The sequence below is a fragment of the Crinia signifera genome, chromosome 1 (assembly GCF_055691185.1).
Source record: "Crinia signifera chromosome 1, ASM5569118v1, whole genome shotgun sequence".
NCBI classification, from domain to species: Eukaryota; Metazoa; Chordata; class Amphibia; order Anura; family Myobatrachidae; genus Crinia; species Crinia signifera.
Genome location: NC_139217.1, coordinates 232,815,039 through 232,939,803, shown reverse-complemented (window position 1 = coordinate 232,939,803; position 124,765 = coordinate 232,815,039). Strand labels below are relative to the sequence as shown.

The 124,765-nt window shown below is 43.9% G+C and overlaps 1 protein-coding gene across 1 annotated transcript; it reads right to left on the bottom strand.

Moving 5' to 3' along the window:
• Positions 1-13,434: 13,434 nt before the first annotated feature.
• On the bottom strand, positions 13,435-103,472 carry REXO1 (RNA exonuclease 1 homolog). Its single transcript, XM_083179430.1, has 16 exons — positions 103,259-103,472; positions 94,008-95,587; positions 88,738-88,824; positions 88,098-88,329; positions 82,415-82,560; positions 81,234-81,371; positions 81,031-81,154; positions 70,297-70,407; positions 42,949-43,086; positions 40,258-40,371; positions 39,551-39,624; positions 38,757-38,867; positions 26,993-27,108; positions 24,095-24,233; positions 19,469-19,589; positions 13,435-16,394 (listed from the first exon to the last, which is right to left on the bottom strand). Exons 1-16 carry the CDS (start codon positions 103,392-103,394, stop codon positions 16,306-16,308), a joined length of 3,456 nt encoding a protein of 1,151 aa, XP_083035556.1. The 5' UTR covers positions 103,395-103,472; the 3' UTR covers positions 13,435-16,305.
• Positions 103,473-124,765: the final 21,293 nt, after the last annotated feature.

The following is a 124,765-nucleotide window of genomic DNA, read 5'->3' as shown; positions in this document are numbered from 1 at the left end:
GTACAAAATCGGGGGCATCGCGTCGGTCGGGACCATTAACATTGGTCCCGACGCGACCGACGCGATGCCCCCGATTTCCCCATAGGCTTCAATGTTAAAATATTTTTTAACATTGAAATCGTGAGGATCGCGTCGGTCTTGTGCCATTATAATGGCACAAGATGAGATGGACTTGATTAAGTCCATCTCACCTTTAAAAAAATTTGAAAAATGTAAAATGGGCCAATATGACCCATTTAACATAATAGATGTCCCCGTCGTCACCCCACGATAGACGCCAACCCGAAGCGTGGCGAGCGCAGCGAGCCCGCGAGGGGCGGCGGTGCGCGTCCTCCGACCTTTTCATTCCCCTACTATCCACGTCGGCGTGGAGTTGAGAATAGAATAGTGTGGCGAGCGCAGTGAGCCACCGAGCCCGAAGCGTGGCGAGCGCAGCGAGCCCCGCGAGGGGCCGCGTATAACTTCACAGGTATACGCGTCCCCTCGCGGGGCTCGCTGCGCTCGCCACGCTTCGGTCTCGGAGGATTTGGTTAAATTGACTGCGAAGAAAAGACATGCAGTAATGTCGGATTCTGAGGAATCGCAGGCGGACCCAGTTGAGGGGCCATCTATGGGGTTCCAAGATGTGGAACCAGACGATGATCCGATGCAGGACAAATCGGATACAGATTGCAATCCAGTGATGGTAGAGAATCTACTGGATTTGATACATAGATCATTGAAAATTGAGGATAAGTAGGAGGATCTTAATTTGCAAGAGCTCTTGTTTCAAGATAAGAAGAAAAAAGGGAAGAAATTTCCATTATCAGAGTCGCTAATAGGCATTATCAGCGAGGAATGGAAACAACACGATAAGAGGGTGGCTGTGCCGGCAAGGATAAACCGCATGTACCCGTTTGATCAGGCTCAGGTGGCAACTTGGGAAGAATTGCCCAAGGTTGATGCCGCAATTGCACGCATTTCAAGAAAAACGACATTGCCACTTGAAGAGGCAAATGTGTTCAAGGACTCCATGGAGAGGCATATAGAGCTAGGCCTCAGGAAACAACACCTGGTTACGGGGGCGGCACTGAAGCCAACAGCAGCCATGGCTGTCACGGCTAGAGTGCTTAGGAGCTGGTACCAACAATTGGAGGGAGACATGTTGGATGGAATACGCAGGTCGGATTTGATCAAATCTGTACAAGATATACAGCTAGCGGTAGAATTTTTATGTGAGGCATCGGTAGATGCAGTAAAACTGGTGGCCAGATCCACGGCCTCGGCAGCTGTAGTGAGGAGAGCCCTATGGCTAAAGCCATGGGCGGCAGATATACAATCTAAGAACAAACTAATGTCTCTTCCCTTTCAAGGGAGTTACTTATTTGGCAAGCAGCTGGATGATATTATATCTAAGATATCAGGGGCAAAATCTGTATGGCTGCCTCAGGAGAAACCAACCAAAAAAGTAGCAAGACCTTTCAAGTTTCAGGCTCAAGACTTTAAGGATGCTAGAGCATATAGACCTGGGAGAGGATATAGGAGAGGTCCTTGGTCCAGAGGGAATTTTCAGGCCCAAAGGGGCAGAGAAGGAATATTTCCCTCGAAAAGAGAGCAGCAATGACGCCATGCTAGTCTGTGTAGGGGCCAGGCTGTTGCGGTACTACCACGCCTGGGAAGAGACTACTACAGACAGATATGGTTTTAGAAGTGATACATTCCGGGTACAAAATAGAGTTTTTAAAAAGACCAGGGAATTTTTTCACAGAATCGCCAGTTCCCAGCAACATGGAAGAAAGGGTGGCTCTTTTGTCCAGTCTGGCGGAAATGGAGAGAAAAAGGGTAGTAGTAAGAGTGCAAGAAAACCAAAAGGGGACAGGTTGGTATTCAAGGTTTTTTATAGTCAAAAAGGCGTCAGGAGGTTTCCGTACAATTCTGGACCTCAGGAGGCTGAACAGGTTCATCGAGGTGAAACCCTTCAGAATGGAATCGATAAAATCAATCCTGCCGGACATCAGCAAAGACGCATTCATGACATCAATAGACTTGAAGGACGCATACCTGCACGTACCTATCTTTATAGGTCATCAAAAGTTTCTGAGGTTTTCAATAGGCGGCATAGATTACCAATTCGTAGCACTCCCCTTTGGTCTTTCCACATCCCCCAGAACGTTTTCAAAGATCCTGGTAGTGGTAATTGCAGAGCTGAGAAAGGAGGGACTGGCAATATAGCCTTACCTCGACGATCTTTTAATAGTAGCGGACACAGAACTAAAAGCAGAACAACATACAAGATTAGCGATAGGGTGTCTAGAACGTCACGGCTGGCTGGTCAACCACAAGAAGAGCCAGCTAAAACCGACCAGGACCATCAAGTATTTAGGAGCCGTCATAGACTCTCACAAGATGACAGTAGCTCTGACTCCAGAAAGGAGGCAAAAGGTGTTACAAAAAACGGCCTGGATGACGGTGGTACCGGCAGGACAATGTATGGAGATGCTGGGGCTTATGGCGGCCGCCCTGGAGATGGTTCCGTGGGCCAGGTTCCACTCAAGGAAATTACAAAATTGTTTCCTATCACAGTGGAATGGGAACTCAAAGGATCTATCTCAAAGGATCATATTGTCAAGGTTGGCAAAAAGAGACCTGCAGTGGTGGCAGGACAGCAACAGGTTAAGAGAAGGCAGATCGTTTGCTCCCATCAGCCAAGTGACAATTACAACCGACGCCAGCGATACCGGCTGGGGAGCGGTGTGCGAGCCAGATATAGTTCAAGGTCAATGGTCGGATTACTGGAGAAGAAAGCACTCAAATTTGAGAGAGATGCAGGCGGTAGTGTTGGCATGCCGACACTTCCAACACAGGTGGAACAAAGAGCTGATAATCAGAACCGACAATCAGTCAGTAGTGTCATATATCACCCGCCAAGGCGGAACCAGGAGCAGGGCAATGATGGAGGAAGTAGCAGATCTGCTCAGGTGGGCGGAACCAAGAGTGATGAACATACTGGCGGTATACTTGGCAGGCAAGGAAAATGTCCTAGCAGACAGTCTAAGCAGGGTGATGTGTCGGCCAGGGGAATGGCAACTAAACAAGGAGGTGTTTCTGGTAGAAAAATGGGGTCAGCCTCAAGTGGACCTTATAACCACAGCAGACAACTGTCAAGTGCCGGTGTTCTATTCCAGATTAAGGGATCCGCAGGCGGCTCAAGCGGATGCGCTGACGGCCAGATGGGATGCGAAACTGGCTTATGCGTTCCCACCATTCCCGGTAATTCCCAGGTTTCTCAGGAAAATACAGAGAGAGCAAACGCGCGTAATAGCGGTTCTTCCCTTCTGGCCACGAAGGGCCTGGTTTGCGATTCTAAAGCAATTAGTAGAGGACGGACCGGTGAAGTTACCAGACAGAGCAGACCTGCTGTCCCAGGGCCCAGTAATTCAAGCCCAACCGCCATCATGGTGTTTGACGGCGTGGTTGCTGAATCCGAAACACTGAGAAGTAAGGGGTTTTCTGATGCTGTCATAACAACCCTCTTAAAAGCTAGGAAGCAGTCCACATCTAATACTTACTACAAGGTCTGGAAGAAGTTCAGAATATGGTGCAACGATAAGTCTATTCCTTCACAGGAGATTTCATCAATACTAGCGTTTTTGCAATCGGGCCTGGAAAAGGGTCTAGTTACCAGTTCGCTAAAGGTGCAAATCGCAGCGTTAGGAGCCATGATGGATATGGACATAGCTAATAATAAGTATGTAAGAAGATTCATCCAGGCAACGGGTAAGATCAGACCTAGGTTTCGCCAGCCCTTGGCGCCATGGGATCTTAACCTGGTTTTGGGAGCTCTAACTGAGGCTCCGTTCGAACCTTTACAAGAGATACCATTAAGTATACTTTCATGGAAAGTGGCGTTTTTAGTGGCTATCACGTCGGCAAGAAGAATATCGAAAATACAGGCGTTATGGGCTGAGGAGCCATATATGAACTTTTTTGAAGACAAAGTAGTGCTTCGCAGCAATCCGCTTTTCCTATTCAAGACGGTTTCAGATTTCCATATCAATCGGGAGATTGTGTTACCTGCGTTATGTGCAAAACCGAGTAACGCGAAGGAGGAAAAGTTGAACAAACTTGATTTAGTTAGAGCTCTGAAAGTATACTTGCAAAGATCAGAAGCATGCCGTAAGGCGAAAAATTTGTTTATACTTACTGAAGGAAGTAAGATAGGACAAAGAGCCTCCAAGGATACGATTGCGAGGTGGATCAGACGCTGCATTAAAAAGGCCTATGAAGTTAAGGGGCAGGAAGTACCGCTGGGTCTAAGAGCCCATTCAACAAGGGCCATAGCAACGTCGTGGGCAGAGAAAGGATCTTCTTCGATAGAGGACTTATATAAAGCAGCAGGATGGGCTTCAGTTCAAACTTTCTCGAAGCATTACAGAGTGGACCTCTGGTCCTCGGCGGATGCTAAATTCGGGAGGAAGGTGCTCAGCGCAGCAGTCGTTTGAGCAATGAAGTCCGGAAGAAGAAAAGAGAATAATTTTTTCTTTATTTTAAGGGCATTGCCCGAGTCCTTTTCATTTTTTTATGGTTTGTATCCCCTCCCATTATATTATACTGCTGGGGTATTACCCAGTGATTGGCTGCCATGGGGAGGTAGAAGAAATATCAGATTGTTACCTGATAATGTGCTTTCTTCTACTCCTCCATGGCAGCATATATTCCCGACCCTGTGATTACTAATGGTTTGTGTTTTGTGTTTGAAGCTAAGAAATTGAAGACACTGAGATAAAGAGGAGGTGGCTTATATGGACATGAGGAGGTCTTTTTTCCTTTCCCAAAGTACTGCCCAAATGGGGAGGAACCCAGTTATTGGCTGCCATGGAGGAGGAGAAGAAGAAAGCACATTATCAGGTAACAATCTGATATTTTGCAAGTATCACACCCTGTATTAGATCCCATGACCTTACTGGAGACAGACACCTTCCTGATTGAGTTATTTGGGGGGGCACCAATACTTATCTTGCCTCCGGGCAACTTGGATGAACTTACGCCACTGAGCAGCAATGTCTACTTGCCAACCGAGTGAAGGCTCACAATGCTGCCTCAGTTATACCAGCACTCTGAGACTCATCTGGCTCCCTTTAAGTATATCCCAACTGCCATTAACAGTTTATTCAAGGAGTTTTACAGCCATGTTTATAACACTCACACACAGCCCCCAAACTTTTGTTTCCTACTCCTCAATGCCTGACTATCTCTACTCTTGTGCCTTGCCTCAGGTATACTTCTTCATCCTCTACTGCTCTAAACCTTCTGAGGAGAAAGGTACATGGTACACAGTGCACATGCAGGAGTCCTGAAAAACATGTGAACTGTTAGGGGTCCTTGATGACCAAGTTTGGGAACCACTGGTGCAGATGAACAAACTGTTTATATACATAAAATAAATACTGTCAGGAAATTGGCAAAAAACTCAAATAGGGGTCCACACCAACTGCCATTGAGTCCCGGCAAGGAATGTGTGGCAGTGTTTGGGGTAGCAGTTGGTGTGGCTCAATACAGGCAAAGCTGAGGCAGCTATCTAAGCCCTTTGAAGTGTAAACTATAAAAAGCGAGTGGACATGGAATAGCATAAGGCAAACAATACAATGGATAATGAAAAAAAGAATAAAAATTAAAACACATGTGAAGAATAATAATACTTTTTTGCACTGAAACTATACTGAACCATAAAAATGAGGACAGCCTAATACCCCTTTCAGACATTTGACATGACAATTACCCAGCATTTTGAGTGCTTGGTAATTTTGCTAGGTGGGGTCTGACCCCTTACACACATAGCAGCAAATTACCGGGTTAAAAACTGTCAACTCAGTAATTTGCTGAATTACACGGGTAATTTGTTTAGAGGGTCAACCCGGGTCACAAATCCCAGGTCGGCGACCCTGGTAATAGGCAGGGTCAGTGACCCAAGATTTAAGACCCGGTATGACCCTTTCACACTACACAAATTACCGGGTAGAACTGCTTTACCCGGTAATTTGCTGTTATGGGCAGTATTCAATGAGGCTGATTCACCATGTTCTACGGCGAATGTGTGCTATTTTCATGCTCTAAGGTGAATCTTTTTACTGAAAAACTGATTCGCCCTATTCAACATGCACTATTCGCCGTCGGCGAACAGTGAATGACGGACTATTCACTGTGGTTTTTCAATGGGTTTTTCAATGTGATTCGCCGTGAGTGAATTCAATGATCAGATGGCGAATTGCTTTCTAAGTGATTTTCGCCGTGTGTCACCGTGTAGCAATCGCCATCTTTTTCTGGTGAACTGAACTGTGATCTTTTAAAATAAAGTTTTTTTTTTTATTATTTGGTGTAAAAAAATCAGTATTTTTCTCTGTGATGGGGCATGCTATTTTTTTCATGTGCTTACTGCACATGAATATATATTTAAGTTTTAATTAATTTATTTTTTTACAGCAGGGCCAGCAGGGGGCCGGGAGCCGCTCATTAAATATTCATATATTCACTTCACACTGCTCCCGATCATTACATATGCACGAGCGGGAGCAGTGCAGGGGCTCCCTACCCCAGTCCCCTGCCAGCTCTCGGGAGCCCTGCTCCTGCCCCACACTGTCTGGTGCAGGCAGGGAGGCTTCCATCTCCCTGCCTGCCGCCGTCCCCCAGCTCCCTGAGCGTTCGCCGCAGGGGTTAAAATTCGCTGTTAGGGGCAGCAAGCTCCTGCGGCATTGAATATGACGACAGGGAGGGCTGACAGCGAATGCTCCAGCCCCCAGGAACACGGCGACTGTGCAGCGAATCCTAAACAGGATTCGCTGCACATCGCCATTGTGAGATCTATATTGCAGTGTAAAAATAAAGCAGCCACTATTTACCCTGCACAGAAACTAAATAACTCACCCAAATCTAATTCTATCTGCACATTTTACATCTGCCCTCCCTGCAGTGCACATGGTTTTGTCCATCTAAGAAGAATTTTGTCAGAAAGAGTGAACTAGAATAAGGCTCTTAGTCCATATTTGTGGTGAAGGACCAAAGTCTGGCTACCGAAGGCACTGCCAATGAGGAAGGAAACTGGAAATAAAATGTAGTTGACCTTATTGAAACAGTAAACAGATGAATGGGATGCAGTCAAAATCCCGACGGTCAAAATCCCGACAGGGTCAAAATACCGAATGGGTCATAATACCGACAAGGACAAAATCCCGAATTTTAAAATCCTGACAAGGACAAAATCCCGACATTTAAAATCCCGACAGGGTCAAAATACATATAGAATGTACAGGTGAAACAGTCAACGTGACTTTCCGTTGACAGGTCGCAAGGTTGACATGGGTTTTTTCACTGTTTTTTGACCCGACATGTGCCGACAGGCGGTATTTCATGCCCTACCATCCACTAGGGCGCGGTGGGAGAATAAAATAGTGTGCCCGAAGCATTGCGAGCGAAGCGAGGTATGCGAGGGGCTGCGGTTCACTTCCAACTGTGTCCATGTCGACTGTGTCAACATTCGGGTAAAAAAACTGTGAAAAAACCCATGTCGACCTCGCGACTTGTCGACGGAAAGTCATGTTGACTGTTTCACCTGTACATTCTATATGTCGGTATTTTGACCCTTTCGGGATTTTAAATGTCGGGATTTTGTCCTTGTCGGGATTTTAAATGGCAGGATTTTGTCCTTGTTGGTATTATGACCCATTCGGGATTTTGACCCTGTCGGGATTTTAACCATCGGGAATTCATACCGGATCCAGATGAATATAGAATACTGTTAATAATAGTTTTTTGGGGAAATTTACAAACCCCATATGAACAAATATGAACACGATTGGCCGTATAAAGGTGGCCATACACACGCAGATTTATCTTCAGATCTGGCTGGTTGGAACAAAAACCTGGTCATGGATGAGAGCAAATGACAGTTGACCATTCCTGTCTGTCAAACTGTGGGGGGATTGCAAATAGAATTGTGCTGTGATCCAGATGCATGCTCAGTCAATCAATAATCTGATCCGAATTCGAGATCAGGCAGACAGTAAATAGCCCTCTAACACGTAACTGCTCTAATGAAATTGTAATTCTCTGATAGAAAAGTCTGGAACTTACTGAAAGACTTATAGAAAGGGGTAACAGTAATAATTGTAACAGTAATAATTCTGTCCAAATAGCAAAAAATACCCATGCTCCAAGTCAAAAGAGAAACATTGTATTTGAGTGATCTCAAGAACTAGAAGCTTGATGAGACAATACCATTCATTGGGAATTTTAGCAAAGAACAGAGAAGTAATGAACATGTTTCTATGGTGTCCATACACTAGGGCAATTTATCTGAGGCTTGAAACGGCATCAAATTTCCCTTGATCTTCCCAGCAGCTTCCCGGGAGTCCTGCACATCAGATTTTGTACTTGAGGGCTTATTTTGCATAAGAAATATTTCATGCAATTTATCTACCCGTGACAAATCACATGCAATTTATCTTACTGCATACACTAGTACCATACAATTTATCTGATGTGCTGTACTACAGTCAGCAACGCACGAGCACGTTATGCTGTGTGCATGCACAAGCCATCCATGCGAACAAAGCCAGTGATGGCTTTTTGGCAAATGTTTTTGTATTTACTGGCTGTTTACATATTCAGACTAAAGTAATGTTTGTGTAAAAGTGAGAATACAAAATGACTATAAAGTTAAGATACTTTGGTTCCATAGGCGAATCTAGAATTATGGTAATGATAATGGTCCCAGATCTAGACATAACAGCAGGGGGACCTTTGCACGGCGCAGCCGTGCGGCAAAAGGGGGCGTGGCCTCATGGGAAGGAGGCGTGACATCACAAAAAGGGGTGTGGTATTACACTTTAGACCATACACAGTAATGCCCATTACACATTTTAGCATACTCCTTAATACCCATTACACATAAAGCCACATGCCGTAATGCCAATTACACATAAGGCCACACACCATAATGCCCATTACACATTGTGCCACACATCATGATGCCCATTACATACTATACAACAAACCGTAATGCCCATTACATATTTGCCACATAAGTGCTGCTTACCTACGTGCTCATTGCTAGGGTCTTCTTGTTAGATGGCACCATAGTACCCATTACACATGATGCCGCACACCATAGTACCCATTACACATGATGCCGAGCACCATAGTACCCATTACACATGATGCCGCGCACCATAGTACCCATTACACATGATGCTGCACACATAATGCCCCTTACACATGATGCTGCACACCGTAATGCCCCTTACACATTAAGCCTCACATTATGCGTAATGCCCCCACATACAGCTGCTTGTAGCGTCCCTTAAGCAATGCCCCCAAAAGTGCCACTTACTGTAAATTTTTATATGAGCCTTCGCTGCTGCTGCTGCTGCTGCAGGGAGAGATGGAGAGCAGTGCAGCTGTTTCTATGGGGAGAGGAGCAGAGCGCAGAGCAAGCTCCCACTCCCCTCCTGATGTCCCCTCTAGCCGAGTGGACATTTGAAATATTGTGCGTGCTGTTGTTGTGCATGACATCGGGGGAGCACGCCAGGCGTCAGCACCACATGATTAAAGGGGGGGGGGGGGGCTGAGGTGAAAGCGGGTAGAAGAATTGGAGCAGAAGCTGCAGGGGTGACAGTCATTGACAGCTGGGCAGAGAGCAGGGGGCTGCCCGACTGTATTCAGAGCACTGCAGGTCACGGCTGTTTGAAATAATACCCCTTTCACAACAGAAAATGCAGGGATTTACCCGGGAATATGGTCCCAGGATCATGCAGGGACATTCCCAGGCTGACCCCTTATACACCAGCCTAGTCCCTGCATTTTCTGGTGTGAGGGGGAGAGACAACCATTCCCCTCTCCCTACCCCCCTTTAACTGACCCCTATTGTATGAGCCATCTAATTAAAAGCACATGCAATCTGCTCCCAATCCCAACTGATCTGACGTGCCGCATGTCAGATCAGAGGACCAATCCTCCAACCCCCTGGGACCGGCATTGCAGGACTGTGTGCACATGATGTGCACATGGGACCTTATTCTAGTTGTTGTCCCCCCCCCCCCCCTCACTGAGGGCCTTATTCTAGTTCATTCTTTCTGACAAAATCCTTCTTAGATGGACAAAATGTGCACTGCAGGGGGGCAGATGTAAAATGTGCAGAGAGAATTAGATTTGGGTGAGTTATTTTGTTTCTGTGCAGGGTTAATACTGGCTGCTTTATTTTTATACTGCAATATAAATCTCACTTTGAAGTAAAACCCCACCCAAATCTAATTCTCGCTGGACAAGTAACATTTGCCCCCCTGCAGTGCACATGGTTTTGTCCATCTAAGAAGGATTTTTTTTCAGAAAGAGTGAACTAGAATAAGGCCCTGAGTTCCACGCATGGCTGCAAATGGATGTCAGCTACCCGCTCCCAGCAGCTGCATCACTGCCTAATTTCCATGGGAACGCCCAGCGTTCTAGCAGTTCACCTTGCTCGCTCACACCCAGCATATGCACATGCGCATTAGCAAAACATTGCTCTCCGTGTGAACGCACGGGGGAGCAAATGACTCAGAATCAGGCCCACAACCTGCATACAATCCCTTTAGATCAGTGGTTCCCAACCCTGGTCCTCAAGTACCCCCAACAGTGCACGTTTCCCAGGTCTCCACACAGAATCACAAGTGCTATAATTAGCTCCACCTGTGGATCTTTTCAAATGTTCCTGAATAATGAGTGCACCTGCCGGGAAAACGTGAGTGCACCACCTGGAAAACGTGCACTGTTTGGGGTACTCGAGGACCAGCGTTGGGAACCACTGATCTAGATTGTATGATTGGGTGCCATGTCTTTCAGGTGTATGGGGGCCTGGACAGTCATATGTTAATTTGATTGTCAGCTCCTGGCTCCTCTTATCTTATTTTTTTTAATTATTAATTAGGATATATGTCTCAAGTGTAAAGAGTCTTTTTAAGAAAATATGGAGATAAATAACATACTGTATACAGTACATGCCAAATGGTCTTCCTGCTAATGACCACAAAGGCTCACCTCTTTTAAGTGTTTTAACATAGAATTCCTGGGGACTGTTTATTCTATAGCAAACACAGCCAGCAGCACACTTGCCGGTCGGGGAGACGAGGACTGGGGAGCAGTGGGCATGCAGCATCCTGGAGTAGTCTAATCCAGACAGGTTTAAGGTAATCTGAATTCAAAAGCATTCAGATATGTAGCCTTCCTAAAGGTGGCCATACACCTATGCAAGGTATCACAAGCCTCCTCACATGCGATACTCCTCCAAATGCCTGCTGGGGAGCTCCAGGCTCTCGGGCACCAGGATTGCGTACAATACATTGCATGGATAACTTGTGCAGACAGCTACTGGAATCCACTATGAGGTTGTGTATACAGACCATGGACAGGAGACAGTGGTGTCTGGGCCCCACAGTGTAGGCAAGTGCAGTGAGTGCTACCTTGCACTACCCTGTGCAAAGAATCTGAGGAATGGCCAAGTTGCAGCATTCCTATGCAAATAACAGACCAGTCAGCTAAGGTACATATGGTTGGAGGGCTTGATGCCCCATAAACAGTGGTCAAGACTTGTATTCAGGATCTGCTTGCTACAACAACAGATCATGCCAAAGTATCATGGATGGATACTGAAAGTACCATCTGCAACAGTTTTACCTCACGTGGTGTTGGAAACTAAATAAAAACAGACTGCTCAGATGTGCATGTCCTCTTATCTGATACATTTAAATGTCTGTCTAACCTTCTATGCTGTGGAGAATTAATGGCCTTTCTAAAGATACATATTTTGAGCAAAAAAACCTCTACTTGTATTGATTACCGGTATTGTACCGGATGCTATTTCATTCTGCATTGAGCCATGTCATTAAGCTTAAGCCTTCTGCCAACTACCTATTGCAGACCAGTTCATATGGATAGACCAGTGGGAATTAGAAGACGCCAACCAAGAAGTGCTGTAAGCAGTATGACTATATGCACCCAGAAGTATACTGTTCTAGGTGCTTTTGTATGGGCCTTGGTCAAATGAGCATGGTAGTGGTAGCAGCAAATTACCTACCCAAGATGCAGTGAGAAGAGTTTGCAACAGGTGGATACAGACAGTGAGAGGGAGGCTCTAGATGTTGTTTAGTAAGCCCAGGAAGATTGCTCAAGTAATAACCACCTAATTTTATTAACACTAAAATGTGACAATCAACCAGTCATCATACCCTTTTCGCAGATCAAATGGACAGTGTAATACCTAGTGCACTGTTTGTCTTGACATACCCACAAATACTTTGTTCCTGCAGATACGTAATTCTATTCATTATATGGGAAAATAGGTGACGTCCCGATCTGTGTATGGTGTTACCCCTTGTATTCCCCTGAGCTGGGACATGCCATAGCCCTTTGCTATGGAATTGTAGATGCTTGGATGCTTAACACGATCATGCCTTACCAGTATCTACAACTCAATGCATAGGCGTTGCTAGTCTGGCCATTAAGCGTAAACGTCACTATTCTGGGCATTATAAGTAAGCATCACTACTCTAGGCATTATGCGTAAGGGATGCTGCTCTGGGCATTATGTGACATCTGTGCTACTGTGGGCATCATGCATAAGCATCGCTATTATAGGCATTATGTATGTAGCGCTATGGGGGAGCATTATGTATTTGGGGTCGGTTGTGCTACAGAGCTTGCAGTGTCTTGCAATGCAGACATTGCAGGCTTTCAGGGGTTAAATAGCATTGCTGGGGTCTGTTGTGCCATAGAGCTTGCAGTGTCTTCCTGCACGCTGTGTGATGCCTCTAAGCATCTCTGGAAATCTACAACAGGAAGTTTTCTTGCATAGCCAATAAGCAGATGCAGCATAGGATGGAAGAACATGTCCCTGCACATTTCATAGCAGCCAGTAACCCTGGAATGTCCCTGGACCAACCCTGGTAGCTAGAAGGGATGATATCCCGGTGCATCAGTCCCTGGATTTTGACCCTGGACCCTTTCACACCAGAACTAGTCCAGGGTTGGTTTGAAAGGGGTATTGTCAGTACTGGATAATTGAAATTAGTAAAATGTACACGGCCAGAACCAGATTTCTCCAATATACAAGTGGCTCTTATCAATGATACAAACCACTTCATAGAGTGCAAGCAGAACACCTAGTTGTTCTAGTGTCCAATATATGCTGGTTTTTATTTCTACAGAATATGTTACTTCTATACACTGTAACCAAAAGGATACATCAGACTACACTAGATTGCTAAATGCACATGTTACTATCATGGGTTTAATACAAATGGTACTCTATAACACAAGTACTGTACATCAAACTGAATCATTTTGTGGCTTTTGCTTTATGTACACAACACAATTCAACAGCTTGTCCAATTTATAATTTAAAAAAAGTTATTTTACAATTTTATTTAAAAAAAAAGATATATACAAAACAAGTTACATATTCTTTGTACAATAAAAAGGTCACACTTTCTAAACTGTTGAAAGTAAATGTTCTATTGCTGTGAAATGTTGTTTAATACTTGCTGCATTAACACATTATATGGAGGAATAAATGACAAGTATTGAGAGCTGAAAGTTTGCATTCAAAAGGTAAATCATAAAATTGACACATAAGCACTTATTAAATGCTGCCTGCTAAAGTTCCACCTTTGTAAGACTTGTGCTTAGTATGAGACACCAGTTGTGCTTGGTTTAGTGTTAAAGCAGATCAGTAATGATGAGAGATGCATGGGATTAATTTGGAATGTGTATAGGAAGCTATGTGCCATCGAGTTCTTATAAAACGTTGTACTTAAACTCTTAACTATACATTTTTTTCCAGGGATGATGAATGTATTTAGACCCAATAAAAATAAGTGTGTGATACTATGGTAGGTTGTGAGAAGAGGAATAGAGGCATTACTATATAGTTGCTTTAGGCACCCCTAATCAAATTGCCATTTTTCACTGACTTCAGTGAAATCATCCACTAGTTATCCTTTATTGATATTGATCCATCTGACTCCCCAATATATTTCCCAAGTTGGACTAATAATCCGAGTGACCCATGTAAACTAAGGATCTTTATCGCTGTTCACAACAACTATGGGATAAGCTTGTGTGAAAACTAAAAAATAATAAACTGTTAAAAAAACAACGTGGGTTAAAAAAAAAAAAGTATCTAAATGCTTCTGATGTGGAAATTCCAATTATCACTAAGAAATGGATGTTTAGGAGAATGATTGCAGTCATTGCCCACAGTACAGTGCTTACACAAAAGTGGAAGCATGTCCGATAGAAACTACTTAAGGCTTCTCCGAATCACAAACAGGCATCATCTAATACATATTTTTTAAACACTTAAAATGTATTTATTTTAACCATTACACATGTTGGTTAAATCTGTTTTGGCAAAAAGTTGTGTGGCACAGGAAATCTTCCCACAGCCAGCTAAAAGCTAAGAAGTTGTAGGCGTTTCCAAATAATTCAAATCATAGCTCAAAATCAGCCATAAAGTACTTCCAAACTCAAAGCTTAAGGGTTTGGATGGGCCTCAATCTCAGACATACAGGTCATGCAATACAACCAAAAGTTTGCAGAGTTCTGCATGGAAGAAGAGCATTATACTTCAGGAAAGTACATTTTTGTCTAAAGCACTAGCTGAGAAAGCAGACCTAGAATATGCCCATTTGTTGTTTTGTTTTTTACTCAAAAAACAAAACAGTAACTGTTTATTTAAAAGATGGTTGAAATAATCAAGTCAACAGTTTCAGCAAATATACTATTTGACCAGGAGTGTCCAAATGTTTGCATACTACTGTAGGATAATACATGCAGAATTTAGATTTAATTTTTTTTTTTTTTTGTTAAATACATCTCAGAGAAGGTTTTTTTTTTTTTGCTACATGTCTGGTAATAGGCTTTTCAGACAAAATGACTGGTACACATATTGCAAGCATGTGCAATATACCCACAGTACAATAAAAGGCCTGTCAAATTAACATTTTTTTTTAACTATTTCAAATAAAATGATGTACAATAACAATGACAAAAACCCACAAAAAAAATAAAAAATGAATAGTTTGAAGTGTGGCCTGTTGTGGGGATTTTCCTTCATGGAGTATATGGACAGGCAGGGAAAAGAGGGCCATCCTTCCTGCTGCTAGAGCCATAATGTAGTTCCTTTCAGTTACAGTATGTGCCATTTTGCATAAGGTTGACTATCAAAGTGACAAAATACACATTTAAGAACATTAAATAAAAAAAAAAAAAAAAAACCTTGTACAAATGCATGTCACATGCTCTTGAAAAATGTAAGTACCTTAACTTGAAGGACAAATACATAAAGCAAAAGGAATATACATATAGCCCAAATGGCTTTTTGTAAAAAAAAAAAAAGAATCACAAGACCCATTATCACTCATTTTGTGATACTTTGCAGAACTTCTTTTGCTGCCCTTCTACTCCATAGGAGGTTCCAGTCCTGCCCAAGCTTGCCTTAATTTTTAGTCTATGTGCAACATTTGTTTATATATACACACCTTTCATGCCAAACAAAATGTATAGCGGTAAAATTTATGAGGCAATGAGGGGAGGATATTAAGTAAAAAGCAAATATTTATGGATCTGGGCAACATTAGCTAAGAGGGGAATATCATCCTAATAAACTGTATTAAAGGAAACCTAAATGGAAACAAAGAAATTTGATATTTAAAATAAAGGAATTCTGTAGTTTACAAATACAAACCCTTGTAGCTTCTCTGTATTATATATAATGTACTGGAAGGTGTATGGTAGAATGTTCCCTCATGAGCCTTGCAAGAGGCAATAGTCAACTTCTTCCTGACTCACTTTTGTTAAAGCTGCATATTTCAAAATTACACTGAGTAGTTAACTTTCAGAACACATTTGTGTTACAGTTTTGTAGACTGATTACATTTCTGCAAACAATTACACGAGCATTAGTTAAAATGACACATTATACACTCAGGAAGAGCCTGCAAGGAAAAAAGTGGTATACATATTTCTGCATTATTTTAATCCGTTACTTTGCCACTTTCAAATGGGGGGGAAAAAAAAGGACAAAAAAACAAGATATACAGTATACCAAAATAATTTCCTATACTTCCAAAACAGCAGCTTAATATTGCAGTAATCTTCAAAAATGTGTTCTATCCTGGTCTGATGCCTCCATTTCTTTGAAGAGTCAAGTAGGAAGCAAATAACGATAACAAGTGAAAATTTTTATTTTCACTTGTAAGTTTGTTGGCAGTTTTCTTGATTCTTTGATATATTTGCATGTCACCGTTTCACCTTAGCATCTTCCTTTATACGCCAAATCATCAGTTCCATGCAAGAGCAGGCATCTTCACTTGAGTCATGTCCTTCCACTAGCAGGAAGAGAAGAGAAAAGGGCTAGATTGGCAATATTATTGATTAAACTTTAAATATGAAATTACTGCTAATAAATAACAGTGAAATTATGCAGAAGATTTAAAATAATCACTAAATAGTGCAATTTACATAAGAGTTAACATTCATAAGTGTAATTTGCACAATAATTCAGTTTTAAGAATTTCTCAGAACTAAATAAGACCAATATAGAGTTTTCAATAAGTACACTATAGGACAATGCTTGCCCCCATGGGAATGGTACCACAAGAAAAAAAAAAAAAAAGACTGTAGGCAAGCCAATTGAGACTATATACAGTCAAAAGTGTTCTAGTATAGTCAAAATCAGCCAGTGTCAATATCTCAAGTAAATATAGCCAAGATTTTATGGTTCTGGCCTCTGCGGAGTTCAATAAAAATCGCATGGTCAACATCATACTGTATTAAGGAGTCCTTTCTATACTGACTCTGTGCCATTGCCGGAGTCAGTTTTTTTTAGATATTCAAGGTCAAAGTGTACATCATGCGACCTTAAAATGCAGAAATCAATATTTAAATACAAAAATATCCTTTCACTTCCAAAGAAGGCCATAATGTAAGGAAATGACAATCAGCATTTTGCTCACAAACCCAGGAAAATGGAGAAAAACATTTAGTCAAATTATTTAAATCAAACAGATTCATATTCTACAGAACCATGTCTGAACGACAGTTATCGTCAGTTTCCAGATTTGGGGAGAATATTACTGATTTACAAATTACATTTGGTCTCATCCAGTACCTGATTTTTATTCCATTCAACCAACTAGTTGGATGGAAAGTTGGTCTAGTGCAGAGGTCCTCAAACTATTTTGCTCAGACAATAAAAATTATTACAGGACCCCAGCAAATTACTGCAGAAGGTCATCACATCACATGTGTAGTCAGCAGACAGGACATGCATGGTGCGGCATCCATTCACCTCGCGGACGGGGAATAGGCATGCACAGAGGCTGGGGGCAGTCCAGCAGCTTACCTTGGTTCTGGGCTTGCCCCCAGCATGACGATCAGCGGTCCCGTTGCATCGTTAGGCAGTCCCGGCGCTTGGTCATGTCCAACTGCCACCCCCTGCACCAGTGTGCAGTGTAAACTGTGCCGGCCCAGGAATTTTTTGGGTCGGCACCGCAGTGTAAACGGGGGAAATCCAGGATACGACCTGGATTGGGACAGTGTTCCAAATACCGGGTCGGATCCGGGATTTTGGTGTAAAAGTGGTATAAGCTATGCTGCCCTGTATTTGTACTTCCCCTTTTGGTCAGTGACGTAACTGCTATGGGGCCCGGCCACTTGGGGGGCCAGAGGCCAAGCACGCTATCCCCTGCACCCATCAGAATAGTGGGGATTTTTTTACATTAAAAAGGTGTGCCGCAAGGGCTGAGGCTGCAGCGGTGCGTCTGCCCTGTGGAAACCCCCACCCTCCCCCTCAACCTCCGGTCAGCGGCAGTGGTCACGCAGTGTAGATAGAGGTGGACCAGCTGATCCAGCACTCTCCTACCCCATTCTGATGCTGCCGGGCGGGACGGCAGGATCTAGGCCACGACGGAATAACAGAAAAGAAACTGAAACCCTGCCCGACATGCAGGAGGACCAAAGACCCGGCACAGACATGTGTGAGGATCAGAGACCTTGCGCCGATGTGCAGGAGACCCAGCACTGAGGAGGACACCGGCCACCACTGCTGCAGGACCAGGTACAAAGCACTGCTTGCACTGGAGGGGGACATTGCACGGTACATAATGTACCTGGTGGGGATGGGATTAGAAGTTAAAAGATGATGCCGGTCTCAGCCATTGCAAACCCCTACCCCCCTCCTCTCTTTCTGTGTCCACTCATTTCCTCTCTCTCTCTCTCCCTTACCCTCACTGGCTCCTCCACATTTCTTCTCACCTCCTGCCCCCCTCTGTTTCACTTCTCTCTCCCCCTGTCCTTTCAACCCTCTCTCACACTCCCACTCCATCTCTCTGCCCCTAGTCTCTTTGAGGTTGTCTCATTATGGTACGCAGTGAATAGCATTGGGGAGTGGGGGGCTATTTTAGTCAGCACGCTAAATTGGAGAATGCTTGTACTCGAGGGTGTGTAGTCACGAGTATCAGATTTTTCAAGTTAAGTGCGCCGCGGCGATGCTATTTATGCCGCATTAGGGCTTAGAACAGCATCGCCACCCTACTTTTGCTGGATTTCTGCTCACATCCCCGGAGGGTTCAAGCCGAAATACACTAGTCGGATTAGATTCTGATTAGAATAGCTACCAATGCTTTTCAGAGCGCATCTTATTGAATCAAACCCTTTATATTCTCTCACTTTCAGTCCCCAGTCTCTCTTGATCTCTCTCTGACCCTATTCTGTCTCTCCTCCTTATCTTTCACCTTTTTCCCCATCCTCCTTTTTCTGGTCCGGCCAGTCGGGATCCCGATGTTGGGATAATGGGATAATGACTGTCTGGATCCCGACTGTTGGAACCCTATGCCACACCCATTCAATAAGACAGGAGAAGGCAATAAAATCTGTGCAAAGTCCTCCTGGAAGAAAGTCACATATTAGGAATGGAACATAACATACACTTAAAGCTGCATTACAGGGAAATTGTCTAAGATGATCTGACAGGGAAGCATCCATATCCTGCTTCTATGAAAGTAATCAATTGCTTGGAAGCGATTTAAAGTTGTGGTACTTCTGTACTTTCACGGCGCCAGCATGGCGCCGCGCGTCAGAGTCCCCTAGCGGGGCTCGCTTCGCTCGCCCACGCTGCGGGCTCGGTGGCTCTGGCGCCGTGAAAGTAAAGAAGTACCAAAGTTGTTTCCTGCCGATTCAGGCATGGGGATCAAATGTGTTGACAAGCCAGTCAAGTCAGTTAGTGAAATGAGACCAAAGTTGGCAGCTATGACATACCTATTAAAATTAGCTGTGTGAAAAACTTATCTAGGGTTATAACAGTTATATGGAATCAAATGGTACCACTCGCATTACAAATTATGAATAACATTTTGCACAGATTTAAAGCTCAAATAAATATTGATAATAGATTAATGCTTACCACTATCTTGAATAATCCTTTTAAGGTGGTCAGCCATTAATGAACGAAGAGCACGCTTGTATGGCAGTCCCAAGCGGTGTGGGAAGACGACAGCTGTATCAACCACGGTTGGATGAATTAGCTGAAAAGAGAAAATGAACGATTATTATATAGATGTATTTACATTAAGGAGGGTATTCAATTAGCCTGAAAATTATTTAGGAGCAAAGGAAAGAATCCTATTAGTACTGTATGCATGGACAAAAAAATGGTAAAATGCCAACATTCTGCATGGGCCAGCAACAGAGGTTTAGAATTAGGGGGAATTAGACCCTAAGGCAGGGAAGGGGGAACCGTTGGCCCTCCGGCTATTTTTGAACTGCACATCCCAGTATGCCTTGCAAGTGTTCGCATGTGCAATTTGCAAAACTGTACCGGGACATGCTGGAAGGTCAAAGGTTTCCCATCTCTACCTTAAGGGAAGGGATAGGGGTTAGTGCAGTGGTCAGGGAACTCGGTCCTCATTACCCCACATAGTGCATGTTTTGCAGGTCTCCTCACAGAATCACAAGTGAAATAATTAACTCCACCTGCGTACCTTATAAAATGTGTCCGAGTAATTAGTACACCTGTGCACCTGCTGTGTTACCAGCAAAACATGCACTGTGTGGTGTAATGAGGACAGAGTTCACTGACCACTGGGTTAGTGGTTAGCCACAATTATGACCAGAAGTAAAACAGGATGCACCCGAAGTCATTCTCATGATACAGCCAGATCCAGAAGACTCCATTGGGAATTCAGCTATCAATAAGACCACCAGGAACGTTTCGTCAACTTAACAACTATAGCCACATTCTAAATGAATTACACCCCAAGGATTACACCTTACTGTTTTCCTAATGGGGCCTACACAGTGATTTGGGTAATTTTCTAAGCGATCTAGTCAGATTGCTTAGAAATCTACCCAAAATTGCTCTGTGTGTAGGGGACACAGTGATGCTCGTTGCTATCGTCTATCTAGATTTATACTACGTGTTCTCACCGGAGAAGATTGGTCATGCCAGATCGCTCAGCCCACATCCCTGGTGCATCGCTGTGTGCTGAACTATCTAGCACCACTGGCACACATTGCTCTGTGTGTACGTCCCATTACTTGTTTTATGTTACAATTCATGCAATGAGAAAAGTCATAGGATACAATATCAAGTAACTGAAGTTACTTTCCTTTTTTTCCTTTTAAACTAACTGTAAATGCACAGCGCAGCAGTATACAGTACAACAAACATTAACATTGGAGAACATATCCTGATAAAAACACTAAGGGTCATACAGATGTAGCCACGCTCATCGATCTGGCCACTTGTGCTTGGCGCGACAAATTCGCACAATCTGATAACCCAGCGCGTGAAAACACCTGCAGCTGTGGACCAACCCAGTGACAATACCAGCACTGGTGACCGATTCCAATGTGAACATTTATGTCTAATTCTACCCTGAACGACAGAATGATAGCATGAAGAAATTCCCTGTGTAACCCGGGAATACTCAGGTACCAGTCAAGTGCCTTGCAAAAAGATAATGGGTACCATCAATAGTCTGGTTCCTAAATCAGGAAGAAGCGGACACAGAAACCCATCATGAGACAAAGAACTTAAATTAAGATCCTGGAGGCCAGAAGATAGCAAATGACTCCGACAGCACCTGCTCTGACCATACCTTGGAGCCGGTCATGGTTCCTTTCCATGCCGTTAAATTGCAGTCAATATGCTGCACTGGAGGCTCCCAACCTCAGAACCTGGAGCCCCAGAAGTGAAAGGAAGTGAGAAACAGAATGAAAAGCAAAACATACTAGACTCCCCCTTAAGAGGAGTGCTGGACGGGGTCTGACAGTCGGGATCCTGACAGTCATTTACCCGACGTCAGGATCCCGACTGTTAAAACAGACAGATGGGTTCCCGACGGCCACCAGTTATTCTCCCTCGTGCGGGTCTACAACCCCCATAGAGGCGGAATAGAATAGGTGGCAAGCATAGAGAGCCACCGTGCCTGCAGCGTGGCGAGCGAAGAGAGCCCGCAAGGGGCTTTGTTGCGGTCACCATGCTGTCTAAGTACGGAGAATCGGTATCCCGACATCGAGCTAATGACTCCCGGGATCCCGACTGTCGGAACCCTATACCACACCACTTAAGAGCAGGTATTTCTGTAGAAGGGATTCTGAATCATTCAGTTTACGAAGTCTGCACTATCAGGTACCCATTGTCATGGTGAACGGGATGGGTAATAAACCTTTGAATACAACTTCCTTGGTGGAACGGAGGGCCGGATCATTGTGTCATACCACACAAAGATGACATCAACATCAGAGGGCCATGAGACATTAGCTGCCTGTACTGAGGACAAAAATGCAACCCAACTGGCTAGGCATGATATTGGAAGTGGCGTCTAGCTGCGTAATCTGTCGAGCCTTTGCATCAACAGCTGCACAGACAAATGGAAGGATTGACAACCATTGTAATGGTTAGCGTTACTGCCTCACAGCACTGAGGTTATGGGTTAGATTTCCACCATGGCCCTAGCTGTGAGGAGTTTGTATATACTCCCTGTATATACTCCCTGTGCTTGTGTGAGTGTCCTCTGGGTACTCTAATTTCCTCATTTAATCCAAAAATGTAGTACTTGGTTAATTGGCTTTCAACAAAATTAACCCCAGAATGTCTGTGTGCGTGTACACGTGGTAGGGAATATAGATATTGTAAGCTCCACTGGGGCTGGGACTGATGTGAATGGACAAAATTCTGATAATAATCAACATAAATCATACTGGTTGTAATGATGTGAATTGGGAAAAGGACAATGATATTTTCACTAGTTTCTTCCTGGGTGCAGTAGCGTACGCAGGGGGGGGGGGGGGTTTGAGTACCCAGAAACCCCCCTAGGAGTCTAAGGGCCCTAGGCTGAAAGCTGAGGGTCCCCTCTTTCCATGGGTACAAGAATTAAAAAAAATCGGCCCTTGGGAACCGGAGATATCTGACGTCAAAGCAGTGGACCCCATCCAAGCCTGTTAATTGCTCTTCCCAGTCAGATATTTCAGGTTCTGTCTGACTTAGAGTTTTTCTGAGGGTATATTCCAAAAGCTGGGACTCTCCCCCTTTGAGGGATACTAGGAGCTTGTCTCTACTTTGCCGAGAACCAGAGATATCAGCCTTCCAGCAGCTGGTTACTGCTCCAGCTCCACACACCTGATATGTAGTTTTATATACTCGTTGGCAGATTGCTCTGCCTCCTGAACTCTCATCCCCTAGTCCCAAATACCATTTGGTAGGTGGGATTCTCTAGTTTTTAATTCCAAAATCTTAGAAATCTATATCTGGGAACTGGAGATATTTGCAGTCAAGCAAGCTGTCCACCCACCAGGAAATTATGAATAAGCCTACTCCACTATACATCCCTCCTCTGCATATTAAACATCCTCTACCACCCTGGAAGTTATGTATCAGGGCCCCTTCATTCAGCCCAATGCCCCCTTCTCCCACCCCATCTCCCACCATCTGTGCAGTAAAGGGGTAATTAGTGGAAATTACTGATCCAGGCCCTACATGCTGAGCGGTTGATATAATACCACCTACCACCCGGGGACATCAAAGCTTCCCCCACCCCTACCACTGGAGGATTGGTAGGTGCCCCAATACATTGCTATGCCCAGGGGTCTACACTGCTGTTGACGCCCCTGTATGTATGTATGTATGTATGTATGTATGTATGTATGTATGTATGTATGTATATATATATATATATATATATATATATATATATATATATATATATATATATATATATATATATATATATATATATTTTTTTTATTATTATTATTATTTATATACATTTGGTATATATATAATACTTATCGGCATATACTGGGTCACCTAAGTGTTCATCTCCGTGCTTTGCTCCGCCCCTCTGGAAACCCCCTTCTGAAAATCCTGCGTTTGCCACTGGGGTAGGCATTCTATACAATGTTTGACAGCATTTGGAATTGTTATTATTAATATTTTATTTATATAGTGTGCTTTCTCCAACAGGATACAGACAAAAACAATGCACATAATAGAAGACGTAAGTAATACAGCAGTAGGCAAATCACAAACCTAAAAAGAAAATCTTGAACACCGTTCGCATAATGCAAGATTGGTGCAGGCATTTTGGTTAATAACTTCCACAGGTTTTGTATTCCACCCTCACAGGGTACCAGGTGAGGCAGCCATGTTGGGAGCACTGCCTAGATTACCCTGGGTGGAATAGTCTACTCTTTGAAGAGATGACACAAAATGGGGTGATTGCACTCAGAATAGGGTTCTACCAAAAACAGTCAAGTCCATGTATTTTTCATCCCATTCCTAAGTGTACCAGATCAGGCAGCAATGTTGGAGCACTATGAAGGTTACAGGTTTTTTTTTTTAAACACATTCTGTAACAGAGCACTTACACCGATTTACCATTACCCTTTATGGTAAATAGGATCTATACTTTTCTTATACTTATTGCTTTCATACATGTACGAGTGTGCTTAAATAAACGTATGTGTTTTATTGGTGAAAAGCCTGTAAAAAGAATCTTTACATATTGTACAAAAAATGGCACATTACCTTTAATGCATAAAGGTCACTTTCCAAGCTATGTCCTATTAATATGGTATCACAGCTGAACATACAGAGTAAGACAGCCTGAACATCACGAAGAGTAATACTAGTGTTTTGCAGATCCTCTTCAGTCACACCAGAAAACCTAAGAGAAAGGTTATAAAATAAATTCCAAACAAAAATAGCAACAGGATTTAGCTCATATAAACCCTCAATAGGGGTCTATCCATAGTAATTTGGTAGTGGAATACCAAACACAATATTTGATTTCATCAAACACCTAAAGAGTAGCTTTTAGACCTTATCTTTAGGGGATATTTTTATTTTATATGCATACTAATATTTAACCTAACACTTGTGATTTCCCAGTGATCTAAGGCAGTGTTTTTCAACCCCTGTGCCGTGGCACACTAGTGTGCCATTGAGCTGTTCTCAATGTGCCCCCTGATCTAGAGATGCCCAAACCAGTTTACAACCACCACCAGTTCAACTGTTATTTACTGGTCTCTTCTTTTCATGTAAAGGGCCAATGTATTTTATTTTTGTTACCTGTGGGGACCAGTGTGATTGTTTTTTATATGGGGGCCAATAGGTTTTTTTTTTGTCCTGTGGGGATCTCATGGTGTGCCTTGGCAATTTTAAAATCTTATTTAGTGTGCTGCAAGGTAGAAAGGTTGAAAATCACTATCTAAGGACTCCATTTGGAAGGCACTTGCACATTTTTCGCAAATTAGCCACTAGATTTAAAGCTACAATAATGAAGGCAAAACAAACCGGATGTTTGCTTTTAAACTAATTGGCCCTTTAAGGTTATGGGCCGTATCACAGAAAATGAAAATCTTATATCTGGGCCTGACTCATATGCACAAAGCATATTACGCACTTCACTACCATACCAAAAATATAGTAAATAATGGTGTTAAAGAATCATATAAACAAGTGTTTCAGACTTATCTTTGATCATGTTTATTAAAAAAAAAAAAACACCCCACAATCATGATAAATAATATGATTACAGTTGATACGGATTAAGGTTAAAGTTCTGAGGCGTGTGTTCAAAACAAAAACCTTTAATTGCTGCACATGTACTGTACCAGTATCATTTGTGGTAAATTCTGATTTGCAGTGCTAAACAGAATTAACACACATTGGAGCTTTGTGGCAACAATCATCTAGCTTCAGAATACATACAGATAGTGGTAGATGCTCAATTAGTTCAGTAACATTACCCAGGTGCATGAGGGAGGGGTTAATACTGGGTAAGTAAAACAATAAATTTTTTTCCCTCAGCACACTGAGTAATGTTAGTAACCAATCTTGAACACTACATGATAATAGAATTCAGAGATATTGGTTACATATAATTTCGCAGGTGTATGCTATGCCCCCAATCCGCGTCAAGGCTTCTCTGTATGTTGGGGGTCCCTAGCGCTATATCTAGGTGCAGGGTGTGGCACCCCAAAAACTATCATGAGCTAGGAAGCCAGTGAGATATATATTAATATAGCCCAGTAATAGTAGTGAATAATATAATTAGCCACACTTTGATAACTTTACACAATGGACCTTGTTAAGGTCAGTCCGGTCAGAGCAACCTTACATATGCATGCACCTTCGGTCCTGCATGCACCTTCGGCCGGCGACCATTGAAAGATGTGGGATGTCTTAGTGGCATGCAAAAGGATATTTATATAAAACATCCATTCGCAGCCATTGCGAATAGTAGACCGACTGGATGGGCTGGGTGGCTTTAGTGCGGCATGCCCTTACATTATATTAACACTTTTCCCTCACTAACACTATCTCTATCCTATTTTAATTACATTTCATTTATCTCTCTCTTTATATATAGCTTCGGCTTCTTATCATATATTATTAACACTTAGTATATCACTGGCATGCCGCGCTGGGCTTCCCAGCTTATGATAGTTTTTGGGGTGCCGCACCCTGCACCTAGATATAGCGCTAGGGACCCCCAATATACAGAGAAGCCTTGACGTGGCTTGGGGGCATAGCATACACCTGCGCAGGTATATGTAACCAATATCTCTGAATTCTATTATCATGTAGTGTTCAAGATTGGTTACTAATATTACCCAGTGTGCTTAGGGAGAAAATGTCTTGTTTACTTACTCAGTATTTAACCCCTCCCTCATGCACCTGGGTAATATTACTGAACTAATTGAGCATCTACCACTATCTGTGTGTATGTTGTTAGAGACAGAAGGGAGCCCATATTAGGAGGAGATGTGGGCCGTGATATGCCACATGGAGTAGTCTGGGGTTGCTCCAAGGTAGGTAGCCCTTAGTTTGGATATATCAAGTAAGGAGCCATTATCATGTGGCTCCTTGCTAATTAATCATAGACCCAATTTAGGGTAACGGTGGTGTGGGGTGCGGTGCTCCTGGACTGGATGGGCTGGGTGGCTTTAGTGCGGCATGCCCTTACATTAACACTTTTCCCTCACTAACTATCTCTCTCCTATTTTAATTACATTTCATTTATCTCTCTCTCTCTTTATATATAGCTTCGGCTTCTTATCACTAATTATTAACACTTAGTATCTCACTGGCATGCCGCACTGGGCTTCCCAGCTTATGATAGTTTTTGGGGTGCCGCACCCTGCACCTAGATATAGCGCTAGGGACCCCCAATATACAGAGAAGCCTTGACGCGGCTTGGGGGAATAGCATACACCTGCGCAGGTATATGTAACCAATAACTCTGAATTCTATTATCATGTAGTGTTCAAGATTGGTTACTAACATTACTCAGTGTGCTGAGGGAGAAAATGTCTTGTTTTACATACCTAGCTTCAGAATACACTGCAGGGAAATGCACACATTAAAAAAAGGAACAATGCTAAATCAAGGACAATCACACAATTATGCTCTCAAATTCACCTGGTGTTGTAGTCCACAATCTTGTTATCTGGTTGTACAAAAGTGTCATAGACCACCTTAAGCTGAGAGTTAATGACAGTAACTCGTGTGAGCTCTAGTCCTTTTATAGTGTAACACTGTATAGAAAAGGGATGGAGAATGAAACACAGCAAAGGTAAAAAACACATGACACCTCCTATTTAGTGAATGGAAAGAAGACTATCATGTATTCTTGTATGAATAGTTAGAACTCAAGTAGCATTTCACTATAATGAGGGGCCTACACATGTAGCGATTGTGACCGTGATCTGCACACAGGCGATCTATGGGCCCTACACACAGGGCAATTTGTTTATTTTCCAAGCGATCTAGTGAACTCTAGTCAGATCACTACGTGTGTAGGCCTCATTAGTTGCTATATTAAGAAACATCTGACAGTGACATTTTAAAGGTGGTTGCAGAGTATGCAGTGATCTCCCTGCATGCACTAGAGCAGATAATGGTTCAGCGATCGAGCACAGGAAAAGTGGACACAATTTCAGGATTCATCATAGAACTGCTTTACCCAGAAAAGTAATCCAACGGTTTGGCACACAATTACTGAAGTGCAATCAAATTCTGGGCACAAAAATGTAATCTTAGAAATATTTTGCCCTCTATAACTTACACCCTTCCCCAGTATAATATAAAATATTGATTGTGTTGTGTATATTAAATACAATTGTGTTTTTTTTTTCACTTTTACTTGTTTAATACCTAAATTTACTATATATATATATATATATATATATATATATATATATATATATATATATATATATATATATATATAGTATTACTAATCTAATTCAGGCAACAAATCTTATCATATGTTAAAAATCAGGCTTGAAGTCAGAAGACTGGAGGTATCCAAATAATGACTTCAAGAGCGTGGTGCGATCCACAGAGACAGCCAAAAACATCTATGATTATTGAAAAGAACCAATTTGCGCCCAAAGTTCAGTAACTATGACTGAATGTAGTGGTTTGTTCGCAAAGAAGCAAACGGAAGAAAGAAAAAGCTTTTGGACGCACTCTTAATAGGTCATATAATTATTATAACATAACTTTTAATGAGATCTTCTAAAATAAGGTGACGAGAACAAATGAAAAAAAAACATGAAAAACGAACTTAAGAGAAATATATAAGGAAAAGATGTAGTGTGATTGGATCAATGGCCTCCTGTGTTCATCACGCTTTCATTTCCATTCATCGCATGACGTCTATGTCAGCATTGATGTTTTCTACAATGTGACCTGAGGCGAAGTGAATTGTTTTAATCCCTTCATATAATAGAAGTTTTATATACAATTTTTTGTTAGTTACTAAGGGAATCGATGCCCCAGCAGCAGTGATACAAATATTATTTATATATAGCTTATGCAGTAGGCGTTTCCAGTGCAATTTTTTGGTACAACATTCCCTTTCTCTATACCACACCAGGTGTTCCACAGGGGTCTCCCACCTGGCTGCTATCCTGGCCCTTCACTGCTTGGCTTCCAAGTTCGAGAAGTTTTGGGCAGACCAGTGAGGTGTGGTGGTATTCATAGGGCTGAGTTCACCATGTTATGATCGCCTGGTTAACTGCATTTTGAGCATACAAGGTATATACTGTACTGGATACAATCCGACATATAGACCTGTAAATCTTTAAATAATTGAAAATGAAAAACAGTTGTAAATGAGAGCAAAAGTATGTATACCAGGGTTCAAAATTAACGTTCTTTGTTAGGATGAATATTAGGTCAGTTCCTATGGTAGTATGGTTACGTTTTTACCATCACTAAAGTCCTTGTAGTCTTAAACTATACACGGCAGGGTCATGAGCAAAGTTCCTTTTTTGAAAACTACAGAGTCCCTCCTTGTAACAGTTTTGCCTCTTCAGATATAAAATCTACTTTTTGCAATGCAGGAGGTCAAAGTTAACAGCAGATATAGGGGCCCCGGTGGAGTTTTTTGTTATGTTAAGCCCTGTTAGGTGCAGTGTGTGAGCATAGATAAAGAGTCTCTCAATTTTTGATAGCAGATTGAGGGCATCAGTACCTTGGTGCTGCCTAAAGGCAAGGCGACAACTGTAATTATTATTATAGCTTAATGCTGATCACAGTAAATAGACACAATGGAGCGTCTCTCAGCTGCTATTGGCCGGCTGAGGACGCCAGTACCTTAGTGCTGCCTGTGGGCAAGACCACCTTCTTAGGGCAGTATTCAATGAGAAAAATTCTACGTGTTTTATGGAGAATTTTTGCTTTTTTCGCCTTGGACGGAGCATTTTGCTCTCCAAAAGTGAACCACCCTATTCAATGTGAAATATTCGCCGTCTTTCTAAGTGATTTTCGCCGTCTCTCTCTGTGTAGAAATTCTCCATCTTTTGATGGAGAGCTGGAATGTGAACTTTTAAACTAAAAGGTTTTTTTTTTAAATTTTGGTGTAAAAAAATCAGGTTTTTTTTTCTGTGAAGTGGCATGTTATTTTTATTCATGTGCTTATATTATAGCACATGAATATATATTTAATTTTACACAGTGCAGCCAGCAGGGGGCCGGAGCGCTCGAGCCGCTCATTAGATATTCATATATTCACTGCACCCGATCGTTAACATGCACGATCGGGTGCAGGGAATACTGGGTTCCCTGCTGGCTATAGGGGGGGGGGGGGGGCAGCCTGTGCTGCCTGGGTCCCGGGGAGCCCTCCTCCCCTCCACATTCCTCTGGAGCAGCCAGGGAGACTTTAATCTCTCTGGCTGCTTCCGTCCCCCGGCTCCCTGAAAAAGCTCCCTGCCGCGGACGCTCGTCCGCTGCAGGGGTTAAGACTCGCCACGAGTGGCGGCGAGTCTTAAATACATTGAATAGTGGGAGCAGGAGGCTCCAGAACAGGGAGAGTGCATGGCGAGAGAAAAAATCTCTCGCCATGCACAGAGAATTTTTTTCATTGAATACTGCCCTTAGAAATGGATATTATGGCTTAATGCTAATCCCAGTGAGTGAATATAGTGGAGCGTCTTCCAGCTGCTCTTTGGCAAGTTGGGGACGCCCTTACCTTAGTGCTGCCTGCGGGCAAGACCACCTCTTTAGGTATAATGTCATCTTGCTGATCACGGTGAGTAGGCACTGAGATAGGCAAGGCATCTCAGCTGCTAGTTGCAGACTGAGGACTCTAATGTTCTATCATCACCTCCAGGCGCTCAGCTGCTAGTCAAGGACTGAGAGCACTATTGCTCTTACTGTCGCCTCTGGGCGCTTGTTGCAGGATCTGGAGAGGTTGCTCAGCTGCTATTTGCAGGCTGAGAGCACTGTTACCTTACTTTCACCTCCGTGCGCTGAATGCGGGTCCAGTGAAGCTTGGGATCACTGTGGCGGTCTGGAGGTGACAGTGCTTGGGGGTTCCTAGGTGGATACACTGATGCTGGGGTGTCCATTTAGACACGTGTTTCGCAGTGGATGGCTTTCTCAGTATGCGCCATCTTGATTGAGGGCAGTTTGCCCTTGCTCTTGTGTTAGATTGAGACCAATCATCAGTATGGTGGATTGATTGACATATCTTTAGACCAAGGAAAAGGGAGTAGAAATAATGACGACCGAAGGCTGGTTTTTAGCTGATTGCAAGCAATACACAGTTGCTGGTTATTTGAGACAATTTATTATTTTTGACTGAAGACATTGTAACTTCATGTTAATTTATATTGCAAGTTATATTGGCTGCTGTCCATAGCTTTATGCTCGTCTCAAAAAGTTACTGGTAGTTAATTAGGTATCGGTTATAGAATATACAAATAGTATGGAATTTGTTAGCACTGTGAAAGAGGATCATAAGGCGCAAATATATAGGTCAAAAGACGTAGATTTTCTTGTAAACTGTTAATGTGCAGATAATAAGCTGAATGAACTGCAATTGGAGTAGGTGTTTTGGAAATGTAATTTTATATATAAAAGAAGTGATATATGTGATGGCAAATCTCAACAATTGTTTGCCTGTATTGTCGATTAATCTTAGTGCTGTAATGAGTTGTGCTAATTGAGGGGTGCTGTAGGCAAAAAAAGCCACTGCTCATCCATCCATAAGTAGACACTCGTGAGGAAATTGAACATACCCAGGAGTTAGTGTGTGCACGAGTGTTGTTAACACTTCTTGCAGGAATATAAAAATTTTTTTTTTGTTTTAGAACAGGAGAGAAAAGAGGGCTGCTTTTATGAGGAATGCACTGATAATTAAAGAGTAATAAAATATAACCTTTAATGATTTATTAATATTTCCCAAATTACTGTATGGGAACCTTGGTTGCAGTGAAAGATAGAGGTTAAAAATATAGACATACAAACATGTACACAATGTGCTCAAAGAAAGAAATTTGGTGTATTAAAATTACACAAAGATCCGTTTTGAAAGATGCTTGTTAAGTTGTAGACAGTGATGATGTGTCTCAATCTAGTAATCCCCTTGTATGTAAATTGTTTTTTATGTGGTACAGTGTGATATACACTGACCGCGAGATAATGCAAAGGTCTAGTGTGCTGTAAGGTTTTAAATGTTATCCCTGTGTCCTGTTGATACAAATCAATTTATATCACTTATGCAGTGGTCTCTTGATGCCATCTACTGGTTCATCAATTAAGCTGCATTTAAATTTTTACCATTCATTATGACAGTCTTTTACTGCCACCTACTGGTTTATTGAGTACGTTGCATTATATTTGTGTGTTTCATATATCAGTCAGAACAGGACCTCCTCTGATTATCAGATGTTTTTATACGACAATCAGGGGGATCACCTGTGCAGCACTCAGGGGGATATCTCTATAGTACTTTAATGTACATATTTTGTAGCAGGGTTTATATCTTCCCCTGTTTCTCCTAAGATACAATTGCACCTGGTTATTTACACCTGATTTGTACTACTGCCTGTCTCTCCCTAGGTGCTATAATTCTGCCTAGTATCTGGGCAATCTTGTGGTACAATATTACACTAACATCACATTATTACATCAGGCTAACAAACATTTCAAAAAAGGATTTCATGCCAACGCTAGAGTTTCACTGACTAACTCAGCTTTGTCAAGCTTGAGTCAGTCATAGCATAGCATGATGTGTCTTCCAATTGTCTATTTGCCTCCTTCAAATATAATGTGGTTGGCTATAGAACGATGTTACCCCCCCCCCCCCTTTATCAAAGGGTTTCATTATCACATTGTCCCACTGTTTGATTTCTCGTATGGCTTTGTTTTGTTCCTTACTGATGTTGCTCCTATATTGTGTGCATTTCTTCTTTTTGTAGAGCTTATCCTAGTCTCGTGAGACTAAGTTAGTGAAGACTTTAACTTCGGGACATATGTTAGAGGGTGGAAAAATGTGGATCGGTTTTTAGACGTGGGTCTTTTCTTTGATTTCGTGAGTACCAAGTTATCATAGAGTTCCTCCAGTGCCCTGATAGCTTCCTGTTCTTGATTGGTCCATGTGGCGTAAGTGGAGTCTTCTTTCTTTCTGAAGTAGAATTTAGTGAGTAGTAACTTGCGACTAAATAGTTGGAGATCAGTTTCCCACTGGAAACGATCAAAAGTGGTGGTAGGGCAGAATGTCAAACCTTTCTATAGCACGTGTTCTTGTATCTCTGTTAGAACATGTTGTGATAAATGAATTATCTGTAATTCAGATGATTCTCCCCTTCCCTGCCCCTCAGTGGGTATCAATTTGGTGTCCGAGATTCCCATCTGGAGAAGTCCCTGTTTGAAAGTCTGTTTGGTCTCGATAAAATTTACACTTCTTGGCTTGCTGACTATGTGCTTTAACAAGACTGGCCACCTTGATACTGTTTCTGTAGGTGACCGTTGTTGACCCCTAATAAAAATATAATTGAAAAAAAAATGTATTCTTCTTTCGCTCTATGGTGGTCTTCTCAAATTCTTCAAGGTCTTTTTTGTTCCTGGGAACATTTGAGCAAACTTTTTACCACTTTTATTTTAGATTTTCGGTGTAGAGTTCGAAGGCAGGGAAGGTCTTGGGTCTAAGGCCTCTTGGTGTGTTCTTCTGTCGACAGTAATTTTCTAGGCTTGTGAAGTCCCAGTTAACCCTAGTTTGACGTTGTAGGGTATATTTCAATTTGGTTAGATCAACCGTCCAATTTGAGTCTAAAATGGTTTCACTAACATTAGTAGGAAAGAAAGATTGTCTGTCCTTCATTTTGTTGTAGTTCATTCTTCAGGCTGAAGCTAGACATCTGATTCAAAGGTGATGATTGGGCTACTATTGAGAAGTATTAGGTTGAAATAAACCTTATTGAAGATCTTTTATAAGGGTATGAATACCAAATGGTCGTGCTGGATCCAAGAGCTGAGAGAGAGACCTCAGTGGGCGATGCAGACTTCAAGAGTGTGGTAGGATTCACACAGAAAGCAAAAAACATCATATTATTGACGGATGAACAGTGGCTTAGGGATTTATGCTGAAGCATCTGCTCCTCCCCCCCCCTTTTTACTCTTCCCTCTACACACATACCATCATCATATCTTTTTTGCCTACAGCACCCCTCAATTCGCACCGCACTAAGATTAATTGTCAATACTGGCAAAACCGTTAGAGATTTGCCATCACATACATACTAATTGTATATTCTATAACAGATACCTTATTAACTACCAGTAACTATTCGATCTGAGCATAAAGCTATGGGCAGCAGCCAATAAAACTCACAATATTAATATCAAGTTACAATGTCTTTAGTCAAAAATAATAAATGGTCTCAAATAACCAGCAACAGAGTATCGCTTGTAATCAGCTAAAAACCAGCCTCCTGTTGTCATTATTTCTACTCCCTATTCATTGGTCTAAAGATATGTCAATCAGTCCACCATACTTATAATTGGTCTCAATCTAACACAATGGCAAGGACAAACTGCCCTCAATCAAGATGGCGCATACTGAGCAAGCCGTCCACAGTAAAACAAGTGTCTAAACGGACACCCCAGCAGCAGCATATCCGCCTAGGAACCCCCAAGCACTGTCACCTCCCGACCGCCACAGTGATCCCAAGCTTCACCGGACCCCGCATTCAGCGCCCGGAGGCGAAAGTAAGGGCAATAGTGCTCTCAGTCTGTGACTAGCAGCTGAGTGCCCGGAGGTGATAAGACATTAACGTCCTCAGTCTGCAACTAGCAATTGAGAGACACCTTGCTATCTCAGTCAGGCCCACCAGGTAGAGCACCACCTACCATCAGGAGCTCCCTGGTCAGGAGATCAACATCACTCCTATCAAGGAAACAAAGTGGCAACAACATCAAGCCCACCGGGTAGAGCACCCCCCAACATCGGGAGCTCCCTGGTTTGGAGACCAACAGTTCTCTCCTATCCATATTGCAATTGGCATTCTATAGGACAATCACCTGGAGGTAATATGGGAACGGACACAGGACATTGCCAAGACTGGACTGTGGGTGAATATCCCTGCTCTCATTATTTTACTTGTGAACCCCCCACTCTTTTTATTGCATTTTTATATTTATATGTACCTATTTTTCAAAATAAATGTTTTAAGTACACCTGTTGCACACCTCTTTTAGCGAGCGCGGTCTCAAATCCCCTTTTCTTCCTCTTGCTATCTCAGTGCCTACTCACAGTGATAAGCAAGAGGACATTATACCTAAAGAGGTGGTCTTATCCGCAGGCAGCACTAAGGTACTGGCGTCCTCAGCCTGCCAATAGCAGCTGAGAGACGCTTAATTGTGTCTATTTACTGTGATCAGCATTAAGCTATAATAATTATTGGTACTTATGTAGTAGCCGGATGCCCAATTAGCATGTGATGCGACTTTCTTATTCACTGCATTCCACCCTCGGGCGGTGCGATGCGATTGCATCGCAAAATCGCATGCGATTTTATAGGGTGCGATGCCATTGACTTTGCTATACATTTGTATGAGATGCAGTGAGATTTAGGCACCCCCCCACACACACTATTCACGCCACCCCGAAGCGTGGCGAGCGCAGGAATGCGTCCTCCCGACCTTTTCATACCCCCACTATCCACGTCGGCGTAGAGATGATTTTATATAGAGCCTAAAGCGTGGCGAGCCCCGCGGATTACCTTACATGTATTCCGCGTCTGCTCTCCACACTATATAAAATCAACTCCACGCGGGGTATGACGTTCTGCTGCGCTCGCCATGCTTCGGGGTGGCGTGGATAGTGGGGGGGGGGTGCCTAAATCTAATTGCATCTCATACAAATGTATAGCAAAGTCAATGGCATCACACCCTATAAAATCGCAGGCGATTTTGCGGTGCGTTCGCATGCGATGCTATTTTCTTACGCAGAATCACCCGCTAAGCTATTTTCTTAGTGGGCGCCCGGCTACTACATAAGTACCGTATTATTATTACAGTGGTGGTCTTGCCTTTAGGCAGCACCAAGGTACTGATGCCCTCAATCTGCTATCAAAAATTGAGAGACTCTTATCTTTGCTCACACACTGCACCTACAGTAACAGGGCTTAACATAACAAAAAACTCTACAGGGCCCCTATATCTGTGGTTAACTCTGACCCCCTGCATCGCAAAAAATAGATTTTATATCTGGAGTGGCAATACTGTCACAAGAAGGGACTCTGTTTATGACCCTGTCGTGTATAGTTGAAGACTACAAGGAATTTTGCGATGGTAAAAACTTAACCATTATAGTAAGTTTTATTTATATAGCGCACTTTCTCCAACAGGACTCAAGGCGCTTTACAGAAATTAAAAATAACAATTCACATACTGCAATACAAAGGGTTATCAGTACAAGGAACAGGCAACAATGGCAGTACAGATGTACATCACACATACAGATATGCACAAGACGCATTCGGATAAGGGGCACGAACATGGGGACACAAACATATTTACCGAGCTGTGCAGTACCCAGGCAGCCATTCAGCGGCGCCACATGGTGATTGCACAGCCAGTAACAGTACTGATATATATACTAGATGTACTCTAATGAGGGACACAGACATGGGGAACATAATACTGAGCTGTGCAGCACCCAGGCAGCCAATCAGCGGCACCACATGGTGATTGCACCAGCCAGTACTGTACATATAGAACACAAAAGAACAGTACAGGGTACACAGAACTAGACATAACACAATTAACCTCTTCAGTGGCAATCCCGAGAATTTTCCGGGCTGTGCCTCAGTGCCCAGTCTGGCAAGCCCGGAAAATTCTCGGGATTGCCACTGTTTGGAGTCGCTGCTGAGTTCACTCTGATCTCAGGCAGCATTGCGCTGCCCGGCTCCCTCCCCTCTGCGGCGTCGCCTCCTCCTCCCCTCCGGGTTTTCAATAGAAGTCCCCGGCGCCGGCTTATGACAAGCCGGCTGCCGGGGACAGCGATGCGGTGGGGGGTTGCGCAGGTCCGGGCAGCCGCTGATTGACAGTTCAGCGGCGCTGCCCGGACCCAGGGGGGTAGTGGTGGTTTTTTTTTTAAAGGGAGCGCTCCCCATAAAAAAACTCACCCAGTGGGGAGCGCACCCAAAAAAAAACCCACCACTGAAGGGGTTAAAGCACAATTCTTAGTACCCAATACAGCTGAGATATAAGGAAGTGAATGAGAATAGATGCAGGTATAGATTGTAGGTGAGTAAGAGAGCTGTAGTTGAAATACAAGAAGAGTGCTGTGAGAACAGGAGGGAGGAGGGCATTATACCATAGGAATTTACCTAATATTTATCCAAACAAAAAACTTTAGTTTTGAACCCTGGTATACATACTTTTGCTCTCATTTACAACTGTTTTTCATTTTCAATTATTTAAAGATTTACAGGTCTATGTGTCAAATTGTATCCAGTACAGTATATATGCTCAAAACGCAGTTAACCAGGCAATCGTAACGTGGTGAACTCAGCCCTATGAATACCACCACACCTCACTGGTCTGCCCAAAACTTCTCGAACTTGGAAGCCAAGCAGTGAAGGGCCAGGATAGCAGCCAGGTGGGAGACCCCTGGGGAACACCTGGTGTGGTATAGAGAAAGGGCATATTGTACTGGAAACGCCTACAGCATGAGCTATATATAGTATCTGTATCACTGCTGCTGGGGCATCGATTCCCTTAAGGCCCATACACACTGGGCGACTTTGAGCTGTAAATCGCTCAAAACAGCAGGTTTGAGCAGGCTTTCAGCTCAAAGCCTCCCAGTGTGTATGGGCCGGCGATGAGCAGTGAGCGCTGCTGCGTGCTCCCGCATCATCGCCGGGAAAGCCGTTCATCTGCTGGTTATACAGCAGATGAGCGGCTTTCAAGACGGCTTTGCATAGCGCTGCACTATGCAACACCGTCCACACCCCCTCCGTTGGTGCCGGGCAGGGGGAAAGCCGCTCAGTGTGTATGGACCTTCATTAAGTAACAAAAAATTGTATATAAAACCTATTATATGAAGGGATCAAAACCATTCACTTAGTCTAAGGTCACATTGTATGAAACATCAATTAAGACATAGACGTCATGCGCTGAATGGAAATTAAGATGTGATTAACACGGGAGGCCATTGAGCCAAATCACACTACATCTTTTGCTTATATATTTCTCTTGAGTTCGTTTTTTCATGTTTTTTTCATTCGTTCTTGTCACCTTATTTTAGAAGATCTCATAAGTAATTTGCTTCTTTGCAAACAAACCACTACATTCGGTATCCAAATAATACCTGCGATAGGTGATCGTGGATAAGCCAATTATCCCCGATTAGATGGTATGTGTAGGTGTACCCAAATCCCTGAAATCAGCCACCTCACTGAACCTGGGTGTTTTCGGGAGTACCTTTTTTTTCTCTCCTGGTGACCAAATTAGATAGCCCGAAATAAAAAATTGTAGAAAAACCATTCAGGAAAATCGTGAAAAACATCAGTTTGTTGCATCTGATGTATCTTCGGACTAATTGAATACCCCCATAGTCTCTTGAATACACAGGGTCCAGGTATATACCTTCTAGGGGTGTGAACATTTATTCATAACTATCTCAAGTGGAAAACATGTAACCCTGTAGTAAGGGCTATGGAGTCTGAAACAGAAATGTGGCTCTAGGCATCACTAAATGAAGGAGGGCTGGAACTAAGTATGCAGCTTCTGGTCTGACAACTCTCATAACAAAATGACAATGGTTAATTAGTGATTAGATCAGTGGTTCCCAAACATTTTTGAATCACGGCACCCTAGAGCATCAAAATATTTTCAAGGCACCCTTAGGCCAAATGCTTCTTATCGAGAAATTCAGAAAAAAAATATTAAATTAAGTGCATTGTGTCTATATGTCACAGTTCTGTGGTGAGGGACAGAATTTGCTTCTGTTTGTCCACATATGTTATAATTGGCAGCCACAAACACTGGTTTTGCCTGGTACATTGTCCATAAATAATATGAATTGATCTTGGTCCACCAACACAAGGCACCCCTACAAGTGTCCTGAGGCACCCTAGGGTGCCTAGGCACACAGTTTGGGAACCACTGGATTAGATACTGCTTTCCAACATGGCATAGCCAAACATGTTTTATTCAGTATAGCAGGACTAAATAAAGGGCTTCTAATGTTAATATAATGTGTTAGAAATAATCAGGATTGTAATATCAAATGGATCCCTTCTTGGTGGCAATTTACAGTATTGTGTGGGCTGCTTTTCCACAGCCTGACAAAAAAAGAGACTACAGTATGTGGTAAAATTAATTAATCCCCAGAAGTAGCAAACCAGCCAGGCAAAGGAAGTCAAACATTTATATTAAGTCTTACCATTTCACAATCCAAAGCATACATTCCCGGATTTTCGTTAGACATTTCCAACTTCTCAAAGGTCTTTACAAAACCATCCAGATTCTCTTTGCGACCATCCTGTACATGTTGCTGAAGAAGAAGAGGAATACTGACATATCTCTTCTACAAAAGTATTGGGCCATTAGAGGTCCACAGAAATCCTTATTAAAGTGGTTTCAAGCATTTTGCACAGAGGAAACTAGGTTTAGGTTTCCTTAATGATATATTCTTACAAGTGAGTTTGAGATGCTGTCAGATTTAATTCAACTAGCAGCTCTTTTTTAATTTAAAAGTTACTCCAGTACTTTGTGTGTATAAAGTTTTTTGTGGTGAGCTTTTCATTAAACACGTAATAAATGTGAATTGTGTTTTTATGGACTTCTGGCTGCAGTTCTTTTTAATTTTTGTGATTTTGCACATTTCAAAAATGATAAGAACACCGGATCCATCTGGTCCACTTTAGCTAAAAAAAAGCACCATAGGTACCAATCCTATATGGAACCGTGACTGTGTCCCTAATTTGTATTCTTGTGTCACACAAATCTTATCACGGTTCTAATAGAGGGGTGTGTGCTGTCTAAGCAAGCAGTTAACTAGAAAAAGACTCTTTGGGCTGCAAGACCTACCTCCTAAGGCTGAAAATAGAAAGAGGAATGTATGATGCAGGGCATAAAACCCTCCACACATGCATGAAAAAGATATAGGTCATCATGTCCTGAGCCACATTCGCATGAAGAACACAGCTTCACATGACAAAGCGAGAAGAGACAAACCTTAGCTACTTGGCATCCCGTTGACCCAACAGCACCAGAACAGCAATTGTAATGAGTCTCCCAACCTCCAGGCGCTAGAAAAAAACAATTTTTTTTTAAGAAAGCAATGATTACGTCCCTTATTACAAACTCTGTGGGGGATTCAATGCAGAGTCACAACAGTCGGGCTGGCCTGGCAGCAATGACCCAGTCCTGTTCTCAGCCGGCTCAACACTGAATCTGAAGGCAGGATTCAATGTCCCGCCTGCCGGAGGCCAAAAAGGTGGCGTGATCGCAAGATGTGGCTGGAAATCGAGCTGTGGCCGGGAGCTCGTCAATTCCCAGCCATTCTAAGCAGAACATGCCCGACTGCTTGTGAAGTTCTGCCGAGATCACTGCTCAATGCTGTCAGGGAAGACCGAATTGAATAGGGCCCCACCCTTATTTTACCTGTTGGGAATAGCGGCGGGAGTCTGCAGCCCTCGATGCCAATACTCACTCCCTCTTCACCATACAGAACACTCAAAATATGGACACAACTTTCATTTGTAATGCGACATATATTCATTTCAAATACTCACTACATCCATTCCTAACATAAGCCACCTTGCAGTTTTTTTAATCCACTGCCACACATGTGTACACACAGAATTTCACTGCATCCTCATCCCCATGTAATTCTCACACACTGTTAGGAGCTCTCTGCCCCTCCCTGTGTCAGACGGCACCTCTCTGCCTGCGGAGACGACCCCAGTGATGAACACATTCTTCTCGTCGCACACAGTTTCCACTTGGCGTGACCAAGTACTCAGCTCCACAGCGGCAGCATACTTTACACGGAGCTGTTGAGAGGGGAAAAAAATTGATGATTACGGAACTGACAATATGCTGCTGAAAACACTTAAACATTAAACTATAAAAACATTATACTATAATAAAAAAAAAAAAAAAAAAAACTGAACTGCCACCACACCAAAATTTAACTATGGAACAGATTTCCTTTGCACCTCTCAGGTTCTGTAACATTCAGTCTACAGATTAAAACAGTGGTGTAAGCGGTGTGTTAGTGGGAGAAACCATCAGCAACTGCAGCATCTTGACAGCTATATTCAGATGGTCCTCTCACTTCAACACCCCATGCGCAATGCCAAAGTTTTCAGACAGAGGGGGTTATTCAATCTCACTTTTTTCCCCACGTGTAGTCGAGTTGTTTAAGGTTACGTTTTGCTCGACAGAAATATTTTTTTTTAACAAACCGTGATCTCGCCAATTCAAAGTGTCAATCTTTGAAGTCTCCTCCTGTCAACGTTTGGAACGCCCATAACTCGCAACATTGTATAAACTCGCCTTCGTGCCATCTCCTCGCCTATAAATAGGCTTGTAACTCGTGGTCCGTCGCCTATTCCCAGTATGACTGGCTTTTGGTTAGATGCGGAGTCTTGTTCCGGTGGCATTTTTTCATGTTTCTTCACGTGCAGCGTGCATAACCCAGCTTCCTTGACAGCTCTGCCTTTGCAGGTAATTAATATATATATTTTTTGATTGATTTTGATTTGGCCGGTGCTTATGGTGTGAACGTCAAGCCCTGAACATCGTCGTGGTGTGAAGCAAGTTAATGCTTGTTTGTTGTTTTTAACATGTCTTGTGTGGCAGATTTTTTTTGTGTTTGGATTGGAGCACATTTTAGAGTTAGGGCAGTATTCAATGACAAAGTTCTCCGTGCATGGAGAGCGTTTTATTTCGCTCTCCATGCACTCTCCGTGTTCCGGAGGGCTCGCTGCCACTCCTGCTCCCTCTATTCAATGTGGTTAAGACTCGCCGCCACTCGCGGCGAGTCTTAACCCCTGCAGCGGACGAGCGTCCGCGGCAGGGAGCTTTCAGGGAGCCGAAGTACGGAAGCAGCCAGAAAGATTAAAGTCTCCCTGGCTGCTCCAGAGGAATGTGGAGGATAGGGGGGCTCACCGGGACCCAGGCAGCACAGGCTGCCCCCCCCTATAGCCAGCGGGGGACCCAGTATTCACTGCACCCGTTCGTGCATATTAACGATCGGGTGCAGTGAATATATGAATATGTAATGAGCGGTTTGAGCGCTCCGGCCCCCTGCTGGCTGCACTGTGTAAAAAAAAAAAATTTTTTTTTTAAAAACAATATTTTTTTTTAAATTAAATATATATTCATGTGCTATAAGCACATGAATAAAAATAGCATGCCCCTTCACAGAAAAAAACCCTGATTTTTTTACACCAAAATAAAAAAAAAAAAAACACCTTTTAGTTTAAAAGTTCACATTCCAGCTCCCCATCATAAGATGGAGAATTGCTACACGGAGAGACACGGAGAAAATCACTTAGAAAGACGGAGATGCTCCGTCCAAGGCGAACAAAGCACAAATTCTCCACAAAACACGGAGAACTTTTCTCATTGAATACTGCCCTTAGACTGGTGTCTTTAAGTTGAGGGGCATGCTTTGGTTTTACTTTACATTAGACATTAGAACATTAGACACCTTCAAAAAAGAGGAAGCTAAGTGATAAATACATTATTCTGCTCAAAATGTCTCTCCATGCTAAAATTGCTGTTAGCAAATATGCAGCATTTGTAATAGACATGCTGACAACACCGCTGCTGATATGTCCTTCGCAAAACAAGTTATAATAATGAACATAGTAGAAAAAAAATGTATGACGAGTAACAGATGGAAATCTCAAACAATTTCTCAATAAAATACAAACATCACGCCCCAAGATGGAGGCGAACAAAACAAGTAGAAGAAATGCCTAAACTGTGTCGAGAAAGACATGCATGCATGAACATTGAATAGGGTGGGTGCGTGTCAAGTCGAGTAAAAAAAAAAAAAGTGTCCGGATAGCTCGGCTACTCGAGATCACATAATCTCGACAGGCGAGCAAAACGAAATGAGAAAAAAAAAAAACCAGAGCGCGGAATAAAACCCAAGGATTGAATATCCGAGATGCAAAAAAACCTAATTTCTCAGGCGAACTCCATATGACGCTCGACGGCGAACGAGCTCGACAGACATTGAATACCCCCCAGAGCTGTGATCCCAACCAGGGATATACAGAAAGTGAAACTGCATAAAGCAACTTGCCAAACTCCAACTAGGGAAAGTGGTAGATTAGCACAATTTAGCTTTGAGAAGATGACACACCAAGTAACACTAACAAACTATGTTGCAAAATTGGTAAAAGAAAAACCAACCCCCCAAAAATTGTTATGTTATGGGCTAGTTAAAAAAAATGAAGCCATTTTTTTTTAAGTATTTTATTCTAATTTCAAATACATTTTAAAATGTAAATATATCCCAAATAAATGGGGTTTAAAGATATAAGGCAATCACGTTTACCCAATTTCCTTAAGAATCAGATTTAAAGTGTAATTTTAATATTCTTGTTACTTACAGTCTAAGTTCTTTTTTTCCTCTGCAGTAAAAACAATCGCCCTTCCAGGCTTGTCAGGATGTGCGAGGGGGTAACCATGTTCCTTTAGTTGCTCAAGAGTCAGGACATACTCTTTCAGCTTTCTGTATAAATTTGCATCTAGGTATAAAATGAAGAATCACAAATTGCACAATCTGTTAAGGAAATAGTTCTGATCATCAATAATGGGTATTGGGGCAATTCATATACAGTAAAAAAAAAAAAAAAAAAGTAAACTTCTGTAGCAATATATGTACAGAAAATACACCGTGATTTTACTAAATAAATTTGAACTATTCCTGTTTACAAAATATAGATTTTTACTTTTAGGCAAAGCTTAAATGGATATCACTGCAAACTGTGGGTTGTCCAGTCTTTTTATAAATTAGAACTGGGGGCGTGGCCTGGCAGCCAAGCAGCCATTTATATATAAAAATAATCTGCTTAATCTTATTTTGTTGGTATACACAGTGGTAAATAATCTGCATACCAAGGAAAACTATAATTGCTATTTCCTTCTAGACTCCTTACAGTGGATTAGCGCCATTTTAAATTAGGCAGAAACAGAACAAAAAGACATGTTCTCATAAGGGTATGTGGTGGATAGGTCTGTAGTGTCTAGATGGACAGCCAAATGGTGGACATGCACAAAGTCGACAGCCAGGGGTCAACACAAGAAAAAAGGTTGAAATTAAACCGGTCAATAGGAGTTTAAGAATTAAAAAAATTTTGTTTACACTTTACCATCTACATGGACTCCAATTGGGAAGGGTGAAGTGTGCTGAGCAAGGCACCTGGCCCGAAGCATGGCAACCTTTTTATGTGTACAAAAATAGGCTAACCAGGCTGAATATATTTTCACTGGAGAAACGGAGGTTGAGAGGCGATATGATTAGTTTGTTCATATACAGGATTGGGAATCATATGGAACTAGGAGATGATTTGTTCACTAACAAGGCTATATTGTAGGACACTCGAGCATGTACTGAAGCTCGAGGAAAATAAATTCCGTACTCCGTTAAGAAGAGGATTCATCACCATTAGAGCAGTAAAATTCTGGAACTCATTGCCGGTGGGGGTGATGCAGAAACTACTGTTAATGAATTTACATTAAAACTGGATGCATTTTTGGCAACTAAGGGAATCATATAGATATGACTTATGCTGAGATATTGCATTAAATCATTAGATTTTGACCACATCTGGTCGATAAATGGAATAATTGTATGCATTTTTAAAGGGACCAATTGACGCGATGCGTGGGCATACCGGTGAATGCCACATCCATAGATTTTATGTGCTGCACAGAATAGCTATCGAATTGCAGGAGCGATCACATGTGTTTTTTTTTTTTTTTTAATCATTAGATTTTTATTTTTATTTCTTCAATAAAATAACAGGGGGGTACAGAAGGGAAAGTTGGGGGGGGGCAAAAAATACAGTGAGTAATAAGTTGTACATGTCTCACACATAGCATCAAATCAAGATAATACTTTGATAGTTCAGTCTGTATCCATATGTTCAAGGAAACATTGCTAATCCATTACATTTCAATTTCAATGCAATTCAATTCAATTCAATTAGCCCCCATCTACTGTGAGCACAGTATATTCAGATCAGGAGGACTGATGTGTACCGTTGTGTGACCGGAATTTTCCATATACATGGACCAGCCAAGCCATTTAATAACTATTGAGTTAGAGAAGGAGGAGTACTTGGCGTCGGCAGTCTCGTATACATAGTGGCTATGTACTTTATTCCGGATAGACAATATGGACGGAAGTATATCAGATTTCCATAATTTAGCGATGCTGGCCTTGGTAGCTATAAGGACATGACCCAGAATATACCTATCTGCCGCTGATAGTTGAATTGGAAAAACATGGAGTAATGCCATAGCTGGGTCAGGGGAAACGGGGTGGTTTAATATTGAGCTTATCAGTTGAAAGACTTCTCCCCAGAGAGGCCGCAGGCGTGGGCACGCCCAGAAAATGTGGAATATGTCCCCGGTATTACCGCAATTTCTCCAGCAGGAGTTAGGGGATGAAGGCCAGATCTTATGTAGCCTGGCTGGGGTGAAGTAGGCCCTATGAATCAGCTTGAAGAACATCTCAGAGTGGTTTATACACCGAGATATCTTGAAGCAAGATCTATAGATACTCTCCCATTCCTCCTCGTTGAAGGATACATTCAAGTCCCTTTCCCATAAGGATTGAGATTTCAATTTAGACCTTTCAAGAGTGGAAAGCAAGTGGGAGTACCACCACGAAATACCACCTTTATGTGAATAATCACTCACCCTAGTTTTAAGAAAGACAGGGAAAGTTGGTTTTTTAGAAGGCGTTTTTAGGTGAGTTTGTAGCCAGCTCCTAATTTGCAAATAGACGAAGAAGTCCTGTTTGGGAATATTAAAGTTATCTTGTAAATATTTAAAGGATACAAAATTCTCCCCAACATATAGGTCTCCCACTGTGTTTATTCCCTGGTTGATCCACCTTTTTATCGGCAAATTGGGGATTAAAGATTTAAGAGCATTAAATGATAGGAAGGGAGCCGGTAGGTCTATCTTTTCTAGAGAGGCTGTCATTTTATACCAGGCATCTAGGGTTGCTTTAATGGATTTGCAGGAGGATGAGATTTTCCTCGTTTCATCTGGAGGGAGCCATAACAGGTCTGCGATAGGTGTGGGGTGGGAGTATGTACTCTCCAGCAGGACCCATGGTTTGGGGTCCTTAAGATCGAACCAATCCCTGGCCTGGTTCAACGCACAGGAGGAGTAGTATAATTCAATATCAGGATAGGCTATGCCTCCTTCTGTTTTAGATCGACTTAATATCTTCTTTGCAATTTTAGGTTTAGCCCCTCTCCAGATATATTTAGTCAAGAGTTGATTAAATTTGTTGAACAGTTTTTTTTTTTTTTTTAATTAAGTTTTCTTTATTCCAACATTTCATATAAAATACATAGTACATAATAATTACATATAAAGATGATTACATTTCTTTTTGATACACAAATAAATACATTACCCCCCCCCCACCCGCCTATCCCCCCGACCACAGATAAACAAACATACATTAGGCCTAAACCCCTTGCCCCTTCCTTAATTTCGGCAAATCTCTTCATAACATCCTAGCTCCTTTGAACTACCTTGGTATTCCCTCTTCTACCCACTTCTGACCATTTAGCCAAGTAGTAGCTTATAACCCTGGACACCCTTTTTATTTTAGCTTATGTCAGTAGAACTAATGTAAACCTTATAAGTGCAGTCACCTACCTATTAAAGTGCGTTAATTTATACAATTATTATTATTTTTAATGTGTTATTTAAAGTTGGGGCCCTTCCCAATACACCATTTATGTCCTTCATCTGTTCATTTTCCTTCGCACTGTATAATCAATACTTAATTTATTCTTTTTCATTCTCTTCGTGTAACGTCTAACTGACCCCCTTTTGATTTCATTAATATTGTGGCACACCATACAGTGATGTAACTTGTGATTTCTTATCCCTCTTCTCACATTCTGTGCACAATTAATATACATTTTGGAAAAAAAAAAAAAAAAAAAAAAAAAAAAACACAAATAAAGAAATATATATATATACATTTACTAACTTACAAATGTGTTTATGTGCATTAATTAACTATAACTTTTATTTTATCCTTTTCCCTTATATACTTCCTAACTCTATCTACATTGTAAGCTACTGTGTCCCTGATTACTCATACCGAGTTACAAACTATTACACACAACTCTCCCTCATTAACCGTCTTTCGGAACACCTATTTTGTAGAACCTTGATTGTTTCCATTGTCCCCAGGTCTTCCAAAATTTGGAACCCGCTCCCTTTGTGGCATATACATACCGCTCATGTTCACAAGTGCTATTAACCAGGTTCAGCCACTCAATCGTTTTTGGGCCTGAAGAGGCCATCCACTGCCTTGCAATTATTACTTTAGCAATAGCCGACAAGTTCATCACCAATTGCCTCCATTCACGTGCCTGGTTATACTCCTCCCAAACCCCCATTACCAAATTTAACGCAGTTAGGGACCCCCGGGGAACTCCCAATATTTCTAATTTAACAATGATCTCGTCCCAAAATTTTTTAATTACGTCGCACTCCCACAGAAGATGCCAAAAGGTGCCCGAATCGGCCCTACATTTGGGACATCTATCCGACTGGACTCCAGCGATTTTTTTCAGTTTTACCGGGGTTATATAGCTCCTGTGCAAAATGTTAAATTGTACTTGCTGGATTCGGATTGATGATGTAGCCTTACCCGGAAATGACAGTGCCTCCCCCCATTCATTCTCGTCCAGTCCCGGAATATCGGTCAACCATTTTTCTTTCAGGACCAACAACTCTTCATTTTGAATATATGAGTTCAGATACCTATACACCTTAGACAATCTTTTCCCGCCGCTCAATTGCCGGAGGAATTTTTTACATGGCGATTCAACTATGTTATCCCTTATCCCACTGCCCACCTGCATCAGAGCACTTCTGACTTGAAGGAATCTAAAAAACATGTGTCTGGGCAGATCATACTCCATCTGAAGTTCACTAAACGATCTGATGTTTCCTTCATAATAAAATTGACCTACCGTGAACACCCCATATTTCCCCCAAGCCGCCCCTCCCTGCTGCTCTTTTAATTCTCTCAGGGCCTCCATGGAAAATATTGATGTATCGGGATCTATCCCGGTGTAATTGAACGCTTTACATATCCAATTCCATATCTTCACTGCTTGTGTTATAATTGATGGCTGATTGCCCCGCAGATCCCTAGAAAGCAAACGCTGAAGTGGAGCAAGATCTGCCCCCCCACACTGCATTAATTTCACCAATTCCTCGGTGGCTTCCCCTTCCCGGACCCAGGCCCATAAATGAACCAGTTGGGCAGCAATATAATAAATCTTAAAATTTGGAACTGCCAAGCCCCCCTTATCCCTATCTCTGCACAACGTGTCCATCTTAATCCTTGCGCGCTTGTTCTGCCAGATAAATGAAAAGATGATACTATTGATTTTCTTAAAGTATTCATCCTTAATAAATACCGGAGAATGTTGGAATACATAGAGTAACCTGGGCAGTAATGACATTTTTATTAGATTAACCCTTCCGATTTGTGATAGAGGGAGTTTTATCCAACAACGGCACTTGACCTTAATATCTTTGATCAACGGGAGAAGATTGTCACCGATGTAATCGGTTGCCCTTTTTGACACAAGTATCCCTAGGTATCTGAACTTTTCCACTGGCTGAAGAGATGGGCCCAATAAGTCTGTGAGGTTTTGGTTTGGGTTCCTAATATACATTAAATGCGATTTTTCCCAATTCATTTTAATCCCCGAGAAATCCCCAAACTCCTGGAGATATTCCATGATTCTGGGGATATCCCGCTCAGGATCAGAGACACCTACTAGTAAATCATCTGCATATAATGACACCATATTTAATCCCAACCCCGGACCCTGCTCTCCTCTATCCAATAATTGTCGCAATGCGCAGGCCAGGGGCTCTATTGCCACCGCAAAGAGCAAGGGGGAGAGGGGACACCCCTGTCTGGTACCCCTGAACAAGGGGAACAGGGGGGACGTGAACCCGTTTATCGTCATTCTTGCCCGAGGACTCTTATAAAGCAATGATATCCACTTTATAAACCTGTCACCAAAACCAAAGGTCCTGAGGACTGTCCACAAATATTCCCACTCAATGGAGTCGAACGCCTTATTAGCGTCAAAGGATGCTACTGCGGCATTAATGCACCCACCTTCCGCCATTTGGATATATGAGAAGACCCTTCTCAGATTGATCATTGTCGACTTACCGGCCATGAAGCCGGTTTGGTCGGGATGGATAATGTTGTTAATGATTTTACTCAATCTATTCACTAATATTTTTGCGAATATTTTAGCATCCGACGCAATTAACGAAATCGGCCTGTATGAATCAATCCGAGAAGGGTCCTTCCCACTTTTGGGGATCATTATTATGGATGCCTCTGACATTGAGGGGGATATACTCTCCTCCTCCTCCATTGCTTGAAAGAGTCTTAGCAGCTGTGGTCCCAAAATCTTATCATACTGCTTATAAAGTTCCCCGGGGAGCCCATCTAGCCCAGGAGCTTTATTGACCGGCAAAGATTTAATCGCTTCTACCACTTCCGCTAGTTCTATGGGGGCATCGAGAAGATCTTTCATTTCTGACGGGAGCCGTGGCATGGTTATTAAACCCAGATAATCCCTAATTTCTTCCTTCCTCTTACCTAATTGAGATTGATATGTTTTGCTAAAATAGGTCACAAAGGCTTGTGCAATCTTCGGGGTCTCCACCACCACCTCCCCCGTCTCTAGTATGATTTTTGGGATAATATTCGAGGGCCGATCTTGTCTTGCCAAATGTGCAAGCCATTTCCCCGCCCTATCTGCACTCGCGTACCAACGGTGATCCCCAGATATTAACCTTCTGCATGTTATATCTTGTAGATATTCCAGCCATTCCTGTTGAGCTAGCTGCCAGGCGACCCTATCTACTTCAAGATTATTCTTTAGGAATTCCGACTCAAGATTGCCCATCCTTGTTTCCAACTCAATAGCCCTAGCCCGATGCGTTTTTTTTAAGGTTGCGATTTTTTTTATCAGGGCCCCTCTAATGAATGCCTTAAAGGCATCCCACATTATAGTCATTTGGGTAGACCCATTGTTCAGTTCAAAGAACTCAGCCATCATATTTTCATTTCCTTCCTGCTCTCCCATTTGCGCCAACCAGAAAGGCTGAAGTTTCCAGTATTTAAAACCCACCTCGCCCTCTAAATCCAGCTGCATCACCACCGGCGAGTGGTCCGAGATACCACGGGCTTTATAGTCTATCTGGGGGATTCTGTCAAGGAGGCCCTCTGTTACAAAAATCAGATCAATTCTGGAAAAGGCTACATAGGAGGAGGAGAAACACGAGAACTGTTGGCGGTCTGGATACTTTGCCCTCCATGGGTCCCACCACCCTATTTCTCTCATAAATTCCGCAAATCTTTTACCTTCCTTAGCCCCTACCTCCTTCGATCTCCTCCAACGATCCAACCCTGGGTCCAGAACCTTATTAAAGTCGCCCACACAGATGACCTGACAGTCTGAGAAAGTATCTGAGAATTCAACCGCCGCTTTGATAATATCATACGAGAAGGGGGGGGGTATATATACTACAAGGATGCAGATTCTAATATGGTTAATGCTACACTCAACAAAAATAAATCTCCCCGCTGGGTCAATCTTAACCACCCCAGGCTTAAATGCCAAAGATTTTTTAATCAACATAGAAACCCCTCTTGACATAGAGGAGAAAGTGGAGTGATAAGCATATCCTATCCATGGGCGTCTTAGGGACATAAGCCTCTCACCTCTCAAATGGGTTTCCTGGAGGCAGATGATGTCCGCCCCAAGATCTTTACATTGTTTTAAAACCAAGGATCTTTTAATTCTACAATTTATCCCTCTGACGTTCCATGATAATACCTTAACCATAGTCAGTAGCTATGATCTCTTTGCCACCCACCATGGGGGAATACCTCATTTCGCCAAATGTAATTTTTTCCATGGAGCAATAATTAAGGCCAGTGTGGGACATACAGACTAACAAACAATTATACACGACACACCCCTCCCCCCTCCCCCACCCTGTATGACCTAACCCCATAGGCATACCTATCTCCCCCCCCCCCCCCAAAAAAAAAAAAAAAAAAAAAACCAAAGAAATTTAACCCACTGTTAACTCACCACTAAATGCACCAATCCTGGGGCAATTAACTAATGGCCTCGAAAAAAAAGAGCCCCTCGCCCCTCCCCGTGCTGTCTTTTAAACACTCTTTATCACATTATTCAAGTTAGTATACCCCCCCCACACCCCCGAGCAACCTGTATCTAACAATTTTTCACTTTCCTAGCCGAGCCAGGATTAAGTATACATACTATATCAATCTCTTCTATTCACTTTCTCTTCCCTTCCTTTTTCCTTCCCTTCCCCTTTCCTTTTCCTTTCTCTTTCCTTCCTCCCTTCTCCCTTTCTCTCTCTTCTTTTCTTTTTCCTTTTTCTTCCCTCCCCAATCAATGCATGATCCTGCAAATATACGTGTGACAGTTCGCCGCCTTCACATGCAGACATATCAGCCTGCTGTCTTATCTTCTGCAAAAACATGCAAACATAAATGCTTCAATGGCAGACCGCTCCAGTATGTGTACAAGCACCTCCACATCCGCTACGGGGAAATGCAGATATATAGATGTATCCCTAACATACTTCTGTGACTAATATACCGGCTCTCCCAGATCTTCTCCTCCCCACCACCGACTCAAGCGGTTGTGGATGCGTCTAGAACGGACTGCCATAGTACGTCAACAACCGTTCCAAACACCTTCCCCTCCGTTGCAGAATCATGATGGCAATAATATATGCAGCAATAACAGAATGATATATAGCAGAATGTAAAATATCTCTCTATAAGCTACAACTCCAAGCCAGGATCCAAAAAAAAAAAAAAAAAAAAAAAAAAAAAAACCAAAAAAGAAGAAGATAGTGAATATATCAATAACAGAATACTAATAGCAAGTATACGAATTCATTTCATTTCAATTAGCCAGCACTTGTTTTCTCCCGGGGTACGACACATCAAGCCAGCTAGCTGCCTCGCTTGGAGAAAAAAAGAATTTGGTGCTTCCATCCACCACAATTCTCAGTTTAGATGGATATAACATGGAGTAGTTCAGGCCCAGCTCTCTCAATCTGACTTTAATATCCCTGTACTTTGCACGCTCTTTCTGAACTTCTATGGGGAAGTCTGGGAAGGTAGCAATGTTCTTTCCATTATGCACAAAGTCAGATTTGTCCCTAGCCAGCCGTAGGATAGAGTCCCGGTCCTTGTAATGAAGAATTTTGGCTATTAGGGTGCGAGGGGGACCCCCAGGCACCGGGGGGCGACCCGGAATCCGATGGGCTCGTTCTATCGCGAACTGGGCCGAAAAGGCTTCTCTACCAAACATTTGGATTAGCCAGGCCTCTAAAAATTTCTCGGGTTCTTTACCCTCCACCCGCTCCTCAAAACCAATAAACCGCACATTATTGCGTCTGAGTCTCCCCTCAATGTCAGACACTTTCTGGCGCATATCAGTGAGTTGGCCCGACATCGATTTAACCTGGGCTTGCAGGGGGGTAATAGTGTCCTCCAACATCGAAACACGACTCTCCACCTCCGTCACCCTATCACGTGTTTTTTGGGCATCATCCCTGAGCAACATTATGTCCGATTGGACTTTATTTAGCTGTTCCATAAGCCGGGACTCGCAGTTGTTCACTGCATCTAACACCTGCTGCAGTGTGACTTCAGGAGCCTGCTGAGCACTGCCACTTTTAACTGGTGTAGTCATGGGGGTGTTAGATTGCGAACTATTCCCTGTCTGGGGCTGGGTCCTAGCAAACTTCTCCAGTCTTGCCGCCGCTGTATTTTGCCCTGTTTTGCCCATGATGTTACTTGCCCAGTAGGGTGATACCCCCTCAGTCCTGTATTACTGTAAGGCCCTCTTCTCCAAATAGCAGCGCCAAGGAACAACAACAAGAAAAAGATTACTCACTGCTGGCTGGATCTTTCTTGCTTAGCTGCTCTTTTATGCTGTCTGTGTCGGCTTTAGAGTGCGTCGACTTGATCTCCAAAATGTCCTCTCTCCTGTTTCGTCTGATCTGCACTCGTACAGGCCTCCTCCCGCCTTCCAGGATCTCAATCTCTTGCGGCTTCTGTTGCCCAGACCACACACTGGCTCTCACCCAGGGGCCTAGGTATCTTCCGCTGGCACCTTCTCCAGCTATGCACCAGACACAAAGCCACAGAGCCCGCTGCTGACCTTATACACTCCCCCAGTGGCTGCCTCTCACACAGCTGTCTGGGGGTGTCTTGTGCCAAAGCGTCTTCACCCTTGCCTGCTGTTCCCTCGGTTTAACAGGAGACCATGCACCGTCGTTGTCGCCTCCCCGCTTGCCGAGCGTCCTGCCGCAGAGTCACTGGTTCAGTGCAGCCCTCTATCCCTTTTGGCAGCGCGTGCATTGATTGCACTGCCGGGCGTTACACAGATCTGCCTTGCGGTCGTCTCTCCTGGCCGCCGTATGCCTGTCAGCGTCCCCGGCCTGTGACGTCGGGAGCCCCGGATTGGACGCCTGGAGCACACAGACCCGACGCGTCACTCCCCGCCACTCGCTGCTCACACCAACAGAGGGGGGGATGCCCGGGATCCGCTGCCCCGCTGAATACCGCTGCCCTGCTGATCAACGCTGCCGGGAAGGTACACAATCCTGTGCCGGGGTTCCTCAATGTTTCTCGGCACTTGGTATTAGGTTGCCCATGGGGGGGAGAGCACACTTATCATGCAGCCAGCACGAGGAGGCTAGAGCACGCTCACCTACTCTCCTCCCTCCGTGGCCACGCCCCTCTGTTGAACAGTTTTTTGGTGGGGGGTCTTGGAATGGAACGAAATAAATACATCAGCTTCGGGAGGAGGATCATTTTTGCTGCCGCAACTCTCCCCAGCCATGAAACGTCGTGCATCATCCAGTCCCCAGTCAGCTCCGCAAAGGCCCTCAACAAGGGGTCATAATTACATTCAAAAAGGGAGTGTTCAGGCGCTAGATTAATTCCCAGATAACGCAGTGATCGGGTTTGCCACGAATAGCCGTATTTTGCTTTTAATCTAGTGACAGTCTCTGGGGGGAGTCCTAGAGGAAGAGCCTCTGTCTTACTAGTGTTTAATTTATAGAATGAAACTTCAGAGTATTCTTGTAACACCGAATGGAGAGCAGGCAAGGACTCCTCAGGGTCCAGGATACTCAGAAGGACATCATCGGCAAAGAGGCTAATTTTATGAGATGTATTCCCAATTACCGGGCCCTTGATATAGTCATTACATCTGATGTGTTCAGCTAGAGGCTCAACCGCCAAAGCAAAGATCAGGGGAGACAACGGGCATCCCTGACGTGTGCCGTTAGAAATCGTGAAACCTGAAGAGATGCAGCCATTTGCGAGCACCCTAGCAGAAGGACAGGAGTAGAGAGCTAAGATTGAATGGAGTATTCGGCCATTGAGACCAAATTTTTCTAAGGCCGCTTGCATGAATCCCCAATGAAGCCTATCAAAGGCCTTCTCGGCATCTAATGACAGAACTAAAAGGGGGATTTTCTTTGATGAGCAGAATTCGATAACCCCCAACACCCTACGTGTATTATCCGGGGCCTGTCTGTTTAAGACAAAACCTACTTGGTCATTTTTAATAAGGGCAGGAAGTAGTGGACTTATACGGTTAGCAATTAATTTGGCATACAGTTTCAAATCAGAATTAAGGAGCGCAATAGGTCTGTAGTTTTGGACATATGTTTGGGGTTTTCCTGGTTTAGGGATAGTTATGATACGGGATTCTAGCATTTCAGGGGGGAATTGTTTTGATAAGGAGGCTTCATTGAATACTTTGAGGAGCACTGGGGATAGTTGGGCTTTGAAGGTCTTATAGAAATTGGACGGGAACCCGTCTGGTCCAGGGGCTTTGTCAGAAGGTAAAGAATCAATACCGGCTTGGACCTCATCTAACGACCAAGGTGCGTTAAGGGACAAACAGGTCTCCGTTGGCAACTTTGGTAGATTGATTCTATTCAAAAATCTTTTGATCTTTTCATAATGGGGTTGGCAAGTGGCCGGATCATCTTTCAAGTTGTATAGTTTTGAATAATAATCTGAAAAAACGTTGGCTATCTCATTTGGATCATAAACTTTTGAGCCCCGATCAGAAAAGACCAAGTGGATTTTTTCTTTTGCCCTCTTTCCTCTTAATTTCCTAGCCAACATTCTACCTGCACGATTCCCTAGTTGATAATATTTCTGGTTTAGCTTGCTTACATTGCGTTGAACTTCTGCCAGATAGAAGCTGTTCACCTTGTCCCTTGCTTCATTTAGAAGTTTAAACATAGACTTATCTGCTGGGTTGGACTTATGGGCTGCCTCCAAGGTAGCAAGCTCCAATTCGGCTTGTATTAAAGTTTTCTTATAGTCTTTTTTCAGTTTGGCAGCTATTTGGATTGCTGATCCTCTGACAACTGCCTTAAGTGCGCACCAATGATTAAAGGTTGAAGTGTCTTCAGAGGAGTTCTCTTGTATATAGTGGTCTATTGATGAGCGTATAGCCTGCTGAGCCTCCAGCTGAATAAGACTATGGCGACCCAGACGCCATGGGCCAGGGGTCGTATTCCTACTTGATATGTCCCATTCAATATATAGCGGGGAATGGTCTGACCAAGATCTGGGGAGAATTTTAATCTTGTTAAAGGAAACTAAAGACCATTTATCTGATATGGCAAGATCAATTCTCGAATAAGTGCCATGCACATGGGAATAGAAGGTATAATCCCTTACTGAAGGGTTTTTGATCCGCCAAATGTCATGGAGATCGTATTCCGCCAGAAGCTGGCGGAGACCGCTAGAGGGGTTGCAGAGCCGACTGGAGGACCCGGACCGGGCACGCGTGCTATCTATATAAGGGTCTGGGACCAAGTTGAAGTCGCCCAGGAGAAGCAAGGCACCTCTGAGCATTTGCTGAATCTTGGAGCAGAGTTTTCTGCAAAATGGGAGCTGCCTCGTATTAGGGGCATAGCATGACACAATGGTCACTTCTCGATTTTCAAGAGAGCCAGTTAGAATCAGGAATCTGCCTTCAGGATCAGAGTATTGGGACGTGAGGGAGAATGTGCAGTGTTGCGATATAAGAATCGCAACTCCTGCTCTTTTGGATGGGCCGTTGGCCATGTAACAGTGTGGATAGTTTCTATCATAGAATAGCGGGGGAGCTGAGTCTATAAAATGTGTTTCTTGAACAGCAGCAATATGTATTTTGTGCTTATGAAAGTATTTGAGGGCTAGTTTCCTCTTATTAGGGGAGTTAAGGCCCTTGGCGTTAATGGATATAACATTAACCATTATCGATTGGTTGGGGAACAGCTGAAACCGTTAGAGACAGACCAAAGGTTAGGCTAGAGCATACCTGTGTATTGTACCAACTATGACACGGGGAGACATCACTCAAGTATAAAGGGGAAAAGCGAGGTAAGAGGGAAGGGAAGGGGATGTAAGGGCCCCCATCTGGGGGTAAATTTGGACGCCGTACCGTGGCGACACACATAGGGGGCGTGGGGGACAGTGGAGGATATACTCACACCCGGAACAGTAACCAGTCTAAAACATATAACAAGGCACATAGTGAGAACGGCCGTTAACCTCGGGGGTTTGCCTCGACCGGCAGGCCCATCTTGGGCGCCCGGGGGGGCAAAGCCTGTGGACTACTTGTCAGGAGATAATTTCCCTAGGCCAGAGGATATAAACAAGTAAATCAGAACAACAAATAAAACAGAAGAGTAGCAGCAACCTGTCAATGTGATAAGAAGAAAAGCATTAGAGCACCAACAATAGAGAATACAAAGACAAACTGTACTCTAGGCTGCTTAACATGTAGGCTTAATTCAGCTTTAAAACAGTAGTACCGTCAACGATCAGACCTTGACGCAGACCAGTCCCGCTGGAGTCCGCGCTCAGGTGATGGCATAGCTGAAGAGCCTGTTGGAAGTAATGTGGAGAGGAAGCGTTTCCCTTCATCCACAGAAGATAGCACAATAGTAGATCCATCTCTGTTGATAAGCAATTTTGTGGGGAATCCCCATCTGTATAGGATATTTTCTTTACGCAAAGCAGCAGTTATGGGGTAGAAGGAACGACGCTTAGCCAGAGTAGCCTGCGAAAGGTCCCCAAAGATTTGGAGAGGACCCAGTATTCTGGAGGCTTCCTCGGATGGTCTAGCCGCTTTAAGTATCGCCTCTTTCACATGGAAAAAATGTATCCGCATAAGGACATCCCGTGGGGCCTCCTCCGGGGCGCCTCTTGCTTTAGGCAGCCTATGGATCCTGTCTATCAGAAGATCTGTATTGGAACTGCTGGGGAGAAGTTTCTGAAAGATCTTAACCGCAAAATCATTCAGACTACTGTTTGAAATCGTCTCTGGGACTCCGCGTAATTTAATGTTGTTCCTTCTTGATCTGTCCTCAAGGTCTGAGACTTTATCTCGCAGGGAGGCAACTTCGGCTTCTAGGGCCTCGTGGGAAGATATTAGGTCATTATGAGAGGAGACGACTTCACCCATTTTAGTTTCAATATGGTCAGTGCGCTCTCCGAGGTCATCAATGGTCTTCTGACAGTCCCGAAGCGTGGCTTTAAATTCCTCTGTTACATCTTTTTTAAATTGTGACAGGAGTAACTTCATAGAGCCAACAGTAAGCGCTTGGTTATCATCTAGGACATTAGTGCCCGTGGTAGGATTATCTGGCGGTGAAGGGGCTGGCCCCAGGGGGCTAGGGAGGTTCTTCTTGGGAGGTTGCTGTCCATCCTCGCCCACCTTTTTGGGTCTTGCAGGGGAGGGCTTAAAAAAAGCCACTTGGGGGACCGGTTTGGGAAGTTTGCTGCGTTTAGTAGGCATAGTTCTGTCGGTAGATGTACTAGTAATGGGAATTGATTAACAGATGGGGATCAGGCAAAAGAAGGCGCTAATGGTATTGACAGGCCGTACACAGTGCTGGTTACATGTCCAGGTGATTTGCATATAGATCAGGACATCTTCTCAGGCAACCATATCACATTAAGGAGGCTGCGTTCTGCTCATAGGCCACAAGGTGGTGCTGAATGGCTTGGCTTAACTGTTGGTTTGAGTAGGCTATGGCAGATAGTTAAGAGACAGAGGGAGCAGCAGAGGCAGGGAGACCAAATTGTAGGAATTCACAATTTATATAGTTGGCAGAGTGCCATAGAAGTCTGCAGCCTCCCTGTGTTATATTGTGTGACAGGACAGATCAGGATGTGCTGCAAGAGGGCAGCCCTGCTCCAAGAGCAAGGTACACTTTAGATATAGCTGTCAGTTTACTATGTCCCAGGTGCTGGCTGGGTGGCTGCTGCACTTCTTAGTATAAGCCCAGAGCAGAGCTTGGTCCCCAGTGCTTTATTTGTAGCCTGAAACGGGCTGTGACAGGCTCCTTAATGAGTGAGTGAGGGAGAGAGGGAGGAGCTGCCGCCAAGATGGCCGCCGTTAGTGTGCCTATGAAATGGTGCCCACAGCACCCCTCACCTTCTAGCACGCTGGATTTTGTGGTCTGGGGAGGTGCCAGGCAGCCGCTGGGGAGCTCGCAGGGTAGAAGGGTGATCCGGTCCCCTGTCTGTGAAGTCCGCGCCGTTCCCGGGGCAGTACACCCGCGATCCGCGTCACGGAGCTCGGATCCCGGCCTTCCGCCCAACTCTAGGTCCCGGCTCCGTCGGAAGGTAGGCCTCAACCTGCGGAGAGCCGCAAAAGGTATCTCCGGGCTCCTGGGCGCACTCAAGGCGGCAGAGCAGAGATGCCGCAGGGTAGGGGCAGTCCGGGAAGGGTATTTTGGGGCAGCAGGCACCTGTATTTTGCTCTTTGAAAGGGATATCGCCGGAGCTTAGCTCAGATGCGTCTGCTCGCCGTCCCCGTCAGGCCACGCCCCCTCACATGTGTTTTTTAACCACATGCAATCACTTGAATTGGGGGGGAGGGGGGGCGCGTTCAGAAGCATGGGGTTTGGGGAGAGGGGGCTGGAGGAACCGCTGGCGTCGTGGGAGAGGGCGGGCAGTGGACAATTGTAGAGCTAGATGTAGCTCTCTCTGCCAATCAAAGGGCTGTTCAGTGTTCAAAACAAGTCTGCCGCTACAGCCGACTACCGACGCCTTCTAGCGCTACTTCTAGCGGTTTGCTACGCCACCCACTGCCAGCACCCAATGTGCCATTGAGTGCTGAAAGGGGGCACTTTTTGCACCACAAGATGCGATCGCGTTCAATGGACATTACACTTCGATGTCACATCGAATCGGATCGCATAAGTGTCTGGGTAGCATAACTGTTGTCAGTAGTTGCAAGTCAAATGGGTTGAACTTGATGGACTGACTTCTTTTTTCAACCTTAATTACTATGTTACTATAGCCTCACTAGTGCGGAATCTGCTGCGACATCCTCAGACTACAACCATGCCTCCTCCCAGCATACAGAGAAGAGCACATGAGAGGACAGAGTGAGGCAGTTAGCACACCTCCTGCTCCTTTGTCTGGGCCTCTCTATCTCACCACAACCAATTTCCCACCAGCTGGGCTTGTTTTGCTCAGTACGTCCTTGGCTTTTTGATATTTTGTTATATTTGTGGCAAATATAGTGTTGCAAAAAGAAAGAAAAAAATATAACTATTCATAACAAGTGCATCTGGCTTATTTTGGATGACACATAAGCTTGCAAGACTAGAATTGGGTACCTCACAAGGTTTATAAAACCCGTAAATCCACAATTGGACTAAAGGTGATCAAAAAGTAGTTAATTTTAGCATACCTATGATGTGGTGTGAGCCAAAAGAATACTTGAGCAACTTCGATTTTAGTGCTGTAAATGTGAAGGGAATGCATCGATTTAAGAAATGCAAACTGGGGACGTGGCCTGGCAGCCAAGCAGACAAGACGCATTTCACGCCAGCTCCTCAGCCCAAGCACCTAAATAACCTTAAAATCACCCTCCTACACGGCCCTGAATTATTCACCCACAGCGTGTCCTTTGCTGTGCAGCCCTCCCTTGCTGCTTCTATCTGAATAAATACAAACTGCCCACATAACCACCCACCATTCCCATATTTAATACCTGAACACCTGGAATCAGCCACACTCACCCAGATATCATTCGGGCCGGTGAGCCCCGGGCTGAACCTTGTCTTTTACCCTGAAGGATCTAGGGGAGGGGTGAAGAGGCTCTATACACTCATATTTTCTAGCAGAACCCAGGTTGGGGAGCATCTCTCCACCCCATTTGGGCCACCATCTCCTACAATTCATAATTCATCCGCTGCGCTAAAATGTGACTGCAATATATCTAGCCTCGGATGCTAATGCAGATACCTGCTGCACCTCCTTCTGAATGCTATTTCTTATGTAAAATGTAATTTGCCTTCTATGTCTGATATCACCTGCAACATTCTTCTCATCTACTCTTGTAATTACAGGTACGCCTCCCCATACCTGCCGGGACAGGTATATGGAAAAATTCTTAGTGCCTTACTCGATGTCCACTACAGGTTCCTCTCGCATCCCGCCCACTGACTCCCAGGGTGGCTACTCGTCAGACTCTGACCGCTCTATCACCCGTTTTACCTCTCAAAACAAAAGAAAAGCTACTAACACACCCAGATCTTCAAAAATGAAACCAGCGGACATTGCAGCTGTCATAGGCCCAATGCTAGATGAGAAACTGGCGGGTCTTAAGTCTTCCATCGACTCTACCCTAGCCCAGATCACTCAGCACTCTCAACGTCTAGACACCGCTGAGCAGAGAATTTCCTCCCTTGAGGATTACCTCCAGGCTGCACAGATTACAGTGGCTTCATACTCCAAGGAAATACTTACCCTCTCCGAAAAATTGGACGATTTGGAGAACCAAAATCGTTGTAACAACTTGCGGGTGATGGGCATACCAGAGTCAATCAAGGGACATGAGCTCATGGATCTCCTAGCCTCCTGGATTCCAGAGCAACTAGCTCTGGACCTGAAGGGATCGCCCCTGGCAATCGAGAGGGCTCACAGGATCGGCCCAGACAGACTTAACCCTACTGGTAGACCAAGACCAGTCATCATGCGCATCCTCAACTACGCTGATAAAGTAAAAGTCTTGGAACACTACCGAAAAACAGACAGCATCACGTTTAGAGGCGACCGTCTTCTCATCTTCCAAGACTTCTCCAATCTGGTGGCCTCTAAACGCAGGGACTTCGCGCCCATATGCAACATCTTATAGATTCTAAGATTAAATTCTCATTGCTCGCCTTCGTGTGTTTGGGGATGGCCAGACCCTTTTTTTCGATGACCCCGCAAAAGCCAGGGCACATTTTTCAATCCCTGAGACCTGAGCAAGAGGTCTGGCGTCCACGGACCCTTGAGGGCCTGCTGACGTTTACTTTAACATTTTACTATTGCAGACATATGTTGCAGTTTATCTGTTTTTTCTCCGCTGAGGAAATATATTGTGTTAGCCGCTAAGCATCCGATAGGCTTAGACCAGGCATGCCCAAAGTCAGGCCCGGGGGCCAATTGCGGCCCGTGCTGTCATTTCAAGTGGCCTGCAGTCTCCTGCTGGAAGCGGGCAGAGCATCAGACGTGGGAAGCACAGCACAGGACAATAAAGGTGGGTCCCCAGCGAGCGAGCCTTTACCTTGCTGCAGTGAGGAGGTGCCGGCAGCCACAGTGAGATGTGTTTGTCGTCCTACCCCTGCTGCTGCAATCATATATCACACTACTCCACAAACACAGTGACAGCAGTGTTTGGGGAGGGGGGCAGCAAGGGGGAAGCTTGCTCCCGTAACATGCAGAGCGGAGGAGGGCAGCAGCAGGAGCCCAAGCATCTCCTGTCCTTGCAGTGCCTGCTTTGCCTCTCCTTCCTCTGGCTCACACAAGGGGCTGGGAAACATACAGAGAAGGGAGGGGGCAGAGTGGGGGACATACAGTGAATGGAGGCAGTGATGGCCATTCAGAGAAGGGGAGCAGGCTGTGGGACAGAGTGAATGGGTGTAGAGTGGGTAACATACAGTGAATGGGGGACATACAGTGAAGGAGGGTCAGGTTGGGGGACATACAGTGAATGGGGGCAGGCTGGGGGACATACAGTGATGGGAGCAGAGTGAGGGACCATTCTGATGTGATTAATGATTCAAAGAATGTCAGGCTGAATGGTCAGCCCCCCACATTTTCACCTCACCAAATCTGGCCGTCGTCGCAAAAAGTTTGGACACCCCTGGCTTAGACTCATGATTCTTTGGTTTCTTTTCCATGTTCTAATGTTATAATATGTGCCTGCCCGTCCATTTAACGGACCCCGTCCCATTATGGGTTTACCCCTTGCTTCTCGCTGGGACAGTAGGGGGCCCCTCTTTCTGATTACACACCGTCTTATTATGATTCACCCAGCGGGAATTGGCTGATAGGACCAGCCAGTTACCCTCTTTAAATACAACAGCAGAAGATATCTCACTTTTTATATTTAACATAGTCTCACGGAATGTAGAAGGGCTTAATCACCCTGTCAAACGCAAAAAGGTCATGTCACACCTCACCCGTACAAACCCCCATATTGTTTTCCTACAGGAAACCCACTGAGTAGAGGGCTCCCATCCTTCCCTCAAGGCCACATGGCTGGGGGAATGCATTTCGGCATCCTTCATTAACAAGACTAGGGGAGTAGCTATTTTGTTTAACAAAAGCCTTCGATACTCTATAACTAGACGATTTATAGACCCGGAGGGTAGATTTATTCTTCTTGATTTGCTCTTGGATAATACCCAATATATGATGCTAAATGTATATGCTCCAACCAACCCTGATGCTTCCTTTTTTGCCATGCTATTACAGAAATTGCTCTCTTGGGGATACACCAACCTTATTCTAGGTGGAGACCTCAACACGGTCGTGGACCCATCCATGGACAGATCCGGGGTAAGTGCTGGTAGATCTCAAACCTCTCCTACTCTCCTCTATGCACTTAACTAGGCATTAGTGATCCCTGGCATATATTTCACCCTCTACAACATGACTATACGTTCTACTCACACCCACACACTTCAGAATTGATTACCTTTTCCTTTCTGATCACCTCCTTCCAAAGGTCACACATACGGCCATACACGATATAATAATATCAGATCATGCTGCTATATTACTGACCATACAATTAAATCTACCCCAAATTTTTACTAAATGCTGGCGGTTTCCCGCACATCTATTCCACTCAGAAGATTTTCTTTTACACCTTAAACATGCCTGGTCTAACTTTGTAACTGATAATTCAGCCCAGGCAGATAATCACCTCATATATTGGACCGCATCTAAAGCGGTTCTTAGGGGCCATATCATGTCTTATGTACATTCCAAACGGAAGAAATTCACAACTCAATTACATGCCCTTAGTACTGCGCTAACCCTGGCGTATAACACATATAAGAGGCACGATACCCCGGTTCACAGGGAGGAATATCTATCTGCAAAACAAATATACGACACCTTCCTGACCAAACAGGCCCAATCTTCACATAACTACTACCGTAACAAGTTACATAGATTTGGCAACAAAACGGGAAAACTATTAGCTAACCTGATGAAGGGCCCCCGATCCCGTACATGGGTGAAGACTATGAACAATTCTGGCATCCTTATCACTGATCCTAACCAAATATGTAGTGAATTCTCTAACTTCTATAGCTCACTATACACCCATGAACCATCTGATGCACATTCTTGGCAGAAACCGAGCTACCTACGCAGACCAAGAAGAAAGGGACCTTCTAGACCGCCCGGTGGTAGATACCATCAAGGCTTTGCCTAACGGCAAAAGTCCTGGCCCGGATGGGTATGGGGCAGAATTTTATAAATTATTAAAGGGAGACATAGCGCCCACCCTTACATTATTATACAATCATTTGATAACAACTGGGGAAATGCCACTCCGATTCAATGAAGCTAGAATTATAGTCTTATTAAAACCAGGCAAGGACCCCACCTTAATGGGTTCCTATTGCCCAATCTCTCTCTTGAATCAGGACTTTAAAATTTTAACTAAATGAATGGCTAACCGCCTTCAAAAATATTTACCTCGCCTGATATCGCCAGCTCAGTTGGGATTTGTGAAAGGTAGACAATCGGTAATGGGCGTTCGTGCGGCCATAGCAGCAATAACGCATACCCGCCTTCACAACATCCAAGATAATATACTTATCAATTTAGATGCCGAGAAGGCTTTCGATAAGATCTCTTGATCACATCTGCACAATATACTCTCTAGGCAGCTTTTTGGAGAGCCCTTCAGGGGGCTGGTTCAGGCGATGTATACGTCTCCAACAGCTCAGGTGATGGTGAATGGCATAGCCTCCCCGTCCTTCTGTCTAGAACGGGGCAAGGGTGCCCCCTCTCGCCTTTACTTTTTAACCTCGCACTGGAACCACATTAGGCATATTGCTTCCTCCCCTAATCTTTCAGGTATATTAATTGGCAATACAGAGTTGAGGGTTGTCGCCTTTGCGGACGACGTTCTTCTCTTCTTGTCCAATCCAAAGCACTCAGTTCCCCATCTAATAGACATCATTACACGTTTTTCCTCATTTGCAGGCTTCTCTAACTTCGCCAAGTCGGAAGCGCTGGCCATTTTTGGCCAAATAAGGTCTGATTGGACAACTCCCTTTCCCTTTTAATGGGCCTCCACATACATTACATATCTAGGCATAGTTTTACCTCCTCATCCTCACAACCTATATTCATATAACGTTTCTCCGGTAATCCACAAGCTTCAAACGGAACTAAACCTGTGGCAAAATTTGCCACTAAATCTGCAATCTATTCAAAATGGCCAGTTTCCCAAAACTACTTTATGTGATGCATATGACACCAGTGCTACTTTCCAAATCGAATATATCCTTCCATGCTCACCAAATTTATTTGGAATTCCAAAAGGCTCAGAATTAGTCTATATAAGCTGATGCAGACAACCCAAAGAGGTGGCCTCAATCTGCCTAACAAAGTATTATAATCTAGCGTGCATCCTTCGCTTTGCAGTAGACTGGGTGAATGGTACAGCCATCTTCACTGATGCGGCCCTGGACTCAGTTATGTGCTCCTCTCTCGCTTAGTTTTCTTCTACATGCATGATCACCACAAATAAAAAACCCTCAATTGGTACTTATGTAATATCTGGGCTCCCGCTTCGGGCACGGTGGCTCGCTGCGCTCGCCACACTATATAAAATCAACTCCATGCGTAGTTGGATAGTAGGGGTATGAAAAAATGGGGTGCATTTAACATGGGAGCCCAGATAATACATAAGTACCCCTCAATTTGACAATCCGTTACTATACTCCACTATATATGCCTGGAGACGTACAAGAAAGTATTTAGGTTTACAACACTTATTCTCTATCCCTTTTACTAGTTAGCAATCTGGAATTCCAGGAGGGTGATGCTGGATCACCTTTTGTGGCCTCGCGATCCCATGGAATTTCCTGTCTAAGGCATCTACTCAATACCTCCAATACCCCTCTCACATTTGAGGAAGCAACACAACGATTCAACCTCTTGCCAAATCATGCTTTCCCATATGCTCAAGCTATTCACTATCTTAAATCGATCTTAACCAAACTCAAACCCCAAGACATCACAAATCCATTGGATTCAGTAATTCGCACTCAAACACACTCCGTCTCCACTATATATGGCCGTATCCGCCCAGAGCTTGACCCTGACACAAATTTGCCGGCGCTCACTAAATGGGCGTCACAATCCACCTCTCTCGATTCAGAAACCATATTGGACACATTCATAATTAATCTTAAACTTATCCCAGCCAGCTCCTATCAGGAAATGCTGTATAAAATCTTCCACAGAGCTTACCTTTCACCCAAACGCTGTTACCTGATGGGCACAGCTGAAAGGTCAGATTGCTTTAAATGTCATGCACCAGAAGCGGACATATATATCATTGTCTTTGGCAATGTCACGATATACAAACCTTCTGGCACCAGTTACATAATTATGCTACAACCTCACTTAAAATATAATTAATTTCGATGTACTGACTCTTGGGCATTATTTGGGCATATAGCTGACCAGTCTACCATATCTAAAAACTATAAAACATTGATTGTACTCCTCTCAGCAGAAGATAAAAAGGCAATTCTACAGCAATGGATACAACCTTCACCTCCTTCATTAGACATGGCAACCTCACGCCTTCTCTTCCTATTTACAATGGACTGGTTGGAGACTTCACTCCATAAGAAACTCCTAACCCCTAAATTATTTGCTTGTTGGAACAAATTTATTCAAACCCTCCCTTCCCGCACTAAGCAGGCCATTTAGGGCTGCTTTCTAAATACGTCTTGGTACTCCCTTCAACTCCTGCAGAATGCTCCACCCATTACCTTAAATTAAACTCATAGACATCAGCTGATATACACTCCGATTCTCCCCTTGCTACTTCACTCTCCCATCTATTTTATATCTTTAATCCTCCTTCTCCTCATCGCTTGCATGCTGATTGGATCTCTCCATGGATGGGTCTGCGGTCCGGGATGGCTGCTGTGCACGCACTTTGACACAATTTCTGGTCACCTGCCATGTTAGGGTAAGACTGTTTAATTGTTTATTTGCTTCTATTTACATCTTGTTTTTTCTCTTTTTATTATTTTCATTTATGTTTTATGTTTTGAATTATTTTGATCACTATATTGACTCAATGAATAGATGGAGAGTCCATCCCAGATCTACCTGTCGAACATTGTCGACAAACTATCTCCAGCTATATTGTCTTGTATATTTTGGGAAAATACTGTACCCATTACGTATATAGTGAATTGTTTGAAAAATGTTAAAAAAAAATTGTGATCCTCAATAATGTCACTTTAACGTCATCATCCAGGATTGGATGTGTTGTACCATTACTCTGTTATATGAGGCTCAATAAAAATATATAAAAAAAAAAAAAAAAGAAATGCAAACTGAAATACCCAAGTATGAATTCAGCAAAACAGCCTAAACCGCTCCCTTCTCATATTTCCTATTGTATTGTATAATATGTTGAGGCCCCCCACCCCCATTCCTTTCCCTACCTTTTCCCTCCTTCTGTTCCCAACCCCCTCCCCACCTTGTTAAATGTAAGTCTTGCCAACTGGAATAAGATATGGCGAATCATATTACAGATTATGTATTGATTTTAAATGATCTGCCTTCATATTGTTCCTCATTGTTCAAAGTATTTCTGTTCAATGCACAATTGTTACCCTCCTGTAAATTGCTCCTCTCTTTGCAAGACTTAATAAAAATCTATTTTGAAAAAAAAAAACAGCCTAAACCACATAGGGAAGATTTATTGTACCATCAGGGAGTTCTTTGTTTGAAGTTGTATGTGATGATGTGGAAATATTAATTTTATCCAATGCAAGTGAATGAAAGAGTTTGAAAAACTTTCCTCTACTCCAAACAATTTTCTCAAAAGGAACTAAACAGTTTAACCCTTTGGGGGTATAATATCCCCGTCGCTATTTCCGACAGGGGAAATAGCGGTGGGCGACTATTCAATGCTGTGTTTCCAGACAGCATTGAAGAGGCAGATCGACAGAACAGACCCAGCTTTAAAAACATTTTGCAGAGAACAGCCTTGAATTGTCACGGTCGGTTCTAGACAATCCACAGCCGCAGACTCACACCGTTTTCGCTGATCGGCAGGTGGGACATTGAATCCCTCCTGGCGATTTACTGTAGAGCAAAACGACCTGTAATGTTTACATTCGACAGGAAATCATTTTTTTATATTTTTTTACACAACATTTATTTAAATTTATAGAACACATAGAATATCCATTTTTATTGGATATTTTGAACATTTCTCAGATGTTGGCACGCAAAGGGTTAATTTGTGAAAAAAAAAAAAAGGACCTGAGCTATTAGCACCAAGACTTCAAGAAAGGCACTGTCTTGATCTGGATGTAACTTTAAACAAAAAAACAGTTCTCATCACTTCCTAATACTTCTAACAAATGTAAACAGAATAAAAATGAACAGTTTTATTATTTTTCATAAATATTAATCACTTATTCATAGCTCTACAGTGGTAGCTCATGATTGATTCGCGAGGTGGCTTGAGTTTTGAAATAGCCACAGGCCTGCACGGATCCAGCTGGGTGGGTTGTCCACCGCTCTGCCCAGCTGTTGCTGCATGGTAACGGTGGGGAGGGGGAGGGAGGGAAGAAGATTAGGGTTTATCTCCCATGGTATCCCCTGGTAAGAGTATGCAACCCCTGGCATTAAAAGCAAGAAACCCATAGCAACAAGCATGTAGATAAGTGGCACTTATGCGTCTGGCTCCTTCACTTTCATCCTGGCTCATAGATCTTTTTTTTTTTTTTTTAATTGTCAAGCCCTGCTTTACAATATTCTTAATGCACTTAAAGGGGTATCCAATTATCCTCGAAGAAGCATCTCATGATTTTAGCTGTTTTAGCCAGGTGTATTTATTTTTCCAAGCTCTGCAATTACAGAGCTGCTTTCTGGGATTTTGGTTTTCATGCCTGATCTAGGTTAGAGTCAATCCCCTTTAAACCACAGCTTAGGCAATTACCTAAGTCACCCAGCTTTTAAATAGATTAGTTTGTTTGTGCTATTCCCTAGCTGTGGGTAACAATGATGGCAAAACCAATGTCTTGGTTAATATGAAATGTAAATATAACATTATAAAAAAGGAAAAGTTGAATTGTTTGGTGAAAAAAAAAAATAATAATAATAATATAATAAAATAATATTAATAATATATAATAATAAAATGATGGGCCCTTCAGGGTCCAATCAGGGCACTCACCAGCAGGTGAGTACATCAACAACAGTGAGGACCGTAGTCCTGGTCGACATTTCGGCCGATACACAGCCTTTGTGAAGAAGACAGCCACACAACCAAACAGCAGCAGGGATTCAATCAGTGTTTACTAAAATAGACCTTTCTTATTATACCTGCTGTTGAGTGCCCTGATTGGACTCTGAAGGGCCCGTCGTATTCTATATTATAGGAGCATACATTGCTACCATAAAGGAGCACCCCATATGGACAATTATCTTGTCAACCAGTAATGTTATCCAGTATGTGGAGATAAAATGAACTTAAATGTATGGCAAGTTGTTTAGAAAGAGCCCCAAAGCTGATACTATGGGCCTAATTCAGACCTGATCACAGGTCAGATTTGTTGTTAAAATGGGCAAAACCATGCTACACTGCAGATGGGGCAAATACATGTGCAGAGAGAGTTACATTTGGGTGGGGTGTATGTAAACTGAAATGTAAATTCCAGTGTAAAAACAAAGCAGCGAGTATGTACCCTGCACATGAAACAAAATAATTCACCCAAAATTAAAAAGGTGCACACACACTAGAAAGATGTTAGTGTTCCCGCTAGGCTGTTTTAGCGGGGTGCTGCGCCCTGCCCGATTTTTACAGGGCAAAATGCGCCCTGCCCTGCTAGCAGCGCCCCGCTAAAACAGCGTGGTGCCTGCCCTGGCTGTGGGCACGGGGAAGCGCAGCGCCGCCTTAGACGGCGATTCCCAGCGCTTCCCCGGCAGCCCGGTAACTTCGGCGGTGCCGGCCCCGCCTCCTTTAGTGACGGAGCCGGCCGGGCCCACCCCTTTTCGCGACGTCGCGGCCCGGACACGCCCCTTTTCGTGACGTCGCTGCCCGGGACCGCCCACAATTGTGACCCTGGCGGCCCGGTCTGCCCCCCTTGCGCTGCGGCGCCCTGCCCGCCCTTATTTCTAGAGGGAACACTAGATGTGTAAAAGAGGAGTCTAAATATTTAAAATCCCCCATCAGTCCTGGACAAAAGAGTTTGTGCAAAGAGTACATTTCGACAAAGATTTATCTTAAGATATCAGTAAATTTTTAATCACTGGACTCTCATAGGGACAGTGCCAACAGAAATTTACACAGTAATGCCAATTAATCCACATATGCCGCTTACCTACATGCTCTGCCCAGGGGAGATTACGTGCTTGTTGCCTGGGAGGGTGGTGTGTGTTACATGCACATTGCCCAAGGGGAGGGGGGTTTACATGCCCATTGCCCAGGGTGGATTACATTACAGCAGTCACCAGGGATCGGCGTAGCGGGAAGAGCCACTGACTTGCTGATCTGTGAATTACTTGGGGAGGGGGTTCACAACATAATATTACAGCACAAAATGGAAAATTTATAAACTGTCCATGATTACATATAGATGAGCCAAACTTCAAAAGAAAGTCTCTTCTTAAGAACCCGCTTGAAGATTTGTGAAGAGATATTCTCATAGGGAGAGAGTTCGAGTTGTAATTACCACCATGGGGGAAAAAAATCTTGGAGATAGGAATGGGAGGAAGTAATGAGTAGAAGAAACCACATTTGTGGAGCAAAGTGGGCCGACAGTAGGGTGAAGGGAGAGAAGATCAGAGATATAAATAGAAGATGGGTGAGGGTTTTGTAAAAGAGTGAAAATCTTGAAATAGGTTCTGAAGGGGAGCCCATGTAGGGTATGAAATGGAAGGCAGATGTAGTGCGTTTGAAGAGGAAGATGCTCCTCTGGTAAGCATACACCAACAGGGAAATGTACTAATATTCTGTGTGCAGCTTCTGAACCATGTTTGTTATGACACAAAGAAAGTATATTACCTGTCAACTCCTCCTCCCGGTGAACACTGCGTTGCACAGAGAAACTGGTTTTTGCTGCCAACTTTCCTCCAAGGACAGACTCATGGGAAACCGATTTCTTGTTCATGATTTCTGTAAGCGTTATAAGAATAACATTTTTTTTTTTAAATAACTCCCTGCATGCATTACTTCTATAACTTAAATTTGACATAAAATAAAACATTATTTAACCATATTTTACAATACTTTGAGGCACATATGGCTAATACATAAGCATTTTAAGATCCAAACTACTACTACTACCACCTATGACTTCCTCTCAAATGAACCCTCCTAACTGCTGCTGTTGCCACTTATCTTCACTGATCTTGTCATGTCATCAGAAGCAAAGTTCTCTAAATAATTCGATAGCAGCGTGCAATGCAATGCGTTAACGGGTAGATCGCATCGCAATGCATGAGTTTTGCATGCGATGCGCGGGCAGTTTAAAAAGTATGTGCAGCACATACTTTTTGTACTGTCCGATGCGATGCTCGCAGGAGCGTGCGCATTGCACTCTGCTATCGCAGCGAGTATCAGGAACTTTAGACTTAAGGTGCCCATACACAGTACAATTGTTATGTCCGTTACACATCTCATAGCTCAATAAGCATGTGCTGCACATTCATTTTGTACTAGATCTCATCGCATTGCAAAACCCTATGCAATATTGTATACAATATTTGTACCGTGTATGGGCACCTTAACATGTGAAAAGTATTGCAAGTGTAATCAAGCAGCACCTGTAAGTCAAACACCATGGCGCTCTCTCTGCTGGGTGAGCAGATTCCAGAACTATATGTGTATGTCCATCTTTAGTCCCTTCACTACTGTTTATTTGTGTAAGAGGGGTCGAAAGAGGAGTCTTTATGGGACACTGTCATTGTGTTGCAGTGTAGCCATGACATTCAACACAATTGGTGTTAACCATTACTGTTCACCCAGCCAGTCACTATTCAATAAGGTAGTTTCTGGTACCCCACAAACTATTAGCATTTTATTGTCTTACATGAGAAGACAGAAATAGACGACTTCACAAGGGGAACAAAGCTGTGGCACATAACCCACAACAATTATAATCTAAGGAAAATCCCTAATCCTCGACCCTACCTCAACTCCAAACATTTACACCAAACCTTATCAATATCCTAAAAGGCAGACTGAATGGCCATGTGGTTTTTATCTGCTGTCAAATTCTATGTTTCTATGTTAGCGCATGTAAAACACATCATGCAGGAAACCACAGTAAATCATAACTTCCTACATACAGTGGGGAAAAAAAGTATTTGGACAGCCACCGATTGTGCAAGCTGACCCACTTAAAAAGATCAGAGGTCTGTAATTTCCATCATAGGCACACTTCAATTGTGATGTATACCAGAAAATATTATTGTGCAACCCTGGCGAAAACACATATAAAATACACTTACACAATTTTGAAAATGGATCACTTTCAATGCCAAGTAATGGCACATTAGGAACGCACATCCATTTTGGATTTATGTTAATAGGGTATAGAGTCCTCATGAAATATCAAAATTAAAATACAATGAATTAGGCACTCTCTCTATATACATATATAAATATGTGATCTAGTGCCTAATTCATTGTAATTTATATTTATATTTCATGAGGACTCTATACCCTATTCACATAAATCCAAAATGGATGTGGGTTCCTAATGTACCATTACTTGACATTGAAAGTGATCCATTTTCAATATATGGATATACACATATATATATATATATATATATATGCACATAAGGTCACAAATATACATAAATACAGAAAGTACAGATTATTACCTGTTAATAACTGTTTTCTTCTACTCCACCATGGCAGCATACTTCTGGGTTTCCGCCCCCTTGGGTAGATATCTGAAAGGAACAAAAAAGACTCTGCCCCCTATATAAGTACCGCCCCCCTAGGCTCTGTGTCTTTCATTTTACAAGCTTCCAACAATAACATAATCATAACATATATTAAATAACTCGCTCAACCCTTAAATTCAGGGCTGGGAAAAACGGCTGCCATGGTGGAGTGGACGAAAGCCTATTAACAGGTAATAATCTGTACTTTCCTCTACCTCCCCATGGCAGCATACTTCTGGGTCTACCCTAGCAGTTCACTCCACTGGGTGGGTATTTAGTAACATAATAAACAAAAAGGATACTGGTTCCATCACCGTATCTGTGGTATAACACCATCTTCTTTCTTCCTTTATAAATTATTATTTTATTTTATTTTTTATTGCTGCACTAAGGATTTTTCTTCCTAGCTTAGCGTCTTCAGTAGCCGCCACATCCACCCTGTAGTGCTTGGTGAATGTATGTGCCGAGGACCAGCATGCCGCCTTACACACTTCTTCCAGCGAAGCTGCCCCTTTTTCTGCCCACGACGCTGCCAGCGCTCTCGTTGAATGGGCCTTTAGCCCCACCGGAGGCTCTAATTTCCTAATCTTATATGCTTCGCATATACATGTTCTTATCCATCTGGATATGGTTATCTTCGTTGCTCCCAACCCCTTTTTTATTTCTTCTGTAAGTAAAAACAGTTTTTTTTATTTCCTCCAGGCCTCTGATCTTTTTATATATATCTTCAGTGCCCTGCTTACATCCAAATTATGCAGCCTTGCCTCTTTGGAATTTGTCGGATTCTTGCAGAAGGAAGGCAGTACTATCTCCTGGTTTATGTGAAATTTAGAGACTACCTTTGGTAGAAAATGAGGATTTGTCCTCAACACTGCTCTATCTTCAAAACAATTGAGGAAAGGTTCTTCTGACCATAACGCCTGCAACTCCGAGACCCTCCTTGCAGAGGTAATTGCTACCAAGAATACTACCTTAATAGTGAGGAATTTCAACGATACCTCCTCTAGGGGTTCAAACGGTGCCTCTGTCAGTACGTTTAAGACCATATTAAGATCCCATGGAGCCAGTGGGTTATGAAATACCGGCCGGATCCTTTTAATTGCCTGCACAAATCTTTGTATATATCTATTATCAGCAATTTTCATATCTAGGATAGCACTTAGTGCGGATATCTGTACCCTCAGAGCTAGCTGAAAGGTTCTTCTCCAAGCCTGCTTGCAGAAACTCCAGAATTGTATTTATTTTCCTCTCATCTTTGCTCCCCGATCTGCAGAAGTGTACATACTTCCTCCATGTCCTATAATCAGCACTAGACGTTGAATATTTTCTTGCTTTTAATAGTGTAGTTACTACTTTTTCTGAAAATCCTTTTCTTTTCAGTGTCCTGGTTTCAGCAACCAAGCCGTTAGCTTCCAGTTGTCTGGTTGTTTTTGGTAATAGCGGCCTTGCTGTATTAGATCTTTGCAATCTGGTAATGTCCATGGTTCCTCTATCGCCATTTGAGTTAGTTTCGCAAACCACGATCTCCTTGGCCAGTATGGTAGGATAGCAATTACCCTGGATTTCTCTCTGCTTATTTTGTTCAGTAACCTGTGAATGACCGGGAATGGTGGAAAGACGTACGCTAGTTCTACCTCCCATTTTTCCATCAGTGCATCCATCTTCCATGAGCTTGGTTCCCAATGTCTGGAAATGTAACACAGCACCTTCGCATTCTTTTCTGTCGCCATTAAGTCTACTTGTGGAAGGCCCCATTTCCTCACAATTGTCGCGAACACCTCTGGTGAGATCTCCCATTCTCCTGGGGCTATCCTGCTCCTGCTTAGAGTTTCGGCTAACCGATTTTCCTTTCCTGCAATGAAGACAGCCCTGAGATTTAGGACATGCCTTTCTGCCCACTGCAGTACTTTTGATGCTTCCATCATCAGGGTTTTGCTCCTTGTTCCCCCCTGTTTGTTCAAGTATGTCACTACTGACTGGTTGTCTGATCTTTTCACAACTTCTTTGTCTAGAAGTACACTCTGAAATTTTTGGCATGCCATCCAGACCGCTCTCATTTCTCTTATATGGGAATGACTCTGGCTTGTCTTCATATTCCATTCTCCTTGCGCTGACCAATCGCTCGCACACAGCCCCCCAGCCTTTCTTGCTGGCATCCGTTGTCACCATAATTTGTGTGTGGGTCGCAAAAGACTTCCCCCTGCTTAATCTCTCCATATTGTTCCACCATCTGAGATCCTCTTTTGCTTCTGATGACAATACGATCTTTTGCTTCTTGTTTTTTTCGTCTCCATCCCATTGCTCTAGAAAGCATCCTTGTAGTGCCCGCATGTGGAACCTTGCCCATGGTATAGCTTCTATTGCTGCCGACATGAGTCCTAGCACTCGCATACACTCCTCTGTATGACTCGTATTCTTTCTTACCATGCTTCTTATTTCTTTGATCAATCTTTGACGCCTGACTTCTGTCAGTTTTACTCGCATGGACTGCGTATCTAAGATCATTCCCAAATACTTCACCTTTTGTGATGGTTCTAGGTGTCTTTTCTGATAATTTATCAGCTAGCCATGTTCTTTGAGGTACTCCAGAACTCGTCTTGTATGTTGACCTTCCTGCACTTCTGACCGTGCCATGATGAGAAGGTCGTCTAGATACGGCCATATTGACACCCCCTTTATTCTTAAATTGGCCACCAGCACCACCAATACTTTTGTGAATGTTCTGGGTGATGTTGACGGGTGAGGTTTCCCTCTTAGTCTGAACCTCAAGTATTTTTGGTGTCCTAAAAAAATTGGAATATGCAGGTATGCATCTTTTAAGTCTATTGTCGTCAAATAGGCACCTTTTTCTATATCTGGAAGAATGGTCCTGATTGATTCCATTTTGAACTTCTTTGTGTGGACAAAGGTATTAACCTTCTCAGGTCCAGTATCGTCCTGAACCCCGCTGAGACATTTTTACAACGAAAAACCTCGAGTGCCACCCCTGGTTTTCCTGTTGTTTTGATACTCTTCTTACTACACCTTGGTCTATCATAACCTGTAGACTGCTTAATAAAGCCGTTCTTTCTTCCCAGTTGCTTGGGACAGGTGATTCTTCTATCCAGTCTCTCGGCAGCTTGATGAACTCCATTTTGTAGCCTGAAGAGACGACTTCTAGCACCCACCTGTTTGTAGCACATTAGCCTGCCGCCAACCCTGTCCCTGGCGTCATTGTGTCTGACGGAAGGCAAATCTGCCTTCTCTGCCCCTTTGACCACGAAAAGTGTTTCTATTTCCGAACCAGGGCCTCCTGAAGTTACGACCTGGTCTTTAGGTCTTAGCTTCTTTGTAGTCTGCCGTTGAATATTGGAAGTTCTTATTAAACTGTCCTCTCCTTGCAGTCTTATATTGGGGGAGCCATACCGACTTACCCCCCGATATTTTTGTAATTATTTCATCAAGCTGCTGACCGAACAAGTGTTTGCCTTGGAAGGGTATAGATATCAACTTATTCTTTGATTGATTATCTGCTGCCCATGGCTTCAGCCAGAGCGCTCTCCTTGTCACTGTATTAGTTGCGCTGGACCTTGCGGCCAACCGTACTCCATCTAAAGAGGCATCGCACAGGAACTCAACTGCCATCTGAATGTTCTGCACCATCTTCATAAGCTCTGCCCTTTTAATACCATATAGCATATCAGACTCTAGATCCTGGCACCAAGACCTAAGCACTCTTGATGTAATCGCCATCGCTGAGGATGCCTTTATCGCCGCTCCCGCTGTTACATGCTGTTTCCTTAAATTCATCTCTATTTTTCTCTCCATAGAGTCTTTAAATACATTCGCATCCTCTAGCGGGAGTGTAGTTTTTCTTGATATGCGGGCAATGGCAGCGTCCACTTTTGGTGGCTCTTCCCATGTTTTAACCTGTTCAGGTTCAAACGGGTACATCTTTTGTACTCTTACTGGTACTTTTTTATCAGGGTGAAGCCACTCCTCTTCCACTATTTCTTTCAAAGTTTTTGATAATGGAAAGTGCTTCACTTTTTTCTTTTTATCCTTAAACAGCAAATCTTGAAGTTTCCCTTCTTCCTGGGTATCTTCAATATTAAGGGATTTATTAATATTTACCCAATAAATTTTCCAGCAGATCTGGGTTGAAGTCTATTTCATCTTTTTCTTGAAACCCTTCTCCCTCTTCTGGCTCCTCCTCCACTCTAACTGCAGGACCTGCCTCAGTCATTTGATTCGGAGAATAGAGCCCTGCTCCTTTTAGGGCAGTATTCAATGAGAAAAATTCTCTGTGCATGGCGAGAGATTTTTTCTCTCGCCATGCACTCGCCCTGTTCCGGAGGGCTCGCTGCCACTCCTGCTCCCACTATTCAATGTGGTTAAGACTCGCTGCCACTCGCGGCGAGTCTTAACCCCTGCAATGGACGAGCGTCCGCGGCAGGGAGCCGGGGGACGGTGGCAACCAGGGAGATTAAAGTCTCCCTGGCTGCCCCCCCCCCTATAGCCAGCGGGGGACCCAGTATTCACTGCACCCGATCGTGCATATGTAATGATCGGGTGCAGTGAATATATAAATATCTAATGAGCGGCTCGAGAGCTCCGGCCCCCTGCTAGCTGCTCTGTGTAAAAAAAAAAAAAAAAAAAAAATTATATTATATATATATATATATATATATATATATATATATATATATATATATATATATATATATATATATATATATATATATATATATATATATATATATATATATATATATATATATATATATAATTTTTTTTTTTTTTTTATATATTTTTTAAATTAAATATATACATGAATAAAAACAACATGCCCCCTTCACAGAAAAAATCCTGATTTTTTTACACCAAAATAAAAAATAAAAAAAACCTTTTAGTTTAAAAGTTCACATTCCAGTTCTCCATGAAAAGATGGAGAATTGCTACACGGAGAGACACGGCGAAAATCACTTAAAAAGACGGCGAAAATATCACATTTAATAGGGTGGTTCACTTTTGGAGAGCAAAATGCTCCTTCCAACGCGAAAATAGCACAAACTCGCCATAAAACACGGCGAATTTTTCTCATTGAATACTGCCCTTAGTAGGGGCTTTAGCAAAATCTTTAGTCATGAATGTATCTGCCAATGCTGTTTTTAATAATGAGACCAACTCTGTCATCTGGGGTAATCCCATCTGCTGGGACCCTTTACACCTGTTACAAGTAGAACCTGAAGATTTTTCCGGCAGGTTCTTTTTGCACAAAGCACGTTTTGCTGTATGCATCCTTTTAAATTTGGCCTTCACCTCAGTTTTCTCCTTACTGGGTCCTGACCTACATAAGTCAAAAAATATCCACATCACTAAAGAAAAAACCTGTTCCAACCATAAGCAGCCAAATACCAACACTATAATCTCTTCCTGGCTTACCCTGCTTCTGCAGGCTGCTTCCTCTCTTCCTCCATATTACCAATTGTAAACAATATACTGATCTCTGTTAATAAACAAAACTCTATGAGCTCAACAAGACCATGTAATTTCCATAGCCCTAGCATCGCCGCTGCTTCCATAGGGCCTTACCTTGTCTGCTGGTTTGAAGGAGATGCAGGGTTTGCAGACTGGTTTAAGAACCTTGTGCCCGGCATTGCGCTCCCCCGTGACGTCAGACGCCGCCTTGCTCGTTTCTGGGCGACGCCTGATGACGCGCCCGGCGCCGCCCAATTACGTCAGACGCCACACGTGCCCGGCATATGTCTGGGACTCACTGCCCAGCCGCTGGACCTTTTACCGGGCACACATCTTACCCTAGCCGCACTGAGCGGCAGGGTCCCACAGCAGACGGACGTCCCATTCTGCTCTCGGCGGCGGGGGTCCCAAAAACCGACATGCCAAGTTCTCAGCTGCACTGGACAGAGGAACCAGCCCTTGCTGCACAGGGTAAGCCAACCATCTACCCTGAAAGGAAAAAAAGACACAGAGCCTAGGGGGGGCTGTCCTTATATAGGGGGCAGTGTCTTTTTTGTTCCTTTCAGATATCTACCCAAGGGGGCGGAAACCCAGAAGTATGCTGCCATGGGGAGGTAGAGGAAAGATAGATATATAATAAACTTAAGGAAAACACTGATAGGGGCACAGATTGGACTTTATAATCAGAGAAACCATTTAGTTCAAATTCACCATTAGGTACTAGGGTTTTAAATTTATGGATCCATGACATCTCTGCTTTTGCTAAGCGGACGTCTACATTGTTACACTTGCAATTTGGGTTGATCTGTTGGATCCCCAAAAATGACCATATATATGGCAAGGATTTGAATTGTGTACTTTAGTGAAATGTGCCGATACTGTGTCCCTCCAGGTTTTTCTTTGTTATACACATGTTCTGCGGTCCTGGACTTAAGGCACCTAGAAGTTTTGCCTATATAGACCAGGCCGCAGATGAATGTATCTGCAGACCTGGTCTATATAGGCAAAACTTCTAAGTGCCTTAAGACCGCAGAACATGTGTATAACAAAGAAAAACCTGGGACACACAGTATCGGCACATTTCACTAAAGTACACAATTCCAATCCTTGCCATATACGGTCATTTTGGGGGATCCAACAGATCAACCCAAATTGGAAGTGTAACAATGTAGACGTCCGCTTAGCAAAAGCAGAGATGTCATGGATCCATAAATTGAAAAACCTAGTACCTAATGGCCTTAATAGCGTATTTGAACTTAGATGATTTCTCTAATTATAAAGTCCAATCTGTGCCCCATCAGTGTTTTCCTTTAGTTTATTATATATCTTTCTTTCTGTATTTATGTATGTATATTTGTGAGCAAGTGCCTAATTCATTGTATTTTCATTTTGATATTTTATGAGGACGCTATACCCTATTGACATAAACCCAAAATGGATGTGCGTTCCATTGAATGTGATAATCACATAAAGACTTCCGGAAAATGGAGTTGCGTTCCATGAAGGAGATGTCCGGACTATAATGAACACGGAAAGCAAAGCCAATGATTAACAGTTCCCCGGACCTCAGGAGAGGAAAGTACAACTTCCGGATATACGATGTCCAACTTCCGGTACACGGAGTACTAGAACTTACAGCTGGAATAGCTTGTGTGCAATGATGTAGGGTTCAAAAGAGACCCACTCGGCAACGCTGATTATGCTTCTGATGAAGGGCTACCTAAGCATGAAAGTGCGCTAAAGCCTATCACTGCTGCCGATCGGATTCCTCAGGACTGGACGGACTTTAAAGATTCATGTTGCCGCCCATTGTCCTTTGAGAGATTGTATATCCCTTGTGGGTGATATGCGATTTAACTTAAAAAAAATTGTGAGTTTGTCCAATAAATGTCAATTTATACCTTTTACTTACAATGTTGCACTAGATGTCATTTTTTTAAAGTTTTCCTAGGATACCTGTGGACCACTTGATTGAAAGACCCTTTATATGCCAATCAAATTGCATTTCCATGTGAGTGCATACAGTTAACATTAAATTGGCCACTTTTAATACAATATTTGCACAATGGTCTGTTTTTTTCTTCCAAGTTACAGGGTTACTTGGCATTGAAAGTGATCCATTTTCAAAAAGTGTATTGTATATGTTTTCGCCAGGGTAGCACAATAATATTTTCTGGTATACATTGTTCCACGAACCATTTTGGTGAAGGTTCATTTTGTGGTAACCTTGGCTGAAAAACACTGTGGTGCACTATAGATATACAGTCTTTTTACCGATTACACTTCAATTGTGAGACAGAATGTGGAAAAAAATAATAATATTTGGACACTCAAAAAGTTCAACTCAATACTTTGTAATATAACCTCGGTCAAAGTTTCCTGTAGTTCTTGACCAGGTTTGCACACACTGTAGCAGGTATTTTGGCCCACTGTACCATGCAGATCTTCTAGGTCATGTTTTGAGGCTGTCGCCGGACAACATGGACTTTCCATCTTCAATGCTCTTACTGAGGGAAGGAGGTTTTTGGCTTAACTCTCACAATACATGGCTCCATTAATCCTCTCCTTAATACGGGTCAGTCGTTCTGTCCGCTTTGCAGAAAAGCAGCCCAAAGCACGAGTGTTACTAATGGTAACCTTGGTGACAGTTGTCCCAGCTCTCTTGAGGTCATTGACCAGGTCCCCCCGTGTAGTTCTGGGCCAATTCCTCACTATTCTCAAGATTGATCCCCCACGAGGAGAGATCTTGCATGGAGCCCCAGGTCAAAGGAGATGGTCAGTGATGTTGTATTTCTTCCACTTTTAATACTTGTGCCAACAGTTGATCACTTCTCACCAAGCTGCTTGCATATTGTTGAGTAGCTCATCCCAGCCTTGTGCAGCTCTACAATTTTGTCCCCGAGTCCTTCGACAGCTCTCTGGTCTTGGCCATGGTGGAGAGGTTGCAGTCTGACTGCTTGAGGGTGTGGACAGGTGTATTTATACAGATAACCGGTTCATACAGGTGCCATTAATACAGGTAAAAAGTGGCAGATAGAAGAGCTTCTTAAAGTAGTACAAGGTCTGTGAGAGCCAGAAATCTTGCTGGGTTGGTACTGTAGGTGTCCAATATTTATTTTCCGAAAGAACATACAAATAAATGGTTTAAAAATCATACAATGATATTTCAATTTTTTTCCCACATTCTGTCTCTCACAGTTGAAGTGTACTTATGATGGAAATTACAGACCTCATCTTTTTAAATGGGTCAACTTGCACAAGTGGTGGCTGTCCAAATAATTTTTTGCCCCACTGTTTCAATGAAAAAAGTAATTTCAAAACAAAATATTAATTTTATGTTAAAATATTCGCTTTGTAGTCAAGTACTTAATTATATACACACTTGGAGATGCCAGGTTGTCCTCTGATCCTTGGCTCCTAAGTTTCTTCAGTGTGTTGACTGCAACGTTTAGATAAATATTACGACTGCTGCTACGGCTGTAGACCACTTTTTCCTCTTCCAGTGCCTGAAAACAAAGACATTTTATGACTTGGCCAAAAAAAATAGAATACCCCTCTTAAAAAAAAACAGACCATGCCACTCACCTTATCAAATGCTTCCTGCTGTGACGTATTAAATTTCAAGCATTCATCAATAAAGAGGTTCAGGTAACGTTGCCTAACAGTAGTAGGTACTTTTGCACCAAATTCATTGGGAATGACCGGCCTCTTCAAGGCAGCACTCTGAAACAAAGTTATATGATGTTTTTGTAGGATGAAGATTCAGGACTAGCTGCTTTTAAATAGTATAGCTTAATATTTTAAGCCAGTGGCAGTTATAAATGTACTTTGAAGACGACACATTAAAGACTAAAATCAGAAGAAATAGCCCAGGAAAACAACCACCTCTTTATGAGCACAATAAGGGGGTTGTGCTGAAAGTAACCTTTACTTTAAAGTAATCAGGAGTACATGTATTATAGAGAGAATGAGGCAAATTAGGAATATAAACTTAAGATATAAGATATTAACATTTCACATGCCAGAGCAGGGGGGTTGGCTCCAGCGGACATGTGCACAATCTCGCTAATATTGCAAAATCTCCCTTGCAGCCTGGAGCCCGCTGCCGCCACCACCAAGGAAACCGATGTCCCTGCTCTGGTGAATGATCAACAAGATTTGCAAACTGGATAGCAAAAGGTGTCAAAGTCAGTGTCACAGACATTCTACACATTTTTCGGCATGTTCTCGATATATCTGTTAAAGAAAGGGTTGCATAGCACCCCATCATTCAGCACACATCCCTATAGTCATACATGGGAAGAAGCAGTATAAATGTATATAAATATATAAACGCATATATAAATATAAATATATAAACGCATATAAATGTGTGCAAACCACTTCTCCACCATAATGAAAGATCATACATCTACACATCAGTCTTCTGAAGTCTATTAGTTAACCACATGTCCATTACATGAATAAGTAATAAGCTGAACTTTTTCCAAGTTGTCTTAATTCAGCTTATGCTTGTTGTAGGACTGTTCAAGATATTAGTATTCTTGCATGACTGCTATTAATGGAGAAAGGACAGAACAAAGTATAAACCTTTCATCAGATACAAAAGCAAACCTAGAAATGTTGTAAGCTTGGTCTTTTCAGCCATAAGAGGTCAGTATCGCTAAGTGTTATTGACCATCAGTCCATACAAGTTTTGGGACACAATCATTTTTAATCCACACAAGCTAGATTTACTGTATAACGTATTGATGAATAAGCCATACCTGCAGAGATGGGACATGTGCCTGTCGTTTATGCACAGTTGAAGTTGTTGTTTTCGATGTCATACCAGACAGTGTTCGCGATTTAAGAGAAAGGGATGAGCCATTGCACGTTGTAGAACTGCCCCCAGATTTTGGTTTCTTTGTGTCTGTGTGAAGTAATGGGTGGCTGTTATAGGACAACATCTGGAGTCTGCTATCAAATATATTGACAGAGTTAAATTAGAAATAATTTAAGATAATGGAGCACAATACAAACACACCAAAACCCAAAAAATAGTGTGCAGTAACTGAAAATAAATATGGTGTGCATATCTGGCTAATGCAACCGCAGACTGTTCCCCACCGATTTGGTAAGAATACACACTTCGCTATTGTCTAACAATATAGATTAGTTAGTCATCTGTACGCATAGGCAGTTATGCACGATTCATCCAAACAATATACTGTATAAGCACTTAATTTCGCGAGCAGTAATTTTCGCGATAATGACAAAATCGGCAATTTAGCGAGCTGAAAATTTCGCGATTATCCACTGTACCTGCTACTATACCTGATGTAAATAGAACCCCCGTAGTGGGGGAGGATATTTCGCGCGGCTTTAATTTTCGCGATTACGGAAGGCTCGCGAAAATCGCGAAAATTAAAGCCACGCGAAAATAAGTGCTTTTACAGTATGACATACCACTCAGCACGGTTGACGTGATCTATCTGAACAATTACTTTTACATACATACATTTATTGCGTATTGTGTGCTTTTTGTAGTTACTCTCAATAATTTGATATTAATACACACACGAGTAAGATAAGTATTAACCTCACCAACATTTTTCTCAGTAAATGGATTTGTAATGGGGCTATTGGAATAAAATTTTCACTAATTGTCAGCAACAACCCATGCAAACCCCACATTCAAAGATATCTAAAAAAAAAAAAAAAACTCTTAAGGCTCTGAGAAGAAGCCCAAAACACGACCAGCTTCCAAAAGCATTAAAGTAGTCTTCATTCTAGCACCCGCCATCTTTTAAAACCCATGCAGTTCCTTTTCCCTGCCTGGGGTGTCACTGTCTGCTGTAGTGCTTCTAGCACAGTGGTCTGTATATCAACACTGATATGCAAACCAGACCTGTGCTAGAAACACCACAGCAGACAGCGACACCCAAGGCAGGGAAAAGGAACTGCATGGGTTTTCAAAGTTGTCGGGTGCTAGAATGAACACTACATTAAAGTAAAACGGTCATGTAGGAGGGGCATAGAACACTGTAAAGAGTAACGCCAGCATCCCCTAGTGGATAAAGGAGAAAGTATTGAACACATGAAAAAAGGGAGGTGTAAAAAAGGCATGGAATGCCAAGATACCAGCTGAAATCCATCAGTAATTAGAAAGTAATTCTGCACTTTGGCAGCGCAAATTAGAAGTTGGCTCAGTCCCAACTAATGGACTATACAAATGTGTGTCTTCTTGCCATGGTGTCACACAGGAAACAGCTCATAATGAGAAAAGCAAAGAGCGCTCAAGAATTTTGCTCCCTTATTGTTGCAAGACCTACTGATGTTACAGAATGACTTATGAACTTCTGAATGTTCCAACTGCCATAATTCAGAAGAGGAAAAAATATAATTTCACCATAAACTAGCCACTACTAGGTGCTCATAACAAGATTTCTGACAGAGGAGTGAAAAGAATTATCATAAGAGCGGTCCAAGAGCCAAGGACCACATGTGGAGAGCTTTAGAAAGACCTGGAAAAGCTGGTACAATGGTTTCAAAGGAAACATGGCATGTATGCACACTCATTAAGCAAGACTCTAGTGCTGAAGAAAAATGTTGAAGCTCGTTTAAAATTTGCTGCACAACATTTGGACCAGCCTATGAAATACTGGGAGAATACAGTCTGGTCAGAAGATCCCAACATTGAACTCTTTGGATGCCGTAAACCCAAAAACACCATAACAGTAAGGTCGGAGGTGGTTACAACATGGTGTGGGGTTGTTTTTCAGCATACAATACTGGCAGCGACTGAAGTGTGAAATAATGGGATGGATAGAAATGTGTACAGAGACAATCCGAACGCACAGCTAAGGACTCCTATTAGTTTCAGAGAAAAAAATAAAGCTGCTAGAATGGCCCAGCCAATCGCCTGACTTGAAGCCCACAGAAATCTATGGAAAGAATTAAATATCAGTGTTTATAGAAGAGGCCCATGGAATCTATGTCTGTGTGGAAGAATGAGCCCATTACAAATATATTTACTGCAAAAAAAAGGTTGTGTTCACTGTTGGTCCGATTCAATATCACAAGGTCCATGCAAAATTGAAAATTTTTACAAAGCGCTCACATTCACATAATGGACCAGCTCACTTATTAAATGCAAAGAAATGTATTCAAAACAATGTAAATAAAAACAAGTATAAGCAGCAGGGTTTTATGGTTTGAATTTGTGCTATGTTTCAATGAAAAAAACATCTGAATCATGATCAACCATGTTTTAATGCTTTCTAACATGAATAAGGTTATTAAGCTTTGAATTGGTTTCTTTTAATAAAACGTATTCTTACCATTACATCTGAATATAAGTAGATAGACTAAGGGGGATATTCAATCTCTGGCGAGCACCTCCCGTCGGGGAGATGCCCGCCAGGCCCTATTCAATGCTGTCTTCCCCGACAACATTGAGCAGGGTATCTCGGCAGAACGAGCCCGACATCACAAGCTGTCGGGCTCGTTCTGCCGAGAACAGCCGGAAGGGACGAGCTGCCGGATGCCGCTCGCCGCCGCGCCCCCTTCTCACTCCCCGGCAGGCGGGACATTGAATCCCGCGCCTGCAGGTTCTCGGTCGAGCTGACAGAGCGGGACTGGGTCACAGCAGTCGAGCAAGCTCGACTGCCGTGACCCTCACATTGAATACCCCCCTCAGCCTATTAATATGAACAAAGTAAATGCGGAGATAACTTAAATTGAAAAGAACCACAAAGTTAATGTTAAGCTATAATCCTACTTATAATTTCAATTAAATAAATACTGTTCATAGATACATCAATCTCAAATCTGTCCCAATGATTCAGTTTTCAGAATGCAGACTCAGAAGGGTTTCACATACATTCACCTAGCAGCAGAAGCCCGTAATACAAGTGCCAAGCCCTCAAAGCACTATTCCAATTAAATTTGGGTACCCCCTCAAATATGATCATGGGCAACCATTTTACACATCCAGTGACAGACCAATTATCAACTATATCATAACTTAAATTGCTAAATATAATTTACCTATGTACCCGTTCAAGAAACTATGGGCAAGATTTAATGCCACTCGAGTTCAACGGCAGCTGTCCACCAAACTCAGACTTTTTTTAAAAGGGGAATTAACTTACAAGGCATGGTTTTGCCATGTAAGTTAATTCCCCTTTAAAAAAAAGTCAGTTCATCGGACAGCTCACACTGCCGTTGAACTCAGGCGGCATTAAATCTCACCCTATGTGGGAAAGATGAGGCATGCATAGGTCTTCCATTAAGAAAGCATCATGGGGTAGAGGTCAGCACACCAACTGTGGTGAAATATATATGAATATATTTTGGTTCCCCATACTGGGTGTTCAAAGGCCGCCTCAATTTGATGAGTGAGGAGTTATGTTGCATCGTGAGGTTCCAAAACACCATTCATCACCTTTGATAAAAGCTGCACCCTTTAAAGCAGCGAAACGCGTCAGTGCCCTGTCTGGACCAGACCTACACCAGAACCCTTCTCAGCCAATTGTGACCTTCCCAGCTGCTGGTTTTTCAACTTTGCTTGCAGAGCTCTTCTATTGCCCAATTACAGGAATCAAAGCTGGTCAATTTCTGGCCATCAGCATTACCATTTGGGACATCGATCCATCTATTGGTTTCAAAGCTGTACCAACTTTGAGGACACCTGTTGCACTGCCATCTCCAGGGATTGGAATCCTCTAGTGGTGTGGGAAGCCCCAGTTGGTCGCCAATAACACCACTTGGACTATATACTCATTTGGTGGTCCCACAGCCATATCAATTCTGAGGACATCTTCACTGCCATCCCATAGGATTGGAATCCCACAGTGGTGTGTGGTAACTATTAGCCCCGTTTGGGCACCACTGACTTTTCTTTCCACCAGCAACACAATTGATCAGCTGAGATAGGATACCCTCCTTGCCCTAATTCCAGTCATCAGCCTGGTCCTGACCCACTCCCATAGTGCGCTTTGCACTATCCAATGTGTTCAGTTACTTTTATTTATTGTCAATGTGGTTGTATGTATCTTTTCAATTGTTATTAAATTCATTTAATTAACCTTTCATCAAACAAGCGCCACTTCCTTCCTTTTTTGCCTGAGGTTCCAAAACCGTTGGAATGGATACTATGTTGGCTTGCGTTCCCCCATGTTAATCACGATTTTTTAATTGTATGTACAATATCGCATCTTATGGATCTCATCTTATAAGACGCATAAGATCCATAAGATAAAAGATCCATCAACACCAACCCGAAGTGTGGCAAGCGCAGCGAGCCCATGGGGGGGCGGCGGCACGCATCCTCCGACCTTTTCATACCCCCACTATCCACGTCGGCGTGGAGTCGATTTTATATAGTGTGGCGAGCGCAGCGAGCCACCAGGCTCGCTGCGCTCGCCACACTATATAAAATCGACTCCACGCCGACGTGGATAGTGGGGGTATGAAAAGGTCGGAGGACGCGTACCGCCGCCCCTCGCAGGCTCGCTGTGCTCGCCACGCTTCGGGTTGGTGTTGATGGATCTTTTATCTTATGGCTTCTTATGGATGCATAAGATGCGATATTGTACATACAATTAAAAATCTTTTCAATTGTATAGATTTTATATCTCGTCGATCTCGTCCATGCACAAACACATAAGATGCATGCAATGCTTGCGATATCATCCCGACACATACAATCTAGATCGTGGGCACCATGCTAGGAAATAAGTACCAATATGTTTATAAAGCTTTCTGTCACTTTATTTGAACAGTCCTTCAGTACGGTGTATATACACTCCTAAAAAAAGATCATTGGAACAAATTCTAGATTGATTTATCTGAGGAGAGTTTATGACTGGTGACTTTAGATACATACTTTAACATTTGGCATTGTAATGGCTGCTTCTACTCTCAATGCTTTTTGCATTTAATTGGTTCTTTGGTCCTCCAAGTGAATGTGAGCTTTTAGAAGTTTTTTCATTTTGCAGAGAGATCAGTTGTTCCCAACCCTGGTCCTCAAGAACCCCTAACAGTGTACAATTTCCAGGTCTCCACACAATCACAAGTGAAATGATTAGCTCCACCTTAGACTTTTTAAAATGTCTGAATAATAAGTGCACCTGCCAGGTGACCTGGAAAACATGCACTGTTGGAGGTACTTGTGGACCAGGTTTGGGAAACACTGAGATAGATTATACACAAACAGAGCATACATGGGTTTTCACATACTATGCAGTAATTTTAGGAAGCACCTGCTCAGACTGGGGTACAATACAGTTACTGACTAAAGAGTAATTGCAAATCTGAAAAAAAAAAAAAAAATAACCATAACCACATTTCTATAAAGTAATGGCGCATTAGCATAGTTTCCCATTTACATGGACAACAATGCATTTGGTTTAATGCAGGAGAAAATCAAGCTCTTCTAGTGAAGGATGGTCTAACTTTGGTTACCTGATGAGAGTGACTGACAGGAGGAAGATCCAGGCATATGAGCAATTCTCTTCTTTTCTCCTGACAAGTTAGGAGGTGACTTCTGGACACTTAGAGTGCGCTTAATTGCCTGTTGCTGCTGCATCAGGAGTTGTGTAGCTTGTTCCTGTGACTGCTGTATTCTCTGATAACATATCTCTTGGGGTGTAGGTCGACGGTATGGACGGATTACGGGTTTACTGGTGGAATCAGCCTGACAGCCAAGATAAAAAAGTAGTAAAAAAATCAATCAAACTTTCTGTGCTGTAGAACAGGTCCCACATCTATGTAGGGTCACAGACAAATTGCTCTAAAAGTATGCACCTTGCAACCAAACATCACTAAAAGTGATCAAGTAATGTACATCTAGATGATGATTTAATGTCTTTTAAAGATTCAGGAACGTATAATTAAAAATAAACCACGTAACTCCATGTCTCACAAAACTCTAGAACTAGTAAGCCCACTCAAAACAAATGCTTCGAAAGCTAGTCTGTTTCCATGTGTTTGTGCATGTGTGAGAGAAAGATGTAGTTTCACTCGCTGCCAACAGATGGTAGCTTTTCAGAGACACAAAGGGACATTAGACATATAGATGTAGACTATGTAACAAACAACTCACATTGCTGACATGAGAAATCCTCCTCTTCTGACCAGGAAGTAATGTAGTCAACCCTAGTTCAGTTTTCTCATCACTGTCCTCATTCAACTGGAGAAAATATATTCAGGAGTTAATTACCAGTCGTAAAATATTCAAGTAATACAATCAAACAGATATGCTTTACAGCAGTTTAGGGAATCAAAAAAGTATATATCTATCTATATCTATACACACACACATATATACATACACACATACAAATTATATATATATATATATATATATATATATATATATATATATATATATATATACATACACACACATACATACATACACACATACATTATATATCAAGGCATCTATGTGCAAGGCAATGTGCTACAGCACTGTGCTTTTTGTACTAGATACAATGCAATCTAGAACTAAAAGCATGGGCAGCACATACTTTATGTGCTGTGCGATGGGATGTGCACTGGAGCACGCATCTCAGCGCACTGCCATGTCGCACCATGTATGGTCACCTTTAGGGTGGGGGAAACAAAAAAGCTCTGAGGTTTCAGATTGGAACTTCTTGTCCACAACTGGCAACCTTGAACACAGACATCGATTGTATAAACAGGTGGAAAAGTATAGGCAAAAGGACCAGGTAGCAGCCAGACAGCTGTTGCTGCAGGAAACCATGAGTAGGCACTCACTGACATGGTGCAAAATGCGGTCATATTTTCTGGAATAGGTTAGGCCTGCTCCAATATCATGTCCCAGAGTTTTACACTGAAGTCTACAAGTAAGCTTCATCATATATATATCCTCTCACTTGCCCAAAAAGACCCTGCTTTTAGTCATTTGGGGAAGCGTGCAGCCTACGGCTTCCCTGCACTGTTTAGATGCCATATGTACTTATAACGCATTGCAGAGTGAAGCAGCAGTGATCAAACGGCTTCCAAACTAACTGAATAACGGGACTGTTCAACTATAAAAACAGGACAGTTCAGAGGTATGCATATTTATTTAGGAGCCTAAATAGCTACTTGAGAAATACTACGTAATTTAACTTCCTATATAAAATACAATTCTCAGCTCCTTCAAGTGTTTTGCCCACTGGCGGTCACTAGATGGCACCTGGCAGAAAAAGTCAAGTGCTCCGTTCGGGTGCTCAAAAAACCGCTAGCGCTGACAATACTATTATGTTCCATTATTTTGATGTGCTGGTAACTAGTATGCTTCTAGCTTTTGTGAATTCTCTGCAAGGATTAATACATCTGCCCCTAAGTAATTACATTTTTGCTGTTACATCCATTAATACTAATGATTTGCTAAAAACATAAAAACTTTCATCATGCCAATTATCGTTTGTTGCTTTAGGATACACTAATAGTGCACTTACTCATGTAAAATATAAAACACCTTTTTGTAGTATACAGGTGTTACATTTTAATGCACACCACACGGGCTTAACACCATGTACCATTACTATTGTTTCACTATAAGATCATGGTTTAAGGAAAACCTCTTAATCTGACCATGGTTCAAAATGATAAGTTCTTTTAGATACGTTATTCCTCTCTCTCGATTCACCTACAAATTGGGTATTTTACTAGGTATACAAACACTTATCTATATCTATTTTGTTATTAGACTTATTCAGAGAGTTTTTCACAATCCATATAATAGATAAAAGGCTTACTACGCCTCACTTCTATGAGGTGACGTACTGCCAACGACCACAAGACGCACCAAATTACTCCTTTGTGTGCTTAAATAGGTCATAAAATTAAAGCAAGTTTTTGCAGGGACATGGATCTGTCTCAAACTTGCTGGATATGGCCAGAGGGAGCTGTGAAGACAGATTGGAGGTAGGAGTAGATCAAGACTGGGGGTGAGGAAAATTTTTGGGCTAAAAACTATCACAGCTCAAAGTGAAAGTACACTGCAGAAGCCATCATTTTTAGGGGTTTTTAAACTAGTGATATATAAACTATTTTTGTTACAATATATTCCATTTTTAATACACATGGGATATAACTGCCAAATAATGGTAATTTCTTGTCCATGGTAAATGTAAATATTTGAATAGGTTTGTTTAATCTTTCTATAAAAATGTACACACTCAACTATACATTTTTTAAATAAGAAAAAACTTGGTACTTGTTTCCTAGCACGGCCACCATCAGGGGTAATCGTGTACCTTAACTTAAGGTACACGATTACCCCGATGGACCAGATTTCCTTTGAAATCAGGTCCATTTTGCCGGCAAAGGCAAAATCGGGTCCATCGCGTCGGTCGGGTGCATTAACATGGCACGCCACGATTTTCCCATAGGGTTCAATGTTAAAATATTTTTAACATTGTAATCGCGTTCATCGCGTCGGTCTTCTGCCATTATAATGGCACAAGATGCGATGGATGCGATTAAGCAAAATTACATAGCTAACAATGGGAAATGGGCCAATATGGCCCATTTCTCATTGTATATGACCCCCCCCCCATTGTGAACGTCACCCCACGATTGACGCCAACCCGAAGCGTGGCGAGACCGCGAGGGGCGGCGGTACGCGTCCTACGACCTTTTCATACCCCTACTATCCACGTCGGCGTGGAGTTGAGAATATAAAGTGTGGCGAGCGCAATGAGCCCCGCGAGGGGACGCGTATACCTGTGAACTTTTACGCGTCCGCTCGCCACGCTTCGGGCTTGGTGGCTCACTGCACTCGCCACACTTTATATTCTCAACTCCACGCCGACGTGGATAGTAGGGGTATGAAAAGGTCGGAGGACGCGTACCGCTGCCCCTCGCGGGCTCGCTACGCTTCGGGTTGGCGTCAATCGTGGGGTGCCATTGAGGGGGATAAAATTGGGGTCTGGGGAGACTTTTACATTGAATCCAATGTAAAATAGGGTCCCAGGGACCCTATTCACATTTCAATAAATGTAAAAATCAGGACCATCGAGTCGGTCGCATCGCATTCGATTTGGTCCCATGCGATGTGATCGATGCAATCCGACCCGATCAACATCGGTGTGGCCGTGCTAGGAAACAAGTACCAAAAAATTTGATCTATTTTTTAATATACAAATGTTTAAGCACATCTCCCCAAAAATATTTTTGTTCCAGATTATGTAACAAGCAAAAAAGTATTGGTCAACATTGTCATTTTTATATTGGACTGCAATATAGTGCAAAGTCAGACATTTTTAATGTACTATAAGAGTCAGGATGGTATCAGGATCGCGGCAGTCAGAAAACCAACAGCGGCATTGTGCTGTTTTGGATCTCAACACCTTTTTAGGTGCGTTCACTAACCCTCCCACCCCCTACCTGCAGCCCATCCCTAACCCTCTTACCGTCCCACTGCAGCCTAAACCCTAACCGCATGCTGGCATACATATGATCAGGTACGGTCAGGATTCCACCACCAGTATTGCAAGCGATGTCAGGATCCCGACACCGGTCTTCTGACCAGTGTCGGTAATTCCACCTGCTAGTATGCTAGCTGGATCACAGAAAGACAGGGCTCTATATAAAAAGAACTGGCCAAAACTGTTTTTTAAAGTGACATAAGCAAAACATCCACTGAAAATAAGAAGTGATTATTATTTTTTAACCTATGGCTTAAGTTATGCATTAATACAATTAATCTTTGGTTCTTGGGGGCCATAACCCGACCGTTTTTATTTTTAAATAAAGCATACAAACTGAATAGAAGTAGACCACCACAGTATATCAAACTAAATTGCTTTCGACAAAGTGACTGGCTTTCCTTACAGTTACTAGTTATGAGGATGTCACCGTCTAGGTTTCCAACAGCCATTATAAAAGTATAACTTTGCAAACTGTTGTGCAGAGGAGCTCCACACACAAAACAATATTTTTAGCTAAAAGGATGAATCTACCATATTAGAAAATCCTACATTTCTGGAGCATGACTGAGCTATTTCCTTTCTGCTGTTTCAATGTACAGAAACTTTGTTTCATGTACAGATATTGTATAAAATGACCTTCAGGCTTTGCGTACAAGGTGTATATGAAACGAATGCATTGCATGTTTAGCCTTGGGTCCCTTTTCTAAAATATCATTATGGTATGCAAATATTCCAAAACAGAAAAATTCTAAATCCAAAATAATTATAGGTCACAAGCATGCCATGTATGGGAGATTCAACCTGTATTTCTCAAAATGATTGCAACACCAGCTATGAATACTTTGTACAAACTTCAATTGGATACTTAAGAAAAAAAAATATTAGGCATTACATAGAACACAGTTAAATATTTTATTAATTACATGTGTAGGTTGATTCAATGGTCTCCAACTTTTTGTACCTATGTGGTGTTCCAAAAGGTTAATATAAAAAAGACTGGTGCGGAATCCCATGTGTAACGCCTAAAAGTAGGAGATTTGCAAATCTGTGCTAAGAATGTTTCAAAATACAATTTAATTCTACATTTCCCGACAGCTCTCTTAGGGCATTCTGGAATTTATCAGGAATCAAAGCAATACTCCTATGAATTATACAGTAGGTGTCTGTTTTAACAATGAGCTGGTGGGAAATATCCTTAATTGTATGGACATTTGCAGGTATACATATACCAGATAATATTTAAAAATTCAACAATGTGGATTTATACAATTTTATTGTCTTATAAAACATAAAAAACAAACTACAAAACACTTTCGGTAAATGTGATAAAATGCAAAAATGTAGGCATTGGTGGGTTCCTGGAGAGTCTGGCTGATGTTTTATCTACTTGCCTGACAGGGTCGCATTAGATTATGGTCGCACCTACACCAGGCTGGGGATTCCCCAACAGGGCTTTCCCAGATCTGACCTGACAGACTACTGTGGGACCCTCTTGTCTCTGCTTCCTGGTCTCCCTCCCTTTCCCCAATGTCAGTTGTGCTGCCAATCACTGCTGATTGGGCAGCCCAGCATACCTATTACCCCACAGACATTAGCCGCAGCTGATGTAATGTTAAAAAGCTCCCATCACCTTTGGACTCCCAGAGACTGCACAGTGGAGTTTGCTGTGCAATTGCAATGATCGTGATGTTCCGATGGTGATGGCCAATGTCCATTTGACCATTTCAGTTTTTTTCTTTTATATTGTCCAGATAAGTGGGTAAAGTAGCAATCCTTAAAAAGGTAGAATAAACCTGGCTTGGAATTTTAAAATGTTTTCTACTTTAAATCATCATCTGGACTCCTTGGGAACCCACAAGTGCCTGCAGCTAACCTGCGATTATACATATACCCCTTGGCGTTTCAACCTGCAACAAAAACATTTTACCTGCTTTCCCATTCTGCCCTTGTCTTCAGTCTTAACCTCTTGTGACTCATTAAAAACTCTCAAACACTCCTCCAAAGGATCTGGATCCGAATCAGAGTCCAAATTTTTTTCAAGGCTGCCATAATCTATATCAGAAGAATCTACAGAGGAAGTAGAAGTCCTACGGGACGTCACTTTGTTTCTTTGTGTGCTTTTTTCACCTCTGTCAGAATTTGATTTACTAATTTGCCGATTTGATTTTTTGTTTTCTTCCTCTGCACTGCTCTCATCACCAAATAAATCCACATGACTTAGAGTTCTCTGTTTGGTTTTAACCTTCGCAATTCCTTGGACAAGTTCCTTGGACTTCAACAAAGATTTAGATTTTTTGACCTTATGTTTTCCATTAACATCACCTACTTTACTCCTTGGAGCTTTCTTAACATTGGTACAAAGTTTATCCTTGCCTTTAAGCTCACTGTTTCGCTTGTTAAATTTGGTTACTTCTAAAGTTTTTCCTGAGGAAGTATCTTTATTCAGTTTTTCACTCTCATTCTTTTCAGGTGGTCTGCGCTCTGCTTTTGTCTTCTTACAATCCCCCAACTTGTTTTCCAGATTTTTAACATTGACATTTCCAGGTTTCTTTTGAACAAAACTTTTTTGTTTCTCTTTCTTTTCCTCTTTACTAAGGCCTTTGCTGCCAGAGTCTGCATTACCAGATGGCTCTTTTACAAAATCTTTCTTTTCATACTTTTGGTTATTTTTTTGTGATTTTTTATTATTATGATCTTTACTGTGGCTCTTTATGGGTTGTCCAATATCACCCATGTCATACTGTACTGCAATCTCTTTAACTGAACACTTGTCTGTAGTGCCAGACTTGGAGGATTTATCAGATAATGGAACAATCTTTGTCCCAGAATGAAGACTCTTGCTTGCGCTTGGAGAAAACGATGATTCAAAATCCTCTTCAGAGTCAGAAAACTTAGCTTCTACCATCTCTGTAGTCTGGTAGCATGATTTCTTAGATGAAAGAGCATACCCTTCACCCTGGCTATTTGTTCTACTCCTTTTGTTTGCCTTTTGGTGTTTAACCTTACTTAAATGTCTAGCAGAATAGTTTGACATTGGATCATACTCCATATCTGTGCGAGGTTTAGAGTTATCAATAACATATTTATTGGTCTTGTACTTAGAAACTGAAGTCACTGCTGTTGGAACATATTCCAAAACCTTGCTTTTACTTTTTTCATTTTCTAAATCATCTAATGTGTATTTACATGGCTTTACAGACGGAACCAGTGGAGTAGGGTTATAACATGAACTAGATGTTCCAGATCCACCTGGATCATACTCAAGAGGAGAAAAGGAGTCCGATTTTGCAGATTTTTTTTTTAGAGGAACATTGTAGTCCTTCTGCGTTCCCAGAAGTTTCTCATATTTCCTCTGCTCCCTCTCCACCTCACTCTTGACTTCCTCAATGGCTTTGTTGACTCTTTCCAATTCCAATATATCTTGGCTAGGCTCCAGGACACCCCCCAATATGCCATTGTCCGAACAGGGTGGTACAGTTGGGAGTTCAGGACTGTAGGGATCATACTCTGAAAAGAGAACACATTAACTGTAGATAAATGATCAAAGAAAAATAAAAACAAAGCCAATCAATTAATAAAAGAAAAAAACATGTCCAAACCACTGATGGCCTCTTCCCTGTTTGTGTGAAATTTTTACTTTAGCAATAATTTTACCCTCATTATAAAATATATCTAGTTCAGTATATACAATACTACAGATGTGTCCTCATACACATCATTTCTCCACCACAAGTAACATTACCTTTAGCACATCTTATAAGCACTATGGAACAATAAGTTGTTACCAATTATGGCACATGCACAATATTCTGCAAGTTTTATCGGGCACACTTGCTTACAGACTTCGTTATACTATATGACATGGAGACTCGCCTATCATTGAGTGACTGAGATACTGATTAAGGAATTGGCCAAATGGTGTATAGACAACTGCAGTTAACATGCTGGTCTCCAGTCACATCAGATGCAACCAATTAGGGAGAACGGTCTTGTTCATGTACTTGACAGTGCAACAAGTTCCACTAAACTGCAAATAACCAGCCGTATCTATAGCCAACACAACACCACTATACTACTGTACTGTAGGTTGATATTTAAAAAAAAAAAAAAAGGTGCAATTACAAGTTCCAACACGCCATGCTTAGTTTCATAAATACTAGTATGGTATGGAACTTCATTTACTATTACCACATTACATCTGCACCATTTTCAATAAAGCACTAAATGTAATTACTAAAAATATACATTGTTATAATACAAGGAGAATGATTAAAAAACAGTAAGAATCTAGTAACACTGCACTACTGTCGAGAATCAGTTTTAACCTGCATTTAAACAAAAGCCATACTAAAACCCAGTGGAATGTTAAATCCCAAGATATAATATTTCATAAACTTTAACATACAAAGCAAAATGGTATTTTGTTTCCATACCTTCAAGAGCTCCATATTTTAAAAGAAAGTAACTGGACATAAGCCTCTCAATGTAGATACCCTTCTGACTGAGCTGAATGTCCTGCACAGTGCAGATAACAGAACCACCACCCAAATTCAGAAACTTTGTTTTAACCGTTTCATAACCCAGTCCATTGACTTACATTCAGCATACAAATAAGGAAAAGAAACAAATGAGAGGCAGTGTATCTTTGAATAGAAAAGCAAAATAACAGATTTGCCTGAGTTAAAACTCTTTTATGAAAGCGTATCAGTAAAAGTAAGCAATTCGGTACAGCAAACATGCAGTAATAACCATAGCATGTTTATTTATTTTGTATTGTGGTACAATTTTCACCATTTGTATGTTTTCTATATAACACCATGTAACAAGATGCTGTACGTCCTGGATCTTTAAGGGTTTCAAACACATTTTGTACATTTTTTTCAATGAAAATCATTTGAATAGAAAAACAGTAGCACAGAATAACCAAAATCTATTACGAAATCTGTCCCTGCTCTAAATGAGGTCATCATGCACATTTGCGTGATGACCTAATGGCGGCTGAGACAAATGCATATAAAACCTAATGTGCATAGTGCGTGCTGCACCTTCTGAAGAGAATAGACCTGGAATGAGAAGGGCAAGATTAATGGGTCAGGAGATGGCAAGGACAGATGGAGCTGTTGAGGAGGAGGCTAAAGGCCCATACACACTAGGTGATTTTGAGCTAAAAATCCGCTGAAACTTGTCTAGTGTGTATGCCCCAGCAACAGCCAACTAGCAAGTGCACTTCCGCCAGTGAGGCGTGCCATCTGCTGGTTTTACCAGCACATCTAGCAATGATGGTTTATATTTCATTGCTATGTGTGTATGGTAGCTAGGCTGAAAGATGACAGACTTTCAGCCCAGCTGACCACCCACTCCCTCCCCCCGGAGCATACTCACCCCCATCCCCATTCCACTGCATGCCAACTAATGCTTTCCTTAGGCCACACAGCCCAGCAAAACGCCCTGCTCCACTGTGTGGAGCATACACACGCCACTGGCCATCAATGTGATTTTTAAACCAGTAATATATACATTGCTGGCACATGCCAGTGCCCACCGTTGTAAAAGTTTTATTGCGGCAACGTATACATTGCCGGTACAGGCCAGGAATTTATACATTACTGCGGCCAATGACCACCAATGTATATTTTTTACGGCGGTAACGTATACATTTCCAGCAATTAATACATTACCGCTGACACTGGCCACCATGCATATTTTATGGCGGTAACGTATACATTTTTGTAGAGGTTGTGTTTGTATTGCGCTCTACTCAGGGTAGTGTGGAGTGGTGCAGAAAATTCTGGGTTTTGTCCAAAAACCCGGTTGTTGGTCAAAATGTCAAGGAAGTGAATTGCGCACTTGTGCAAAATATGTTGAACACAAATGTTCCTATTGCAAATGAACTTGAGCCTGTTGTAAGTAACCCAAAATATATTACACATAGTTTTTAGTGTTGGCAACACATCATGATAAAGTAGAGAGGTAAAAAGTGTCCCTTTGCAAATGAACTGAAGCCTGTTTCTGTGACACGAAATATGTTAAACACAAATGTTCCTATTGTTTAAACCAGTGTGATAAAGTGGGGAGAGATACAGTATCCTGATACAAATGAACTTGAGCCTGTTGTCTATGACCCAAAATATATTGCACAAATTGTTTTTAGTGTTGGTAACACATCATGATAAAGTGGAGAGAGATGGAGATTTTGCACATATAACATTTATTGTACACACTTAAATAGCTCATGCATACACATACGAACGTGTGTGCTGGTGAGTGAGTGGGTGGGATGGTTGGGGGTGGTGAGTGGTCACTTTGCGGTGACCTCAAGTTCAGGGTTCCGGGTGGGAATGGTACGGAGGGGGAGGGGTTCCTTGTGGGGTACAGTCACGTTGGTGGTGACTGTGGGGAGCCTGATGACATTGGCAAAGTCACGGACTGAATAGAAAAAGACAAAGGACACAGGTTGGTGGTGTAGGGGGTTGGCGTCCCATTCCCTCCACAGTGCACCTCTGACCTGTGTGTGTAGCGATGTCCCTCTGGTCCTTGCTGTGATGTTGCTGCTGCTGTAGATTCGGTCCTCTTCCAGCCGGGACTTGGTCGGTGTGGCATCCGAATCCAAGCCTGGCTCCAGTGTGCTGGTAGTGCGTAACTTCCGGGTGTGCAGGATTGCGAGACCTTGTCGCCCGGTGTCACGCCCTCCGCTGGGTCCGTGGGATCAACTCCCAGCCAGGAGGAGACTTGTTTGAATTGATTGGCATGTGCTGTGTGATGAACGGTCTAACGCATTTCGGCACTACGTGCCTTTGTCAAAGACCCTTGACAAAGGCACGTAGTGCCGAAACCTGTATCCTTCTCTTTTTCTTTTCAGTCCGTGACTTTGCCAATGTCATCAGGCTCTCCACAGTCACCACCAACGTTAATGCACCCCCCCCCATACCATTCCCACCCTGAACTTGAGGTCACCACAGAGTGACCACTCACCCAACCACCCACCAGCGCACACATTCGTATGTGTATGCACAAGCTATTTAAGTGTGTACAATAAATTTTATATGTTCAAAATCTCTCCATCTCACTCCAATTTATCATGATGTGTTACCAACACTAAAAACAATTTGTGCAATATATTTTGGGTCATAGACAACAGGCTCAAGATCATTTGTATCCAGATACTGTATCTCTCCCCAATTTATCACACTGTGGTTTCAACAATAGGAACATTTGTGTTTAACATATTTCGTGTCACAGAAACAGGCTTCAGTTCATTTGCATAGGGACACTTACCTCTCTCCGCTTTATCATGAAGTGTTGCCAACACTAAAAACAATTTGTGTAATATATTTTGGTTTACTTACAACAGGCTCAAGTTCATTTTCAATAGAAAATTTGTGTTCAATATATTTCGCACGAGTGCGCAATTCACTTCCTTGACAATTTGGTAACGTATACATGGCTGGCGCAGGACATCATGTATATGTTACTGTCGCCACTGTCCACCAATGTAAATTTTATTTAGGGTTACCACCCATCTGGCAATACTCCAGATAGTCCAGTAATTAAGCCCGGTGTCAGGAGTCTGGGTGGGTGGTGTTCCCGGACTATAGAATTTCCGGGACCAGGCAGAGTCCGTCAGCGGTGCCAACACTAATTACTCACTCTCCACGCCAGCGAACGTGGCTGAGTCACGCTGAGAGAGACACAATGTGGAAAGTAAGCTGGGCCGACGAGCAAGTCTGCAGCTATTCCGCTTTCTGCTGCGCAATGCTCTCGGCCCAGCTGCTGCTCTCACCACTCTTAAACTCCCCCACGGCAATAAGCATGAAGCCGCTGGCATCCAGAAAGAAACCCCTAGCAATTAACATGTAGGTACGCAGCACTATTGTGGCATAATAGGTCATAGCCATTATGGTGCGTTGCATAATATTTAATGGGCATCAGTGTGTGGCATTATGTGTAATGGGCATTATGGTATGTGGCATAGTGGGCATGGTGGTGTGTGGCATAACATGTAATGGGCATTACAATGTGTGACATAACATGCAATGGGCATTACGATGTGTGCATAGGTGTATAATAGGCATTACGATGTAAGTGGCATAGAATGTAAGTGGCATTACGATGTGCAAAATAAATAGAATTTTAGCAAAAGTAAAAAAAAAAAACCCATGATAAAACGGTCAAGGAGCGGGCCACTGTACAGGAATCTCTCAACACAAAGGTAACCCTAATTTTATCGTGGCAGTAGTGTATACATTGCTGGCACAGGTGAATGGATTTCTCCCTACGTGCATGGCAAATAAAAATCGAAGCTGTGAACATGGCCAGGACTTCCTTAGACGAGGCAGTGTATATTCCTGATCGCTGGGCTCTGAATGTACGCAGCCTAGCAATCAGTTCTCAATCAAGCCCCAAGAATAGAAATCCACTGAATAAAAGGGCCCCTGCTCTCACTCTTGGAATTCAAACTCGGACCATTATGTAAATAGCTTTTTATTTGAAAGTTTTTCAGCATACACACAGTGATTTTCGTCTGTCTAAGCAATTTTCCAGATGGCGGATGACTTTCCATAGCAGGGCCATGAACGGCGAGAACTGATCCGCGATCCCGCATCATTGCCAGCGGCCGCCACTCATCTACTGGTGCACTGCAAAGTCCCCTTTGAGCCCACTAACGTGGGGGATTTCAGCTTGCCACCCCAGGTGGTGTGAGCTCAAAAGCCGGCACCAGCTAGGGATGGCCATCGACCATCAATGATTCAAAATCATTGATGGTTTGTGGACGATGTTAAATACTTTTGCCATCAATTTATGCTCACAACAAAAAGAGGACAACAGGGCAAAACTATGCATCCCAATAGCTTGTCAACCAGGCAGTGTTTACTTTGTACCACCTGCAAAGATTTAATTATTGGAGATACCGTAGGTTCTGATTTCTTTAGAATGCCGACATCTGTCCATTTCTAAGCTTATAAAAGTGCAGTTTAGATACAAAAAAAGAAGTGGGGAGTCATTTATTATGAAGCTGATTGATAACCCAGTGGTTTCCAAACTGTGGCCTAGACACCCTAATGTGCCGCAGATTGGTGGTCCAGGAGCAAGTCAAATATGTGTCATGGTCAAGGTGCATACACACTGGGAGTTTTTGCCAAGCGTCATCAAGTGCAGTTACTGTATGTGTGTGCAGCCTCCCAGCACCCAGTGAAGCAGTGCACAGGGAGGGGCAGCGGGCACCTTTAGGAGCCCCTGACCCTGCGGTGACATACTGTTGGGAGAAAGGATTACATATTGCAATGCGATCCTGGGCGTTAAATGCCACCACCCAGATCACATTGCATATGCAATCCTATATTAAATGGACCCTAAAGGTGCCCATAAACTAGTGATATGTTTCCTCAGAATGAAGACTGTCAAAATCATGTGTTTAACATAAGGTCTGATGCGATGCACGGTCCCGTTAGCATCCGTTTGGGGCATGAAGATTGTACTGTTGGATCGCGCTGGAATCACATACGATATATTGTATGCAGTACGGCCGCTCAGGAAGCTGCCGGGCAAGTTCAAGGGAACATTGCATGCGACTTATTCCATCTGAGAAGTTGACCTATACCTCTTTCAGTTTGCACCTGGGTTGTTGCTGGTTCAACCCGGTAACACTGTAGTTGCAATCTTAAAGGACTTCCTGGGTCCATTATGAACTGGTAAAAAAAAAAAAAAAAAAAAAAGAGGTGTTCCTACCGGTTCCTTGCCAAGTTGTTGTGCAGTGTGAACGGATTAACCAGGTCAAGCGACCCAGTTCCTGTTCACACTGACAGAGGAGGCAGTGCTTGGAGCAGCACCATCTCCAAGTGCTGCCTCCTCCCCTACCCCCAATGACGCTCCGCACCAGCATGACATCAGCAAACCAGGAATATTTCTGGCATACTTGCCTACCTGACCCTCTCTGAGAAAATGCTCTGTTCCTAGACTTCCCTATTAATGTATGATTGTCATCACCTGTGGGGAGCTAGGTAAAGCTGTTTCACCACAGGTGATGGCAATCATACATTAATAGGGAAGTCTAGGAACAGAGCATTTTCTCCTGCATGGAAAGGGTCAGGTAGGCAAGTATGATGTCTGGGTTGCAGAGGGAACGGAACGAGCAAAGTCCCTGTGGGGCCCTGCATTTTGCAATCTGAAAGCAGTACTCATGGATGGGCACCTTAAGAAGGACATACAAGCACAATTTACTTATTCCAGAATTCCTCAATAAGAAACTTTTGGCCTGGGGGTAACATAGGAAAAAAAACTTTTTTCTAGGGTGCAATGGTTCAAAGAACCACTGCACTAGATGATATCACTATTTGCATATTGTTTAAGAAAACTGCATAGTGTGTACGCACCTTTAGTGCCAAAGATGTCACAGTTGACAAAGAGCAAATTTTTGTCTATTATGTGTATGACCACCACAGTTATTACACGCAAGAGAAGGACGGCACAGGCCATATTATTCTAAAGGATATAGAGATGGTGATTACGTTCGTGCCAACAGGTTTACTAAATACTTGCCTATCTGACCCTCTCCATGCGGTAGAAAATGCTCTGTTACTAGACTTCCCTGGTAATGTATGATTGCCATCACCTGTGGGGAGCTAGGTAAAGGTGTTTCACCACAGGTGATGGCAATCATATATTACCAGGGAAGCACAGGAACAGAGCATTTTCTCCCGCATGGAGAGGGTCAGGTAGGAGAGTATGGTTTACTTTCACTTTGACATTTATGCGTTTCAGCTATGTGGGCAGGTACTGATACCCTTCTCAGACACGGAGTGCTACATACGGCTAATAATGCAACACGGCACAGGAAGGAGCTGAGGTTCTAGCCGGGTACAGCAGCTGAGCCGCAGTATACTATCTTCCTGAAAACGAGCCCACGGCGACAACAAGCCCGACGGTCACTGCTACAGCACACAAAGGCTCTGGCTCACACAGGCAGATGGCCGGTGTGTCTGAGCAGCACATAACAAGGGTGCGCAGGTTATCTGACAGGAGAAACACAGGGACTGGGGTGACAGCTGGGACCCGATAAAAACGGAGAAGAGAGGCGAAGCAGATCCCTGTGCCCAGAGGGCTCCGCTGGTACTCACTCAGCTCATCCCCTCCCCGATACTAGGTCACCCCACACGCCCGTACAATGGGGAAACAGCTCACCCGCACCGCTCCGGGCCCCTCCGCTCCCAGCACTCCCGAGCCCTCTCCCTCGGTGTCTAAAGTGACAATGTGGCCGCCGGCAGCCCTCTCTGAACGGACACTCGATCGCCCGGAAATAGCCGGTACTCTTCAGCATCCTAACCCCACAGTGTCCAATCACCGGGACAACCGCAGCGCCGCCATTTTGGATATTGGAGGCGCCAGGGGGGCGGGGCTGTAAGACAGTCCTAACGGGGGCCTCACACAGGGCTGTCCTAGGAGAATGCCAGCGATGGGCAATAGCGATTGGTCGAAACGGATCATTACGCTGAGCCGGGATCCGCCGGATATCTCGGTGAAATGATACGGATCTTTAAGGCTGGTCCTCGTCTCGCTTTAAAAAAAAAGGGGACTATATATGACCGAGTAAAAACACTGATCGATGCTGCTGGGTGCAGAATTTCCATCGATGGCAACCATCGATGGCGTCTGCACCGATGGCCATCCCTGGCAGCAGCAGCTAATCCTTCTATCACTTGTAGTCACAGCAGTGTACTCAGTCTCCAGAGGTAGTACATCTCAGCTGCCACAGGTGGCAGCACTGAGATCAGAAAAATGCATTGTAATGAAAAACGAATCTGAAACGGATCACCTTTTTGGGCTCAGCGGCTCACTCATTCTTGGTTGGGATCCTTTCAAAAGATTTGGTTCGTTCGCGAACGACCCATCTCTAAGCCATAGGGAAAGAAGCCGGCGGGTTATGCTGCTTTCACATTGCAGAAATGGGTAATGACACGGTATTCTTAAATGGGACTTTAAAACGGGTCTTTGAGACCTTTTACATTGCAGGTGAAAACCGTTTTAAAAATCATTTAATACCATTCAAACATTCAACCCGTTTAACCCCCAAGGGACACGTTTCAAGCCAATTTAATAGAATGAAATAGAGCTGTTCAAACTGCCCAAAAAAACGGTTTTAAAACGTGTAGGACTCTGCTTTTTAACCGTGTTGAAATACCGGTTAACTTTAACCGGTAAATCAACTTTGGCACTTTCACATTGCAGCCTTAAACGTTTTAAAATGGAAAAAAACGGCAATATACCGTTTTAAAAGGTGAAAGGGGTATCATATAGGCGGCTGCGTTTACTCACTATCTTTCATTGCCAGCGCCAGGCATTGTTAAGGCTTACGCCCCTTTCAGACCGCACTTTTAAAACGGTAAATTGCCGTTTTTTTACCGTTTTAAAACGGTAATGTGTGCGGTCTGAAAGGTCCAGTCCCACTTAACCGGTTAGAAAATGCCGTTTTTTCTAACCGGTTAAAATGCAGGGTCCTACCCGTTTCTGAACCGGTATTTTAGCGCAAAAATCGGCTCAGAAACGGTATTTAGGACCCAGCCAATGAGCTGGGTCCTAAATTCAGCACAGTGAATACTTAATGAGCGCTCATTAAGTATTCACAGCACTGGAGCCCCCCCCGCGCGTGTCGACACCCCCCGTGCGTGTGTCGACGCCCCCCCGCGCGTGTCGACGCCCCCCCGCGTGTCGACCCCCCCCCGCGCGTGTCGGCGCCCCCCCCCCCCCGTGTCGACTTACCCCGTGCCGGTATCTCCGTTGTGGTTCCCGGCACTGCAGCTCAGTATGCTCGGAAAGCACTTATGAAAAAAGTGTCTTTCAGAAAATGGCTGCCCCCCATACGGAAGACAGTTTTTTTAAACAGGGTTTCCTATGGGGCAGCCATTTTCTGGAAGACACTTTTTTCATAAGTGCTTTCCGAGCATACTGAGCTGCAGTCCACAACGGAGGTACCGGCACGGGGTAAGTCGACACGGGGGGGGGGGGCGCCGACACGCGGGGTGGGGTGGGGGGGGCGTCGACACGCGCGGGGGCGTCGACATGCGCGGGGGGCGTCGACATGCGCGGGGGGGCGTCGACATGCTCTCGGTCGAAACGCGAGGGGGGGGGGGAGCTGCACGGAGGGGAGGGCTGAAGGCTGCACTGGCTTTGACCCTGTATTTGGAAAGTTTCCAAAAACGGGTCTGCCAGTGTCAAAAAATCGGCACTTAAACGGTAATATACCGTTTAAGTGCTGCGGTGTGAAAGGGGTTTTATCTGGCAGACCCGTTTTTGGAAACGTTTCCAAATACAGGGTCAAAGCCAGTTATGCGGTCTGAAAGCAGCATTATTTGTCCCGGGTCTACGTTGTAGTTGCCTGTGTGCAAGGGGGGCAGGCCTGCCATGTAGGCGGCGAGTGTCGTTTACGACTGGCAGCACAGGGAAATCCCAGGGCCCCCACCTGTTCTGCGTGCTGTACATATGATACAACAAGTACATCATTGTATGTACAGTGTGGTTGTGCAGGACTGAGTAACCTTGCTTGCATCCTCCGTACTACTTGAGTTGGCATGCTCACACCCAGTCGGTGCCTCACATGTGGCTACTGCAGTAAATTTTGTAAAATAAGCACATAACAGCAGACATCTGACTGGCTGTAATATGCGATAGTTTGTGTGTCTCTGCTTTCTCTAGAGACTGGTATTTTATGTGTGTGTGTGTGTGTGTGTGTGTGCTAGTTACCAGCCTCTCAAAATATTGGAATGTGAGATGGGTGTAGGTGCGGTGTGGTGCCTGCTGCCATGCAGGTGTCGTCGGACCACTTACCTGGCACCGCACCCCCTCACCTTCAGGCCATGCCAAATCACGGTCCTGGAATTCTCCGGCACCCGGACACGATGGATCTTCTTCCCGACGGATTCCTCTCCCGGTATTCTTCGCCTTACTGTCAGGACAAAAGGGTGGTTAAGAAGGCTCCACCGTCAACTCACAGAGAGTTGAATGTGGAGGGGGTTATGGGTGGCCGTGACCTTCACCGGCTGGGTGAATGGTCATCAATGGCCGGAGCCTCAGCCACCCAGTTTCACCTATAGGCGCTTGCACACCCAGGTGTTTAGATAGCGGACTCACATGTCCGTGTACAGTCCCTAAGCCGGTACGTAGGGGGAGGGGAGACAGACAAACGGAAATACTACTCACTCCCAGACTCTTGTTACCTTGATGGGCTCTCTCCAGCACCTGTAGGGGAAACACAACCTCCCTATCTTATAACTTTCCCTAACACGAGACTAACTGCCATACGCTCACTCAACAACAATACATTAAGCCTCAAGTATCTCAGGTATCCTCAGGCACTAATATGCAAAACAGTAACATGTCAAAGACACAAACAGTAACAATAGGGACAGAGAATACAATGGAAGTTTATTTGCCAACCTCCCCTTACCTAGAACAAGCAATACTCACAAACAGGTCCAGGCCCTGGGAAGAGCCGCCACGGAGGCCTCTGTTCCCAGGGATAGGACTTCTCAAGAGGATGAAAATCACCCTTTCCTTCAAGGGGCCTAAATTAACTAACAGGCCTTTAGCAGTTGCACAGGCCTAGCGCCTGACTAATCCTTTACACAAGTGACTCAATTCAAACACTCCTAACTACGGCTCAGGCCTAGTGCCTGTCTGGGTCCACAGGCCTAGTGCCTGACTTGGGGCACAGGCCTAGAGGCCTGATTCAATTAGCCCCCAAGCTATGGGGGTCACGGGCCTAGTGCCTGGCTAATTAGGGCCAAGGGGCCTACTGTCCAATACAGGGACCCAGGAGGAAGGGGCCACGGGCCTAACTAAATACCAAGGGCCAGGAGGGCCCAGCAATCAATTGGCCACGGGCCGAGAGGGCCCGACTGAAATACCCACAGGCTAGAAGGGCCTGACCCTGCCCATGAGCCTAGCGCCCGATCACCTGGTGGTCTAGTGGGCGGGGGTAGGTGGCCCAAGGGCCACCTACCTGCTGGCCTCTCCGAGTCTGGCCGCAATCTTCTTTCTTCTACCGCCGGCCTGTCCTGGAGATCTTCTTTCTTGATCCCGTCGTCTTCTGGCCTCCACCGGAGCTCTTCTTCTCACCGCCATCCTCTTCTTCCAGCGGCGTCTTTCTTCTTCAGCGGGGGCGCTCCGTCGGCGTGGGTCCTTCCTCCTCCTTCGCCTCCCGGCAGCGTCTGACGTCAGACGCCAGGGGTGGCGCAGAGTATGGCGCGGCAAGCGCTGATTGGCTCGCCGCAGCTGGATTCTATTGGCTACCATTTCGGAAGCCGTGATTGGCTCCCGAAGGGCGCCATTTTTCAAATGCCGGGGGCGGCGGCTCTCATTGGCGGCCACAAAGGCGCCAATTACAAACAGCTGCCTCTCCCCCGCCTGGACTGGCAGCGCCGGGATCAGTTCTTTGATCCCAGCGCTAGCTGGAGCTGCGTTCCGCTGGGGACACAGCTCCATCTACCCTGCCTGCTGCTGGAGCTCCGGTGCTGGGAGCATGGAACATCCAACAACATAACAGTTAAGCCCCACACACACTAGGTGACCCTGTCTGCCACCGATATAGTTAATAATATCACTCAGAAAGCCCTTTCTCGGGCCCATTTATCATTACATATATGTGGCTAGGTATTTCGGGAGTTAGTTGTAAATATTAAGTATCCCCTCAAATATATCAGGAGGGACTGCAGCATGAAACACCAATACCTTCTGTTACACTGGCAGCTGCATCCCTCATAGGTTTTTATGGGGATTCGATCCAGGAGCTATGTGGGGAGGAACTGGGGTGTCAGCACTAACCACGCATCCATAGACACCCTCCCCACCCCCTGCACCTGGATCCATTCCCACGATAGGATCGCATATTACAATGCGATCCTGGGTTGTAATAATCCATCCATATAATCCACCCGTATATGCAATCCTTCTTAAATGGGCCCCTCTGAGCGATATCTTTTACAATATCCTCTGGTAGTGTGTATGGAGTTTAAAGGATTGTCATCGATTATCATTTATTTAAAACGGGTCGGTAACCTTTTTCGTGCCAAGGGCCATTTGAATGTGGAAAAAATCCTTTGGGGGCCATATGTAAAAATTTCTCTTAAAAATTGTCATGCTGCAGCCGTTCCACACTCCTGCAGCTGCCGCTGAATAGGACTGACAGTCTCCGGCTGCTGTTGATTAAGAGGAATCTTGTGAGATTCCCCTGTACTTTACTCCCTGCAAAGCCGCCAGATGGGTGGGCGGGCCAATCAGACTGGCTACAGGTCCCCCCCCCTGATTTAAAATAATCAATGAGCCATGCCCAATCAGTGAGTAATTTTCCCATAGATAGGTGGAGCTAGTTGATTCCCACATTCATGATATGGTGGTGCAGATCTGTTTATTTTTTTCCTCCAAGGTCATGTTTTGAGGATTTCTGATTTTGGAAAAAGGTAGGATAATTCCTGACTCAGTGTAATAGATCAACTCACCTGTGATTTACTACAGAAAATAATTAAATATGACCTGTTGGTGCTACTTGAGTTGACTAATGCTTGGTACATACTGAAACTGGACAATATATCTTCCATTCAATTGATTTGTTTAATGGGTACTTGTGTAGTTTCACGGCGCCAGCTACTTCCGGGTTCTATGCTCGGCAAACTATCTAAAATAAAGTAACTTAACTCCATGCCAACGTGGATAGTTCGTACCCCCACTATCCACGTTGGCATGGAGTTGATTTTAGATAGATATACAAATTATATGTCTGTGAACGACTTTGTTCACAGAAATTGCATTGGCTGTGTATTTCTCTTCACTCATCCCGGTGACACAGCTCAACATTGGGATGTAGTAGGGTCAGAAGGAGCCAGGCACCTATGCTAAAGACTTGAGAGGCAGGCTCCTCCCCTCTGCATCCCGGATATCTTCAGTTTCGTTTAGGTACCCACCGGAGTGGGTGCTATGCTGAAGGTCTGCTGGAGCAGCCACAAAGCGAGCTAGCTAGGATGTTTGTTTTTTATTAATTTTACACTTTAGTTAGGCAGGCACAGTGTCTCAAGGGGACCCTGCTTTTCTTCAAATAATGCAGGAAACAGCTTTGGGGGTACAGCAATTAAATAGTACTCTTATGGAGCAGTTTAAGGAACCAGGGGGTTCTGTCATGTTTTCCTTCCCTTCCCCTCCTATCCCTACTACAGGGTCAGAGGAAGAAGGGGAATGTGTGGAGGAGGTAGGAGATCAGACAGAGGAGGATGTCTCTATCTCAGGTGTGGATGATTTGATCATCACAGTTAAGCAAGCTTTAAACTTGTCTGAAGGGGACCGGGCTCCCCCTCAGGGGGTATTCAAAAGACAGCGCCGAGAGGCGTTCACCTTTCCTTCTGATGAGGGTATGCAGGAGTTATTAGGCGGAGCCTGGTAAACTCCGGATAAAAAGCCCATTATGCCCAAAAAGTAAAATTGTCGGAAGCAGTACCTCTAGTGGATGCTCCTGTGGTGAGGTTATCTAAGTCTACAGTTTTACCAGTTCAAGGTGGAGCAGCATTTATGGACCCTGTAGATAAAAAATTGGAGGGCTATCTGAAAGCTATTTTTGAAGGCGTGGGCTTTAATCTCAGACCGGTAATAGCTTCAGCCTGGGTGTCTAAAGCTATGATTGCTTGGGCGTCCACCTTGTGTTCGCTGTTGCAGCCTGATTCGGAGGAATTTGCTTTGTCTGAAAAGCTTAGAGCATCAGCTGAGTACACCTGTGAATCAGGTGAAGAGGCTGTCAAGATGGCTTCAAAAGTGTTGGCCACGTCTGTTACGGCCAGGAGGGCCTTGTGGCTTAAGACGTGGGACGCTGATAACGATTCTAAAAAATCTCTTCCCTTCAAAGGGGAGTTACTTTTTGGCTCTGAACTAGAAAGTCTTATCAAGCAGGCCACAGGGGGTAAAAGTACTCTCTTGCCATCCTCTTCTGGTAAGCAGGGCACTTCTAGGTTTTCTGCATTTCGTCCCTCCTATAGAGGAGGTGCAGCAACCAGAGGTTCCTCAGATAGGGGCACGTTTCCTGCTGGGAAAGGCAGAGGACCCAGATCCTGATTTGGTGCCTTTTCAAGAAAGCAGGCTTCCAAAGGTGAGGAAAAGCCCTCCGCATGACGGGCTGGTGGCTCCCTGCTCTGGAACCAGAGTGGGGGGGTCGCCTTTTGCTGTACAGGGACACTTGGACACTGTCTTGTCAGGATCCCTGGGTGCTAAGTGTGGTATCCCAGGGATACAAGATCAATCTGAAGGGAGTTATTCCGAGATTTCTTCCTATGCCCCTGCCCAGGAAGGCTCGCCTCAGACAAGCCCTTTTGGGGGCGGCGAGGACTCTCATCAGCAAAGGTGTAGCAGTACCTGTACCACAAAAAGCAAAAAACAAAGGAAGGGGTTCTACTCAATCCTATTCTTAGTACCAAAACCGGATCAGTCTTTTCGCCCAATTCTCAATTTAAAATCTTTAAACCTTCATATATGGGTAGATCACTTAAAAATGGAGTCTGTGATGTCAGTACTCCTCAGTCTAGAGCCGGGAGAGTATTTAGCATCTTTGGACATTCAAGACGCTTATCTGCATGTTCCTATTTGAGAAGAGCATCAATCCTTACTGCATTTCGCGATAGGAGATCTGCATCTTCAGTTTCGGGCTCTGCCTTTTGGATTGGCAACAGCTCCAAGAGTGTTTACAATTATAATGGCAGTTATGGCGGCTGTTCTCAGACTTCAGGGGGTTGTGATCATCCCATATTTGGATGATCTGCTCTCCAAAGCAGAGTCACCAGAAGGATTGGAAAGAAATCTATCGGTAGCGCTTCAGTTCTTACAGAGCCATGGTTGGCTTCTGAATTTGAAGAAATCCAATCTGGTTCCCACTCAAAGACTACAATTTTTGGGAGTGCTTCTAGACACTCATTTACATCGGGTTTTTCTTAAAGATGCAAAAGCCAAGGACATTCATACATTAGTACGGGGCATTTTACAGGCGGACAATCCATCGGTTTGGCTTTGTTCAATGCTTTTGGGGAAAATGGTGGCGGATTTCCTCAGCAAAAAGAATCTCCTGAAAGGAGAATGGGCCTTGCTTCCGGAGGTCTTTCCGGAGATAGTATCGCGCTGGGGGCTACCGGATTTGGATTTAATGGCGATTAATTTTTTTTATTGTGCATATTCATATGTTCAGGCATTGTACTGAGTTAATGTATCCTAGTGTGCTTTAGAAATTGAAACTGAACATATGCGGGATACAGAGGGGAGGAGCCTGCCTCTCAAGTCTTTAGCATACATGTCTGGCTCCTTCGGACCCTACTACATCCCAATGTTGAGCTGTGTCACCGGGATGAGATTAGAGAAAGGGATTTGAACTGTAAATTCTTACAAAAATCCCATTTTTGCACAGCTGATGACCAATACATACGCAAATATATTGGCGCATCATGCTGTGCGTATGACTGACCAGACGCTCATGTGATAGTCCAGCCGGTTTGTACATCTTGTGGGTGTGCTGGATTATGGAAATTATCTGGAGTCCTTGTGTCAACAGCTGCAGTGCAGCAGCTGGCATCAGTGCAGAACAGGATCCCTGCAGAGTGTGGATGCTGCCACAGAGAAGAGTCTGGAAGAGACACGCACCAGAGCTCTGAGGTGAGTTTGGACAGCACACAATCTGGGGGAGCTTGGAAACTTGTGGGGGGCTGGCAGCTGTTGTAACTATTGAGTGCCCTGGGTGGCTATTGGGATCCTCAGGCGGCCAGGGGTAGCCATCAGTAGGGTGGCATGGCCATTAGGAACTGTGACTGGCAAGAGGCCCACCAGCGAATTCAGGACAGTTGAGAGGTATGATGCAGTAATGTAAAATACATTTTTACATTTAAATATATTAAAGTAGCTTGTTTTTGCCAATACCAGTTTGATTTTTCAATGTTGATTTCCACTTTTTAAAAAAATTTAGATTTCTTACCAAATCTCTCACTTTCTGATTTTCTCACCTTAATACAGTTCCCCACATATTTACACATATGTGGGGAACTGTATTAAGGTGAGAAAATCAGAAAGTGAGAGATTTGGTAAGAAATCTCCATTTTTTTAAAAAGTGGAAATCAACATTGAAAAATCAAACTGGTATTGGCAAAAACAAGCTACTTTAATATATTTAAATGTAAATTTAAATAAGACAATGATTCAGGCACGGAAGCTAGCCTCGGCAGGAATCTATTACATGGTGTGGCACATCTATTTCTCTTGGTACAGGACAAGATCTCATGACACCAAACAATTTAAACTGGCAAGACGATTAGCCTTCCTTCAGAGTGGTTTGGAAAAGGGTTTGCGTCTGGCATCCCTTAGAGGACAGGTTTCTGCAATGTCAGTCTGGTTCCAGAGGCAGTTGACTACTTTCCCAGATGTACACACGTGTATATTTAAATGTAAACATAAAGTAATAAAATGGTTCTAAAAGAAACAAATAATAAAATAAATATTTCTTCTTCAGGGTTCCTGGGTCCCACAGGGTTAACATCAGGGTTGTAGGTGGACCCAGAGAACCGGGCACCAATCTCCAAAGCTTTTGAGACTTCCCATCATGCCTGGCTCCTCTCCCTTATAACCGAACCTCCATGCTAGGTCAGTCAGTTTTTTTGTTGGTGCCTGCAGGAAGCAGTTGCACGAGTGTTTTTTCCTGAGATTGCCTGGAAGCAATCCCAAACTTTTTTAACTTTATTTTTTCGGTACTTATGTATTATCTGGGCTGCCGATTTTTTGATTGTATGCCTTAACTTAAGGCATACAATCAGATGCGATGTGATGAGATATCGCATCGCATACGACCATATCGCATGCGATGCGATGACCCGATTTTTCCATAGGATTTACACTGAGCAGTTAGCGCTGGTAGTCACCCCCACCGGTGTCCATTACCTCCTGTCATCCCGTGGGGTGTACATAGGCAGAGAAGATGGGAGAGGGACCTAGTGCAGCACCGCTGGGTAGCATAACTTCCAGAACAGCGTGGCCGGATTGCAAGAGGGTAAGCTCTCTCACTGATAGCATAAATCGCTGTTCGTGCTGTGTACTCTTTGGGAGCAGGTCACAGCCCTGAAGTGGACACTGCACCCCCGCAGCAGGGATTTCACTAGCCCACCAGGGTATGGGAGCACAGGCTGGATGCAGTCCCCCTGTCAGGGTAAGCTGTTCTCCATTTTGAGTCAAATTCTTCTCCCATGCTCGAATATATTATATGGAGAGAGGGAGAAAGAATGACGTATTAATATCCCATGGGACAACAATGGTATAATCTCCTCTAAGAAGTGCAGGACATTTGGAGAAGATGTGTTTCCAAAGGTTCCAAACGTCCCAGAGGACCTAATGGGTCACCTCAAATGTGCAGGTATGGACAGGTGCTTACATGAAAGCTTACATTCACAAAGCTGTGTAGACTCCCATAAAGGTATCTTTCACTGAGATGTCACAATACTTAGATTCCAATAAAATGACTTTATTAAAATGGAACAACAGCAAACAGGGATTTCCAATAATCTTAGTACCAAACTGAATGTATCCCGGGTACCAGATATGAACTTGGAATAGGATCCCCAAACTGTATTTTTCATAAAAACACAAGACACTTGATGACGCGTTTCGGCATGCTGCGGTGCCTTTTTCAAATACTGTGTCTATAATAAAAAAAAATGCATATAGTATGTGTGACATCTAAAAAATATATGTGACGTCCCAAATATAAAATATGAGAATGTAAATGAGTACTTACCAATAAGTAAAATTTTCAGTATCAATCCGTTGGCGGTGCTGGCAAAAGCATCCGCCGCGTTTGTTATATCAACAGACTGACATTAGCATCTGAGAGCCGGAATTAAAAAGCCGGTACTCCCGGAAGTGCAGTTTAATGTCACTTCCGCCTTACGTGACTACATGAGGCCCTGGATGTACTATTAAAGTGCCCAATTAGGGTTACCTGAATATCAGCTTGCCGCTATGTACATCTCCCCTGTTTATCGCCATCAAAATCCTCACGGTATTCGTAGATAGACGGAGCGCGCACCCGGAAGTGCATAGCGCGTCACATCCGTCGCCCGAGTGTAGCACTAACTGTTGTCCCTCTGTATGGGGATAGAGGCCATATAGAAAAATTTGGTAGTGGGCAAATCTATATGTTTCTGAATAAATGCCATATTTGTAATGGGTTAGGACAAAATAAATGCCACAAATACCCAAATGACATTCAATTTGGTTTACATCCCAATTCAGTGGTCCAAATCACAATAAAATATATATATATAATACTGAACAAACTGAAAAAAGTGGCTAAGACAATGATTCAGGCCCGGAAGCTAGCCTCGGCATGAATCTATTACATGGTGTGGCACATCTATTTCTCTTGGTACAGGACAATGTACTTGACACCAAACAATTTAAACTGGCAAGACGATTAGCCTTCCTTCAGAGTGGTTTGGAAAAGGGTTTGCGTCTGGCATCCCTTAAGGCCCCCATACACTAGCCGATTTTGGTCAGATTTCAGCCAGATCAGTCGGATCTGGCCGAAATCGGACCAAAATCGTCTAGTTTTGATGTCCCCTCAGATCCGATGCGCTGTCCCGTGCGCATCGGATCTGCGTCAGGTGGTCGGACCTGCTGCACGTCGGACCACCCGACTTGGGACCTAGTGGGGCGGCGAGGCGGTAGAGGGAGCAGGGGGGGCTGGGGACGCTGCGGGGGACACAGGTGGCATAGAGCCGGGCAGGGGGAGCTGGCGGGAGCTGTCAGTATTGAATTAAAAAAAAAGCCCATACAATGCATGGGCGGCCTGTGATTGGCTGAGCGCTCTCTCAGCCAGTCAGCAATTGGCTGAGAGAGCGCTCAGCCAATCACAGGCTGCCCATTCATTGTATAGGCTTTTTTTTTCTAGCACTGACAGCTCCCGCCAGCTCCCCCTGCCCGGCTCTATGCCGCCTGTGTCCCCCGCAGCGTCTGTGTCCCCCGCAGCGGGGGACACAGACACTGTCCCCAGCAGCGGGGGACACAGACGTGTCCCCCGCAGCGTCCCCAGCCCCCCTGCTCCCACCAGCTCCCACCTCTGTAGCCCCCCCCCTGCTCGGGGAAGCTCAGGGGGAAGTCGGGGGCGACTTGTCCTAAGGACAAGTCGCCCTAGTGTATGGGGGCCTTTAGAGTACAGGTTTCTGCATTGTCAGTCTGGTTCCAGAGACAGTTGACTACTTTCCCAGATGTACACACGTGTTTTCAGGGAGTTCTCAGGATTCAACCCCCATATACCCCTCCGGTGGCTCCTTGGGATCTATCAGTGTTTCTGGAAGCTCTTTCAGAACCACCAATTAAACCCTTAACTTTGGTGGAGTTAGAGACTCACTGTCAAGTTAGTCTTTCTGATGGCCATTGCCTCAGCTAGGAGGGTATCAGATTTGGGGGCCTTGTCCTGCCGTTGACCATTCCTGGTATTCCATCAGGACAGAGCTGTCCTGTTGGAATTCCTAAGTTAGTTTCAAAATGTTCATGTAAATCAGGAAATAGTGATACCAGCACTAAATTCCCCAAGTCTGTCCAACACAGAGAGATCTCTGTATGTTGTGCAGGTTTTTAAGAATTACATATGATGTACAGAATCCATTAGACGTTCAGATTCCCTATTCATACTATACTGTTTTCACCAAAGAGAGTGGCCTGCTCACAAGCAGACTTTGACTCGCTGGATCAGGATGGTCATCACACAGGTTGATGAAAAGGCTAATTTACAGTTGCCTTCTTCAATTTCTGCACATTCTACGAGGTTGGTTGGTCCCTCGTAGACTGCTTGACACGGTGCTTCCGCTGAACAGCTATGTAAGGCAGCAACTTGGTCCTCGGTCCACACATGTCTGAGGTTCTATGCCTTTGATACTTTTGCTTCCCAAAATGCTGCGTTTGGGCGCCAAGTTCTGCTGGTCCCTCAGGAGTCTACCCACCCTTGATATACTGCTTTGGGACATCCCCGATGTTAACCCTGTGGGACCCAGGAATCCTGAAGAAGAAAAAGGGAGTTATGGTAAAACCTACCTTTGGTTAACTCCCTTTCTTTGAGGTTCCTGGGCCACAGGTCACACACCCTGGTACACCTGATGTATGCGGGGCATGCGATTTTGCTCGCTGGTTCCCTTTCCTCTTGTATGAGTGAACATATACCATGCCTGTATTTTGTCTTTTGTCCTCCTCGGCTTCCTGCTGGCACTTGTCAAATAAACTGACTGACCTAGCAGTGACTTCCAGGGCCTTGCGGGGACCACAAGGTGGAACCAACCCCCTTAATAGTGAGAGCAACAATTGGAGCAACAACAGATGAAAAAGAGGGGATGAACCTTCTGTAATAATTTGCAATACCCAGGAATCTTTGTACAGCTTTCAGACTTGTGGGTTGCACCTAATCCCGAATAGCCTGAACCTTTGCTGGGTCCATCTGGAACACACTCCTTACTTCAAACTCACACTTCTTGAGTTTGGCAAACAGACTATTTTCTCTGAGCCTTTGTAGAACGGCCTGCACATGTCGTCTATGTTTCTTGAGAGACAAAGAAAAAAATTAAATATCGTCAAGGTATACAACCACAGACAACAAGGAAGTCTCTTAAGATGTCATTAATTATGTCCTGAAAAACAGCAGGAGCATTAGTCAAGCCAAAAGGCATTACCAGATATTAATAATGCCCCATATGGGTATTAAATGCTGTTTTCCATTCATCCTCTTCTTGTATCCTTATCTCTTATATATTTAGCCAGATCTGTCACTCATCCCCTGTGTATATAACGTTCTCACCCAGCGGGATACACAAACCCACCCCTCCCCCTAGGGAAAAGACCAGTGTTCTATGTGTATAACGTTCCCGCCCAGTGTGATACACAAACCCACCCCCCCCTAGGGAAAAGACCAGTGTTCTACACACCGACACCCCCTTGACATCACCTCCCACCGCCCACCGTACAGTACACGCCCACCATCCACCATTACTCCACAGCCACCAGGTGAGCAGCAGGCCTGCCCGCACCCCCCCCCCCCTCTGCCAGCAAACACCCCCCCCCCGGACCCCCGCCCGCCCCCTCCCGCGATTCATGGCACCCCCCGCGATTCGCGGACCCCCTCCCATGATTCGCGGACCCCCGCGACCCCCCCTCCGGCGATTAACGGGGCCCAATCCCCCGCGCGATTCTAGCCCCCCCTGCGCCCTCCCTCCTGCGATTCGCGGTGCCCCCCTTCCGCAATTTGCGGACCCCCTCCCGCGATTCACGGCACCCCCTGCAACCCCCCTCCCGTGATTTGTGGGCCCTCTCCTGCGATTCGCGCCCCCCCCCACTGCGATTCTAGCCCCCCTGCGATTCTTGCCCCCCCCGCGCCCCCCTCCTGTGATTTGCCGCCCCTCGCCCGCGATTCGTGGCGCCCCGCGATTCATGGTTCCCCCTCCTGTGATTCACGCCCCCCCCTCTGCGATTCACGCCCCTCCCATGATTCGCAGACCCACGTGCCCCCCCTTCCCGCGATTCTAGCCCACCCCCTGCGCTCCCCCTCCCTTGATTCACAGCACCCCCGCGCCCCTCCCGCAATTCATGGACCCCTGCTCCCCCCCTCCCGCAATTCACTTACCCCCACAACCCCCTCCAGCAATTTGCGGTGCCCCCTTCCCGCGACTCACGCCCCCCCTGCGCCTCCTCTCGCAATTTGCGGACCCCCGCCCACTCCCACAATTCGCGGACCCCCGCGCCCCCTTCCCGCAATTTGCAGACCCCTCTGACCCCTTCCGGCAATCCCCCCCCCCCCAGCGGACACCCGCGACCCCGCTCCCGCATTTCACGTACCCCTGAGGGATCCTGTACCGCAACAAGCAGGTGACGCCCCTAGGTGGGAAATCCGGCCTTGGCTGCTGCGCTGCAGGTTCCCTGACTGCCAGAAGTGTCCCCACGGTCCTCTGCACCAGCGCCACAATTTTTATCAATGTCTTGCCCACATACCACTACTATACAGCCTCCTGCTCTCATGCGCCCTCACTCCATCCCAGTGGGAGGAGACGCTCACCCACTGCCGGGAGCTGCATACTGTCCCCCACCCTCCTCCAGTTCTAGGGATGCCCATCGACCATCAATGATTTCATATCATCGATGGTTTATGGGCGATAGTGAATACTTTTGCCATCAATGTGGGAGGACCAGATGGTCCTTTTTTATGGTGCCGGGACACGGAGCATAGCTCCGCCCCCCCACACCCGAAAGTCCCGCCACCAAGTTCTGATTGACCCACAGCCTATTCAGTCAGATATAATGGATAACCATCGATAGCTACAACAATCGATGGTTATCCAAGTAATATTTTACTACTATCGATGGCAGGGTGCAAAATCGCCATCAATGCCAACCATCATTGGCGTTTGCACCAATGCCCACCCCTACTCTGCAACAGCCAAAAACCTTTACTACCCCTCATGCCCACACACCTCTATCACTGCCCTGCCTCCTGTTCTCCTGCCCGTAACTTCCGCCAGTGGGGACCCGCTCACCCTGTGTTGCCCACATTCCCCTATCATGCTTTACCACACAGCCTCCTGCTCTCATGCACCCTAACTCCCACCCAGTAGGAGGAGACACTGACTCAGGTCCACCGTCCTGTACTCCTGTGCTGCCACGCTGGACCCTCACCCACTGGCAGAAGCTGCACAGTGTCCCCCACCCTCCTCTTTAGTCTCCCGTATGCCCACACACCTATCACTACCCAGCTTCCTGCTCTCCTGAATCTTAACTTCCACCACTGGGGAGTCGCTGATGCTGTGTTGCCCACATACCCCTATCATGCCTCATAACCCAGCCTCCTGCTCTCATGCACCCTAACTCCCACCCAGTAGGAGGAGACACTCTCAGGGCCACCGTCCTGTACTCCTGTGCTGCCATGCTGGACCCTCACCCACTGGCAGAAGCTGCACAGTGTCCCCCACCCTCCTCTTTAGTCCCCCATATGCCCACACACCCCTATCACTACCCAGCCTCCTGTTTTCCTGTGTCATGACCTCCGCCAGTGGGGAGCCGCTGACTCAAAAACACCCTACTATACTATTGCACACACACCTAAACAACATGCAACCCCCCCCACACCCACAAATGCCACTTTTTAATTAAACAAAACAATACACACCCCCATCCAAATCATATGCTCTCTATTGAACACATTTCACCTACAATTCAAGTTGCAATACAGGGCATCTTTCATACAATTCGAACCATATTTCTCACAATACAAACGTTCACAAATTAAGGGGGCGCAGCCCCTTACGACAGTGTGAAGAGCGCCCATAGGGCGCAATGAATCACCTAGTTCAATTATAGGCACCACGCAGGTCAATCAAAAACAGAGGCTGTACGAAGCTGGTCAAACAAAACAGAAATAAGTGGTAAAGGATATGAGTTCTTAACAGTAATTTAATTTAACTGTTGGTGATCTATACAAGGACATAGGGATCCGTCCTTCTTGGCCACAAAAAATAAACCTGCCCCCACAGGAGACTTAGAGGGCCTAATAAAGCCTTTTTTAAAGTTCTCAGTTATATATTCCTTCATTGCCTTGGCTTCAGGCAATGATAAGGAATACAAATGACCCTTGGGTAATTTGGCATTAGGGAGGAGGGTTATGGCGCAATCGTATGGGCGATGGGCTGGTAAGGTATCTGCCTCTTTTTTATAGATTATGTCAGAAAATGCTGCATAATGTATGGGAAGAGTTGCGGCAATAGACGTAATCATGCTTACAGTGTAATAACTCCCTTGTAATCCAGTCAAAGCCTGGGTTATGTTTCCTGAGTCACGGTAAACCAAGGACAACGGGTGCTAAGGGGCCATGGACAACAAAAAAGGACAATTCCTCAGTGTGGGTTATCCCAACATTCACACTAAGAAGGACAGTACGGTGAGTGATAATCCCCTTGGGAAGCAAATTAACATCCAAACCAATAACAGAAACCTCCATGGATAGAGGCATGCGAGAAACCCCATGTTCTCTGGTAAATTGGGAGTCTTTGAAATTCCCCGCAGCCCTGTTGTCCACAAATGCCCACACTTCAACCAGAGTCACCCAATACCCAAGTATACCAAAAGCAATAGGAAGTTCTTGGGAGTAAGTAAAGATAGGCCTGAGAGGATACCTCCCAGAATCCCTAGGCCCTGGAGTTTCCCAGATGTTCCGGCCAGTTGCTAACCAACTGTCTCTTGCCCCAAAATAGAGGCAGAACATGAGAATGCCAGCAGTCCTTCTCCTGGTTCGACAGTGTGTTCCTTAAAGGTAACCAGTTCTGCAGCGATCCACCAGCGTGCTGCAGGGGACCCACCTCTCTCCTGCTGGATAGTTTCTCTGTGCTTCACAGTTGGCTCCAAGTTCTTCACAGTTGTCTCCAAGTTCTTCACAGTCGTCTCCAAGTTCTTCACAGTCATTTTCAAGTTCTTCACAGTTGTTTCCAAGTTCTTCACAGTCGTCTCCAAGTTCTTCACAATTGTCTCCAAGTAGTTCACAGTTGTTTCCAAGTTGTTCACAGTTGTCTCCAAGTTGTTCACAGTTGTCTCCAAGTTGTTCACAGTTGTCTCCAAGTTCTTCACAGTCGTCTCCAAGTTCTTCACAGTCATATTCAAATGCTTCATAGTTGTTTCCAAGTTCTTCACAGTCGTCTCTAAGGTCTTCACTATAATCTACAACTTCTTTACAGTGGTCTCCTAAACTCCTCACAGTCATCTCCAAGTTCTTCACAGTAATCCCCAAGGTTTTCACCGTCACTTCCAAGTTCTTTACAGTTGTCTCCAAGGTCTTCCAAACATTTACAAATTTTTTACTGTTGTCTGCAAGGCCTTCATAAATCATCTCCAAGTTCATTCCAGTTGTCTCCCAGTTCACAGTATATTCCACAGTCATTACAAGTCTTTAACAGTTATCTCCAAGGTCTCAGTGTATTCCACAAGCTATCTGCAAACTCTTCTCAGTTGTATCCAAGTCTTGTGCAACAGTCTATCTACTGATATATGAACTGCTACTGTTATCACTGTTGCTTGTATACATTGTGTAGTAGTATCTGTTGCTTGTTGATTCATTGAAGTTTATTCAGTGACTGTATTACAAGACTTTATTATTAAACCTTCTAAACCCTACTCAAATCCATCCGTCCACCAAGCTTCCGCCATCCATTCCCCATTTCCTTTAAAGCTACTCCCCATTTGCCAGTCCCCACAAAACATCAGAGTGTGACACTTCGCCGTTGCCTTGACACTCCCCCACTGCACTAGGGAAATGAAGAGAGGGTAGATCCCACTCGGATTGTCTCTCCCGGATACGTCTATTGATCCTGATTACTAGCTGCATGAGTTGATCTAAGGTACATGGAGCTGGATATTGTATGAGATAGTTCTTGATCTGGTCTGGTACACCCAGCCTTAACGGACTTCGCAAAGCTGGATGGTTCCAAGCTGAGTCATTTGCATATCGCCGGAACTCAGAGCAATAAGCCTCCGCCGTCCAGCGATCCTGTTTTAGAGCCTTAAGATGGGCCTCGGCAGATGCTGCTTTATCCAGGTCATCATATAATATCGCCATGGCCTTAAAGAATGCGTCTACTGACCTAAGATCTGGACTGTCTACTCTTAGGCCAAAAGCCCAGGTCTGGGGATCTCCTTGGAGGAGTGAAATAATAAGACCAACTCTCTGAGCATCAGAACCAGAAGAGAGAGGGTGTAACCATAACTGTATAACTTACAAATCTCTTTAAAGTTAAATAAATTGATTCAGGTCCCTGGAGAACTGGTCTGGCAAATTCATCTTGGGCTCCTTTACCTGAGCAGTACTGGGAGGTGGAACCCTTTCCACCTCTTCCTGTGACTCAACCTGTAGTGTAATGTCACGTAACTGCTGGGTAATAATAGGTATCTGGTCAGCGTAAAGCTGGGCCGGATCCATGGGATTGGTATCCATTCTTGTTATCTGATTTGGTTGGTTATAATGTTAGGCGACTGGGTGCGGGAACTCAGTTGCGGTTGCCCAGTCCTGGTTGCCTCCTGCAGGCTAAGGCTTCACCTTTAACAGCCACATTTGTGGGGCCAAGTTAGGTCCGGCCCCACTCCGGTGCTGCCAGGGCTTACAAGGCTGCTGCAGGAGGCTGAGCAATGCAAAGAGAGGGTGGAAAAGCTGCCCATACACCTCTCTGACCATGGAAGGTATGGTCCCATGGGTGCAATAATGCACAGGATGATACCTAAGATACACAATAGTCACAATGCAGACGGTGCAACAATGCACAAGATGGAACCTGGGACAGACAACCCCTAAAGCACGGATGGTGCAACAATGCACAAGCTGGTACCAAAAACACACAATAGCAATTGCTAGAGACACAGGGGAACTGTGGGTAAAACACAGCAGCCCTCAGTCTCACTGCAGGGAATGCAACCATTCAATAAGATGGAATAAATAAACAAGAAATAACTGCAGGCACTGCGGAAAGTGCTCCTGACTTAACTGTGGCGATGTAGTGGCTGGGATGACAGGAGTTCCTCCATGCAGGCCGACAATCCTTAGACAGGCACAGAACACGGGACTCGCACAGGACACCAAGGCTTCTGCGAGCTATAATCGGCGTCAGTGTGACGGGCGATCTAGGTTTTATAAGAAAAAAAAACTGCCCTCATCTGACGTCACCCGGGGTCCCCCATCAGTGTCAATGTAGATGCCGGAGTGTGGGAGCGTTGCTAAACAGAACAACTATAATATAACAAAATTAAGAGGTGAATTACAGAGAATGCTTGAAGACTGGATGAGAGTCTTATTGTTTGTGGGAGGGCATTCCACAGAGTGGGTTCAGCACAAAAAAGGCCTGATTCAGACCTGCTCACTAGGCTGCATACACTCAAGTACAGGCAAGTGAACAGGTCAGCACCGCCCCGCCATGTGCCATCCCCATCCCCTTGCTAGCTTGCAAGGGGATGTGTACAAGAACACATCCCTTTGCATGCGGCCGAAGGTGACAGAAATCATGACAGTCAGAGCTGACTTTTATGTCCATCAGAGATTGCCAAAAAGGGGGCATACACTCACAGGCTAGCAAACAGGTCAGCGCCGCCCCACCGAATGCCCCCCCCCCCCGCCTTCATCCCCTCGATAGCATGCAAGTGGATGTTTACAAGAACACATCCCATTGCATGTGACCTAAGGGGACAGAAATAATTTTATGGTCACTGAAAAGGGTGCGGCTGCTGACATGAAGTGACGTCAGCCACCTGCCCCAAGCTGGCATTGGGCTGACTGCTTTACCATGGAAACATTCAAGGGTACACTCATAAAACGCTGGCCGTCCTCCTGATGCTGCCCCCTCCCTTCCCTACATGTTCACACAGGATGTCTGCACATGCACAAATACACACATGTGCAGACCCCTACCATCGGAACGGGGCTGAATTCGGACCCTTCCGAGCAAGCCTGAAAGTCATGATTTTGTGAGTAGGAGGGAATAATGCATGTGCATGATAGATGCAGATCTTGTGCAGAGTTGTTGGGTAGGGAGATACTTTGTGATAAGCAAAGACATGTACAGGGCTCTCGTGAGGAAACTACCAGCATGTAATGAGAGCTAGAGTCAGTAGGTCACCCCGGCCAGGAATCCAACCTGGGCCTAGGCAGAAAGAGACATAAATACCCAGGGCTTAGCCAGGATTGGCTGAGCAATGTCAGGTGGGGCAGGACTGCTCAGGCTGACTAATGATTTACTGGATTGGTGAAGTGACAAGGACAGCAGTACTCTGGGTCTGGCTGACGGTGACCTAGTAAGACAGGGGATACTGAGACCAGTATAATTGTTATGAGCACAGTGAGAGCTTGCCACTGGATTAGGTGTTACCTTGGCAGGGGCGGTAAGTGACCCAGCCACATGCGAGAAAGAGCTGATTAGTGACAGTATGTTGGTGCAGATTAATTAACTAAATTATACTAAAAGTATTATTGAATATGGTAGAACAACAGTAACCAATGGAGAAACTGACAGAGCAGATCAGCAGATAATGAACAGTTGCCGAGGAAGAGCAGCCTTGGAGCTGCATTCACAATGGATTTTAGTGGAGAGTCTATCTTTTGGAAGAACGTTAAGGTGATTATTGCATAATTCAATGTGGAAAATAATGGATGGTTTAGTGTGACTTGTGTAGGTATGGTTGTATTTTGCATATGTTTTTTAGATCTATGTAACATGATTTGGAGACTGAGTGAAAGTGGGGAACAAAGGACAATTCAGAGTTGAGGATGACCCCTAGGCAGCGAGCTTGTGGGGTAGGATTGATTGTTGATTTATCAGCATGGTAATTACTATTGACTAGTGGAAATATAATTGATTCTGTTTTGGAAATATTAAGTTTAAGGTGGCGAGACAACATTAAAGTTGAAATGGCAAAAAAGCAGTCAGTGAGATGGACCAATACAGATGGTGACAAATCTGGGGAAGATATGTAGATATTAGTATCATCCCTGTAGAGACAATACTGAGATGTGGGACAGATTGAGAAAACCTGAGGACCTAAAGGCATTTGGGCCCGATTTCACCCGATTTCGGCGTATAGGGCCAAGTTATTGGGTGAAATCGGCCCAAATCGCATGTGTCAGTAGGT

Bases quoted from the DNA above. Each gene is read 5' to 3' on its own strand.
- REXO1 (XM_083179430.1), bottom strand. From the start codon at position 103,394: ATGCTGAAGAGTACCGGCTATTTCCGGGCGATCGAGTGTCCGTTCAGA. The intron at 81,372-82,414 runs GTATGGCTTATT...ACTTTGTTTCAG, and splicing joins CACATGTCCCATCTCTGCAG to AGTGCTGCCTTGAAGAGGCC. The intron at 70,408-81,030 runs GTGTGTATATAA...TAACGCTTACAG, and splicing joins GGACAACCTGGCATCTCCAA to AAATCATGAACAAGAAATCG.